The 144179-nt window shown below is 40.1% G+C and overlaps 2 protein-coding genes across 2 annotated transcripts; both read right to left on the bottom strand.

The window, feature by feature from the left end:
• Nucleotides 1-22719: 22719 nt before the first annotated feature.
• On the bottom strand, nt 22720-43634 carry DPPA2 (developmental pluripotency associated 2). The gene is made up of 9 exons (XM_030328460.1): nt 43457-43634; nt 42478-42562; nt 34913-35045; nt 30885-31032; nt 28856-29019; nt 28714-28767; nt 27520-27781; nt 25505-25700; nt 22720-22828 (listed from the first exon to the last, which is right to left on the bottom strand). The coding sequence occupies exons 1-9, from the start codon at nt 43632-43634 to the stop codon at nt 22720-22722; spliced, it is 1329 nt and encodes a 442-aa protein (XP_030184320.1).
• A 6971-nt stretch (nt 43635-50605) lies between these two features.
• On the bottom strand, nt 50606-109660 carry DPPA4 (developmental pluripotency associated 4). Its single transcript, XM_030328459.2, has 8 exons — nt 109622-109660; nt 109024-109152; nt 58139-58247; nt 56705-56853; nt 56568-56618; nt 55976-56285; nt 53524-53719; nt 50606-50636 (listed from the first exon to the last, which is right to left on the bottom strand). The coding sequence occupies exons 1-8, from the start codon at nt 109658-109660 to the stop codon at nt 50606-50608; spliced, it is 1014 nt and encodes a 337-aa protein (XP_030184319.1).
• Nucleotides 109661-144179: the final 34519 nt, after the last annotated feature.

Genomic DNA, 144179 nt, shown 5'->3' with positions numbered 1-144179 from the left:
CTCACACATAGCTATTTCAGTATGTGTTTTTATTTTTTATTTTTTAAAGTTTATTTATTTACATAATCTCTACACCCAACATGGGGCTCCAATTCATGACCCCAAGCTCAAGAGGTACACACTTCTCTGACTGAGCCAGCCAGGTGCCCCTCAGTATGCATTTTTAAAAGATGAAATCTTTAAAAGATGCATCTTTTAAAAAGTCACACGTAAAAAATAGCAAAAATTTCTTAAAAGCATCAACTATCCTGTAATTAGATATCTCTTATTCTATCATGATTTTTAAAAAACATTTCCAGGGGCACCTGGATGGCTCAGTCGGTTGAGCATCCTGACTCTTAATCTTGGTTCAGGTCATGATCTCACAGTTGGTGAGCTTGAACCCTGCATCAGGCTCTGTGCTGACAGTGTGGAGCCTGCTTGGGATTCTCTTTCTCCTCTCTCTCTCTGCCCCTGCCCTGTGCACACACACTCTCTCTCTCAAAATAAATAAATAAGCATAAAAAATAAATAAAATATTTTGCAGATTGAAAGAAAATTCAAATAAGATTCATAGCTTGCTTTGAATAATTTTCTATTTAAAGGACATTTCTGGGGATCCCTAATATTACTTGAAATCATTTTAATTATACTGTTGGTTAAATATATACAAACATGAAACCAGATATAAATTCCTCAAGTATGTGGGGGTGCCTAGGTGGCTCGGTCAATTAAGCATCCATCTCTTGGTTTCGGCTTAGGACGTGATCTCACGGATCATGAGTTCCAGCCGTACATCAGGCTCCGTGCTGACCATGCAGAGCCTGCTTTGGGATTCTCTCTGTCTCTGTCTCTCTCTCTCAAAAATAAATAAATAAACATTTAAAAATACTACTTACGTGTATGACTCTCATATATCTATAAAATAAAAAGTACTCTTGAAAGAAACCCATGTACCCAGTTTGAGAAACACTGTTCCTATAACACTGTCTGCATCGTTCATTTTGCGATCAGTTGTATCAAGTCCTATGAGAGCCCTTCATTGCCTAAAGCTGTTCATTAATTTCATCATGTGATTACCATTCTTCAGGACACACCTTGGTCACCTACTATTTGCCAGTCACTTTTCCTAAGTAGAAAGAAACACAAAGGTGAACAAAACCTGGTCAATTGCTCATAGTGAATTTTTGAAATATTATGTATTATCAGAACCACTGGACTGTAAGCTCAGTGAAGATGTGAACCAACTATTATGTGTCTTTATATTCTCTAAGGAGCCTAACAGAGTGCTTTTAAGTCAGTAATCAATGTTCAATAATTGATTTGACTTGAAAGCCTTTATTTTACTCATTCAGTTAAATTTGGCAGGCTGACTCAGAGAGAACCATGCAACAGTATTTCTCTTTTCAGCTTTAGAATGAAGAAGAGGTGAGCGTGTATGTTTGTTTTTTGGCAATGATGGCAAAGAAAAGGATGCTTGGTGATAGAGATGGTGTGACAGCCACTATGGAAATTTGGAGCCAAGCAAGTCATAAAGCTGACTCCGTCGGGTACAGATCCTTACCAGTCAGCGTAATAGATGGATAGCTATTATGGGTCAACAGTGATGGATGGAATTTGCTCAGAATAGCACAACACATTCAGCTCTTTGGGGACCAGGAACATCTATCACTAATGATTAATCCTTTCATGAGGTTAACAGAGCTCTTTTCTTACATTCTTTGCTCTTTGTATGGGGCCCACCGTCCTGCTCAAGAAATGTTTACTTTCTGGCACTATGCTATGTATATGGTTCCTAAGTATTTAATCAGGGGACTGCATGGTAGATTTGTCCCAACTCCCAGAACTGTTTCACAACCTGTTTTCCAGCATGTTCCCAGTCCTTACAATTTCTCCTACTGGAGATAATCTTTGGCTTGTATCAACTAATAATACATAGCCCTTTAAAAAATTCAATATAAGCAATTAGCCAACTTTTATTCATGTGATACAAATTTCAATATAATACCGAAAAGGGAACTTTTATAGACATCAACATATTTTAAAGCAATAGATTCATATATTCATTCTCAATGAATGCAGGAAGGGTATACACGGAGTGCAGATGAGTTTTGAAACACATGGCACATGCTGCTACTGTCCAAGAGGGTCAGTGAAATTTGGTGGCCCTGAGGAGCACGGGACCATAAAGACACTAAAAACAGAGAGCTGTATCACAATTACATAAATCTAGGGTCTTTAATTATTCATATTTTTACTCATCCTTGACTATGGTATAAATCCCTTAAGGGCAGAGACCAGATTGTGCACATCTTTGCATCCCAGCCATAGAACTCAACGTGTTAGACCAACACCATGGTCATCACCTGGGAACATGTTAGAAATGCAGAATCACAGGCCCCATCCTAGACATACTCAATCAAAATCTACGTTTAAACAAACTTCCAAGTGCTTTAAAGATGAAGAAGCAATGCTCTCCAGCACTGGCATAGTGCCATATGCACAATAAGATTCAATACCTGTGTTAATCAACCATAAGCCCAAAAACTTTATAAACTGTAACTCTATCAGGTGTATAGGTCTGAGAGATAAAATATGAGAGAGAAAGGTAAAAAGCAGGCACTATAATAACATGCACATTACGGGAATGTTGTACTTTTTTGTGAACCCACCATTTTTACATGCCAAAAGGATGGGATAGTCCAGCATATCTGTCTTCCAAGTGAGGTGTTTGCCTCTGAATGTACACAAAACCATCCTATCATATATGGAGAGAGAATGTTAGAATTTCTATTCACATTTTTAAAAGACCTCTACTAATATTTAATATTCAGGTTGACCCTGGTACCTACACTCAGTCTGCACGCCAGATAGTACATGAACTCGTAGCGACACTCTTAGTTTACTGACATTTTCTGCAGTTTATATGTGCAGTGACTGTAACTAAATGACCAAACGACTTCAAAGATCCCTTTAAGAGAAATGCAGATTGAAGATAATCCATGTAAATACAAGGAAAGCAATGACAAAAACAATCACAGTAGGTGGGGCACCTGGGTGGCTCCAACTTCAGCTTAGCTCACAGTCTCACTGTTTGGTTTGTGAGTTCAAGCCTTCCATCCACATGGGGCTTGCTGCTGTCAGCACAGAACCTGCTTCGGATCCTCTGCCCCCCTCTGTCTCTACCCCTTCCCTGCTCACAATCTCTCTCTCTCTCTCTCTCTCTCTCTCTCTCTCTCTCTCAAAAATAAACATTAAAAAAAACAACAGAGTAGGCACTTACAGTCTTTATGTAGGCTCTTTGTCACATTCAAGACAAAAGTAGTGATAATCAAATCAAGTCTGACCTGAAATCAGCTAAAATCCCTACATTTTGTAAGAGCTTTATTGTGGCATAATTGATATACAAATAACTGCACATATTTGGTGTGTACTATTTATCATTCTTTTTCACTAGATATATTTTAAAATAATTTTTATTATTTAAACTTCCCCCAAAGCTCCACTATCACTCATGATTAGCTTTCCCTAAGAGTACGTTTTCATCTCTGCATACTGTGCTTTGTGAGACAGACCTTCCAGCAAGGACCACTGATATGCTGATTTCTGAGGATATACTCGGTAGAACCAAACCAAACAAAACAAAACAAAAGACACACACACACACACACACACACACACACACACAAACACAAGGAGCAGAACAGTGCATAAAGTGAGTGTATTTTATGGAAGAAAGAAATCCACAATTTCTTTTTTTTCAATTTAAACACATCTCCATGAAATTTCACAATACTGGAGTCCAAGAGAAGGACCTACAATATTCTAGAGAAGGTCATATTTAAGGATCATATTTAAGGACCAGGAATTAGAATAATTTTAGACCTCTCAACAACAATACTAGGAGACGAAGAAGACAATGAAAAAATTCCTTTCCCATTCTGAAGACACATTACTTTTATTTTAGAATTCTATATCCAACCAATTAGCATAAAGGATAAAATACAGACATTTTGAGACATGCAATTGAAAAAAGAGATACTTCCCAAAAAGCTATTTCTCAGAAAGCTTATAGATAAGATTCATGAAAATGCAGGCATAAACCGAAAAAAGAGGAAGGTATGGAGTCCAGAAGACAAAGATCAAAACTAGGAGCAAGGGAAGATGAAGATAAAAGGAGACTCGGAATAAAGAGTTTGCCCCAGGGGCGCCTGGGTGGCGCAGTCGGTTAAGCGTCCGACTTCAGCCAGGTCACGATCTCGCGGTCCGTGAGTTCAAGCCCCGCGTCAGGCTCTGGGCTGATGGCTCGGAGCCTGGAACCTGTTTCCGATTCTGTGTCTCCCTCTCTCTCTGCCCCTCCCCCGTTCATGCTCTGTCTCTCTCTGTCCCAAAAATAAATAAACGTTGAAAAAAAAAATTTTTTTAAAAAATAAAGAGTTTGCCCTGTCCACCCTAGGTGGAGAGGGAGAACACTCCTGTGGGGCAGGTTGAAAAAATCTGGAAGGCACTTCCACAAAGATCAGATTGACAGCCATCCTGATGTGAGAGATCAGATTAAGAGACTCAAGCACATTGACAGTGTTTGGGGTTCAATTAGTGATTAATAATAGATAACACTTATGGTGTGTTTACTATGTAGGCAGACACTCATCTAATACTTTGTCCATGAACTTTAGGCAATGAATGTAATATTGTTCCTATTTTACATATAAGAAAGAGGCAAAGCGGATTAAGTGGCTAGCTCAAGGTCACACAGCTAGTAAGAAGCAGTACTGGGGCTGAAACCCAGGCCATCTGATTCCAGAGGCTTTCTTTAACCATAATTCCATACTGACTCCCTAAGGGCACAGAAATGCCACCAATTAAGAAAAACAAAATCAACTTCAGGAAAAATAGAAAATAGCGTAAGGAAGGAAAAGTAATTATAATTTTCTACATGATTGTGTTGTGAATGACATTTTTATAGTCCTAATGATATGAATATTAAATATTAATCTAACCGATATTATCATAGTGATATTTAAAATATTGGGAGATTTAGGCGGTGCTCATGCAGGACACAGGGAGAGAGAGGAGAGCTAAATCCTCATCTTTCATAGTAGAAAGACAATAAAAGTCTAATGTGAAAAATACAAGCGTGTTAATTAGCAATATGGAGGCTAAAATCAAGGTCAAAGTATTTGAAAGTGTTGGTCTCTAGGGAAGGAAAACAAAGTAAAAAGACTAGACACTTCAGTTTATCTTAGCAACTTTTTTGGAACTGGTTGATTCTTTAAACTACATATATGAAATTAAACTATGTGTGCATTTAAACTATATAGATGTGCAATTTAAATTAAAATTGCAGGAGTGCCTGGGTAGCTCAGTCAGTTAAGCCTTTAAGCATCAGACTTAGCTTGATTTCAGCTCAGGTCACGTTCTCGCAGTTTCTGAGGTGGGGCTCTGGGCTGACAGCATGGAGCCTGCTTAGGAATGTCTCTCTCTCTGTCTCTGTCCCTGCCCTGCTCAAGCTCGCTCTCTCTCTTTCTGTCTCTCTCAAAATAAATAAATAAACTTTAAAAAACCTAAAATAAATTAAAATTGCAAAAAAACCCACAAAAAAACAAAAACACATGAAGTAATAAATCTTAAGGGAAGAGAGGAATTTTCTTCCAGTGCTCTCTCCTTGTCCTTGAAGGAGTTTAGAACATGCTACCCCAAAATACGCTACTTTGGCATATTGATTATTTTGAGCTGAAGGCACTTGAGAAACAGCTGATGCAGGAAGGGCTTCTGATCTACTGTCTTCTACCTAAAAACAGGCCATACAATTTCCTACAGGAAAGGAGCCCTCTCTGTACCAGGAGGCTCTTATCACCAGAGAACCGGGGAACTGACCATCGAAAAGCCTACTAAAATAACCCTCATCTTCCACTAGGTTTTCCTCTCCCATATAGCTCATGTCACTTCTCCCAATTAATTGCCCCCAGCCCTCTCTGTCATTTCCTCACAAACCTATCGTTTCTTTGTCAAAACAAAAAGGGTATGAAAGCTTACTGCTCTGGTCACTTCAGGTTTTCAATCTCTTCCAAAGTCCCCCATGGACATGTAAAAATTTAATAAAATGTATGCTTTTGTTCTGGTAATCTGTCTTATGTCAGTTTAACTATTAAGCCCAGCCAGAGACCCTCAGAAGAGAATTCTTCCTCCACGTCCTCCTGGATATTTGTGCTGGTTCAATTCTTTGGGAAGCAGAAACTGAGACTCACTTAGGAGCACAAATGGTTATGGGAAGGAAAACCAGTGAAAGAAGAGTGGAGAACACAGGACTGGGCAGAGGGAACCTACCACACAGACCTCACAAATCTTGCCCTGTCCAAGTGCAGGGCTCTGGAGCAAGGATCAAGAGGGGTCCAACATTACAGAAGGTGCCTGGCCCTCGTTCCACTGTTTCATCATTAACAGGGGCCCTGGAAAAGACAGTGACCTCGGCTTGGACACCTAGCTGAGACTGTCAGCTAACCTCTCTACTTGCAGGCAGACAGCACGTCCTTTCTTGAAAGGAGGCTTGAGCTGTACCTCTCAGTGTTGGCCATATATTTTTTTATAAAAAAACAAACAGAGTTGATGCCATAAAGCACATGTACTGCTTGTGGCTATTTTCCCACTTAAGTACTTTCTATTCTGTATTTCCGTCTTATTTAATATTAACGAAATCATTACTACATCAGAATTATTTTAACATTAAATTCAATATGTGTATGTAATTTCAAACCAATATAAAGAGATAAAGTGAAAACTAAGTCCCCAGTCCAGACTCTAGTTTCTCTAGAATCCCAATTACTGGTTCCTTACATATCCTCTCAGAGATAGCCTATAGATTAAATGAATTAACTTATGTGCAGTGCTTAGAACATCACCTAACTCGAACCAAATGCCATACAAATTTTTCCCGATAGTAGTAGAGGGGGAGGCGACAGTAGGGTGGGGAATAGGTAATCATAGTGGTAGCAGGGTGTAGAATCAGTCTACCTCACTCTTTTCAATGGCCACATGGTATAATTTACCAGCGTGTAATATAATTTTTTAAGCATTCTCCTTACAGAGGGGACAACAGATAACAAAAAGTTACCATAATCTCCAACAAATACAGAAATTAGATGTGTCAAAAAACAAATTATAGGCGAATCTGGGTGGCTCAGTCAGTTGAGCCTCAGACTTCAGCTCAGGTCATGATCTCACAGTTCACGGGTTCGAACCGCACGTCGAGCTTTGCTCTGACAGCGCTAAGCCTGCTTTGGATTCTCTGTCTCCCTCTTTCTCTGCCTCTCCCCCACTCACACTCTCTCTCAAAAGTAAATGAATATTTTAAAAATAATAATAAATAAATGTTTAAAAATTATAAAATTCTGTATACCCTAAGATCCGAGTTAGAGTGAGAACTGGGAACACTTGGGCTAACGTGATGTTGAGTGCGGACAAAATGGGGTCACATAATTATTCAACCTTGCCTCGAGTGTAAGTACCAGGGACACACCTGCCACAGTTAACTGGCATCTCCAAACATGCTTATTTGCAGATATTTCACAGGCAGTGTCATGAACAAAAGAGATGCTTTCATTAAATCAGTTCTATTAGAGAGGTAACTACTGAAAGTCTCTCAAAATGGGGTGCCCAGGTGACTCAGTGAGTTGAGTGTCCGACTCTGGTTTTTGGCTAAGGTCACGATCTCAGGGTTTTGTGAGTTTGAGCCCCACGTGGGGTTCTGCGCTGACAGTGTGGAGCCTGCCTGGGATTCTCTCCCTCTCTCCCTCCCTCTCTGCCACTCCTCTGCTCATGCTGTCTCTTTCTCTCTCAAAATAAATAAATAAACTTAAAAAAAAAAAAAGCTGCATAAGTGCTGATGGCATCAATATTACCTTGGTAAAGTACATGCTAAATTGCAGAGGTATCTTAATTTTGGTCACTTATCTCACAGATATGCCCTTTCCAGCACACTTGTTAAGAAACATAACTCTGAGTCCACAGTGCTGTGGCATTTTTTGTTTTGTTTTGTTTTAATCTCTATGCCCAACATGGGGTTTGAATTTACAACCCTGAGATTAAGAGTCACATATTCTACCAACTGACCCAGGCAAGGTCCCCCACCTTGGGGTTTGAATTGTGTCTCTGACATTTATAATTGGGTGACCCAGGGTAAACTTAACTTCTCAGGGGTTCAGTTTCTTCCTTATCAGTAAAATGGGGGGATGGGAAGAACTATATGACTGCTGCTATTAGCAATGGCGTATCTTATTTTCCGATTTAATCTAGTTCTAGTTACAGAACATTTTTTTGCTCAGTTATGATTTAAATAATTTTATTTAAAAAAGAACCATATCCCTATGTTGAGTCTCAGGAGATTTATGAAGCCACAAAACTATCCCTAAAATCCAAAGTCATCATTCCATCAACAGGGAAGTGTGAGTTTGGGCACATTTGACAGTGGAGCAGAGGGCTATGGTGCTAGGAAAGGTTTCTGCAGTAGACCTGATAGGAGAATCACTTGAAAGCAGTACACAGTATTTCCCAGAGGAAATCAGACCACTGCTACTTTAAAAATGATTAATAATGTTAATGAGTGTTTAGCATTCTTGAAAGGATAGCTTAATTGACTACATAGTCCTAGGGGACTAAAAGTGCAGTATAAGAATGGAATCCCGGCTTTACTTGAGTCAACTTTTGAAGCCAAGAAAATTAAACAAGGATAGGAATCCATGTGCTTCAAGGACATTATTTGAATAGGGTTCTTTTTAAAAAGTCATCAAGAGCCATCGGGGCATAGTGGGATTAAGTGGGGAAAAGAAGCACTATCATTTATATTGGGGCTGCATCATTGCTTTAAGCATCCTGATTTTGCTTGTAGACTGAAACTGTGGTGTAGAGATATTAGGCTCTCCCTACATTTCAGGTAGCACATGTAACCTAATAGCTGCTTGCCCAATAGGGGGCGCTCCTTAAATAGAATGACTTACAGTGGAATAATCACGTGAAGAAAATAGTACTGTAGGCAGCAATAGCTGAGGGAATCACAGACTCATGTGGTTTTTAGATAAGAAAGTCCCAATTCCTTAGATGCATTATCAAAATTATCAGCGAAGAGGTAATTGGACCTGCAGACTCCTTTTGTAGAATTCTCTAAGGAACAAAATTACAGATATTAGCATCTTGGTTGGACACCAGGAAGTATAGCAATACAATCACTGCCTTCAGGAAAAACTTACTGAAAAGACAAGTGATACTACCCCCTTTATTATTGAACTTTTCTGCTCTTTTTATTATTTTTTTAATGTTTATTTATTTTTGAGAGACAGTGCGAGCAGGGGAGGAACAGAGAGAGGGAGATAGAGAATCCAAAGCAGGCTCCAGGCTTTGAGCTGTCAGCACAGAGCCCGCAGTGGGGCTCAAACTCACAAATGGTGAGATCATGACCTGAGCCAAAGTCAGACGCTTAACCGACTGAGCCACCCAGGTGCCCCAAAAAGACAAGTGCTCTTCCTAATGCAAAAAGTAAATTACAACAAAAGGCAGTATGTCAATAAGAATCCAGAAAACAAGAGACAGTTCCCAACTCTTAGGTGGGGAGGGCACTGCTGTTTGGTCTTTTTATTGAAGGGGGTGGGGGCAGGAAAAGGTGAGTGAAAGTCACAGGGCAAGGTGGGAGGACAGCTGGACCAAAAACCTAGAAGTGGACAAGAAAGAGAGTTTCTAGAAGCCAGTCAGCAGGAGTAGAGATTTTGTACTGCAAAATTTGGAGAAAAAAAATAATAAAGCTTTGAACAGAAATGAACTTCCTATGAAGACATTGGCTGAGGGAGATAAAAAGACTTCAAGTAGGAGTGTAAATGAGGAAAAAAGCTGAAGATTATTTATTTGATGGTCAGGACATTTTGAAGGAAATTGCTATTGGAGGTACTAGATAAAGTGCTATCTCAGTTCCTGCTAGAAGCCCTTCATAATTTTCCAAGGTTCCTGCCTGAGACTGCTGTACATTCTCCTTCCTTTTCCACACTTTCTTCTGTCTACTAAGAATAATAATAGCCACCATTTATTAAGGATCTCTTTCTGCAAGGACTTTCTGCCCCAATCAACAACCTAGCCTTAATAAAAAACATCATTATCCTTTTCCTGATGAGAAAGGGTAAGGAGCACTCTACTTTCTCATGGCTGTTAAGTGGTAAAACCAGAATCTGACCACTGTTCTTTTTTTTTTTTTTTAAGTTTATTTATTTATTTTGAGAGAAAGTGTGTGTGCGCCTGGATAGGTGGGGGGGGGGGGGGGGGGGGAGGGGATAGCACAGAGAAAAGGAGAAAGAGAATCCCAAGCAGGCTCCACACTATCAAAGCAGAGCCCCACACAGGGTAAACTCACAAAACCTGAGATTACCACCTGAGCTGAATCAAGAGTTAGATGTTTAACCTACTGAGCCACCCAGGTGCCCCAACCACTGTTCTAATACCAACATCAATGTTATTTTCACTATGCCTTTAAAATTCAGGGAGGCTAAAGAAGACAAAGGACAGTGCTTTGTCTTTCTGAAATTTAGCAACCCGTGGGGATTCTATGAATGGCTACATTTCATGGCTAACATCTTCATGATACTGGTGGTCATATATGGTGGGAAAAAATAAAAGCTGAGAAATCTAGTCTCCTTTGATTATTTTCTCTTTTTTTCCTTTTCCCCCACCAATTGCCCCCCATCAGACTGCAAAGGCATTTCAAAGGTCTGCCACGTGGGCAAGCACTGGGCATCCCGAGTGTTGGTGGGGCCATGGGCCTGTGATGCCACAGGCTCCTCTTTGCCTCACTGGGCTCCTGAGAGTCTTACAGAGCACGCTTGTGTTGCTTGGAAAAGCTCGCCTTTCGGGTAAGAGCAAGTAAGGGATTCAAGGCACACATTCGTTTCGCAAAATGGTAGGTTTCAGATGGCCAAGTGCCCAGTCGCTGGCAAGGCAGCCAGCATCGCTCACACGCCCTTACAGCCCAACAAAGATAACACATGGCGTGTGCCCCGCAAAGACAGTGCCCCACAACCTCACCCCCGCAACACACACACAGTAGGACTAGAATCACCCGCCCCGGACAGGGGCCAGGTGTGCTTCCCTTACCACCAGACACCCAGCTTCTCTGTACTCTGGCTGCAGCGGTGACGGGCCGGGGCGGGCGGGGGGAGGAGTCGCTACAAGGGGAAATGACGCCAGCGCTGGGCTCTGGCACCTGAGGCGCCCCCTGGAGCGTTGCCCAGGAACACGGAGCTAGAGTTGAGACGGTGAGAGCCCAGGCAGTGAGCAGCACCAGCCGCACAGCCCTCCCCATCACTGGGGAGACACAGGCAACAGGCCAGAGCTAATGTCTGCTGCACCAGCACTCTCCACCCCTGCACCATGAGGCAGGAGGGCAAGGTCAGACCGCAGTCCACACCCCTGCCCTGAAAACACTGCCAGTCTCTGGGGAAGAGAGAGCTTGGGGTCACCATATTCATCACCTCTTTTGATCTTTTATGTATTAGCTATTTCTTCACTCATTAAAGAAATACTTATCGAAGGGACGCCTGGATGGTTCAATTGGTTGAGGGTCTGACTCTTGATTTCAGCTCAGGTCATGATCCCAGGGTTGTGAGTTGGAGCCCCATGTCCCACTCTGAGTGTGGAGCCTGCTTAAGATTCTTTCTCTCTCCCTTTGCCCGTCTCTCTCTTTCTAAAAAAAAAAAAAAAAAAAAAAAAAAAAAAAAAAAAATATATATATATATATATATATATATATATATACTTATTGAATATCTACTATATGCTAAGTATAGGAGATCCTAATCCAATAGAGAAGACAGTCTAATAAGACACATTTATATGCAACCACTAGGCAACTGTTCATTTCATTACCTCATATACCATTGTCTAACCTGAAGGACAAGATTAATTTTTAAAAATAGATATAAGCCTTAAATATATGAAACATTTACTTCTTAGAGTTTGAGAAAGTACATTTTGCTAACAGGAAAATGTCTATGGCTTTTTTGAAAGCCTCTTTTTCTTTTCTAAATCTAAAATCACTTTCAAGTAATGTTAGATTATTTACCATTTTGGCCATATATCCACTAATTTGCTTTCATAAAATATATGATAAATAGCAGAAGGTCAGGTGTGTTTTCACTGAGTTGTTAATCTCCTTCCCTGACTAGTGCATGTTTAGCATTCTAGATTAATAATACTGCAACTCTGATGCCACACTCGTTTTCAATTACCTGTTAATTCATAAGTGACACTTTTTAAAAGATAGACCACTTGGCACTTTGCCTTCTTTCTCCTGATTTCCTGAGAGCCTTACTGGGAACTAAACTGAGGAGGTTTCTAAATCATATCTGAAAGGGAATGCATATAAATGTTCACACGCATATGCACAAAACATCTCCAGAAGGCCTCTTGAGAGTCCTAACATTGATTTTCTCTGGGGGGAGAACCCAGTGGACAGAGAACAGAGGCTTTTCACTCTTTGGTACTTGCATTTTGAACTGTCTGAATGAATTTTCTATTCAAAAAAATAAAAACAAGGATAAATATTTCACATTTGTTCTACCTAGTCTCACTGCCAGATTGGGATCCTGTTAAAATAGCCTTTGACCTTGGACTTCAGTAGCACTAAACTTCTTTCCTCTGGATTCAAAGAGTCTTATTTTAATTATACAAATGAAGAATTGCAGTTCACAAAAGTGAAGCCTCTCAAAAAAAAATGCGTAATGTTTAATCAGTGGAAACAAAGAAATGGGTATTTCAACTCTGTAATAGGTGCACATGTATTAGTGCACATGAGTTCTTTATGGTATATTATAATGAAAATGGCCTTAATTTGTTCACATCTCTCTACATCTCTCCCTTGGTTAATCCCCTCCCTCTCTAACTTTTGTGCTTGGCTGTGTGACTAGCTTTGGCCACTTGAATGATGGAAAATGTGACTTACACAGAGAATTAAAAGGTGTTTATACGTTGAGACTTGCCTTCCCTTGATACAGGGAACCCTTCGGCCGCCATGGGAGGGAGCTTGGCCAAGACTGCTAAATGAGGAGACTTATGCTGCCATCGTCCAGCTGACATGGAACCAACCTCCAAACTGATAAACAAGGGTCCCCCTAGACCAACTAGCCCGTCCTCTCCAGCATGTGAGTAAAGCATCCTGGACCACCCAGCTCAGCGTAAACAGCCCAAACCAAAGAACTCCCCAGGGATCATTTTCCATTGCTATGCTGTTAGGGTGAGTTTTTAAGCAGCAAAAAGCTAACAGATAAAGTCTACAATATGCATCAAGATTCATTTAGAAAATATAGTCAAGTAAATCTCAGAGCTATTTTAGAAGTTCTTCTTTTACTTAATATGAGCATGTGAAGACAAGACACAGCCGTGATTGGGGCCAAATTGTGGTCAACAGACCTAGAGTTTATTTAGTCAAAGGTTCTACACCAGGGAATTCTTTTGGCCGTCTATACCAATTTTCTCTCTTGCTCATCTTTATTGACTATGGGCTTTTCATTAACCTCAGAGGCCTATGAAGTAAATGACATGAGTTTGCTAAACAAGAATAGAGTCAGACCATCTTACACAGGCCTCTTTCTTGAAAGTGGCCAGTTACATAAAGAACACAATCCTGAGAGCCTTGACATCCGAAGCAACAAGTGAGAGTGGTGGTGAAGGAAGAGGTGAATGTAATAAAAGAAGGAATTCCTCTTAATCTTCACTTCAGCCTCTCATGCTGTACCACTCTGTTGATGATATCCTCTTCTACATCTTCATCAACTGTCAGACTGAATATTTGTGTTCCCCTAAAATTCATTTGTTGAAATCCAATCCCCCATGTGGGGTATTTAGAAGTGGGGCCTATCAGAGGTAATTAGGTCATAAGTCTTCATAAATGGGATTAGTGCCCTTTATAAAAGGCCGGAGAACTAGACTACTCTCCACCATGTGAAGATACAAGGACATGTCCATTGTCTGCTAACTGCAGGAGAGTTCTCATCAGAACCAGACGATGTTGACATCCTGATCTGAACTTCCAGCCTCCCGAACTGTGAGAAGTAAATTTCTGTTTGTTTGTGAGCCACCCAGTCTATGGTACTTTGTTAGGGTAGCCCGAATAAACTAAAACAAACCTATGCTTAAATTGATCATAATGTCAAGTTCTTGTCTGATCTCCAACTGACCATTTTCAGTCTTCTTTGCTCACCTATGCTAACTTTCAGGAATTTTTAGGACTTTTTCCTGAAGACAAAACCTCTCCCTGCATTCTTTCTAAGCAACCTCATCTACAGGCATCAGCTACCAGTACCGGCCAGTGCTTTGGAGAAAGTTCTCCAACAGAAGCTTCTCTCCTGAGTTGCAGACCAAATTACCTCAAATAGATCCAAACCTGAACTCAGTGCCTTTCTTACTAAATCTGATTTTATGCCTCTAATTCCTATTTCATAAATGGTAACACCAACCACCCACACTACTTAAGGCAGGAAGCCTACAATGAGGCAATCCAGCCCTCACACAACCAATAGGTCCACTGAGTTTGTCACATTTTTACCCCTTCTGCCACTTTTTCAGGCCCACTTTTAGGCCCTAAATTATTCCTCTCTTTCTATCCCTTCCCCACTTATGCTCTGTCTCTCTTTGTCTCATAAATAAATAAACATAAAAAATTTTTTTTCCAAAAAAAAAAAACCTCATTGAATCCAAGAGTATCTTAATGCATCATAACAATCTTAATTGGGAGATGCCTGGCTGGCTCATTCAGAGTATGTGACTCTTGATCTCAGAGTCCTGAGTTCCAGCCCTATGCTAGGTGTAAAGATTACTAAAAATAAACAAATAAATAAACTTTGAAATATATATTTATTGGTCATGGCACATAACTAAAAGTTAAATTTAAAAATGATTTTTAAAATAAAAAAATAAATTTAAATACACTCAAAGAAGAAAATGAAACTTCTCTTTAAATCAAATGTCAGCTAAAAAATGAATAAAGACTGAAAAGATTTTGCAACCGTCAAAGTAATAATTGATTCAGATATGAATGACTATTCTGATAAGAGTTGACAATTAGCTAGATAATGAGCAGGGAAAGGGACTTTCCGACCATTAAAAAGGTAAAAATTGAGAAACCGCCAACCATTCCCTAGAATACAAACAACTAGAAAAAGCACTAGGGAGCATGAATATGCCCTTCCCTATAACCACTGCCCTACAATAATACATATACATTGCAGTTTCCACACTATAGCTTCATTATAATACATTTACATTGCAGTTTCCACACCTTATTCTCACTGTAAGGAGAGTTCCAGCAAGAACCCTATGTGGCCAAATCCTGCCACCCTCACTGGTAGGAGAGTCCCTTAGATGATTGGAAACAACGTCAGTCAGAGACAACTCTAGCTATGACCCATAACCTATGCAAACACAAAAAGAAAAGATGCCCCTAACCCTGGTGCGGCTGCCACTTCTGGACCTGCCCACTCTCCCATCTTGAGAGTGTACTTTCCCTTTCATTGCTAGTAAATTCTTGCTTACTTGAGAGCTTGGCTCTAAATTCTTTCTTGACTGGGGGCACCTGGGTGTTTCAGTTGGTTAACCTTCCAACTTCAGCTCAGGTCATGATCTTGCAGTCATCATCTCCCGGTTGTGAGTTTGAGCTCCACATGGGGCTCTGCGGGTGCTGCACAGACATTGCAGAGCCTGCCTGGAATTCTCTCTCTTTCTCTCTCTGCCCCTCCTCCACTGGTGTGTGCACGCACTTGAGCGCTCCTTTCTCTCTCAAAATATATAAAAATAAACTTAAGAAAAATAAAACAAAATAAATTCTTTATTGATTGAACTTAAGAACAGAGGTCAGCACAAAGGCAGGAAAGGTACCCACCAGTGACATTTGGATGTTGAAATTCATTGGGTAGAGTTTCCAAGAAAGGGCAAGATAGTCACATGGTATCAGGGTATCACCCTACAGAATAGTTACAAATTCCAAAGTGAAAACTGCCCCTAGACCTTAGAGAAATCTGGTGGTCATCACTTTTATACCCACCAATGATGAGATCATGACCTGAGCCATAGATGGACACTTAACAGACCCAGGCACCCCTGGTTGTCATCATTTTTATAATGTGATAACATTTTTAATGATGAAATAATCTGAATTACGTACCTTCTCATGCAATGTGGTCTGAAATCCTCAATCTTATGAAGTATTCTTGCCAAAATGTTTTATCTGAATCAAATCAAACCTCTAGTTTTAATTTTGAGTTTATAGGAAATACAGAGAATTAGTCAAAGAACACCGTGAGGAAACAAACAATCCAGAATGTGGTATATTGTACAAGAAAACTGACCTTTTCTCTTCAAAAAGTTAATATTTTTATGGGAATACAAGCTGGTGCAGCCACTGTGGAAAACAGTATAGAGGTTCCTCAAAAAACTAAAAATAAAACTACCCTATGACCCAGCAACTGCACTACTAGGCATTTATCCAAGGGATACAGGTGTGCTGTTTTGAAGGGACACATGCACCCCAATGTTTATAGCAGCACTATCAACAATAGCCAAAGTATGGAAAGAGCCCAAATGTCCATCGATTGATGAATGGATAAAGAAGATGTGGTATATGGGGCGCCTGGGTGGCGCAGTCGGTTAAGCGTCCGACTTCAGCCAGGTCACGATCTCACGGTCCGTGAGTTCGAGCCCCGCGTCAGGCTCTGGGCTGATGGCTCAGAGCCTGGAGCCTGTTTCCGATTCTGTGTCTCCCTCTCTCTCTGCCCCTCCCCCGTTCATGCTCTGTCTCTCTCTGTCCCAAAAATAAATAAAAACGTTGGAAAAAAAAATTAAAAAAAAAAAAAGATGTGGTATATATGTACAATGGAGTATTACTCAGCAATCAAAAAGAATGAAATCTTGCCATTTGCAACTACGTGGATGCAACTGGAGGGTATTATGCTAAGTGAAATTAGTCAGAGAAAGACAAAAATCATATGACTTCACTCATATGAGGACTTTAAGAGACAAAACAGATGAACATAAGGGAAGGGAAACAAAAATAATATAAAAACAGGGAGGGGGACAAAGCATAAGAGACTCATAAATATGGAGAACAAACAGAAGGTTACTGGAGGGGATGTGGGAGGGGGGATGGGCTAAATGGGTAAGGGGCATTAAGGAATCTACTCCTGAAATCATTTTTGCACTATACACTAACTAATTTGAATGTAACTTTAAAAAAATTAAATTAAAAAACGTTAGTATTTAAAAAAAAATAAATCTTTCTTGATTAAAAGGAAATAGATATTACAATCAAATAGAATGCCTAAAACTCTAAAAAATAGAATTATGACCCAGCAATAGCACTGCTAGGAATCTACTCAAAGGATATAGGAGTGCTGATTCATAGGGGCACATGTACCCCAATGTTTATAGCAGTGCTTTCAACAATAGCCATATTACGGAAAGAGCCCAAATGTCTATCAACTGATGAATGGATAAAGAAGCTGTGGTTTATATATACAATGAAATACTACTTGGCAATGAGAAAGAATGAAATCCTGCTATTGCCAATGGCAATGTGGATGGAACTGGAGGGTATTATGCTAAATGAAATAAGTCAGTCAGAGAAAGACAGATACCATGTTTTCACTCATATGTGCATCTTGAGAAACTTAACAGAAGACCATGGGGGAAAGGAATGGGAAAAAAAATAGTTTCAAACAGAGAGGGAGGCAAACCATAAGAGACTCTTAAATACAGAAAACGAACTGAGGGTTGGGGGGAGTAGGGAGAGAACATGGGTGATGGGCATTGAGAAGGGCACTTGCTGGGATGAGCACTGGATATTGTATGTAAGGGATGAATCTACCCCCAAAGCCACGAGCACCTTGTATACACTGTAAGTTAGCTAACTTGACAATAATTATATTTAAAAAAACAAAAAATACCTGAGGGGCGCCTGGGTGGCTCAGTCGGTTAAGCGGCCGACTTTGGCTCAGGTCATGATCTCACGGTTTGTGAGTTCAAGTCCCGCGTCGGGCTCTGTGCTGACAGCTCGGAGCCTGGAGCCTGCTTCAGATTCTGTGTCTCCCTCTCTCTCTGCCCCTCCCCTGCTCATGCTCTGTGTCTGTCTCAAAAATAAATAAAACATTAAAAAAATTGTTTTAAATACTTGAAACTCAATTGAATCCTGGATTTCTATTTTTTTTTTAATTTTATTTATTTAAGTAATCTCTACACCCCATGTAGAGCTTGAACTCACAACCTCGAGATCAAGAGTTGCATGCTCTTCTGACTGAGCCAGCCAGGTGAGCCCCATGAACCCTGGATTTTTTTTTTTTTTTTAAAGTTTATTGATCTATTTTGAGAGAGAGAATGAGCAGGTAGGGGCAGAGAGAAAATTCCAGGCAGGTTCTGCACTATCAACGTGCAACATGATGTGGGGTTCAAACGCACAAATCTGAGCAGAAATCAAGAGTTGGCTGCTTAACCAACTGAGCCACTCAGGTGCCCCTGAATCCTGGATTTTTAAAAGACAAGTACAAAACGTATTTTGGGGACAACTAAGCATATTTGAATACAAACTAGATATTTTATGTTATTATGTAATGACTGTTTCTTAGGTTTGATAATGGTACTGTGATTAAAAGAATGTCCTTATTTTTAGAAGTTGCATGCTGAAATGTTTAGGGGCAAATATAAAATGTAATAACAAAATGTATCATTATAAGCTAGCAATAGAAAACTACGTGTTTCTACATTTGAAATTGATCAGTGTATTTTACCACATTAATGAACTAAGAGGGAAAAGTAATTAATGTTAGCAATGTTTTGCAGTCTTCAGTGTACAAGTCTTATACTTTCTTAAGTTTATCCCTTTGTTTGTACTATTTATTTTCTTATAGATTTTATTTTATTTTTTAAGTTTATTTATTTATTTATTTTGAAAGAGAGAGCAAGCAGGGGAGGGACAGACAGAGATGGAGAGAATCCCAAGCAGGCTCTATGCTATAAGCACAGAGCCTGACATGGGGCTTAAACTCACGTACCGTGAGATCATGACCTGAGTCAGGTGCTTAACCAACTGAGCCACCCAGGCGCCCCAAGATTTTATTTTTAAGTAATCTCCACACCCAACGTGGGGCTTGAACTCACAGCCCGTAGACTGAGTCGCATGCTCTACTGGCTGACCCAGCCAGACACCCCAGTTCGTACTATTTTTGATACTAATGTAAATGGAATCATTTTCTTAACTTCATTTTCAGATCAGCACTGCTGATATATAAGAATACAACTGATACCTTATGAGGATTTTTATATTTTGAAATTTTGCTGAATTGGTTAATTAGCTTTAGTTTTTTGAGGGAAGTTGAGTTTTCTATGTAATATGTCACCTATGCATAGTTTTACCTCTGCCTTTCCAATGCATATGACTTTATTCTAAATTTATTTAGAGGATTTTTTTTTTTCTTGTCTGATTTCTCTGGCTAAATCTTCCAGTACCACATTGAATTAAACTGGTGAAAATGGGCATTCTTGTTCCTAACTTTAGAAGAAAAACCTAAGCCCTCTATCACTGAGTATATTAATTATGGGCTTTTCCTATATGACCTGTTATATTGAGGAGGTTCCCTTCTATTTCTTGCCTTATTGAATGTTTTCGTCGTAAAGGGGTGTTAGACTTTGTTAAATGCCTTTTTCATCTTAGTGTTTTCTTTATTCTATTAATAGGTATATTACATTGATTTTCATGTTGAGCCACCCTTATATTGCAGGGATAAATCCCACTTGATAGGGTATAATCCTTTTAATATGCTGTTGAGTTCAGCTTGTTAAGTCAGTATTTTGTTTGAGGTTATACTGGATTATATAGTGCTTTGGATTTTGACTCTTCTAATTAAGTGTGTACTGTTGGTAGAAATGTAAATTGATGCAGCCACTATGGAAGAGTATGAAGTTTCCTCAAAAAATTAAAAATAAAATTACCATGGGGTGCCTGGGTGGCTCAGTCAGTTGAGTGTCTGACTTCAGCTCAGGTCATGATCTCACGGTTCATGAGTTCAAGCCCCACATCAGGTTCTGTGCTGACAGTTAGGAGCCTGGAGTCTGCTTCAGATTCTGTCTCCCTCTCTCTCTGCCCTGCCCCCACTCACACTCTGTATCTCAAAAATAAAAATTAAAAATGTAAAAAAAATTTTTTTTAAATAAATAAAATTACCATATATCTGGCAATCCCACTTTGGTACTCACCCAAAGAAAATGGAAACACTAATTGGAAAAGATCTATGCGTGGGGCGCCTGGGTGGCTCAGTCAGTTAAGCATCTGACTTTGGCTCAGGTCATGATCTCATGGTTCATGAGTTTGAGCCCCGCATCAGGCTCTCTGCTATCAGCAGGGAGCTTACTTTGGATCCCCTGTCTCCCTCTCACTCTGCCCCTCCCCTGCTGGTTCTGTGTCTCTCTCTCTCTCTCAAAATATATGAAAGTAAAAAAACCAAAAACCTTGGATCAAGAAATAAACTTAAAAAAAATAAATATATGCACCTCTATGTTCACTGAAACATTATTTACAATAGCCAAGATATGGAAGTAACCCAAGTGTCCATCGGAAGGTGAATGTATAAAGGTATAGTGTATATATGTATACACACACAGGTACAAACACACAGGTACACACACACACAATGGAATATTACTCAGCCATAAAAAATATCTGTACTAAATGAAATAAGAAAGACACATAAAATTCTCTTATATATAGAGTCTAAAAAACAAAACAAACAGAAACAGACATAGAGAACAAACTGGTGGTTGTCAGAGGGGTGAGGATGGGGGGATAGACAAAATAAGAGGATTTAGGGGTATTAAGAGGTACAAACTTTCATTTATATAAAAAAAATCACAGGGGAGGAAAGTACAGCATAGGGAATATAGTCAGTAATATTGAAATAACTTTGAATAGTGACAGATGGGGATTACACTCACGCTAGTGAGCATTTTGTAATGTATATAATTGCCAAATCATTATGTTGTACACCTGAAACTAACATTTTATGTCAAGTATACCCCACTATTTAAAAAGATTGCAATAGTGGGGCGCCTGGGTGGCTCAGTCGGTTAGGCGGCCGACTTGGGCTCAGGTCATGATCTCACGGTCCATGAGTTCGAGCCCCGTGTCAGGCTCTGTGCTGACAGCTCAGAGCCTGGAGCCTGTTTCAGATTCTGTATCTCCCTCTCTCTGACCCTCCCCCATTCATGCTCTCTCTCTGTCTCAAAAATAAATAAACGTTAAAAAAAAAATTAAAAAGATTGCAATAGTAACAATATAGCCTTAAGAGCTTGTTGATCATTACTTATATAACACATAAAAAAGGGAGATGAAAACAAACACAGATTTTAATCCATCTATGTCAACAGCAATAATCTAAATATACAAATTAATCAAGAGAATGAGAAAACAAGTCAGTCTGGGAAAATATTTGCAAAAGACTTATCCAATAAAAGGCTACCATTCAAAATATAAAAGAATTCTTAAAACCCAACAATAAGAAAATGAACCAGATGAAAAACAATGGGCAAAAACCTCTGAATAGATAACCTCACTGAAGATATATATATAGATGACAAATAAGCACATGAAATGGTGCTGAACATGTCAGGTCATTAGGAAACTGCAGGTTAAAGCAATGAGGTGCTTCTACGCACCCATCAGAATGGCCAAAATCCAAAGCCCTGACACCACCAAATGCTGGTGAGGATGTGGAGCGACAAGAACTCTCAATCGTTCCTGGTAGGAATGCAAAATGGCACAGCCATTTTGGGAGACAGTTTGGCAGTTTCTTACAAAACTAAACATACTTTTACCACATGATCCAGCAATCATGCTTTTTGGTATTTACCTAAATAAGTAGAAAGGGTATACCCGTACAAAAGCCTGCACACAATAAAGCAGCTTTATTCATAATTTCCAAAAGTTGGAAGCAGCCAAGATGACTTTTAATATGTGAATGAATAACCAAACTAAGGTACATTCAGGCAATGGAATATTCTGCACCAAAAAGAAGTAGGCTATCAAGTCATGAAAAGGAGGAAACTTAAATGCACATTGCTGTGAAAGAAGTTAATTTGAAAAGGCTACTTATGATTCCAAATATATAACATTCTAGAAAAGGCAAAGCCATGGAGACAGTAAAAAGATCAGTGGTCAGAGGTTGATGGTAAGAGAGTGCTGAGTAGATAGAACATGAAAGTTTTAGAGTAGCGAAACTATTTTGATGACACCATAATGGTGGATGTAGGTGGTCATTATACACTTGTCAAAACCCATAGACTGTACAACACAAAAAGTGAATCCTCTTGTAAGCCATGGGCTTTGCATGATAATGGTAAGTCAATGTAGGTTCAACACCTGCCTCACTCTGGTGAAGGATTTTGGTAGCAGGGGAAGGAGTTGAGGCAGTATTTCACTCTGTACTTTCTGCTCAATCTTTTCTGAAAGCCTAAAACTACTTTAAAAACCTATGAATTAAAACAGAACTAAGTTATATTCTATATAACTAAATACTTGAGGTAGCAGTAGCAGTCACGTCTTGGCAAACCTCAAGCACAGAATCTAGACACTCACATCTGTGCCCAAGGCCTCAGGCAACACTGAGGATGGTCAGGACAGAGCACGACAGTCACTGGGATGAAAATCAATAGTAGCCACAGGATCTCCACCATTTATTCTTTATTAAGATATGGCCCACTCAAAGGGAAAGATGTTGATGTATTCAAGCCACGTCGCCTCTCCTTCCCCATTGCAATTAATCTTTTCATTATCTTCTTATTCCTATAAGGAAAGTTAGAAAAAGAATTTTGAAAATTTGTTACAATAAGATAGACCATTCTATACCAACCACAATAAAGCAGGAATCCACTTCTGGCATTTCTTAGTAGTTTGCCCTACCACCTAAGATTTTACGTGGTAAAGAAAGGAAGGATTGTTCACTTAACATCAGGGCACATATTCTATACACTACAATCGGTTCCATGTTCCACGTTCCACTTCTTTACATTTACACGTTCCCTTTTTTTCTTGTACCTTCTTCCCACATCCCCTTTTCTCTTCACACTTGATCACATGGTTTTCCCATTTATAAATAAAAAAAAGAAGCAAAAGAGAGGAAGGAAGAAAGAAGGAAAGAAGAAAGGAAGCAAACGAGCTCCCTTGATATTGCTGCCTCAACTACTATCTCATTCTCAGCTCAGGTAGAACAGATTATTAATGTGTCCTGTTCCTATGTTCTTCACATGTTCTACTCCAATTTGTAACTACCCTATTCTGTTTCTACTGACTCTCTCAACATACTCCCAAAAAGGCCACCAATGGTATCCTAAATTGACATTCCCAACAGCACTGCATTAACCATAGTCTTACAATGGCCATCTCTCTGCCGGCCATTTCCTTCTGAAACTCTTTGCCCATTGCTTTCTTTTAACTTACCTTTCAGCCTCTACCTGTACTTTAGTCTCCATTGCTCACCTGCCATTGAGATGCTGATTATCTTTTGGGTTCTTTCCACTACCTACTCCCATGCACAATTTATATGCTAAAGTCTCCCAAATGTGTTTCTTTCTAGCCTACATGTCTCCCAGAACTCTAGACCCATGGCCAGCATGACCCATGTATCCCATCCTTTGCCACTGAACTGGACTTTTCTATCTTTCCATCTAGTAAGACAACAACTGTTCCCTCTACTCCTACATTTCTTATATTTGTTCCATTACACTTTAAATTCTTTGCCAGGCTCATAAATTCTATCTTTCCAGAATTATTATACTAATCTCTTACCTTCAAATTTAGTTTCTGTTGCAAGATTTCAATTCACTTCCTAAAAAAACCCTTAGTTTTCTTTTCTCATATTACCTCCATCCAACTCCATTGTCAAAAGCTGAATTTTTTACTCCTAGATCAACATTAGGAGTTCTACAGTCTATATAAAATCTAAAGCAGAGCTTATGTGTATGCCCAATATATATTTCCCTGGGTGGTGAGTAGGTAGTTATATTCCCAAAGGAGTCTATGTCATAGAAGTGACTAAGAAATTACAACCCACAGGATAACATGAAACCTTATATATAGATATAAAAGTTACAATGATCTGCTCCTCCCCTTCCCAGACTTTTTTGTCAATATAAGCTTCAATCATATTGACCTCTTTGCCATTTCTCAGTATGTCATATTCTTTCAGTTCTATGTATTTGGATGAGCGGTTTGCCCTAATTATTACTTTCCAACTGGTAAACTCTTCCTCAGTACATGTAATCCCTTGGGAAGTTTCCCTAAGCTACTCCAATGTAGGTACTACCCAAACATTTTCTTTTTCTTTTTTTTTAATATAATTTATTGTCAAATTGGTTTCAATACAACACCCAGTGCTCATTCCAACAAGTGCCTTCCTCCCTGCCCATCACCCACTTTACCCTCCCCCCTCCCCCCATCTACCCTTAGTTTGTTCTCAGTCCTTAAGAGTCTCTTATGGTTTGCCTCCCTCCCTCTCTATAACTCTTTTTCCCCCTCCCCCTCCCCCATGGTCTTCTGTTAAGTTTCTCAAGATACACATATGAGTAAAAACATATGGTATCTGTCTTTCTCTGTATGGCTTATTTCACTTAGCATAACACCCTCCAGTCCCATCCATGTTGCTGCAAATGGCCAGATTTCATTCTTTCTCATTGCCAAGTAGTATTCTATTGTATATATAAGCCACATCTTCTTTATCCATTCGTCAGTTGATGGACATTTAGGCTCTTTCCATAATTTGGCTATTGTTGAAAGTGCTGCTATAAACATTGGGGTACATGTGCCCCTCTGCACCAGCACTCCTGTATCCTTTGGGTAGGTTCCTAGCAGTGCTATTGCTGGGTCATAGGGTAGTTCTATTTTTAATTTTTTGAGGAACCTCCACAGTTTTCCAGAGCGGCTGCACCAGTTTGCATTCCCACCAACAGTGCAAGAGGGTTCCGTTTCTCCACATCCTCTCCAGCATCTATAGTGTCCTGATTTGTTCATTTTAGCCACTCTGACCAGCGTGAGGTGATATCTCATTGTAGTTTTGACTTGCATTTCCCTGATAACTACCCATACATTTGCAGTCTCCCTTACTTTTTTTCATTCAAGCGTGCTACATGGATTTTGTCTTACATATTTGTGTATACACAAGTGAGGTATCTGACATGTGGTGAACTCTAACGTCTTTTTTTTTTTTTTTTCCTTAAAATACATCTCTAAAATGGAGGCAGTTAAGGTCCCAACTTGGATACTTTGTTAAGATTTCTAAGAAGCCATATTTATCTGAGTTCTAATCCATTACTATGTTTTTTGCTTCCTATTTTTGCCTAATCTATATAGCAAATGAAGAAAAGAATATATTGGCCTTCCACCTTCTCCTACTAAATTATTCAGAAACCCATCCGGACATCTCCTTTTCTGTGTGTCAGACTTAGAAAAATACTTAAGGGTTACCTCTTAGCACATTCAGGGCATAACATATTATCTTCAAGGCCCGGGGATGGGAAAGTACAGGCGGGCAACAGGAAGAGAGAAATCATCCTCTTGGGGGTGTCAGGCACCCAGGCCTGGCCTGCATGAAACTGCAGGCGAACCCAACCTTTTGTGTCTGCCAAGAGAGGTCTGCCATGGACCACACACCACCTGACACCTGAGGAGGGAAAGAGAAGCAAATATAAACAGCTAATCCAAGGTCTCAGAACATCACTCTTGGTTTTGCTCTTATATTCTGTTGATGACTCAACTGAATGAAAAGCATGAAAAAATGTCCACCAAAGACACTATAATCTAACTTCACAAATTACGTAGCACAAGGGATGACAATTAACTTAAAAAAAAAATTTAATGTTTTATTTTATTTTTGAGAGAAAGAGAGAGACTGAGTGCAAGTGGGAGAGGGGCAGAGAGAGGGAGAGAGAGGGAGACACAGAATCTGAAGCAGGCTCCAGACTACAAGCTGTCAGCCAAGAGCCCAACTCATGAACTGCAAGATCATGACCTGAGCCAAAGTTGGATGCTTAACCAACTAAGCCACCCAGGCACACCTGGATGACAATATTTTCGAATGGTTGCTTTGTATCTAAGATTTTGCTAAGTGGTTTACATGTACGAATACATCTATTCTTTTTTTTCTTTTTTTTTTTCTTTTTTTTAAAATTTTTTTTTTCAACGTTTATTTATTTTTGGGACAGAGAGAGACAGAGCATGAACGGGGGAGGGGCAGAGAGAGAGGGAGACACAGAATCGGAAACAGGCTCCAGGCTCCGAGCCATCAGCCCAGAGCCTGACGCGGGGCTCGAACTCACGGACCGCGAGATCGTGACCTGGCTGAAGTCGGACGCTTAACCGACTGCGCCACCCAGGCGCCCCCGAATACATCTATTCTTAAGAAGATTATGAATACTGACCTTCTATTTGCTTTTATCTACAGGTGAGGTAACTGAAGCTTATCGTGTTAAATATTACAATTTTCCCAGAACCATGACATTGGATCTAGATATTCTGATTCAAAGCCCATTTGCCCAACTATTGTACTGTACTGCCTCAACAACACAAAACAGGCAAAAAGATCTTTGTTTAAAAGTCCAAGGAACAGGGCCACCTGGGTAGATCAGTTAGTTGAGCATCTGACTTCGGCTCAGGTCATCATCTCGAGGTCTGTGGGTTTAAGCCCCAGGTCAGGCTCTGTGCTGACAGCTCAGAGCCTTGAGCCTGCTTCGGATTCTGTGTCTCCCTCTCTCTCTGCCCCTTCTGCTCGCACTCTCTCTCTCTCTCTCAAAAAGAAAACAAATATTGAAAAAAAATTTAAGAAAAAAAAAAAAGGCCTTGAGGTAGGGAAAGACAGGGGAAGGCTGAGATTGTGGCTGACCACATTATCAGATTATGCTTTCTTCCCACCTCAGACTTTGGCTTATGATAAAAAAGTAAGCACTCAATCACCTAGCTCAGACACTGGTCCAGGTAAAACTTGGCTACCTAGCAACCAAAAGATAATCCATATATAAGTCTAATATCAATCTACATTATTTTAACTCTTTCCTTTTTACTACCTTTCAGTATGAGACTAATAAAGTTTTAAATTTAACTTAAAAAAATTTTTCTTTTATTTTTGAGAGACCGAGAGAGAGAGAGAGAGAGAGAGAGAGAGACAGAATCCAAAGCAGGTTCCAGGCTCCAAGCTCCAAGCTGTCAGCACAGAGCCCAATGTGGGGCTCGAACTCATGAACAGTGAGATTATGGCCTGAGCCAAAGTCAGGCTCAGACTGAGCCACCCAGGCACCCCTAAAATTTAACCTTCTTTCTAGGGAATAGTACTCACTTTTTTTTTTTTTTTTTTTTCTTTTTAAAGTAGGCTCCATGCCCAACATGGAGCTTCAACTCATGACCATGAGATCAAAGAGTTGCATCCTCTACTGACTAACTAAGCCAGCTGGGGGCTCCAGTGCTCACTTTTTTCAGGTTGATCTTACCAGAGGCTTGCAGCAGAAAAGTCTCAACAGAAACAGGAATGGGGCGTGAATTCACAGACTTGGATTGACTGGCTCTTGCAGCAATTCTTGACCACGCTGCCAACATGCCTTCTTGTGCTGAAGTTATCACTTCAACTATATTAATCCCTTCCTCTCTTTCACTCTTCTTACAACGTTTCCGAATCCTTGCTCTCTTGGTTGCCATCTTGCATTTTGTCGAACATGACTGCAGTTGGGCCTCTGGTGATATTTTAGGAATATTCTGCAAATGGTGATTCATGGTGAGTATTCAGTGAAGTGCTACTGCCCTAAAGATTTTTGTGTTTTGTGTTAATTTTATCATTCTTTATACATTGGCCCATGTATATAAGTGTGGGAAAGATTTAGGATTGTTAGTTCCCTTAGAGCAGCAGTTTTCTAGGAGAAATTTTTGACTGTTAAAACTAGGGGTTGGGGAAGCAGAGGGGCTTGCCACTGACATTTAGGGGGTAGAGGCCAGGGATGTTTAAGCCTAAAATGCAGCAGACAGCCCCCCCACCAAATAAATTATTTGGCCCCAAATGTCAAGTCTTTTTTCTTTTTTTATTATTGAAGTAGAGTTGACATACAATAATATATTAGTTTCAGGTGTACAACACAGTGATTCAACATTTACATACATTACCAAGCAATCACCATTAAGTCTAGGTACCATTTGTCACCATACAAAGTTGCTCCATTACTGATTATATTCCTTATGCTGTACGTTGCATCCCCATGTCTTATTTACTTTATAACTGGAAGTTACTACCTTTCAATTCCTATCCCTTATTTTGCCCATCCCCCCCACCCCTCCCTTCAGGCAACCTCCAGATCTTTCCCTGTATCTACGAGTCTGTTTCTGTTTTGTTTTGATTGGTTGTTTTTTAAGATTCCACATATAAGTGAAATCATATGGCCTTTGTCTTTCTGTCTAACTTATTTCACTCAATACCCTCTAGGTCTACCCATATTATCGCAAATGGCAAGATTTCACTTTTTATGGCTGAATAATATTCCTTTGTATCATATATATAACATTTCCTTTATCCAAAATGTCAATAACCCTGGCTGAGAAATCTTGCCTTACATATACAACATATAGAGATGGTGGGAGAGTAGATACAATTCACAGTCAGAACTCACCTTAACATTGTCACCACACCTCTTACTCACCTCATTTATTTCAGAGTAAGCATGTTTCTGGAGCCTCAAATAAACATCTATTTTCTAAGGAAATTAAGAGGGGAAATAAAAATTATAAATTGATAAAGCTCTCCACACTTTGTGCAGCAGAGTCTCCCAACAGTGTACTCACCCGGCCATCGGTACTCAAATTAAATTGTTGGCACCAGTTTCGCAAAGTGTCCCAACGTACTTTATTAACTGGAGGCAAACTGGTTGGCAAGGGAAGGATCGGTGTATTACAACAACTGTGTTTTGGACAAGACTTGAATTGTTCATTCATTTGAAGATGACAAACTAAAAAAAGAAGAAAACGAAAGCAGTAACAATTTAATATTTCTAAGATTATAATTTAACAAAGTTGTTGCTAATTTCTCATAACCCAATTTACATACATATATATATATATATACTTCCCTCTATTACAAGTAGAGTAATAGATTCTGTAATTAAAGGACTTACCCAAGGTCACATCTCCATTAAATGGCAGACCTGGAACTCAAACCTACATTTTGAAATTCCAAATCCTAGGTTTTTTTACATTACATACAACAACTTTTTACTGCCATCAACAAACACCTGGACAGAACATTTTATTGGATTGCTACTCCAAAATGTCTAGATTTTGAACAAAAATACCAGTTGTCCTGAGAGAAATCAAAGAAATCACCCAACCAACAAAGGTCCTGCATTGTGTCTGCCCACCTCATTTTCCTGGTCAGCATCCCATCTCACCTCACTCTGCTTAGGTGTAACCTGCCACTGTTTACTTTGCATTGAAGTCCTTATTCTTGGTCCAGAAAATAAAATCATTCTGAAAATATTTATTTGATGCTTTTACGTGAAACACTAAGAACAGATTTAAAGGGTCATGACATTAAGAGCTGCTAGATATTTGGTCAGTAAGTACTTATCAAGCAAAATACTAATAATTGGAGGAAATGTTGATCAAAGGATACAAATGTTCAGTTACAAGATGTTCAGAAGTTCTGGGGATCTGATGTACAGCATAGTGACTATTGTTTTTTTAATTCTTTTTTTTTTTTAAGATTTATTTTGTTTTTAGACAGAGAGCCCAAGAAGGGGAGGAGGCAAGGGGGAGAGAGACAAACAGAAAAAGAGAGACTCTCCAGCAGGCTCCACCCTCAGTGCACAGTCCTGCATGGGGCTCAATCCCACAACCCTGGGATTATGACCTGAGACAAAAATCAAGAGTCAGATGCTCAACCAACTGAGCCACCCAGGGGCCCAGCATAGTGACTATTGTTAACAATATTATTCTGTATGTTTTAAAAAAATGTTTTTAATATTTATTTTTGAGAGAGAGACAGAGTCTGAGCAGGGGAGGGGCAGAGAGCGAGGGAGACAAAGAATCTGAAGCAGGCTCCAGGCTCTGAGCTGTCAGCACAGAGCCCAATGCAGGGCTCGACCCACGAACCTTGAGATCATGACCTGAGCCACCCAACTGTCCCATATGCTATATATTTTAAAGTTGCTGAGAGTAGAGGTGCCTGGGTGACACGGTCAGTTCAGTGCCTAACCTTCGTTTTGGCGTGGGTCATCTCATGGTTCGTGAGATAGAGCCCAAAACTGACAGCACGGAGCCTGGTGGGATTCTCTCTCTCCCTCTCAAGATAAAACTTAAATAAAGCAAAATAAAATTGCTGAGAGTATCTTTAAATGTTTTCACCACAAGGTGGGGGTGGGGGAGGTAACTGTGTGAGGTGACAGATGTGCTCGTTAACCTTATTTTGGTAATCATTTTGCAATATAAATGTGTATCAATCACCACATTGTACACCTTAAGATTATACAAGGTTAGATGTTGATTATATCTCGACGCTGGAAAAAAATAATTTAGTCTTTACGAGAGGTATGTAAAGTATGCATTAACCAAAATGAAAGAAGATTGAGCTCTATAGGTTGGGAATCTGAATTCATAGTCTGCTGACTAGAAGACCATGCTCTGTCCAAGGCACTTCACACACCCATTTTTGTGTCTTAAGAGCAAGTCATGGTGCCTAATAAATGAAGTCTAGGAGTTTGAGAGCTCTTTTACCACAGATACTCAAGGTGAGATTTAAGGAAAAAAAGGAGAAATCTTTTCCCTGGGCTTCCCAGAGCTGGGGGAGCAGCAAACTGAGCAATCACTGTCCTCATACCTTTATCGTTTGTCCCAGGCATCTCCAGGCCAACTTCTGAAGTTGAGGAAACACTTGGTTCCACCTGATGTTCTTCATTAGTTTCTTCATTAACTGGAACCAATGTGAGAACCACAGTTTCTTCCTCTAATGCCTCCTCAGAGAAATTCTGGAAAGGGAAAGGTCAACCACAGAGTCTCATTGGATGCCATATACCTAAACTGCTTATTTTCAGAGCACAATTAATAAGAAACTCAGAAGCCAGTAGGTGGCTGGAGAGCAAACTTATGGTGATTCCCTGAATTTGATGTTGATTAGCAGACCCTTTATTAGATAAGAGAAACAGGGGTGCCTGGCTAGCTCAGTCCATGGTGCATGTGGCTCTTGATCTTGGAGTTGTGAGTTCAAGTCCTACATGGGGTGTAGAGATTACTTAAAATAATAAATAAATAAATAAATAAATAAATGCCAGACAAACAATGAGAAAATGGACAAAAGTAGATGTACAGATGGGTGTAGATGAAAGGATATGTCTTGAGCTTAGGGAAACCATCTCCCTCAAGGCCTTCCTCTCCCTCCACTAAAACACTTTTATTTTATCTGCTAAAACTATATGGAATGTGTTCCTGCCTTCCCATCTTCTATCATGATTCCTGATGATTCCCAATTCCAGCTATCATCAACTCTCACTGATAGATGCAATAATTCCCTATTACTCCAAGCTGCATTTTTTCTGCAGATTGCTCTCCTGCCTTTTTCTTTTTTCTTTTTTTAAGAGAGAGAGAGAGAGAGAGAGAGAGCAGGGGAGGGGCAGAGGAAGAGAGAGACTTTTAAGCAGGTTATCCATTTAGCATGGAGCCAGAAGCAGGGACAGACTATGAAATGATGACCTGAGCCGAAATCAAGAGTAGTGCCAAACACTTCAATGGCTTATCAAAAACGGCCACGCATGACCTACAAATTTCTGTAGTCTGACCCCTGCCTGCCACTCTAGCTCAAGACCCCTGAGCTTTCTAAGTTCCAGGCATACTGGCTTTATTTCAACCCGACCAGAGAGTTTACTGTCTGCTGCAATCGCAGCAACACATCCAACGCCCAGTTAGGAAAGAAGTGACATTTACCGGTTTTGTCCAGTACATGTGCACCGCACTACGTGCTTTCTGTATTTCTCCCACTTAATCTTCACAGCACATGTATAATAATTTATCAGTATTCTCACTTTACAAATTAGGCAACTGAGTCTCAAAAATTAAATGAACAATATCAGAGTAACATGTGCTTAAGTTTCTGAACTGAGCTTTTCCTCTCAAATCCAAAGGTGAATAAACTCCATCCCAGTCCCACTGCAATACTTGCTTCTCAGAACAGCCAAGTAGATCTGAGGGGCCATGCCCTTCCCCCTATTTCCGATTCAATGGCTTCCCATTGCTCATACTCTCATCCTGCATATGTATAACACCGTTAAGCTTTTGTTTTAATGTTTATTTATCTTTGAGAGAGACAGCACACGCACCGGGGAGGAGCAGAAAGAAAGGGAGACACAGAATCCAAAGCAGGCTCCAGACTCTGAACTGTCAGCACAGAGCCCAGGAACCGCGAGATCATGACCTGAGCCAGAGTCAGATGCTTAACCCACTAAGCCACCTCAGTGGCTCCCCAAGATTTTATTTTTGAGTAATATCTACACCTAAGGTGGGGCTCAAACTTAGAACCCCAAGATCAAAGATCTCTCGCTCTACCAGCTGACCCAGACAGACACCCCTGTGTAACACTTTTTCAAAGCACTCCCATGCACATTCACTGGTCAGCTTCAAAAAAAAGTTATTAGGGGAATATTACTCCACTCCAGAGAGTGGAGTCTGAGAGGCTCAAAGCAGCGATATGACTTGCCGGTCACGCATATACTTAATATTTGGGAGTAGGAGAAACTCCCCAAGGGAAGAAACCAAATTGGTCACTTCACTTTCTGACCCCATCCACAATACCCTTTCTCACTTTTTTATTCTTTTTATTGTTTCTTTAGGTTTTCCATTTGCCCAGCTGCAACATGTCTTTCTACAGAATACATCCCTTACGTTGGCCTGGGAACGGAAATCTTTATTTTGTGTTTTTCACTCTGACCCAAATAGACACAGAGCCACAATCGTGGGTAAGAAAAGTAATAATCCACTTACAAAGAGGAGGGACTCCAAGATGGAGATTTCTTACCCTCAGAAACGAAGTCCCGTGGCATGAAGTAAACATAAGCAAGCTCTAGAAAGACTTTGGAAAATGAATCTGTAGGAAAATCCATTCTATGGGAACGAAACCTACCTGAGCGCTGTTTTCATAACTCGAGTACGCCATTTCCAGGAATACTTAGGGGAAGGTGAAGCCTGCAAGGTTGGTTCACCGGCCCTTCACTCCTTTTCACCTGGGGGCTTCCAGCCTGATTTCTCCTTTTATAAGCAAATGTCTCTGTCTACTTCCTGTTTCCCAGAAGAGGGGGGTTTTCCTTCCTCCTCTTCTTCCCCTCCCTCATTATCTGACAGTGTAATAATTTCATCAGTTTTGCACTCCCCTTTGGTCCATTATGTGACAGTTGAGCTTTTGGGTAATGAATATCACTCCTCTAAGACTTTTTTTTTTTTAAATAAGATTTTTAGGGGCAGCCGCTTGGCTCCATAGGTAGAGCCTGTGACTCTTTATCTCGAGATCATGAGTTCAAGCCAGATGTTGGATGTAGAGTTTACTTAAAAAAAAATAGAATAAAATCTTTGTTATTATTTTAAGGTGAGATGTGGGAGAAACTAGACGTGACAAATTCTTGCTAACAAGTTGCAACTGAATCAAAAAATATATTTTTAAAACATTTCTAGGACAATATTGATGTTGGATTGAATGATGTTATTATGGAGGGAGTAAAAAAATAGAATCAGAGGTATTTTATAACTGATTTATGCCCATGGGTGTGTCGTTCACTGGGAGATTAGATTTAAATTGTAGGGGGTGGATAACAATCTCTCCCGGATCAAGTTCTAAACACAAATATTAAATCTGCATTACTGGTGAGCTGGGTACAGGGAAGGATTTGGCTGTTTACAACACAAGCAGCAAGGGGCGTCTGGGTGGCTCTATCGGTTAAGTGACCAACTTCAGCTCAGGTCATGATCTCACTGTTCATGAGTTTGAGTCCCACAGGGGGCTCACTGCTATCAGCGGGGAGCCCACTTTGGATCCTCTATCCCCTTCTTTCTCTGCCCCTCCCCTGTTCACGCTTTCTCTCAAAAAATAAAAACAAAACAAACAAACAGAAAACACTAAGGCAAATGATGGACAAATGAATGCAGAAAAAACTGCAAGCACTTGGAAATTGCTGGAGCATAGTGCTGGAGGCAGGATGTGACAAGGGAGGATGGGATAAGAGATGAGGCTGGAAAAGTCACAGATGTTTTCATAGGTCACTCTAAGAAGCCAGAGCTATTAAAGGAAAATATTCACAAACAGTATGGCAGTACCGGCATCCATTGGTCTCTCTTTGGGCTTTCTCCTTCCTTAGTAAAATGGTCCGGTCCATCAGTCTTAGGACCCACTAAGCCCAGATCAATTTATACATTTAAAGTGCGGTCTGCAAGGTCTCAGCTTCAGTTTACTGACGCCTTCCAGAACTGGATCCTTGAGGGCAGGACTCAGAATTCAACAAGCCCTTAGGGTAATTCATTTGCACCTAAAGTCTAGAAGCCTTCATTAGATGAGGGTGTGACCAAATGCATTTGGATTAGGCAGATAATGGTTGGAATCCTGGCTCCTCCCTTCCAGGATGGAGAGTGAATCAGCCCTTGGAAATTTAGCCAAGAAAGTACTCATCTACCCACACGGGTGTGACCCCCACCTGATAGGCTTTTTCTGGCTGGTTTAGAAGGGTATTGCACTTAGTAGCCTGAACTGATACCAGTGTCTTAGGCTAGGGCAGGACTTCCAGGGGAAAGACAATTTTATTACCATATTTAGCATTTATTACAATGTATTTATTTCTTAGATTTCCCTCCCGTTTTTTGAAAATTTTATACCATGGGAAAGTCCCAATATGTGCAAAAGCAGACAACATTACCACGAAGCCTCATGTTTCCATCATCCAGTTTCAACAACTGTTGACTTCCAGCAGATTTGATTTTATCTAAACCACCACCTAGTCCCTCTCGCCTACGTTATTTTGAATGACATACCAATCTGTAAATTCTCTTATCTTTAATTTTTCTTACAAGTTTTTGTTGTTGTTCTTGCTATTGTTTAAAGAATTATGTGAATTTCCTGTAGACTCCTATCTGGATTTTGCTAATTTCATTTGTTATTCCATTTAGCCTATTCTTCTATCTTCTGTATTTATTGTAAATTGGTTTGGTCAGATTTAGGGATGGCTTTATTTATTTATTTTTAACAACACTTTTCCTCCCTTTCACTCTGTCTCCTTAAACTTCTTTTTTCATTGAAGTATATTTGACATATAACATTGTGTAAATTTAAGGTGTACAATATTTAATTTGATACATTTTCATATTGCCATTGTAGGGATCATTAGCAACTCTATTAAGTTCTTTAAGCTTAAATGCCAATTTCTTGGAGTCATCCTTAAAAATTTGCTCCTGTTTTCTCACTCTTTTCCTTCATAGAATTCATTTGACTGTGTTATTCTGTGTATAGTTGGGATTTCACTGTTTAATTTCATCTCCCAAATTAGATAGCAGGCTCCAGAGTGCAATGACCAGTTATGTGCGGGTTACCCTTGGTCTACACAGAGCCTTGTACTGTGTCTGGCTCAGACTAGAGGCTTAATCAATGCTAGTTATTCAGATTGCTTTAGTTTCCACCTTCCCCTTCATCCTGCCTGATTCCCTTTTGAGCAAAGTCCCTCTTTGTGACCTAGGCTGTAGGATAGATTTTTTTTAAAAAGAAAAAAATTGTTTATGATACTTATGTTCTAACATTTATTCTAAGACTATAGTTCTGAAGTAAAATGTATCACCCATTTCAAATTTTCAAATGTATTTTATTTACTATATCATATGTTAAATATTTATAAACGTATGTATTTCTTATTTAGGTAGTCCTTTTCAAAATCCCTTTTTTTAAGTTGATTTATTTTTGAAAGAGAGAGAGAGTGCAAGCAGAGGAGGGCTAAGAGAGGGAGACTGAGGATTTGAAGCGGGCTCCACGCTGATAGCAGAGAGCCAGACTCGGAACTCGAACTCAGGAACAGTGAAATCATGACCAGAGCGGAAGTTGGAAGCTTAACTGAATGAGCCATCCAGGCTCCCCTCTGTTTTTTTGTTTGTTCTTTCGTTCACTTGTTTGTTTGTTTGCTTTTTTTTTTTTTTAATCAGAATGACAACTCTGCAAGTGTAAATGTTCATGGAGCACCAATACATAGTAGATAAAAGTGAAGCAACTCTCTTAATAAAGCCAGTTAGATGATCATATTTAAAAAAAAAATAAATAAATAAGGCTTCTCAGATAGGGAAATAAAAACTCATCAGCCATCCCACAGAACACTGAGGTTCTGAGAAACGGTTTGGAAAGTATGGTTCAGTATCACTACCAGGTGGGAGGGATAGGTACTGAGTTCTTCTGTGCTCTGAGGAAGAAAATGAAAATTACACTGAAAGATGTTTCCAACTTTGCCACATCATTCAAGAAATTCTCATTTGAAAGGATTACTGAATATATTTCTACCTTAGAATAGTTACAATCCTGATCTTCTGATTGAGAATAAATTTGTTTTTTGTTTTGTTTGTTTTCTAAATATCTCTTTGGTATCATGGATGACAGTCACTATTAGGAGAATCTAAATTCAGAATCCAGACTCGTTAGGTCTGTCCTCCACCGTACTGGGTCATTCAGTGGATGTGGTTAGAACAGAGCATGACCATCATGGGGAAATGAGGTGGGGAGGGCAACTGTCCATGACTGGACAGGGAATTGATTTGGGTGTAGGTGCTCCAGTAAGAGTTGTAAATGTAGGTATAGCCCTACCAGCAAGTGTAGGAACTGAGCAGTTGCCCTACTCTCTGGGAACTTAAAGCTAAGTAAAGTAAGCCTAGGCTCCCCCCTCTGTTGTGTCATCAGTTACTTGTTCCTTCCAGAGTTTTCTACCTCTCCTTCTTTACAGATTCTTTGGTACCAGCACATAAACATTTTGAGCCTGTCCCACTTAAATGAAAGACTCTTGTGTGCACACCTGTATCCTCTGACACATTTAACTACTATTATCTCCCCCTTTCACAATTCAACTTTTTTGAACTTATCTTCTTACTCTAGTTCCTCTCGATCCATTTAATGGTTTTTTCCCTCTTTTCTCACTACCTAACCCCTAAAACATGGGTGTCCCATACAGTTCATTTCTCTCTCTTTTTTTTAATGTTTATTTATTTATTTTTGAGAGAGAGAGAGACAGAGTCAGAGCACAAGCAAGGGAGGGGTAGAGACAGAGAGGGAGACACAGAATTGGAAGTTGGCTTCAGGCTCTGAGCTGTCAGCGCAGAGCCTGACGTGGGTCTCGAATTCACGGACCATGCGATCATAACCTGAGCCCAAAGTTGGATGCTTTAACCAACTGAGCCACCCAGGCACCCCTATTTCTCTGCTCTTGACCATGCCTTACACTTTCCTGGAGCAGCCTCATTCATTTCTCTAATTTCAACTACCATTTACATGCTAATGACTCCTCCATATACTATTTGTAGCCCAATGTTCTTGCCTGTGTTACCAACCCGAGTCTTGGTGTATCATATTATGCACTTCAAACACACTTAAAAAAAATAACCTCATTGTTTCCTCCCCAACTTTCAACCTCCTTCCAAGGACCTTGAACATCATGAACTGCATGGATCCACTTATACATGGATCTTTTTTTATGCAGTACAGTACTTACTGTGAATATATTTTCTCTCTTATGAGTTTTTTTTTTTTAGCTTTTTAAAATATTAAGTAATCTTTATCCCCAGGAGCTTGAACTCACGACCCTGAGATCAAGTGCTGTATGCACTACTGACTAAGCCAGGCAGGTGTCACTTCCTTGTGATTTTCTTAATATCATTGTCTTTTCACTAGCTTACTTTATTGTAAGAATATAGTATATAAATCATATAACATTCAAAATATGCTAATTGGCTGTTTATGTTATCAGTATGGCTTCCAGTCAACAGTAGGCTATTAGTTATGTTTTGGGGGGAGTCAAAATTTATAAGTGGCTTTTTAATTGCACAGGGGTCTGCACTCCCAATTCTTGTGTTGTTGAAGGGTCAACTGTATTTCTTCTCTTTTGAGATGTATTACCATCCACTCAGTGATTTAAAGGCAGAAACATAACAAATGCCTTAAAACACCCCTTCTCCTTAAACTCCAAATTATCAAAGTCCTATGGAGTCAAACACGTACACTTTTTGCTTGATTTTTATCTCTCTTTAACTCTACTGCCATTTTTCTTGTCTAAAGCATCTCTAACTAGTTATTGAAATCTCTACTTGGTCATATTATCACCCAACCAACCCATTCTGGATGCTACAAAATACTGAGTATATGTGTAGGGTAGGCAGAAATTCATCCTCTACCCTTCAAGGTCTTCCAGCTGGACTAAGAATCAAATTTACATGAGACAGGTTAACAGGAGGAAAAAAAAAATTATGTGCACACAGAGGCCCAATCTTGAAATTGAGATCCAAAGAAATGATCAAGGTAGGTGATTTTTATACATTTTAGAAAAAGGACAATAAACTCATGAAGAATTGACAGGTTAAAGAAAACAAGACTTTTATTAGTAATGAATTCTAATTGGAATTTGGACTGAGGTAGATTAGTAGAAAAGTAATAAGGTTTATGTCTACAGCTTTCTCAACTGTAAAGTTTCCATCTTTGGTGATAAGGATGTCTTTTTAGTACAGGAAGAGTATCTCCCATATGGGAGACTTGTTCCCTGCTTTCAAGGGCCAGAGGAGCATCTGAGTGTCCTTGCAGTGGTTGTTTCCCAAGTACCTTCAATCCAAAATATTCAGTATAGGGGCGCCTGGGTGGCTCAGTTAGTTAAGCGGCCAACTTGGGCTCAGGTCATGATCTCGCGGTCCGTGAGTTTGAGCCCCGCGTCGGGCTCTGTGCTGACAGCTCAGAGCCTGGAGCCTGTTTCAGATTCTGTGTCTCCCTCTCTCTGACCCTCCCACGTTCATGCTGTCTCTGTCTCAAAAATAAACGTTAAAAAAAATTAAACAAACAAACAAAAATATTCAGTATACCCGGGGCCCCTACATATGCTACCTCAAGAGGAATTTATAACTAGAGAATTTGGGATTTGTGCACATCAGGGCATAATATCAGAAGTGCTGAATTGGCCTTCCCACTATAATAGCTCTTAACCCATAAGCCAAGGACCCTTTGTGATGGGTTACTTCGACTGTTAAGTGTATCAATTCTAATCATACACTCAGAGCCTTGGTGAAATGATCCCTGGCTGTGTTCATAAAACCAGTGAGTGAGTCAGTGAGTCTCCTTGAGTTAGTCTTTTTTTTTTTTTAACTTTTTTTAATGCTTATTTATTTTTGAGAAAGACAGAGCATGAGCAGGGGAGGGGCAAAGAGAGAGAGAGACACACACACACACAGAGACAGAGACACAGAATCAAGCAGGTTCCAGGCTTTGAGCTGTCATCACAGAGCCTGATGCGGGGCTCAAACCCAAGAACTGTGAGATAATGACCTGAGACGAAGTCAGATGCTTAACTGACTGAGCCACCCAGGTGATCCTCCCTGACTCAGTCAGTCTTTAGCCAGGATTTCAGCTGTTACCTGCATCCTTTAAACCTTCCCAATATAACAAAGGTAGGGGGTCATGATGATAATTTGAGTATAAATATCAATTTAGACCTTGTGCCCAATAATTTTTAAAATGTCTCATTTCTCTTTTCAGTGTAACATGGCTAAATGGCTATACATCCCTTTGGAGAAAAGATGAGGGAATCATTATGAGAAATAATTGTCATGGTAGTACAGGGTCCTTCCTCCCAGGAAACCAGCCATCTCATCACCTAGTAGGTTCTGGATCTGAAAATCAGTTCAGGTCTGGGAGCTAAGCAGACATGGTTACTTTTTACTAGGGTGGCTGCACTCAGCTTTCTGCTCCTCTATTCTTGACTTTTGATTGTAAATATTAAGAATCATCCTTTTTACAATATATACATATATCAAATTACTATACTGTATACTTTAAACTTGTAGAATGTCATATGTCAATTATATCTCAATAAAATTGGGGAAAAATTTAAAAATACAAGTAGTTGACTTCCACATAGAAGAAGAAGAAGAAGAAGAAGAAGAAGAAGAAGAAGAAGACGACGACGACAACGACAATGACGACTATGTTGACTACATGAATGACTACTACCAAGTTGGGAAGGGAGAGGTGGAAGAGGAGGGGGAGGGGAGAAGGTTGTTAAAGAAAAGCAGCAGCAGCAGAAGCATTCTTGTTGGCTGCCCATCTCCTTTGCCCTAGGGATGCCAGGCTCTGTTAACCATCTCCACCGATCCCCCAGAGTCAAGTCGCCTTAGCTGCCCTCCAACCTTCCTGGTAATTGTGGCCTCCTGGTTTCTGCTGGTTAAGTGACACGATCTAACTCATTTACTTCAGAGCCCACTATGCCCAGAATGACATTAGCAAGCCCAGTTCTGTGACTGCCTTACCTACCATCAGCCCTCTTTGCAAAGGACCATTGCCCTTCTCAGCAATGCTTGTGCCCTCTCTCCAGCATGTTTCTCATGGCCTTAGTGAATGCTAGGTCCTCTGTGCCCTCCTGAGGAACATGCTCTGCTGGGTTCTTGGCCTCACATAACATATCCATCCCTGCATGTCTACATTCCTGTCTTCATATTCCCTCCTCTACCCTTTGCCAGGGCAGTGTGGGCATTCATACTTTGCTCAGTGCTAGCTGTCACTGTCTCTGGGTCTCTAAGAATCATCCTAGTAGTAAATTTGTCCCACCTACTAGGATCCTCACTAGGATGTTAAATTCTGTGCAAGAAGAAAGTACCCCCCAGGGGCGGCTGGGTGGCTCAGTTGGTTGAGCATCTGACTTCGGCTTGAATCATGATCTTATAGTTCCTAAATTCAAGTTCCGCATCCAGTGCTGACAGCTAATAGCTCAGAGCCTGGAGCCTGCTTCAGATTCTGTGTCTTCCTCTCTCTCTACCCCTCCCCCTTTTGCACTCTGTGTCTCTTCCTCTCTCAAAAATAATCATTAAAAAAATTTTTTTAATTAAAAAAAAGTGTCCCCCAAGACAATAAATTCTTGCTTATCTAGTGCTGAGCTCTGGTCCTTTCGATCAGTTGCTCTCAAAATCTAATCTGACAATTATCCCCTAACTTCTGCCAGTACATGCTGGCTAATTTCTGCAGATCCTTTAGTGTATGTTCTCTTCCTTCCTTTGCGAGGCCCTTCCCTAGCTGGGTTATGCTGGAATTTAACTTTCAGTTATTGGCCTAGTAGCTGGGAGAGGGGTTTGGAGGAATCTTTGAGGGGGTCACCTGTTACCCTGTTACCTTTGAGGGGAAGGAAATCTGTGCATCATCCTCCAGCCCAGAGGTGGTGCTACATCTTAGTAGGGAACCACAGACCACCTCTGTTAGTTCTGAGAATTATTAGCAAACTACAGAGTTGACACTCTCAGTGGCATTCATTTCAATGTCCCCATCCAATGTTTCAGGGTCCAAGATTTGCCCAACCAGGTTGCTGACTTTAGCACAACAGACCTGCCTTTGCTAAAATACTAAGTCTCAGTAGCTCTGCAATTTTAGCCATCAGAGCTTCTGTTTGCGGCTCGGCTATGTCCATTCTTCTAACATGAGATCCATGGGCCTCTGTAAACTACAAGCTCCTTGGCTTTCATATCTCATCCTTAGTCTTTCAATGTTTGCTAATGGTCCTCAGTTCTTCATTATCCCATCAATGAACATTACTACAGCTGACCAATAACCAGCCAATTCCACTGTATTTATAGATCCCTTAACATCTATATTTCCCAAATGCTTGTATTATTTCATTTGCAAAGATATTCCCTACCAGGACATTTTTTCCCATCACCTCCGCTAAAATCTCCAGCAATTAAACCACCTGTGTGCAAAGGACTAACCATCCCTTACACGGCATTCAAAATTGTGTCCTTTTATGTTCACCAGCAGGTGAATGAGCCAGTTCCAGGATCCCACTTTATCTATTTTCTGACTGCTCCTGGCACTACATGTATTTGTTCATGTCCTCCAAGAAGCAGATGCCAAGACAAGATAAGGTGCACAAGAGACATGCTATAGGAAACAACTACGAAGGAAAGGAGAAGGGAGTCCGAGGCTGGGAGAGCTACCAGAGCATGATGAAGCTTTAACCCCTGTGAAGGAGAGGGAAGGGAGTTTGGGGAGGAAGATTCTTGAACTATAGTACAGTTGTAAGAAAGTTTTTGCAAGGTTGACAAGGAGTCCTCGAGTCTAAGCTACAAGACTGCCTTCCCTTAAGAGTCCCTGCTGCAGTTAGTGGCTGGGAATAGCAGAGTTTTAGCATAGGCACAAACTGCATGGTGAAGAAACTAAAGTTGGGGCCACTAACCTATTACTCTCCCTGCAGTACAGAGCTGGAAGGCACATTTGCATGATCCCATCATGTTGAGATACTCTTTCTTTGCCTGAATGTCCTGAAGACAGGGAAGAAAAATAGGGTTTACTCAGACATTCCTCTGCTGAGCACATCAACACTTTATACTTCCCTCTGAAATTATAATTACACTCAATGATGGGTAAAGAACAGGGCCAAATCACTTGGCTCAGAAATCAATTTGGGAAAAGTGTTGACATTTGCCAGTAGAAAGAGAGCTATGGCAAACGGACAGATGCCTTATGGGAAACTATTTTCCAAACTATGGACTGTTAAATGATAAGTGGCTTAATCCATCACTTTCTTTCTATCTGAGGCGTAAATTTGAACTCCTTCCCTCTTCCCGATCAGCACTTTTTTTGAGATTTTATTTTATTATTTATTTTAAAGTTTACTTCTTTTTTGAGATACAGAGGGAGTGTGAGCTGAGGAGGGACAGAAGATCTGAAGCAGGCTCTGTGTTGACAGCAGAGAGCCCAATGTGGGGCTTAAACTAAACTCACAAACAGCAAGATCATGACCTGAGCTGAAGTCAGAGGCTTAGCTGACTGAGCCACACGGGTGCCTCTTTAAGATTTTAGTTTTATGGGGCGCCTGGGTGGCTCAGTCGGTCGAGCCTCCGACTTGGCTCAGGTCATGATCTCACGGTTCGTGAGTTCGAGCCCCGCATCAGGCTCTGTGCTGACAGCTCAGAGCCTGGAGCCTGCTTCAGATTCTGTGTCTCCCTCTCTCTGCCCCTCCCGCGGTCATGCTCTGTCTGTCTCAAAAATAAATAAACATTAAAAAAAATAAAAAATAAAAAAAGATTTTATTTTTAAGCAGTCTCTACACCCAACGTGGGGTTCGAACTTACAACCCTGAGATCAAGAGTTGCGTGATCTACTGACTGAACCAGCCAGGCACTCTAAGCACTATTATTATCAATCAGTTTTACCAGAGAGTTTTTCCGTCCAGGACTGTGAAGTGGTACTAACAACAGTGAAGACTACTGCTATAAGGTTCTCTGATCTTAATCTCTTTCTTAAATATAATCGTTGTGCAGCCTCTTGATCCGGGTTATTTATCACAATCCTTTTAGCCATGTCAAGAGTTGTGGCCACTCGAGTCTTCATTCCCTTTCAGGTCTGGGAGGAGGCACTGCAACTGCCTAATATCAAGCCTCGTCTTGAATATGACAACTTCTGTTAAAGTGAGCATTGTCTGCAAGTAGGTCTTGTGATCAGTGTCCAAAAATGAGGTAATACACTTAAAAAATGTATGTTGGGGTGCCTGGCTGCCTCAGATGGAAGAGCATGCTACTTTTGATCTCAGGGTTGTGAGTTCAAGCCTCATGGTTGGTGTAGAGATTACTTAAATAAATAAAACTTTTTTTTTTTTAATGTTATTTATCTCAAGAATTCAAAACACAGGTGGAGGCAGGATGGGCCATGGAGAGAGCCATGTATGGGAGTTGAGACCGAGAATAATGTCCTCTCCTCCTTCCCCATCCTTCTGCTTTCTCTGGCCTCACTTTATACAAAATCAGGCAAAATAATTCATTAACAGAATTATGACTTTACATGGTTACTGCCTTCCCAACAAGTGACTTTTTTTAATATGCATTTTACAGAGTCTCAGTTAATAAAAGGACTCACATTCCCATCTTTGTCCTGAGCAGCACAAATTCCCAATTTACTAACCCTGCTATCAGTGCTCAAGTTCTTTTTTGGCACCAGCTACATAAAGTGTCCCCAGATAGCCCATCCATTGGGGGGCACACTGGTCAGCCAGGGCTGTCTATTCTATTCTATTTGGGGCAAGTTAATATTAAAGAACAGAAGCTAAGAAAGATTTTAATAAAACAGGCATAGATCATGTTTGCATAGACCTGCAATTTGTGAAGTGTATTACATATAATTTCTCATTAAATCTTTACAATCCTTTGAGATAAATACGATTATGGTCACTTAGGTAACAGGTACTCAAAATCAACCAGCAACTAAAATAGCACAGTTGGTAATCAAACCTAGGTCATACACTCCTTACTCCCTTAATCTTTGCAGGTCATTAACAGTTTACCCAACACACACGCCTGCCATATTGTTTTGTTTTGTTTTTGGAGACTCTACCCTCAGGTCAGGTCATTGCACATCAGGTTGTAGCCATGTTATTACCAACTATCTCAGGCAATGAAGGCACATAAATACTCAGTTAACAATTGCCTTCATTTCACAACACTTACCATACTACATGCACCCAACTGCATTGCATTACTGCCTTGTTCCACTTTGCAGAACTCCCAACACACAGCTGCATTCTACTTAAGTCTAGGTACCTTTGTTTTATTTTTTTTTTTTTTTGAGAGAGAGAGAGAAGCAGGTCTCAAGCTCAGGAACCATGAGATCATGACTTGAGCGGAAGTCAGGTGCTTAGCGACTGAGCCACCCAGGCAAGTTCCCTTTCTTTTCTTTTTAAAGTAGGCTCCGCACCTAACATGGGGCTTGAACTCACAACCCTGAGACTAAGAGTCACATGCTCTACCAACTGAGCCACCCAGGCACCCAAGTCTATGTATTTTCTGACAGAGGAGCATGCTTAAATGCAAGAAAAACAGCTGTCACTGACACATTAAAACACAATGCCAAATATCATTTTCCTAGAGTTATTCCATTCTTTTGGGCCTGTAATATGCCTGCCACTCTGGCCATTATTTTTTGGCTCAGAAAAACCATCAAAATTCCTGTAGGGAGTGGCACCTGGGTGGCTCAGTCAGTTAAGGGTCTGACTTTGGCTCAGGTCGTGATCTCATGGTTGGTGAGTTCAAGCCCATGTCAGGCTCTGTGCTGGCAGCTCTGAGCCTGGAGCTGCTTCAGATTCATTTGTCTCCCTCTCTGCCCCGCCCCAACTCATGCTTGCTCTCTCTCTCTAAAGCAAACATTAACAGGGGCTCCTGGGTGGCTCGGTCAGTTAAACATCTGACCTCAGCTCAGGTCATGATCTTGCAGTTCATGAGTTCAAGCCCCACATCGGGCTCTCTGCTTACAGCCTTGAGCCTGGAAGGAGCCTGCTACAGCCAGACTGTGTCTCCCTCTCTTTCTACCCCTCACCCACTCACACTGTCTCTCTCTCAAAAATGAATAAGCATTAAAATTTTTTTTTAAATAAAACAAACATTAATAAAAAATTAAAAACAAAATTCCTATAGGGAAAAAGATTCCTTATGGGATTTTTGTTGGGCAAGGTGACATACCGATTCTAAATTTACGTAGAGAGGGTTCTTCAAACTCAGTAAGAAAACAAATGATTCAATAAAAAATAGGCAAAGACTTTAACAGCCACCCCACCAAGAAGCTATATGGAAGGTAAATTAACACCACAATAAGATACCATTATTCACCTATTTCAATGGCTAAAATTTAAAAAACTGATCACATCAAGTGTCAATGAAGAAAGCAACTGGCTATGATACATTTCTGGTGAGAATACAATTATGTGACCACTATTTTGGAAGACTGTGGCAGTTTCTAATAGAGCTGAACATACACTTAGTATATGACTAAGCAATCTCCCTGCTTGGATATTTACCCCAAGAGTGAAACTTGAGTGCTCACATAAAAACCACATGAGGAAGTTAATAGTGGCCTTAATTGGTAATCGCCAAAACCTAGAAATAACCAAATATCCTTCAACTGGTGAACAGGTAAACCTACTATGATACATCCACACAAAGGAATACTACTACTATTCATCATAAAAAGGAACTAATGATACATGCAAAAACATGAGTTAGTCTGTAATGTACTGTGCTAAATTAAAGAACCCAGATTTATTCTATTTATAAGACATCCAGGAAAAGACAAAATTGTAAGAACAGAAAATAGATCACTGATTTCCAGAGCTGGGAGGGGGTAGGAGTTGACTTGAAGAAATTTTCTGGAGTGATTAGAGTTCTACACCTTGTGTATGTAGTTACATGACTACATGCATTTGGCAAAACTTATAAGACTATACATTAAAATGAGTAAATTTCACAGCATATAAATTATGCTTCCATAAACGTGAGAAGGCTAAAGAGATTAAATAAATTCCCAAAGCCACACAGTTACTGAAATGGCTAATAAGTGTCTGGTAATTACAGATAACCTCAGTTCAGGAAACAGAGATAGAAACAAAACATAATAGGACATAATACAAATTACAGCAATTATTCTTGGCTGAGTATCTATTTATCACTTGCCTAACACCGTAATTGTTTTACATGCAAGTTTTTTTTTAATCTAGCCACCCTGCAAGGGTGGTTTGCTATCTTCATTTAAAAAACCTAGTGAACTGAGCTTCAAGGATGAGAAGTTGAACTTATATCTAGCTACCCCATAAGTTTAGGGCTCTTGTGTTCTTAATAAGAAATGTGACTTCCAATCAGTATGTGCAAAAAATGGTTATTTTTAATGTTTATTCATTTCTGAGAGAGAGGAGTGAGCAGGGAAGGGGCAGAGAGATAGGGAGTCAGAGAATCTGAAGTGGGCTCTATGCTGACAGCAGAGAGCCTGAGGAGGGGCTCAGAATTCACTAACCGTGAGATCATAACCTGAGCTGAAGTCAGATGCTTAACCCACAGAGCCACCCAGGCGCCTGGTATATAAAAAGTTGTAAGAGATGGAACATATCAAAGGAGGTTATCAAAGAAGTAAGATTTAAGCAGGGTTTTGAGTAACTTCTAACAAAAGGCTCTTGGCTTTTTGTTTTTAAAGATGTTATTCTCTATACCCAACAGTGGTGCTTGAACTCACAACCCTGGATCAAGAATCACATGCTCCACCAACTAGCCAGCCAGGTGCCCCCAACGCTTGTGTTCTTTAGGACAAAAGAAAGGTCTTCTGTTGTCTTGGCCTACATTCCTTTTTAGTCTCAACCTAGATCTGTGTTCTCAGGTTCTGAACTCCCAACATACTGACCCTCCAGTTTCTTTGCTACTCATCTCAGGATCCTCACAGGCCCTTCCCAAGGGTCAGAATTCCTTTCTTCTCATTTCCAGTTCAATGCTTATTTGCCCTTCAATCTGATGTCAGCTCAAAACTTTCAGGGAAATATTCCCTTAGGTAATGGACTTAGAAGAGATTAATAACATTTCGAATAATTTACTTCCTCCAGGGCTTCCAATGTAGGTGGTGCCATAGCCAGAAAAAAGATAACCCAAGCAAATCCTTCTGAGAAGTGTCTTCTGGACCGAGTGATGTCATTTTTTGTAAGCCAGTATCTCCCCCTACTCTGTTTCATTCCAGTACTGAAGTTCTCCTTTCTTATCCTTCCAGACATGGTAATTTCAACAATGTTCTTATCATGCAGGAAATGATGACTGAAATATTGGGTGATTACTGATGTTTTTAAACACCTTTGGACTTCACATTCTAAAACAGGAAGATGGCGTGCTGGAAAAAAAGACAAATCTTCCTGCTAAGTAGTTTTAAAAGAACTTGCTAGAGACCTTCTAAAATAGTAGTGAGATATATTTTTTTCTTAAACACTTACTTTTGATAGAGTGAGTGGGAGAGGTGCAGAGAGAGGGGGACAGGATCTAAAGCAGGCTCTGTACTGACAGCAGAGAGCCCGATATGGGGCTCAAACTCATGGAACAGTGAGATCATGACCTGAGCCGAAGTCAGATGCTTAACTGACTGAGCCACCCAGGTGCCTCTAAGAAACCTTCTAAACAGAATACAAAACAGAATTCTGGGTGCTAAACACAGCAGAACATTTTTCTTCCCAAGAAGTGAGTCAAAGCAAGAAATTATTTTCCCAGAGAATACTGGGTACAATCAGAGAGTGAGTATGTAGTAATACTTTTAGATAGAGGACAGAGACTTTTTTTTATACTGATTTCTAGGTAACTTGTAATTCATTCCTTTTACAGTTCACTTGAAACCTTTCCACGTATCATTCACTGAACAAACATTTATTGAGCACCAACTGTGTCAGGCTGTTTTAGGAAGCTGTGATAACTAAGTGCAAAAAACTGACAGAAATTCCTTCATACTATTAGTGGTAGACCATCAATAATAAATATATATTTATGTTAGAGGAGATAAATATTATAGAAAAGTAACGAACTCGAGCAGGGTAAGGAGGCTAAATGGTGCTGGTAGGGGTTGAAAAACAGCTTATGAGGGGGTTCAGAGCATGCTTTTTTTTGACCAAGTTACATTTGAAGAAAGACTTAAAAGTAAACAAAGTTAACCATATTGACTTCTGAGGAAAGATCATTCCGGTCAGTGACAAAGTCAAGGAACAGCAAAGGCAGAGTGTACTGGAGATGGCGTCAGAGGTGAGTGGCATGGAGTAGGAAATACTGAAGTAAGGCTTTGGAGGAATTAACGAGGACTGAGGTTTTTCTTCTGAATGAAACAGGACCCATAGAGTTTTGAGCAGGGGATCATGAGCTGACTTGTATTTCAAAAGGATCTTTTCATATATGCAACCAAGTATTTTAAGTTATTTAAAAGTTTTCAGATATAAAAGTTGTTATAACACCTGTGTATTCTCTCATTAACCAAGTGTTAAATGCAAATCCTGTGGCTATGACAACCAAGACATTAACATTGCTGTAATATCGTCTAATCCCTACTCTATATTCAAATTTCCTGTTGTTCCCACCAATACCCTTTTAACTAGAGGAACTATAATTTACCATTCAAACCAGGGCAGTTTAAAAAAAAAAAAAAGTGATGGGGCACGTGGGTGACTCATTCGGTTAAGTGTCCTGACTTCAGCTCAGGTCATGATCTCACAGTTCGAGTTCAAGCCCCACGTTGGGCTCTGTACTGACAGCTCAGAGCCTGAAGCCTGCTTCAGATTCCCTGTCTCCCCCTCTCTCTGCCCCTCCTCTGCTCACACTCTGTCTCTCTCTCAAAAATGAACATTAAAAAATTTTTAAAAAGAGTGATATATGGCTTATACATGGTAAAATATATACATGTTAAGTACACAGCTTGGTGAGTTTTTACATAGGATAAGCCTAAATAACTGCCATCCAAAGCAAGGTAAGCTCACTTAAGGCTGAGACAACAGGTATAATCAGGACTGCCTGCCTCTGGATGAGTAGATGCATATTAAATCTTTTTGGTAAGAATAGCATCAGTGATTATATTCCATCAGAGAACACATTTTTGTTTGTGTCATTCTTGGTGATAAACTGAACACGACATAGCCGACCTTCCTTGCAAAATCTACATTTTGAGGCACTTGATCAGGTACATTAATTCCAATTCAGTGAATTAGTATTTTAAAATTTTCCCCATCTTCTCCTTAGGGCTGGGATCCTCGGAGATGTAGCCACTTCCAATTTTGCTTCCTGGCAGGGAGCTCATAGACTTCCTTCATGCAGATCCATTTGCCTCAGCCAGCAACATCTTGGCAGAACCTCTAACTTCGAAGCTCAGTTACTCCAACACCAGCTCTTGGGAGTTTTATGTGTCCATATCCCTTTGGAGCTAAGAGAAATTTGGAGGGCTGGCTCCGGATTTCTCCTATCGTCATTTCCACTGGACCTCATACCTTGCACACACAAGCTTGTGCACTTATGGGCAGGCAGATCTGCTACTTCTGTTTGGAATTGGCAATTTGTGAAATTTTCTTTCCCCCTGGCTCCTCCAAACATCAAGATCATACCCCAAGTTCCTTCTTATTAATAAGATGAAAAAGTCAATCACACTACCAAATGTTTACTTACCCTTCTGAAATAGAAGTGACCTTAACAGTTCTTTTAAGGTGGGAGACTGAGCTGAGCCTCGTGGAGGGGTGGAGTGGAGAACAGTGTTTCCAGTGCTGGATTTCCATTCTCTGGACTCTGACTCCTCTAGAGGCTGCTAACCTTCTCAGTCTCTTGACTTCAAACTGTTAAGTACTTTAAACCAATGGGATGGCAGGCCCTGTTTGGGGTCTGAGGGTAAGATCTGCAACCCACCAGGCTGTGTGTCCTGTCAGCAGGAAGCGTGGAGGGTGGAGTGGTTTCCAGTCCAGCTGTCAGTGGCACCACTGAGTTGATGGTAGTTTCCTTCCTACCATCAATTATAATCACAGTCGTACCCCTTTTTCTGGTATCGTGATCTCATTGGAGGCTTTTCATTAACACCTTATTCCTAGAAAGCAAACAAAATGCTTGTTTTTTATAAGGATGAGATCCAAGACATAATTAAGTTATACCCTTGAAAACAGCCAGGAAACCCACTGGTGGACTGCCAGTAAAATTGCTCTTAAAGTGTAGGATAGTGGGTGGAGAGCATGTGACCATATCATCAAGGTGTGATAATTAGCCAAGTTGTGTCTGTAATATGTTCCTGCCCTGTGCAGCCCATGGGCAGGAGAGGCCCCAGAGTGGATCTTTTATTATTTGCCCAGCAGCCTCAGTAGATCATGAAAGGACTCTGCAAAGTGACCTCAATTTTATTCAACTTGCTTGGCAGCGGCAACTGTGGCAGGAAGCAGGACAGGCAGAAGAGAGAAAAGACAAGTTCATGCTCACATACTTCCTCCTGTGGGAGACAGTAACCATGCCAGGGCCCCAGGGCTCCCACCCCCTTCAGGCTTCTGTGCCTAGCTAGCTGTCCAAGACCTCTGGTGTTCACTAGTCTTGACACCAAGGATGGCCCCCGTGCAGACCAACAGAGGATGGCAGGATTGTTCCAGGACCATAGTGGGCTGGGGAGAGGGATCTCTGTGAGGCAAGTCTGGGTAATACCAAGTCCCTCTGTTCAGAGGGATCATCTTCTTTCCACCCTCCCTCTCCGTTCAACCCTCTCCCAGACTAAGCCCAGAAGCACACCTAGGCTCGCCCTTGCAACACAGCACAAATGGAAAATCCCTTTAAGCATCTCATTGCTGCACCTCTCCATTTGTGCTTTCAGATCCCTCCAATCGTGCTCTCTCTGTCTCTGCTCCTCATAGTCAAGCATCACCAAACCACCTGTATCCTTGACTGCTTTGAATCTTATATTATCCAAGCAAGTATATCATTTGTACCTTCCTCAGCTTCATTTGATATTACTTAAAAGCCAGATTCTGTTTTGACACCTCTCAAAGATGCTAGGCCCTTAAAACATATCAAAAATAACTTTCCCACAAGATTTTTCTAACCGATCTCACTCCCTTCTCTCCTTGGCAATGTAAGCCTCGGTACTTGCTTCAAACCCTTCAGTGGCCCATTTCGCAAGAAAGAGCTGTGCCCCTCCAGATTCCTCATCCCTCACTCTAACCCTTGATATTGTTTGCAAAAGTTTGCATATGTACCCTTTTCTTTAAAACTGCACTTAAAAGTGCAGGGTTCTCTATAAAACTAAATACAATGGTCTTCTGGAATAAAAGTTTCTTTACTGACATGTAAACTTCTTTATGGCTTTTCTTTTTTTTTTTTTTTTTTAAATTTTTTTTTTTCAACGTTTATTTATTTTTGGAACAGCGAGAGACAGAGCATGAATGGGGGAGGGGCAGAGAGAGAGGGAGACACAGAATCGGAAACAGGCTCCAGGCTCTGAGCCATCAGCCCAGAGCCCGACGCGGGGCTCGAACTCACGGACCGCGAGATCGTGACCTGGCTGAAGTCGGACGCTTAACCGACTGCGCCACCCAGGCGCCCCTTTATGGCTTTTCAATTTTAATTCCTTAGGTGATTTTTGCACACCTTCCTGTCCCATTGGCTCCTCATACAAGAGATGTGGAACCTGAGGCCAGAAAGTGAAAGCCTCGTGTGTAAAGGTATGGAAATGGAGGACTTCAGTGGAGGACTGCCCCCTCCCTGAGTCAATGCTTCAGCTAGTGCTTGGAGACAGTAAAACAGTACTTAATGCACTTCACGCCAACCCCATTTGTCAATTGCAGCGGCTTATTTTAATAAAAATATTTCCCACCCTTATTTAGAAACAGCAATCTTAATGAATTAGCTAGTCTAGTTTACACAGAAAAAAACAAAATACCAGGCCCCTTCCCCCCCTAGAGCTATTCCTCATCAGCCATTCAATATGTTGACATCAATTGTCTTAGAATTTAAATTACAGAGAAAGTCCTTTTGTAGCCTTCCTTCTGTTCTCTTCATAACTGTGCTTCTAAAGTTGGTTGTTTGGTGATTACAAAGATATTTCATTGATCACATCACATAACTAAATGATATCTTTTAAAAGAACACCATTGGCTACTGGATAAATTCTAAAATTCAAAACGTACGATATAATTAGACTCCAACTTAATGATATTTCTTAAAATCTATAATGCTCAATTTGAGCCCAAACTGGTTTTTTTTCATACATTGTATGTTTCCATCTTTATGACTTTGCTGAAAGGAATTCAGCTTGCTGGCCTAATTAATACCCACAATTGGTTGAATACTTACATATGTCAGACATGGTGCTAAGCACTTTATATTTATCAACTCATCTAATCTCCACAATACTTCAGACAGGCATTATTATGCCCATTTTGTAAGGTGAGGAAGCAGACTCATTTTTTACCATATTCTTTCATACTAAAATGCTTACAGTTTCTACTTTGGCCTAACTTCTTTCAGCCTTGGCTTTGGTCCCTATACTAAAAAATAAGTTTTCTCCTTCTTTCCATCTAGGCAATTCTTCCTTTAAGTAAAGAAACCTCTTTGATACAAGTCATCCCATGGCTTTTACAGGTGTTTATATACCAGTCCATCCAGATGAGACTACAGTCTACTTAAAGGGTTGTGTTGTCGTTTTGCTAGTTATTTCTGTAAAGTGCATATACCTATCATATAGTAATGAATCAGTATTTGTTTCTCCATTATTATGGGTGGGTCTCTAGGTGGAAGCATTAAACCCTGACCTATAAATGCTCTTTTTCCTAGGAATACATTTAACCTAAGTAATAATTTTCTTAGAACTCTTTACTGACAACTTGTACATGAAATACAGGGCTATTTAAGATTAACATGGGTCTCCTCCTCCCTCTCCCCGCCCCCTAAAAACCACGTGTCCAGGTTTAGTTTGTAGAAAAGCACCGGGTAATTACCTCCGAACACATTTGGGGCACAGCATATTGTCTTCCAGGTGTGGGGGTGGAAAATTACAGGCAGGTAGCAGAAAGAGGGCACACACTCTCCCCTGTTTTTCAGGCACCCAGGCTTGCCCTGCATGAAACTGTAGGCGAACCCAACCCTCTGTGTCTGCAGGCAGACTTTTCCCATGGACCACACACCACCGGACACCTGGGGAAGGAAAGAGAGAGAAGTATGAACACAGCATGACCAAAGTCTAATGTTCTTTTGGTCGAGAATGTATCAAGGTCTTTTGTTTCTTCTGCTTTTCTCAAGTGCCAGCCCCAGGATATGAATCCTAGCTTAACCTACTCTGTCCTGTTTCCTTTTAGAAAATAATTCAAAATAGTTCCTATGAAAACTTAAAAAAAAAAAAAGCCAAAAAAAACCCCAAAAAACAAAAAAAACCTAAAAGTATAGTTGGAAGGGGTACTTTCCCTGTCTCCATCCTAGGTTTGCAATAGGGACTCCTTTTTTGGGGGAGGGGGAGACCTCCTTAACAAAAAGATCCACCAAAGAAGATCAGTTTATTAACATGTATGGCACTTATCACTTGGAAGAAACCAACAAAAATGAACTCAAAATGGCGGCTTTTAATTCCAGTTTATGTAACATCTTTTACAAAGAACAATGAATTTCTAAAGAAATGACAGGACAGGGGCACCTGGGTGGCTCAGTCGGTTAAGCTTCCGACTTCAGCTCAGGTCATGATCTCACGGTTCATGGGTTTGAGCCCCACATCGGGCTCTGTGCTGACAGCTCAGAGCCTGGAAACTGCTTCAGATTCTGTGTCTCCCTCTCTGCCCCTCCCCTGCTCATGCTCTGTCTCTCTCTCCCAAAAATAAATAAACATTAAAAAAAAAAATGGTAGGACAAAAGAAAGCAGTTTAAGGCTGGGGGAGGAAGGAGGGCAGGCGGTGGGAAGATAAATCTACAGGAAGGAACTAAGCAGTAAGTTTTGTTTGCAGGTGTCTTTAGTGCTGTCTCTCAGTTTATTGTCTGCAGCCAAAAGAGAAATTAAAATCTGCCTTTAGGTAGTAAAAAAGGATGTTTTTCTGGGTTTGCTGCTCCTTAATTGCTATCAGCTCAAAACAGTTTTTATTATAAATTTTAAAACAATTTAGAATAGGTATAATTTGGTATGATATATTCTGGTTTCCTTTAATAGAAAGACTAAACCAGAACAGTCTGGCCTTCATGAAATAGACTTAGTGGTCTCAACAGGCATTGTATTGTACTAACCAGTTTATAGTCTCCCTTAATTTTATGTCCTGTAATGCTTACAACATTATGAGGCAGGTATAATTATTAACCTATTTTACAATGAGGAAACTGGGAACTATATTAGACAACTAGTTAATGTCATTCACTTAACAGATGCTAGAAGATCCAGGGCTTAAGCTCAGGCAACTGATTTTAGAGGATACCTTATTTTTAATTCCATAAAAAAAGGGGAAAGAAATATAGCGCAACAGATTGCCACTTCCTTCTGATGACATCAATAATTTACAGTAGTGGTTCTCAAAGTGCGGGCCCCAGACTACCAAAATCAACACTGGCTAAAAGATTATTAGAAATGAAAATTCCCAGGGTGCCTGAGTGGATCAGTTAAACATATGACTTTGGCCCAGGTCATGATCTTGAGGTTCATGGTGCTGACAGCTCAGAGCCTGGAGCCTGCTTTTGATTTTATATCTCCCTCTGTCCCTCTCTGTCCCTCCCCCGCTTGCGCCCTGTGTGTCTCTCAAAAATGAATAAACATTAAAAAAAAATTTTTTAGGGGTGCCTGGGTGGCCCAGTCAATTAAGCATCTGACTTCAGCTCAGGTCCTGATCTTTCGAGTCCTGAGTTCAAGCTCTGTGATGGGCTCTGTGCTGAGAGCTTGGAGCCTGGAGCTTGTTTTGGATTCTGTGTCTCCTTCTCTCTTTCTGCCCCTGCCCCGCTCATTCTCTGTCTCTCTCTTAAGAATAAATAAACATTTGGGGCGCCTGGGTGGCTCAGTCGGTTAAGTGTCCGACTTCAGCTGAGGTCATGATCTTCCGGTTTGTGAGTTCGAGCCCTGCATAGGTTCGAGCCCTCCAGCTCAGAGCCTGGAGCCTGCTTCAGAGTCTTTGTCTCTCCCTCTCACTTCCCCTCCCCTGCTCTCGCTCTGTCTCTCAACAATAAACATTAAAAAAAAATTTTTTTAAAGAATAAACATTTTTTAAAAATTAAAAAAAAAAATTTACTTAAAAAGACAAAAAAAATGTAAAATTCTCAGGCCCTATCACAGACCTGAATCAGACACTTTGTGGGTAGGGGTCAGGAATCCACCAGTCCTTCAGGTGATTTTGACATACCCCAATACCCTAAAATTGATTGGAGGTTAGTTATCAATAGCATTTTTTCCTCAACTGGACCAGAGGCAGATCTCAATATTGGGCTTACCATAGGCATCTTGTGTTGATTCCACTGTCTCCATCTTCCCAGCCGTGGATGCAATTCTGGACCAGGAGGCAAACACAGCATCCGGGGCTGAAGTTGTCACAACCACTGTTTCGACTCCTTCCGGAAGAGGATCAGACCCAACGAGGGGCTGCATCCCACCCTCAGTGGGAACAGCCACTTCAGGAGGGTGGGTTCCATGAGAAGAGCTCTTTTTCTTAGAATTTTCCAGAAACATTTCTCCCTTGTCCATCTTTGACCTTTTTTGTGATGGTGTGAGAATCTTGGCCTCCTTTGCAGTGAGGGGAATGTTCTTCTACAAAGAGGGTTGGTAAGGTTAAGGTGCTGTCAAAGTTGGCTAAGTTGACAGTAAATTAATTTTAAAAATAAAATAACATTTTTTCTTTAAAAAATAAAAGTTCAGCCTCATTTTTATTACTCTGTGCATAGTTGGTGAGAAGGTGGGGAGGGGGTGCTGTTCCTCCCCACAGGGGAGGAGTGGGGCCGGAAGGAGGAGCTAAGACAATCCCTCCACTTTTTGATGCTAAAACAGGTAATTAGAATGAGAACTAAACCTTCCACACAAATCACTTACCATTTGATTCGGGTAAGCAAATTCACACAGCCGCCTATATGCATCTAATTTCTAAGATAAGAGAAAAATGAGTTAACCGTCTAGTAAGGTTCCTACCCCTCCTCCCGGGAGCAATGCCTCCCACCCCAGGCCCTCACCTGGCCTTTGGTGCTCAGCTTCAGTTGTTGGCACCAGGCCCGCACCACGTCTCTATGAAGCAAGTTGACTGGTGGCAGCGTGGAAGGTAATGGAGGAATAGGGATTTTCTTCCGAATTCTTACTCTTGCATTGTTTTGTGCTGTCTTTTCTGAACAGGAAGTTGGAGGAGAATGGGATAAAATCAGTAAGAACTCACTTTTGTGTAGCCTTCTAAAGTGTCAAAGTACAGGGATGCGTGGGTGGCTCAGTTGGTTAAGTGTCCAACCCCTGGTCATAATCTCACGGTTCGTGGGTTTGAGCCCAGAGTGGGGCTCTGTGCTGACAGTGTGGAGCCTGCTTGGGATTCTCTGTCTCCATCTTTCTCTGCTCCTCCCCCACTCACATTCTGTCTCTCGCAAAACAAATAAAATGTCAGAGTACAACTTAGTTCTCACAGCCCAATCCCCATTGTATAGTTCAATGACTTACAAAAGAAGACCCCCTAACTTCCAGGGACAGAACCTCAAACTTAGGACTGATTTGACTCTTATGAATATCCAGTTTTTACTTCCTGAAACCCCCCACTTGCTCCTTTCTGTGAGCCTTAACCCACAGACTCCAAGGAGATTGTACTAGAAATCACATTTCCGGTCCAGGTTAATGACTCACATCGTCAATCATCAGTGGTACCTTGTCCTCTCACCAAAGAACAAAATAAGCCACCCATTCCCATAATTATGTCAGCCCACCCATCAGGGCAGGGCTCTGGTCTCACTGCACACAGGTTCCTCACAGACTCCCACTGTTCAGGGAAGACTTCCACAAGACACTCCCAGAACAGTCAACTAGAGGGCTACACAAAAGTGAGTTCTAATTATTCCATGGAAACTATAAACAAGCCTTCACCCCACCCAACCTGAGCCAGCAAAATCTTGTCCTCATTTCTTAGAAAAGGGAGCCGAGGGGTGCCTGGCTGTCTCAGTTGGTAGACTCTTAACGTCAGGATCGTGAGTTTGAGCCCACGTTGGGTGTAGAGATAACTTAAATAAATAAATAAATAAATCTAAAAAAGGAAGGAAGGAAGGAAGGAAGGAAGGAAGGAAGGAAGGAAGGAAGGAAGAAAAGAAAGTAGAGTTTCAAGTGGATTTAAATATATAGCAGTCTGTCCCTAAATCACTGCACATTGAGATCCTTAACCAAGTAGCCAGTGAGGGCAAAATGATGATCAGAACCAGTAATGTTGTTGGAGTTTGGAGACCTGAAGACACCAGTTTTAATACAGGTGCCTGAAAGAAGGCTTCAGGGAGATGACACTTAAGCTAGGTCTCAAAGGAAGAGGAGGGTTTTCAGAATACAGGACCAATTTTCTTTCCTACTTTTCTACTCTTTCAGAAAAGTTCCTCAGTCTTCTTAAACCCAAGATAATGAGATTTGAGGACTTGTAGCGTTCTTACCTTTGTCTTCTTTCATAGATCTTTTTTGTTTGGTCCCGTTCACTGAGGGTCTTGGTAACTTTGGTTCACCAGAAGCTTGCTGTTTCTCTGTGGCTTCTCTTGATACAGGCTGGGATTTGCAAGCGAAATAGTCTTCCCCTGACTTCTTTGTGGAATTCTGCTGAGAGAGGAGCCAGTTTTCCCTCGGGTGCCCGACCCACCACATACACTACCTGCCTCGAGATTGCTCACATCCATGGCACCAAGGCATTCATTGCACACCACTGGCAGTATGGATTCTCCTGTGGCAAATCTTCTTAATATCCAGGTTTACTTATAAGATGGGGAAGCAATGATGGGGAAACGGGGGGGCTAATTTGAAAATATAAGAAAAGACAGAAAATACGGATACAAACAAAAGTAGAAGAAGCTAGGCTCTTTACTGGGGGTGGGGGCAGCCCTTGTATTACCCACCCTATCCATTATCTCTCACCTGAAGATATTCTTCCCCCATTCCTCTATTCTCGGCCTCTTCCGAAGAAAGTTTCCCCTACTATTGCCAGAAGGATTCTATATACTCATTCAGCGGTTTCTGTGTTTAGCCTGAAGATATACAAATGTCTTTAATTCAGCATATCAGCCTCTCCATTGCCCCAAGGGCCAGAGAATTCCTTTCCAGTCTGTTTCTGTTGGCCTGATGGGTTATCACTCACTCCACCTCAGTCTTTTTTTTTTTAAGTTTTATTTATTTTTGAGAGAGAGAGAGAGAAAGAGAGGAGACAAAGTATGAGCAGGGGAGGTGCAGAGAGACAGGGAGACACAGAATACAAAGCAGACTCCAGGCACTGAGCTGCCAGCAGGGAGACCGACAGGGGCTTGAACTCCTGAACCACAAGATCATCACCTGCACTGAAGTCTGAGGCTCAACGACTGAGGCACCCAGGAGTCCCTCCACCCGTCTTCTAATCACATTCTTAAATCTTTCTCTCTTTCAGAATCTCACTTCGAGTATTCCTCTGGAAACCCTTTCTAACCTTTCAGACCAAGTCAAATCTCCTACATATTGCCTCATTCCTCGCACTTACCAGTTGCAGTTTTACGCTTGCTTGTGTGATCTGGTCAATGCTTGTTACTCCATCTGATTATAAGCTCTATAAGGGTAGAATTTCTTTCCCTTTCATCATAGGCACTCAATAAATATTGGTTAATTGAACCAAAAGAAACAACAGTAGGAATGTTAGTGATTTGAGAGAGAAACTAACACTTGTTGAGCCTCTACCTTACGTAGGGTGTTGACATGTTTCTTATCTTCATTTACTCCTCACAACAAGCTGGTGACAATTTATTACTTTGTTTTTTGGACACAGAAGTTGAGGCTCAGAGGCCGCGTAGTTTAGGACATGCAGGAAGGCACTTCACATAGACAAGAAAGCCTGGATTAGCTCCTAAATCTCAATCTTTTCCAGCATCCCCAAGGAGGGAGTACAGGACAAATTAACATTTGTATGCTATTTTACATCTGTATAGCAACTACACATTCTTATTCAAATTTCACTTTGGCACAGCCTTACACAAACTACTCACTTTGGGGCCTTGCAAACCTCTCAAAATGGCAAGGGCAAAAATGATGGTTCCAAAGAAAGAGACTCTAGAGAGTGCTCAGGTTCCCCTGGCACGCAAGTTCGATGCTTCTGGAAGTCTTAAACCTCTCTACCTCTAATTTCCGTCTGTGGGGCTTGTCAATATATCTGGCTTCTGATTATCTGCTAGCCCCAGTGACCCTGGGAAAAGACAACTTCAGACCCAGCACTTTTGGTTGGAGACTGATGTCTGTTGAAGGCAAATTAAACGATCTAGTTCTCTCCCAACCTCAGCTCAATGACCTCTTCCTAAAGTTTTCCCCTCACCTCCCCTTTCCTCCTGCTACCACTTCCCTCCAGCCCTGCTACTTAATTCTTTTGGACAGGACAAAGCACCTTTTCAAACCCAAACAGGAAACCCCATTTCTTACTGTCTCCTCTCCCCAATATACCATGCTGCGATCATCATTTAGAACTTTACCGTGTTTTTTCGTTTTTTAACAAGAGGAGAACATTCTAAGGCACATTCTTTTCTCCTCATAATTAGGATCAAATATGCTCAGCAGGAGAGAGAAATATATGAGGAGACTCTCAAAGACAGATAGAAACAAACCCAGTAAAATTGTACTTACCTTTTTGCCTTTTGCTTTCTCCATATCCAAAGAGAAGTCAAGGTTGACAAAAATAAACCCTTACTTCTGAAATGGCCCTGGGCCCAAGACTCTTTTAAAAGTCTCCTCCCACTCACTGTCACCCAAGGGCGGTCTTCTTTTTCTCCTCCCCTCCCCCTCCCCCATAATTTGTGAATGCCGATATTCATGAGTTCACTCTTGTATGAATTAATAATACCATTCCTATCCACTTTCTGTGAGCTTTTTAACATAATCAATTACAGAGTAGTTCAAGAGACTTTAGGAAACTGACAACTCCTTCAGAAAAATTCCAAGGCAGAAACAAAAGTTGCTAGAGACTTCTGAATGGGATGTGTGAAGGCATTTAATGATGCAACTTGTGGAAACAATAGAATTCCAGGGCCAGACTGGTGGTTTGAAGAAAGCAAAACCATCCTCGGGTTCCACACACATTTTGTTTCTTAAGCAAGCTACTCAACCAATCACAGCTCCAGCTTTCCATCTGTACTTACAATAACCAGCACCTTCCTGTCTACCAACAATTAAGAAAAGTAGTTTTTAAAGCCTATGAGTGTTTGTTATGTACCAAATTTTAGGTTTAAAAGTTCACAGCCATTATTTTATTGTCCTCTAATTTATGGATGACACAAGTATGTATAAAATTATACCGGTAACTTGCTGAATGATGCAGTAAGTGAGAGACCCAGAAATCAAGTCTAGGTGAGCTTTATTCTACCCCTCAAGACCCTAACTCCTAAGCAAGGTCAAGATTCTCTCTTTAAAAACAGTGTGAAAATGCCTCCTGCTCAGGTTGCTTCTCCCTGTCAAACTGTGGAGGATCAGAAACGTGAAGCGAAGGGGAATTTCCTAAGTTAAGAACGAGTGATTGTGGGAGCGCCTGGGTGGCTCAGTCGGTTGAGTGTCCGACTTCCCCTCAGGTCATGATCTCGTGGTTTGTGAGTTCGAGCCCTGAGTCGGGCTCTGTGCTGACAGCTCAGAGCCCGGAGTTGGCTTCAGATTCTGTGTCTCCCTAGCTCTCTGCCCCTCCCCCACTCGCACTCTCTCTCTCTCTCTCTCTCTCTCTCTCTCTCAAAAGTAAATAAATATTTAAAAAATTTAAAACAAACAAAAAACCCTCGAGTGATTGTGGGTGGCGCCTGGGTGGCTCACTTGGTGAAGCGTCGGAAGGCTGTTCAGGTCGTGAGTTTCAGCTTAGAGCCTGAAGCCCGCTTCAGTTTCTGTGACTTCTTGTCTCTCTGCCCCTCCTCCACTTGTGCGCGCACGCGCAGGCTCGCGCACTCGCTCTCGCTCTCGCTCTCTCTCTCTTAAAAAGAAATAAGCATAAAAAAAAAAAAAGAACGAGTGATTGTGAGATTCAGACCTTCCTCTGTCAGGTTACAAAGTCAGCTTTGTGCCTTTGTTTTGTTTTCCTATATATCATTGTGTTCCCCAAAATGATGAAGAAGAAATGATCCTTACCCAGAATGAAGGTGACACTTTGCTCACAGGATAGAAATACCTGGATGTAGGATGTAAATAAATGGAACCAGGAGTACAGAAGAAGTGTAGCTGAGGACTGAGCAATCACCAAAGCGCCAAAGAAGAAAGCAAGTATTTAGAATCTAGATCATCTGGGAGGTCATATGGAGGTTTTGATTGATAAATATTTTATTCTGACTCATAGACAACAACCAGTAGATACTTACTAGTTAAGGTTTACTTAATATATAATATATATAAAGTATTTGAATGAATCATCTTTCTTTTCCAGTGTAAGTGGAGGTAACATTGCTAAATTCTAAATTAAGTACAAACCCAGATACTGAAACATCTCATCCTGGGCAAGGTACAATCTATAATCTCTGTATTTGTAGATGGAGTATGTATTGAGATTATGATTTAGAAATTCTTAGACCTATCGTGATTTGGGGGAATACAATTTCTTAAAGAATAGCACCGACCATTAAAAAACAAAAACAACAACAACAACAACCAAAAGCAAGTTAGGGGCCACCTGCATGGCTCAATCAGTTAAGTGTCCAACTTAGGCTCATAATCTTAGGGTTCATGAGTTTGAGCCCCACATCAGGCTCGAGCTAACTGGGATTTTCTCCTTCTCCCTCTCTTTCTGCCTCTCTCTCTCTCAAAATAAACAAATAAATAAAGGTTAGCTGATGTTCTATATTTAAAGAGGATTGGCACAATTTAAAATATTTGAGCATAAATGGAAATAATATTGAGTTCTTAAATGAAGCCAAAAGCCAAATACTTTTGTTGGGCTTGGAGTGATGGTAATTTATAAGCAATCTTGAGCAAATACAATGTGTTTGTGTTTTGGTTTCTCAAAAGTAAAATACTAATATATGTAAGTTCATTGTATTTTTTAGTTTTTTTACACATACATTTATGTGTAAAATTTCTTAAGAACATTTAGTAGTCAAAAGAAAAACTGTTTACTGCTTTTTAAAATGTTTTTATGTCAATGCCTAAAGTTCTATTCATCCTTAGTCGAAGAAATATACATAACTGAATCTCACATTCATTTATTGAACAACAGTATTCAATAAATGGATAGGTACTATGTGCTTAATACAGGAGATACAGTGGTGAACAAAAGCAGACAAGGAAGGATAGACATTAAGTAACACAATTATTAATAATATAATCTTATTTCTTTTCTTAAATTATATTTTTAAATAATCTCTATATGATAGGAAAAGAGAGGGAAAGGATAGGACCTGAGGTCCCTGGGTGGGGAAAAAACACAGATTTTCAAACAATGCTGGGAGTGTCTGACCACAGCAAACCCCCTCAGGCGACTCCCTCTCGGGTTTCCTTCCGGAATCTGACAAAAGACCTGACTAAAAGTAAGTAGACCGTAAAACCTATGAACCACAAGGAACTGGTATGGCCCTAGACCACCCCTCATCAGGAATGGTCAACCCAGCACCCAGAGTTATCCAGCCAATAAGGGTGGGACCTGAGAAGGTCTGAGGTGTGGAGGGAAAAAGGCACTGACCCGAACCTTATAAAACAAGAACCTTTGCCTATTGTTGGGGAGTTTCGAAATGTCCCCTCTCCTCTATAAAGACAGCTTTCCTACTATTCTTATTTTCTAATCTTATTTAATAAATTTTGCCTGCTGCTCATTTTACATCCACCTCTTCATTCTTCGAAGTGGCGAGACAACAAATCCTAGGTATTGAGGTAAAAAATCCTGCAACATATACACCCAATATGGGGCTCGAACTCACAACTACTGACCAAGCCAGACAGGCACCCCTAATAAAATAATCTTTACAGGATTTTAAAATGCATTAAATTTGTTTATACATATTACCAAAACAATGAAAACTACTCAGTTATGACCCCTAAAAGGCAGAAAAGCTCCCTACATTTGGTGGGCTGCAATCAGGGTTTTGATCTCATCAAGGAAGTCAGGAAAGTCAGATCTGAAGAACCAGAAGAACCGAATTAACTGAATAGAGGGAGGGCAGGGTTATCAGCTCAACCTGTTTCCAGAACTGAACCCAGGCTGTGAGGGTGGAGCTCAGAGGGGGAGGAGAAAAATGTTAGCTGAGTCCAGATAGGTTGACCTTTGAATCTTTTTTAGGCAAAGAGCAGTGGAAAGCTATTGAACAATTCAAGGTGGGGTGGGGGTGGGTGGACAGTAATGACTATTCTGTAAAAATCTTTCAACTAAAATTAGGAGAAAGAGTTGGAGAGGGATCCATGTAGACACCGGAAGGTGAGTTGGGAGGCTAGTGTAGCAGCTTAGGTGGTAATGGAGAATTGTGGGTAAGAGTACAGACTTCAGAGCCAGATTGCACTTAAACCTTGACACCCTTTACCTAGCTGTGTGACCTTGGGCAAGTTATCTAACACCTTAAAGTCTTTCCCTTTCCTCACCTGTAAAATGGGAATGTCGAATATAATAGCCCTTACTCAGAGGGTTGTGGGGATGGTTAAATTGGCTCTCACATGTCCCGAATAAACAATGTCTAATGCAGCACAGGTTGGATCAATGCTAGATGTGTTGAGTAGAACACATGGTAATTTTATCTAAGTTAAAAAAATTTTTTTTTTTTTTATTTGGGAATAGCAGAGGAATTGCAATTTAAGATAGACTGGCTATGACCCATAGGCAAATTCAAAGCGACAAAAGGAAAGACAGCTTTTATTAGGTTTTAGGAGGAAATTTGGGGAGGGTTGTTTTAAACTTTTTCTTAAATTTACTTATTTTTGAGAGACAGAGAGAGATGGGGCACAAGTTGGGGAGGGGCAGAGAGAGAAGGAGACATAGAATCTAAGGCAGGCCCTCAAAGCCCAATGTGGGGCTTGAACTCACAAGCCATAAAATCATGACCCAGGCCAAAGTTGGACGCTTAACCGACTAAGCCACCCAGGAACCCCTAGGGAGGGCTGGTTTGAACTGAAGTTTATTGGAGAAGAACAACAGTTTGAGGTTGTGGTTTCTCAAAGGCACCATGTTGCCCTCCCTTGTTGAAAGCATTCTTCCTTCTAACTGCTGGTTATGTGGGCTGCAATGAGGGATACAAGCATGGGTGCTCCTTTTTCAGAGCTTTCCCACTCCATTGTAAAGGAGGGTACCTTTATTTCACAGAGGTTTCTATTAATAGAGTGTGGGAGACGAATAACTATTTGAGAGATATGGAGTATTCCTGCCAGGTTTTCTTTTTTGTTTCTCTGTGTATTTCTCTTCCAAAAAAAAAAAAAAAAAAGTTTTAATTGAATAAAATGATCTGAATTAATGAGGCCTTTACTTGTTTACCTGGAGGCAATGAATCTTCCAGAGTCATTAATCTGCATTTACAGAAGACAAAACAGGATTGTATCACATACAACCACCATTTTATATTTGATGGAATGGAGAGATTTGAGAGGAGGTAACTGTGGAGGCTGGTTGGAGGACTTGTATAAATCTGTCTGTGCTATGTATTCTGAGAAGTGCTGGGTCAAAAGCTAGGTTTATTCAAAATATATATATTTGAGTTCATATCCAGAATGATTTCTACCAATTTATAACAGTGTATAAGAATACCTTTCTCCATATGCAAGAGTCTGGTATTGTAATAAGTACACTTGAACTTGACACCCCTAATTTATTATATTCTCCTTTTTAAGTATCTCCCGTAGTGGGAAATCAGCGCCCTTTATGGAGTTATTTTTTTAAGAAACTGATAAGTCATTTAGAAGTAAATCTGGAGAGTAAGGTAGGCTATCAGGTTAGTTAATAATTTGGGTTCAAAAAAGGAAAAGTTGGAGATAGATGGTAGAGCTGATATCATGGGGGAAAAATCCATTATTTTTGTTTACAAACTGTCTCCCTCCCTCCATTTCTTCCTTCCACCCTGTGTCAGGCACTGATGATGAAAACTGGTTCTGGTTCTTTAAAGAACAGGACATGGGGCTCCTAGCTGGCTCAGTCAGTAGAGCATTTGACTCTTGATTTCAGGGTGATGAATTCAAGCCCCATGTTGGGCCTAGAGCTTACTTTAAAAAAAAAAAAAAAAAAAAGTTGTAGAAATTATCAGACATTTCAGAAATGTTCATCTGAAAACTAAAATCTTATATAGGGGTGCCTGGCTGACTCAGTCAGTGGAGCTTGGGACTCTTGATCTTGGGGTGGTGAGTTCAAGCCCCATGATGGTTGTGGAGCCTTCTTTTTATGTTAAAGAGGGACCTCAGAGTTACATAAGCTTTGGGCCCTACTGATGCTACATGAATACCAAAATGTTTGTATAAAACAGTAACATTCCTTGAAAATCTCACTTAATCTGCTCTCCTTTTGCTTCCCCCTACCTGCTCCCACACCTTCTTCCCAGTTAACTGTGGTCCAGGAAAACCACTACTCTTAGGTTTCCAGCTTCTGTGCCTCCTGTATGTGCTAAGTGCCAAAGAATTGAGTGTCCAAAGGCCATCACTAGCACATCTAAAATTAAGTATACATTTGAGAAAGAACATACCTTGGAGCTGACAATTTTCAAAAAAGCATCCACTTGAGTGGCCTGATTAGGAAAAGGTTGCTACTATCTCCAGGCTGATATAGCTTTGAGTGAGGCCACAAGGCTTGGTAAGAGACCCCTGACCTTTATATCAGCCTCAGTTCATGTTCTTTCTCTGGAGCCTATGCATAGAGACCACAACGTGTACAATTACCATGGCAGCTCTGTGTCCCTTGTTTATCTCAAATGTGTTACCGAGGACATATTCAAATGCTTTTTGAAGCCAAGATAAATTATATCTATTAGTATTCCAGGAGATGCACCACCACCATAGAGGATATTGGTAAGTTTCTTAAAGTTGGTTCTTCAGCAAGCCAACTGATGGTGCCCAAAGATTGACTAGTGTTGATTACCCAAGTCATTCGCTGGTAAGTGCCTGGGAAAGAGGCAGGTGTGAGCCTGCAGGCCTTAATAAACCCACTGCATTTGAAAATAGAGAAATAAAAAAACCAAGAGCACACTTTACACACTGTATGTTAGCCAGTTTGATAATAAATTGTATTTAAAAAAAAGAAAAAGAAAAAGAAAATGGGGGAATAGCTGGCTCTGTGCTAATGTTTGTGATAAGAACTCACCCGGATATGACGACTTACTTCCAAATGAGGGAAGGAGAACACAAAGATTTTGACAAGTTGTGGTGACTGAGACTGTTCCTTCAGTTCACAGTGTGAGGATGGAATCCTATCTTCTCCTTATCACCCACATAGTATTACTGATTCTTACCTCCTAGTGGTTTAGCAGCACTGATTCCTCATCTTCATCCTCACAGCTACCATCTGCATTCAGGATTTTATTCCTTCTCACCCACACCCCTGCCATAACCTCCTTATTGATGTTCTCTTAAGTCTCCACCCCCACCCCCCACCCCCCAAGCCCGCCTGCACATGGAGGGCTGCATGGAAGGCTGTGCAGATGGCCTCCAGGGGACATGGGGATGATGCAAGTTCCACCTTCCGGAGTTCTCTCAGCTCTTATATCCCAATGACTCGGAACAGCAGCCTTGAGTACATGAGGCTTTTTTACATAGATAACCATCCCGGGGAATTTAGGAGTGAGAGTTTATAAAAGCAGGCTTAATTTAATTCTGCAGCATGTATGCATTTTTGTTCAGAAGCCTTAACTCTTGTCAGATATAATTCACTTTCTTGTGGCTTTAAATTTTACCCGACTCTGAAATAGGGTGGCTTTTATGATAAGAATTGCTTTCCTTCTGAGCTAGAAGCATAACCATGCATAGAACAGTAAGAGTAACTTAAATGAGAATGATTACCAAATGCAGCCTCAAAGAGAAGATAGATAATACCACTTTGCATTCATGCAAGCTTGCCTTTCATCTGAGTATCTCAAAGGAAGGCAAAATGTAGCTGATGCTGTGTTATGGTTGAAAATTACGACTATGCAATTTTCCTATTCCTGAGTGTTTCCCTTCTCAAACATGATACTGAGTTAAAACATCTCTAGAATTCAATGTGTATTGATTTTGAACACAGGCTTCTCTCTCTCTCTTTTTCTTTTCTACCCCTGGAACATCAACCCTGAGTTGCAAAGGCATCAATGGACCACCTGCCTTTGGTGGCTTTGTGGCATTTGTTCTCATTGGAGAAAAACATAATAAGGGATGGATGGACATCTTTCTGAGCTGTCCAACTGAAGATTCAACTCCCTCCATTTTGACTTCAGTCTGTCCTTTTTAATTGATTAAGTTCTTTCCAGCTTATCTTTTAACTCAGGCAGAGACCCAGCAGGCGAAGCATCCCTTGATGGGAACCGAAACCACCCTCTCAAGCAATAACAACTGCCCTGATGCCAGCAAGACCTTACACAATTGACCTGACCCTTACTGCCTAGCTGCATGTACCCACCCACCTTTGTCCCACATTTTCCTTATATAAACCTAGAAGTATTTTCAGCACTTTGGGAACAGTCTTTGAGACGTTAGTTCCCTGTCTTCCCGGTGTTGGCCTCACTGAAATAGATTCCTTTTATTTTTCACCTCTGCTCATTTCAGCCTTTGGATTTTGTCAGCTATGAGTAGCCAAATCTGGCCTGTTAGGGAACCCCACAACCAGGTGCTCTTGCATCCTTAGGCCCCAGTTAAATTTTGGTGGAAAAAGAGATGAAGATGGAAATAAAACATTTTCTGCTTCTCCCAAATCAATTCAATCACAGTGCTAACTAGGACTTCAAGAATGCATGAGAGAGGGGCACCTGGGTGGCTCAGTCCGTTAAGTATCAGACTCTTGGTTTTGGCTCAGGTCATGATCTCACAGTTCATGAGTTCAAGTCCCGGTTCAGCACGGTGCTTCCAATGTGGAGACTGCTTGGGATTCTCTCTCTGCCCCTCCCCTGCTCACACACTCTTTCTTTCTCTCTCTCAAAATAAATAAACAAAAAAATAATAGTGCATCAGAGACCTCCACTCAACTAAAGCAAAAGTTGTACAGGATGTGCTCAGTGGTATAAATGGAAATTATTCAAAATTAGAGCTTTGAATTATACTACTATAAGTGCTCTATATGTTGATGAAAGGCATAGAAATCCCCAGAAATACATTGCTATTGACACTCTACCTACTTTCTACTGTAAGGTTGTGACCTTGTATTTTTTGGGTGGCTTTAAAATGCTTTTATAAGGGGTGCCTGGGTGGCTCATCATGATCTCACAGTTTGTGCGTTCCAGCCCTGTGTTGTGCTCTGTGCTGACAGCTCAGAGCCTGGAACCTGCTTCTGATTATGTGTCTCCCTCTCTCTGTGCCCGTCCCCCACTCATGCTCTGGAACTCTATCAAAAATAAACTTAAAAAAAATAAAAATAAACAAAATGCTCTTATAATACCTATTTATAGGCATATGCATTTTTGACTACTGACATAAAGGAAGCTAAACAGTGAGACTACATCTCTAAAGAAAAAAAAAAGGCTTTTTTAAAAATTCTTTTTTTTTTTATTTTAATTTTAATTTTTATTTATTTTTGGGACAGAGAGAGACAGAGCATGAATGGGGGAGGGGCAGAGAGAGAGGGAGACACAGAATCGGAAACAGGCTCCAGGCTCTGGGCCATCAGCCCAGAGCCTGATGCGGGGCTCGAACTCACGGACCGCGAGATCGTGACCTGGCTGAAGTCGGACGCTTAACCGACTGCGCCACCCAGGCGCCCCTAAAAATTCTTTTTAATGTTTATTTATTTTTCAGAGACAGACACAGAGTGCAAGTGGGGGAGGGTCAGAGAGAGTGGGAGCCACAGAATCTGAAGCAGACTCCAGGCCCTGAGCTGTCAGCACAGAGTCCCACACGGGGTTCCAAATCAGAAACGGTGAGATCAGACCTGAGCCAAAATTGGATGCTTAACCAACTGAGCCACCCAGGCACCCCAATAGAGAACAGTTTTTGAAAGTTAGCCATTCACAGGAAAAAACAAAACATCTCTCTCTCTCTCTCTCTCTCTCTCTCTCTCTCTCTCTATATATATATATATGCAAAAGGTAAACAACAAAATTTTTCCAAGGTAATTAAAAATTTCACAATAAAAAACAGACCAGGTCTTGGTGGGGAGTGGTGGGATGGGTTAAATGGGTGATGGGCATTAAGGAGGGCACTTGTGCTGAGCACTGGGTGTTACATGTAAGTGACAAATCACTAAATTCTACTCCTGAAACTAATATTACACTATATGTTAACTAACTGGAATTTAAATGAAAACTTGAAATTTAAAGAAAAAAAAAAAAAAGACCAGGTCTTACCATAAAGGGAACCAAGAGGTCCAGGCTTCACATTCTCAAATAGCCTCATATTTAGACACTTCAAATGATCTCCAAATGAGGTTATCCATACAGCCAGCTATACGTCATAACAAAAGAAAAATATGTCAGTCATGTAATCTTTGTTACAAGTAAACATTTTCTGCAATTCTATATTTTCTGTAAACTTATGCTCTTTTCTTCACTGTTTTTAGTATACATGCAATCACAAATATAGAAATGTTTTGGGCCTTCCTTTTTATGATACTGAGACTTGAAATAAATATTTGATCCTCATCCTGGTTTCTGTTAGCGCTTAAAACCCTTAGAATTTCCTAAGTGATGAGAGAAGTAAAGGTGTATTGTTATGTTAATTGTGGCTCTTGGAGAGCTCCTAAGGAGGGGGCTGGCGGCCAATAAAGCCAATCTTTTGATTAGAGTGTTAGGAGTTTTCAGTCCCACCCCCTGACCTTGGTGGAGAGGAGAGGGGCTGGAGAGGTCAAATCTATCACCAGCGGCTAATGATTTAATCAGTTGTGTCTGTGTAAGGGAGCCTCCATAAAAACCCAAAGGATAGGGTGAGGAGAGCTGGATTGGTGAGTGTGTGGAGGTGCTTATAGTGGCATATGGAAGCCTAGAGGCCCACACCCCTTCCACATACCTTGCTCTGTGCATCTTTTTCATAATAAACCAGTGATCTAGTAAGTAAAATGTTTCTTTGAGTTCTGTGGGCCACTCTAGCACGTTGCTTGAACCCAGGGACAAGGTCATTGCGATGTGTGGTCGTTAAGACCAAGGTGCAAAATGGTGTTTTAATTATAGCACTGGGGCAGGACCCATAGGTAGAAAGAGCTGCATTGTGATCGTGAAGAGTGACTGATTATATAGGGTTTTCTATCCTATGCAGGTGAAGGTGGCATTAGGGCTCCAGGAAATTGAGTCTATAGTTTCCTGGAGGTCTATTATTACAAATGTGCTTTTCTTATAAATCATTAAGATAGCTACAAACTATAGTGGAGTGTCATGTCCTACATGATGACAATCTTTATCAGTTGACCATTTGTTTTTCCCCTGCCTTTGTTCTTAGGTAGTTACTAGTGCCTGAGGAATTATACATATATATGTATATACCTCCCACCTTGGGAGGGTTGCGGGCAGGGCTGTCAGCTCATATTTGGCCCTCACATCAGTTGGAACCTCTAATCTATAGCTGGTGGGTTGGAAGCACAGGTGACAACCTGGACTTGACAATTTGTTGAAGTGGTGGAAGGGGTAGTTTTGTAGGACTGAGCCCTTAACCCATGAGATCTGACTCTATCTCTGAGAAAATGGTGTCAGAATTGTGTTAAATTGTAGGACATGCAGCAGTCCTACATTCCCTGTATGTGTCTCCAATTGTGTTGGAGAATTGCATGTTGGTGTGGGGAACCGCCCTGTTCCCTATGGTGGAAATGGGTGCAGAACCTTTATTATGATTACAAAATATTCTAAAATAATAAGTTATTATCAGTGAAATGGAGAAGATAGGAAGGGAAAGAGTATGGGGAGAGCAAGAGAAACACAAAGGCATAACACAGGAAAAGAAAAGGCCAAAGTGAGAGAGTATCAGGGAAGAACACAGAAGCAAAGAAGAGAGAAAACACATGGGAAAAAAGAGAAGGGTAAGGGCTAAGTGTTCAATATTAACTATATATTTCTGTATTGTTTGACTCCTTAGAATGAACACATTGAAATTACATTTGAATATTACAACTGTGCAACTTCCTGATTCCCAAGTGGTTTGATAGCTATCCAACATCGTCTAGTCTGCAGCAACAGAAATAGGTGCTTATCCACTGTTAGGGCTGATGACAGGAACTCTGGAGAACCTCCAGCTAACTCATCAGGCTGTTTTCTCACTCACTGAATTACATACCACCTATGAATTGTCTTGCTGTGAATGTTTGGCTAGAAAGAGCATGACCATCCTGGAGGGGTTATCTGATTCTCTTGAGAATTACATTTGCCATTATAAGTTGGCATCATTCTGCTTTATGCCTCTGTCTCCTGTGAGTTTACTTACTGAGATTATTCACATAGAGCCAAAGAACTTTGATTTACAAGCTTATAAGCTGGAGTATAAGGCCCTAGGATTCTGTGACAGTAGAGTCCACCTGTGGCCGTGGCCTGTTGTCCTTTGACCTCCCTCTTATCTATGTTCTTCAGACTTTACATGCATCCATTCACAAATATTGAGTAAGAGTAGTTCAACCCAAAAGAGTCTTAAGTACAGAATATTTCGAAGAAAATCGGTGTATTTTTCAATGTAATGCATCACAAAGACCTAAAATATAATAAATTTGAAAAGTAAAACAAAATTTTACTGAAAGAAAATATTAGTTATAATACATAAAATATCCCAAAGTATGAAATTTCTGTAGAAAATATGAAATAGTTGAAAACTTGAAATAGCCCACATATCCAAACATAGATAACTAACTGCATTTGGTAAATTCCTGATGCCTTCTATTAATGCAATGCTTTCCAACCATTAAAAATACTGTGTATTTTTACATAGTAAAGAAAATTTAGGTGTATTTTTAAGTAAAAGCAAATTTCATAGCCATGTGTATTCTATGACACCATTTTTGTGCAGTAATGATGTGGGGAATGGGGGAAGGGTTATTGGGCATTATCATTTTCTATGTCAGACATTCCTTGTAGCATTTGAAATTCTTGCAGTTAGCATACATTATTTTTATAGTTAGAAAAAAAAAACACTGAAAAGAATTAGCCACTATCTCTTGTGTTAAGAGATTTTATTTTAAAATAGAGTATTTCTTTACCATCTGACATTCAGACTTTGCTTAATTTGTTATGCACATTAATGATTGTGCAAGAGGGTGAGAGATCTCCCCTTCCTTTCTGGAACATGGATCAGGCCAACCAGAAGAAAGGAAAACAACTTTACAATTCATCAGGACAGGTCTGAGTGGACTGGCTATCCTTAGAAAGTGGTGAGACTAGGGGCGCCTGGGTGGCTCAGTTGGTTGAGCATCTGACTTCAGCTCAGGTCATGATCTCAAGGTTCATGAGTTCAAGCCCTGTGTCAGGCTCTGTGCTGACAGCTTGGAGCCTGGAGTCTGCTTCAGATTCTGTGTCTCCCTCTCTCTGCCCCTTCCCTGCTCATACTCTGTCTCTGTCTCTCCAAAATGAATAAACGTTAAAAAAAAATTAAAAAACAAAGTGGTGAGACTAGTAAAGTTTGTGTTCAGTGTTGCCATCTTCTTGTTGAGATTCTTGGGATCCTCTGACCTTTACCCAGTGACACAGGGAGTACCTACCCCCAAGAGCCCAGGACGTTATACACTTCTTAGGGACCAATCTGAGAATGCGAATAGTGATCCCTACTACTTGATTCCATTGGATGCATCAAATCCTAACTGTTATTTGACTGATTTCCTCTAGTTGTGCTCTTTGTGTGGGAATCCATTAGGTAGTAGAAAAACTCTAGGCAGATGTCACAGTTAACATTTATTGAACACATATGTGCTAAGCGTTATATTTACATTATCTCATTAGTTATCACTGTTTTTCCTGTTTTGCAGATGAGAAAACTGAGAATCAGAATGTTACCCAACATCATATAGTTACTGAGGTGAGAGGTAACTGTAGTAGAGAGGTGAGTGTAAGATTCAAACTCAGACGTTTCTGTCTCAATAACCTGAGATGTTAACCGCTAAGCTGGTGGTTATCAAAATGTGGACCCGGACCAGCAGCAGCAGCAGCAGCATCACTGGGAACTTACTAGAATTGCATATTCTCCATCTCTACCTCAGACCTTCTGGATAAGCTATTTTTAAAAATGCCCTGCAAGTGATTTTAAAGCACACTGATATCTTATAGACCAGAACTGTCCAATTGAACTTTCTGGGATATGTTTTATACATTCTTGGCTAATAAGGTATCTATTAGCCACATGTACCTATTGAACATTTGAAAAGCAGCTAGTGTGACTGAAAAACTACCTTTACATTTTATTTAATTTTAACTAAAATTTAAATAAACACATATGGTTAGTGGCTACTATGTTTGATGGTATAGCTATTCCCTCCTTGTGTCCTTGACTGTGGTTCTTTTTGAGCTCATTCATCAATCCTAAGGAGCACTACTAATGAAGTCCATTAGTAACAGTTATAGCAGAATGGTATTAGAAATACATTGGAGTAAGTGTAGTCTTGGGTAGGACACACTATCCAGGAGGATTCCTGTGTTGTCAATGTGTAAAATTTTAAAAAGAATAGATGAGGGGATTCAACCCACATGATCCTTATGTATGTCTACGCAATGCTAAACGTAGTGATTAGGTTGTTTACACAGATCGATCATCCTATATAGATGGTGAAAACCAGTTCTGATGCAAAAGGAAGATGAATTCTGCAAATATTGACTTAGATACGACTTTGATAAAAGGTCCTAAGAAATCCTTATGGAATACAAGCTTTTTTTTTTTTTAAGCACATAAGAATATACGTATGATAAGTCATTTGATGTGATTCAAGGGCAATTTTCTGACAAGATGTTGGCCCTTTATACCATTAGGAAGTAGCCAACCTGAAATGCAGTAAATGTAAAAAAGTCTGTTAACTTCAAAATTGTAACTTGGTCTGTAGGTGGTGTAAATGAAGGGAGGTAGTGTGGTCATGTCCTATTATAAACCAAAGAGTAAGGTGGAGAAAGAATATGTCAGTGCTAGAATTTATTTACAAATGTCCAAAGAAGAGAGAAACTCCAGCTAGCGGACATAAACATTCTTGATATTACAGTGAAGCAGATTCTAAGAATATTAAATCCTCCTGCTAACCTTGAGAAGTTCATTAGCAGGAGCCAAGGGGCAGTTCCAGCAAGCATTTATTGACTTTTGGCTCAGCCCTGATGAGAATTTAATGATGAGAACAGCTGTGTTCCTGAGAGAGGCATGATGGAGACGTGCATTAGGAAAATTACCCTGGGAAGGGGCTGTTGTGGGACTGCTTCCTAGGGAGCATGAAGACTAGAATGAGGTGGTTGTTGGTGGGACTGGGAAGGCAAAGAAGATTACATGAAGCATTGTAGAGGTAGAATCCCATGGAAACTAATTAGATATGGGGGTGCTGAACTTCATTATAAAACTGAGGTTTACATTTGGGTCCTGGAAGATGGTGGCATTAACACTACACTTGAAGCAAAGAGAACATATGAAAGAGAGGTGATGTGTCAGGGACTTAATGGATTGCAGCACCTACTAACTTGATAGATGTTATTTCCTGCCATGACCCAATCAGGCAGCAAATGACTCCAACTGTATATAATAAAGTGTGTATCAGGCATTGGCCAAGATTCTGGAGGCAGCATAGAGGACAGAATCATAATGCATCTTTCTTTAAGGGGCCTGGAATTGCAAATCCTGGAGTTCATTTAGAGATCCAAAGTATCACTAGCCTGATAAAATGTCCTAGTTCATTATCTGACAAATTGCTTTACCCTAGTTAATTCCTCCCTCCTAGATTTTTGCAGATCTTACACAATTCTTCCTATAGTACAATGATATGCTAGATTGGGAGTTCTTTGATTAAAGGGACTATTTCTGGGGTGCCTGGCTGCCTCAGTCGGTACAACATGAGACTCCTGATCTCAGGGTTATGAGTTTGAGCCCTATGTTGGGGGGTAGAGATTACTTAATAAAAAGTTTAAAAAAAAATGAAGAAACTATTTCTTATTTAATCTTATGTTGTCAGCCCTAGTGTAAGGACCTAACACAAAAATATTGGCTAAGTAATGAGTAACACCTGAATGAGCAAACACAGTCCCTGCTCTAGGGACTTTGTTTAGTCCTTCTCATTGTTGCCAAGGCTAAGACTGGCCACATAAGTCCTAACATTGGCTCCAATTGCTCCTCCAGATGGGCTATACTGATATTTGGTATAGGGGACAAGTCAGGGCTTTGGTTGGCAGGTGGTGGGGATGATGGTGGCAATGGTATGTGATGTCAGGTTGAGGGAGGGTATCATGGTGATGGGTCTAGGAAAATAGAAGACATCTAAGCAAGTACATTTATTTTTAGTGCTTTTCTACTTTCCATTCCATTATTCTGATCAAATTTTCCTTTTCCTTTTCTTAATTCTCAGATACCTATACCTAAGAGGCAATACATACTAGGCACTGGGCTAAATGTTGAGATACAAAATATAAACATCAAGTCCTGGAGTGCAGAGTATCCCATCCATAGGGCTTGCACTGTTCTCTTATAGCTCATGTTGGTATGCCTAGTGAGTCATTGATAGCCTTTTTGTTTTCCAGTGCAATATGATGTCCTGTGTTCATCTTCTATTGCATCAATTATCTTTGAGAGATTTCCTCATACTTCACAGAAATGCATAATATAATCTGTCTTACCTAAAAAGACTTCTGTTTTTAAACAATCTCTTGTTTTATGGGGAGAATATTTCATAAAATATTATAAAATATCATAAAAATTAACATCGGGGCTTTATATATATATATATATATATATATATATATATATATTTCCTTTTCAATATAATGGCCTTTTGATAATTGTCCATGAGACTCAGCAAAGTTCTAACACTGACATTTAGTATTTTAAAATAAGCAACTCTCTGTGATTCAAATATAGACCCAGTATCTGCTTTGGATTTGATGATAATCTCAAGTAATACATTAGTTAAAAACCAGACTTGAATGTACATATATTTTTAAAGCACTGACCTTTTTATGGGAAGCAATATTTTTTTTAGCCCCTGCTAAACAAAGCAGCAATTACAAATGAACTCTCTCTACCTTCCTTCTCCCTTATTATTGTCTTCTTGTTTAAGAAATAAATGCATTGCATTTACTTACATGAAAATTGGATCCTTATTTTTATGATTCTTATGAATATTTTGCTGTTTCTAACTAACTTAGAAATTATGCAAGAAAAATAAAAGAACAGAGTTTGCCAAACTCTGAGATGAGCTCACTGAAATTGGAGGCAGTAATAAAACAAACAAAGCCAAAATAAAATAAAAGCCAGTATGCAACTTTGGGCTCATAGGGAAAAAAAAATGTAAAACAAGTTTGTCATTCTAAATAAAGCAGGTGAGGTTGCGAGGTGTGAGGCAAGGTTATAACAAAAACAATATATGAATGGTCAGTTCAAACTTTGATGTGTATCAAAACCACCAGGAGGGCCTATTAAAGCACATCTTTCTGGGCTTCACCTACAGAAGGTTTTCTGATTCAGTAGGTCTGGAGTAGAGCTGGAGTATTTATATATCTAATCTGTTCCCAGATGATGCTGATGCTGCTGGTCTAGGGACCACAGTTTGAGAATTAATTTAGCCAAATAATACAACATTAGACACCATTGAAATTGATTATATAGATGTATATTTCCTAACAGAGAATGGTAAATTCATAATGGAACTAATGAGAGGGAAAGCTTGAGAGGCCCCCTTTTTGGTCCCCACCAACCTTATCTCTTTCAACTCTTTGTATAGCATTGGTAGTTGCTAAGACATCAAGTTTTTATTCTAAATCTTATAATTAAATGGAAAGAAGTAAGTTTTCCTTGTACAGTGTGTCATGTTAACACATAGCCCTAGTGAGTGTCAGAAAGTTGTCTATGGAAGAGTTAGAGACAGTGAATATGGAAGGAATGATAGAAAGTCACTATTTTGCAACTCCTAATGTCATAATTCAGGCAACAATCATCAGTGAAAGGCTGATGGTGACCTTTACAGTGGAGGGATTTAACAGTTACTACATAAGTCTGATCAATCTTAACATCAGTATAGAGAAATAATCAGACACCATGGTGCTTGATATGATGCAACATGAAAACACCACATACTAAGTATTCCTGCCAAATACGGTAAACCTGAACCCAACCAAGACTATGGGGCTTCCTGGCCCATTTACAAAATGGGCTTCCTCCCATTTACAAAAACTATGGGAGAAAGAAACAAATGGAGTGATGGCATGGGGAAGAAAACATACACATCTAGAATACAGAATACTCTATAGGACAAATCAGTGACATGGAGGGAAAAGTTAGAATAGCCTTACCCAGATTCAGAGAGACATAATAAGCAAATGTGTTATGTGGACTGGTGCACCTGGTGGCTCAGTCGGGTGAGCATCTAACTCTTGATTTTGGCTTACGTCACGATCTCATAGTTCATGAGATTAAGCCCTGTGTCAGGCTCTGTGCTGACAGCGTGGAGCCTGGTTGGGATTCTCTTTCTCCCTCTCTCTGCCCCTCCCCAACTTTGGCTCTAGCACATGCGCACGTGTGCATTCTTTTTTCCCAAATAAATACACTTAAAAAAATGTGTTATGTGGACTTTTATTTAGAACCTGGTTTGAATAAGCTAAGTGCAAGAAAAAAATATTAAGATCAGGGAATGGATGGCCTGAGTATTAGCCAACACCAGAGATTTATTCCTAATTTTGTTAGATTAGTATTGATTGACATTTAGTCAACAAGAAAATGGCCACATTTTTAAGAGTTGCATGCTGATATGAAATACTATGACATCTAGGATCTGCTTAAAAGGGCTGCCTGGCTGGCTCAGTTGGTTTGAGCACCTGACTCATGATTTTGGCTCAGATCATGACCTTGAGATCAAGCCCTGCATCGGGCTCTGTGCTGCCCACAGAGCCCACTTGAGAGTCTCTCTCTCCCTCTGCCCCTCTCCCCTACTTGCATGCTCTTTCTATCTCTCTCTCTAAAACAATAAAATAATAACATAAAGTAGTTTTGCAGGCGTGCCTGGCTGGCTCAGTTGGTAGAGCATGTGACTCTTGATCTTGGGGTCATGAGTTCCAGCCCCATGTTAGGTATAGAAATTACTTAAAAATAAATAAAATAGTTTTGCACAGGGAAAAAGGCTAGAAGGAAAGTGACAAAAGTGTGATAAGCATGTCTCTCGCTGGATAATGGGTGTATGAAAATGCATTCTAGTGCACTCTCTACTTGATGTGTGCTAAAAATTATCATAATGAAAAATAATGGAGGGGCGCCTGGGTGGCTCAGTTAGTTGAACATCCAACTCTTGATTTTGGCTCAGGTCATGATCCTAGGATTGTGGGATTGAGCTGCGTTTGGGCTCTGCACTGAGTGTGGAGCCTGCTTAAGATTGTCTCTCTCTCTCTCTCTCTCTCTCTCTCTCTCTCTCTCTCTCTCTCTGTGTCTCTCTTTCTCTCTGCTCCTCTGCCTCACTCATGCTATCTCTCTCTCTAAAAAAAAATAATAATTATTATTATTATTAAAAAATAGTGGAAAGAATAACCTAAAAGCTTTTCCTCTCTTAATTTATGATAACTTAAAAAATCTGAAGTAAATTTTCATAGTGTGATATTCTGTTTAGAATCTTGCCTGCATTGCTTATCTACCTTGTGACCTTGGACAAAGGAATTATTAGGTTAGCTTTCTGTAAAATGGCAATAAAAAATGGTATCTGCTTTAGACTCTGTATAAGAATTAAAAGAGATAATGAATATAAAATCTCTTCACACAGGGTCAGATACATAATAACCACTCCATAAATATCAGTTATTATTATTATTATATAAATTGGTTTTTCCCCCTATCTTTCTAATAAATCAGGAGCTACTTTATTTTCTTCTCAGATTGATCATTTGTAAAGGAGATAAAAACAAATACTAAGGATGTTGTCTAATTTTAAAGTGATGAGCTCTACTGGTAAGGTTAATTCATAGGCTTAAAAGATTATTTAAATATAAACATATGTAAATGGCATTAAAATATTCAATGGGTTTAGGGGCTTGGGAAAATGATTTTAAAAGAAACGTCCTTTCATCATTCATTGATGCTAGTACAGCATGACTTATTCTCAGTTTGCATAAAGAATCTGTGTGCATTCTTCAGAAAAGGTAAACATCTTTGCTAAAGCTCTTAAAGCCTAGCTGAATTTAGAAGTAAGCTATAATCCCAAGTTGACTTAGTCAGCCTCAGAACTGTCTCACCCCTACGGACGGATTGTCAGTATCGCAACTGTGACGCTTTTAATAGGAAGGGAGGAGATCTAGAAGCTCTGGGGAGGCCATTGCAGATGACTCCAAGTTCCTTATGGACAAGGAAGTAAAAGTTAAGAAGTGATGCATTTGGAGGTGGGGGTGGGATGGAATACTTCAAAATTGTTCGTTATACAAGGAGGAAGAGTATAATACAGCTGGAGAATTAAAAGGGAAGATGAGCACACAGATGTGTAAGAAAGCACGGATTTGCCAACTAGATAACATCTGGCATGCTACAGTGAAGTTCAATACCTAACAAGCTAAAGAGAAGTCCAAGTAGCAGATAATCTCTTCATCTTTCTGCAGGAATATGACATCCCAAAATAAGGCATGTTATATGTGAAAACCAGAGACACACGCAGAGTTTAAAAAATAAAATCCTTCTTTAAACAGATGTGGAATCCGCTGCTGGAATTAAAGCAGTCAGGAATGAGGGAAGAAGAAATTTATAGAAAACCTAAACGTGATATTAACTCTGGTGGTGGATTATAGCATAAAAAATAGCAAAATAGCATAAAAGAATTTTCTTTCTCCCAAGATTGCTATGGTTTATCAGATTATCAGCAATGCTTACAAAGCAAAGCATATTTTTTCAGAAACAAAACAGAATTATCTTGGTAATTGATTATAGATCCATGACTGCAGTAAAACTTTTCTTTGAGATAAACTTACTTGTAAAGTGTTCTATAAGTTATCAATATTATTAAGATGCTTTCATGCCGAGATTTATCTTCATGATTCTCTCTCTGTGTTCTATATCACCATAGCCCAGGATATCTTTCTGAGACCGTGAATCCAATCTGAGTTTTAGTCACAGTGACAGAAATTAAAATAGCGTGAAAGTCCAATTTCTGTTTTTTTGTTCTTCTCTGACTTTTGGGGAGGGGAAGAAAATCTCAGGTTTGCAATTCTACCTCCAAGATTTGCTGTTTTATTATTAAAGAATAGTAATTTCCAGGTCTTTTGAAAAAACAATAATATATTTAAAAATTTCTGTTGTCTTTCTGATGCATTAAAAGTAAACACAATGTTTTATTCCAGTTACCAGAGCTAGATGAGATGGTAGTAGCAAATTTACAACACATTTCTGAAAGACGGTCAGCAATAGTTAGTGAGCACCCACTATATCCCATATACAATTCTAGGTGCTAGGGATATAGCTATAAATAGACAGACAAGGACCCCCAAGCACAGAAAGCTTCTTTTTGTGGAAGGAGAGATAAATAAACCAGATCATTTCAGGTAGTGTCCAGTGTTGGGGGAAAAGAACATAGGGTCATGAGATAGAGAATGTTGCAGGGACTACTTTAGTTTGGGTGGTCAGGCAAAAACTCTCTGAGGAGGGAACTGATCAGCTGAGAATCAAATAAGGAGCCAGTTACATCAACAGCAGAGGCAAGAACATTCTAAGCAGAGGCTAGAGCTAGTGCTAAGGCCCTAGGGTAGGAATAAATTTGATCAGGGACAAAGCATGGAAAATATAATGCATTTGTAATGAAGTCACTGATTATATTCAATATGCTTAAGATGACAGTACTAAGAGTAGAAAAACTAGTGCTTAGGAGGGGAATGAAATTCAAAGTGTCCAAGAGGGGTACCCCTGATTGCAATATGAGTGAAAGAACAAGCAAGGACCAGATGTTACATAATAAATGAGCCTAATTCCTGAATTAATTCCAATTACTCTTGGCCTAGACTCAAAGACATCATAAGAATACTATCCAAATGGACTCAAAGAGTACAATATTTTTCCACAGTTTGAACATTAGGGAGAAGGCAGACTATAACATCACCACTGTGAAACAACCTATAACTGCCCCCTTCTCTCTTTTTTCACAAATATTTTTTTTAGTTCTCTTGAAGAATTGGCGAGTAAATACTAATATTTATTATAAGTAAGGGACACAAGTCTTAAATCTAATTTTTTAAATTAGTTTTGAATGAAGTTTGCATTTTCATGAAGTTATTTATCATTCTATTCTGATCCTTAATAGATGACGGTTTCAATACTTTGGCTACCTAGTTCTCATGGGGTAGATTTAAAATGCTTACTGGTTGAAATTCGAAGTTTAGCAAACATAAAGAGAGGGGCATCTGTGTGGCTCAGTTAGTTAAGCATAAAGCATCTGACTCTTGATTTCAGCTCAGGTCACAATCTCACGGTTTATGAGTTTGAGCCCCACATCAGGCTCTGTGCTGGCAGGGGGGAACCTGCTTGGGATTCTCTCTATCCCTCCCTCTCTGACCTTCCCCTGCTCACTCTCACTCTCTTTCTCAACATAAATAAATAAGCTTAAAAAAAACAACAAAAAAAAACCTTAAAGAGAATGAGCTGCTGTCTTCATAGTTTTTTGCTTAAGATACTTTAGAAAGGCGATTCAAACTAGATAATATTCCATTCTCTGTGTGTGTGTATCATATCTTCTTTATCCATCATTTATCAGTGAACATTTGGGTTGCTTCCATATCTTTGTTACTGGTTGATCTATCGCATCCACTAACTCAGGAAACCAATAGGCAAGCCCCGTCACTTCCCCAGACCATTGCTCCATCCCACAGAATCCTGAGAGGGCTGGACTAATAGTATAGTCCGTGGCTGGGTTTGCCAACACTGTTGCCCAAGAAACTTGGATAAACTATTGAAAGAGAAACCCAATAACTCAAGGGCCAACAGTTTGGAAAAGAGGAAGGGAGAAGTTAATTTCAGGTGCCAGGAGTGGGGAGTGGTGGCAGGCTCAAGACTTAACAACTGACCTCTCCCACAGCAAGATGGGCACGTAGAGTTTTATAGGAAAGGTTCAAAGAAATACATGATAGAGAGCAGGCAGAGTGATCATGGATGGGCGTCAGTATACGTGTTCAGTCCATGATTGTAGGTCAGGAAGGGGAAGTGTGGGGTATGATCTTCTAGGCATTCCTCCATTGGTATCAGGGCTTTTCTGGTCTGGCTGTTGGAATGTTCTGGTCATTGCACAATGTCTTTCTTGATACCTCAAAAAAGTGTGATAAGAAATAAGCCCAATGACATGCTAACTAATTTGGATGTAAATTTTAAAAAATTAAAATTAAAATTAAAAAAAAAAAGAAATAAGCGCAGTGAGTTTTAGCTAGAGCGTGAGTTAAGCACTCCTGTCTATTTCTGCTTTTAACTGTTGGGGTCTATAGTTGAACAAGAGGGCTTGCTGACATCTTGGTGGTTGTAAATAATGCTGCAACAAAGAAAGGGGGGGCATATATCTTTTCAAATTAGTGTTTTCATTTTTGGGGAGTAAATACCCAGTACTGGATTACATGGTATTTTAAATTTTTCCTATTTTTAATTTTTAAAACATTTAAAAATTTATCTTCTGTAAGTAGGCTCTATGCTCAATGTGGGTCTTGAACTCATGACCCCAAGAGCAATATTTGCATGCTTTGCTAACTGAGCCAGCCAGATACCCCTCCTATTTTTAATTTTTTAATTATGAACTTCCATATTCATTTCCACAGTGGTTGTGCCAATTTACATTCCCACCAAGAGTGTACAAGGGTTCCCTTTCCTCTACATCATCATCAACACTTGTTATTATTTCTTTTCTTTTTGATACTAGCCATTTTGATGAGTGTGAGGTAATAATCTCATTGTGGTTTGGATTTGCATTTCCCAGAAAAATACCATATAATTTCACTTATTTGTGGAATCTAAAAAGCAAAACAAACAAATGAAAAATGAGACTCTTAAAATACAGGGAACAAACTGAGGGTTGCTGTGGGGTGATGGGTGGGGGGATGGGCTAAATGGGTGATGGGCATTAAGGAGGGCATTGCTGGGATGAGCACTGGGTATTATATGTAAGTGATAAATCACTAAATTCTATTCCTGAAATCAGTATTACACTATATGTTAACTAGCTTGGATGTAAGTTAAAAGAATAATGATAAAAATAATTTAAAAAATAATAAATAAACATACATAAACATAAAAAAAAAAATAGCACACATTTCCCATGGAGCCTGGGTGGCTCTGTTGGTTAAGTGTCCAGCTCTTGATTTCAACTCTGGTAATGATCTCATGGTTCGTGGGATTGAGCCCCAACTCGGGTTCTGAGCTGACAGCCAGAGCTTGCTTCAGATTCTCTCTGCTCTCTCTCTCTCTCTCTCTCTCTCTCAAAATAAATAAATAAACATTAAAAACAAGAGTGCAAACTTCCCATTAGAATGGTGATTTATACTAACTCAGGTGCCTCTACTTTTTAAATGTTTTTTTTTTTAATGTTTATTTATTTTTTAGAGAGAGAGAGACAGAACGTGAATGAGGGAGGGGCAGTGAGAGAGGGAGACACACAATTTGAAGCAGGCTCCAGGCCCTGAGTTGTCAGCACAGAGTTTGAGGCGGGGCTCCAACTCTTGAACCATGAGATCATGACCTGAGCCGAAGTCAGATGCTAAACCAACTGAGCCACCCAGGTGCCCCGCCCCTACTTTTTACTTATTTTTATTTGTTGCAGTTACCCTTGGTTTCTTGCTAGTAATTCCTTTTTGTCTAAAAACTGGTTGAGAAATAATACAATTTGGAGTTGTTCATTTTGAGCTTGTTTGCTGTAAACATTTCTAGGATTTGTTGTGTGGTTATGAACATTTGATTCATCAATGGGTTTTGTAATGTCTATGCTTGGAAAGTCTTGCCACCCTACCTACCTGGGTTATTGAAGGCATCTGAAGCCACATTAGGCAAGGCTGTATTTCCTTCTGGCTGAGATTAAAGTACACCCAATAAAAACTGAAAGAAAAAAAAAGGTGATTTATACAAACATTTTGCAGTACTACACTGAGGCTAAATCATTCTGTAAAAATTTGGAGTGTCCCTTTCTTTTTCCTTACAGCCCTCTTGACTCAATATGAGGAGTTAAATGTGAAAAGAAAAATCAGTTTATCGAGGGAGGGAGAGCTGGTGTAGACTTTCACTGCAGTTTAGGGATTGTGGGACCCTCCATGTCTTCATCAGAAGTCCACCCAAGAAGTGACCCAAAGGGGAGGCAGGAAATGTCCCGAAGCTCATTCCCATACGGGGTGGGACTTGGAAGGGACCAAGTCCTCAGAGATGTAAATTAACTGCCAAGTACCACCTTTTTCTCTACCACAATCACTAAATTGGAAGAAAAGGTCTTCCCTGAACGCATGACCACTTGAAAAGCTGGAGCCTGACAGAGATGAATTCTTGATTCTAGGCCTAACCTTTGAAGGGAATTGGGAACTTCAGACTCAGAATCACTTTTATAAGAATATTGTGGGTTTTGTAACTTGTTCAAGGTTGTTCTGTTTGACAGCCTGTGGCCTGGTAGAGAGAGCAGTTAATCCTTCACGTTAAAAGCGACTGTGTCTGTCTTTAGGGACAGCCAGACTGTTTTTGTCAATGCGGTCAGTTCTGAAAATCCTCAGAGAGAGCAGCACTTTTACTAGTGATCAGAGAAAGGAAAACAAAGAGCATCCCTGGGAACTGCTGCCAGGGAAAATAGAGAAAAACAGCCCAGGGGAAATACGCTGAGCCTGAAAACAGCTACCGGTCACCCACTGCTGTCTGAGGGCTGTGGTTTTCAAACTTTGGAAGATGTGTAGCTTCTAAAATTCCTGATGCCCTGGTTACACCCGAGGGCAATTACACCAGCCTCTGATAGGGGCATCGGTATTTTTTTTTTAATAGCTCCCCAGGTGATTGCAGAATACAGTCAAGGTTGAGACCCCCTGCCGTAGGAAGCACTTCTCAAACTTTAAACTTCTCATTCATCACCTGGGGAGTTTATTAAAATGCAGATTCTGGGGCCCCTGGGTGGCTCAGTCCTTTGAGCATCCAACTCTTGGTTTCTGCTCAGGTCATAATCTCACAGTTTGTGAGTTCGAGCCCCATATTGGGCTCTGAGCTGACAGTATGGAACCTCCTTGGGATTCTCTCTGTCCCTCCCCCTCTCGTGTGCTCTCTCCCTCTCTCAAAAATAAACATTAAAAAAATAATAAAATGCAGATTCTGATTCAGTATATCTGGGGAGGGGCCTAAGGTCCTGCATTTTCAACCTAGTTCCCAGGAGTTACCAATGCTGGGGGTTGCGAGGTGGGAGTCAGGAGACCCTGAGCAGTACCAGCCTTTGGGTAGTAATTCCAAACACCAGTTGATTCTCTACAGTGATTTCAATGCCTACCATTAAGCCAGTGCTCAACACATGAGTGTCAGACATTTTAAAATATAAATCTTGAAAATCCTAGTAAATTTAGATGAATTTTTTTTAGATGAAATTTTTTAGATGAAAACCTAAACTCATTCCAATGTGACAGGGACCTTAGCCTACCTCTCTGAACTGGCTCACCCTGCTCCAGGGCACAGTATGTCAGACCTATCGTCCCTTCAAGGCCTTCATGTCTGCCTTGCCTTCTGCCAGAATACTTCCCCCTCCATGGCCTCATGGCTTTTTCCCTTTTCAGCTCACATATCACTTCCCTAGCTCTTCTGGACCTCTAGTTCTAAAGAAGCCACCTTCCCTCCACCGTTCTGTCTCCTAACTCTCTCCTCCACATAGCACTAACTGCTATTTGAAATTGGTCCCGCCTATTTGTTTGCATATTGCTTTTCTGTCTACCTCCACAAGGATATCAGCCATGGAGGAAAAGCTGCTGTTTGTCTAGCCCCCTGCTCCTAGAAAAGAACCCAACGCAGAATGGAATAGACACATGTGCAAAATGAAAATGAGTGGCAGGAGTCTCAGTCAGGTATATATGGAAAAAGAGAGAATTAATTTTCAGTAAATACAAGTTGTTACTTAAGAGATCATAAGGATCTGGTTTTCTATGGTAGTGGTGATGAGTACACAGGTGTGGTTGAACCAATGGGGTCATCTACTCAGCATAAGGAGGCTGATGTTCAGACTTCTAATCCATGTTTTTAGGAAATATGGATTTGAGAAAGCACACGCACAAGCGCGTGTGCGCCAATGGGGGCGGAGCAGAGAGAGATGAAGAGAGAGAATCCCAAGCAGGCTCTGCATGGTGCAGAACCCAATGGGGGGCTCCAAGTCACGAACTGTGAGATCATGACCTGAGCTGAAGTCGGTCTCCTAACCAACTGAGCCACCCAGGTACCCCCAAAACTTTTCTCTCTCTCTTTTTTTTTTAAAGATTTCCTCTTCTATACTTTCTCCTCCTCCTCCTCCTTCTTTTTGTTTGTTTGTTTATTTATTTATTTATTTATTTATTTATTTATTTATTTATTTATTTTTAAGTATGCCCCACGCCCAAAGTGGGGCTTGAGCTTACAACATTGAAATCAAGAGTTGCATGCTCTATTAACTGAGCCAGCCAGATGCCCTTAGGGAAATCTTACTGAATTCATATACACTGGAGAAGCTGAATTCCATATTTACATTAATAAGAACATTGCCCAGTTTATTAAAAGAGAGACTGCGTTCATAAACTGAAACAAGATGCTTTGGCACTTTTCAGGCCATTTGTCTTGGTGAAAACTGTAATCTTTGGGAGTGATTGCTGAGCCTGGATTCTGGGTGTAAAAACTTTGGCATTTAGACCAACTGAATGCTTGGAAAGTCATTTTGGCAGATTATGGGTAATAGGTACCAAGATGTATCTGTGATTAAATTGGAAAGTGCAAATTCTTCGATGGTATTTTTAAATCTTTTTTTTTTTTAATGTTTATTTTATTTTTGAGAGAGAGAGAGACAGAGTGTGAGCAGAGGAGGGGCAGAGGGAAAGGGAGACACAGAATCTGAAACAGGCTCCAGGCTCTAAGCTGTCAGCACAGAGCCCGACGCAGGGCTTGAACTCATGAGCTGTGAGATCATGACCTGAGCAGAAGTCGGATGCCTAACCGACTGAGCCACCCAGGTGCCCCTCTTCAATGGTTTTTATGTTTTTTTTTTTTTTTTTAAATTTTTTTTTTTCAATGTTTATTTATTTTTGGGACAGAGAGAGACAGAGCATGAACGGGGGAGGGGCAGAGTGAGAGGGAGACACAGAATCGGAAACAGGCTCCAGGCTCCGAGCCATCAGCCCGGAGCCTGACGCGGGGCTCGAACTCACGGACCGCGAGATCGTGACCTGGCTGAAGTCAGAAGCTTAACCGACTGCGCCACCCAGGCGCCCCAATGGTTTTTATGTTTTGATTCCTAGCCAGTCTTCTCTCAATTATACTGAATTGAGTGAGTACTCAATTATACTTAATTGTACTTGAGTTTGTGTTCTCAATACTGTGCTTTCGTGGATTGCCACTGTGTATTTTTGTATTTAAATTGCAAGTAGCAACAGATGATATATTGTAACAGGATTCAGTCTTTGTTAAGATTCAACAGGTAGACAGTGAAATCCAATCTCCTTTTTCTCTTTTTTTCCCTTTTATTTCTGACCTTTGTTAAAATTATTAAAAGGAGACAATTTAGGTAATACAAACAAACACTATTTAACACTTCATACACTGAACACCCTCTGTTCCCAAAAGTCTAAAGAACTGTAAAATGGTGAAGGCAGGAGCTTTTATAGGATAAAGAATCAGGAACAAGGAAGTAGAGAGTCCAGCATTGACTTGGTGTTTGGGATGGGCTGATTGGATATACTTTGTTTCTGGTCTAGAGGAGCATTTACTTGGATATGAATATTATTTAAATTTCATTTCATTGAAACGGCACCTCAGGCAAGAGCAGCTCCATTTTGGGTCTAGAAATTTATTTCAACACCTTAATCCCCGGTTCCTCCTCAAGAGACCACCACTGTGGTCACTTTGCTGTGTATCCTTCCAAAAATGTTCAATGCATCATCTGTACTTCTGTATCAATCTGCAAAATGGAGTAATAATAGTACCTGTATCATCAGGCTTTCATAAAGATTAAATGAATTAACATATGTAAAGGCACTTAGAACAGTGCTGGGGCATGTGGGTGGCTCAGTCAGTTAAGCATCTTACTTTGGCTCAGGTCAAGATCTCATGGGTTCCTGAGCTTGACCCCACATTGGGTGAGCACAAGCCCCGCTTCTGGTGAGCCCCACTTCTCTCTCTCTCTCCCTCCTCTCTCTCTCTCTCCCCCTTGTGGATTCCTTCTGCCTCTCTCTGCCCATTGCTCACTTGCACCTTCTCTCTCTCTCTAAAAAACAAAACAAAACAATAACAACAACAAAAAACAGTGCTGGATACATACCATGAATTTTTTAATGTTTAAAAGCTATTAGGGGTGCCTGGGTGGCTCGGTTGGTTAAGGTCTCTCTCTGCCCCTCCCCTGCTCACTCCTTGTCTCTCTGTCAAAAATTAAAAAAACAAAACAAAACAAAAAAACATTAAAAGCGATTATGCATTTATTAGTATAAAGATTGTATATAAATGCTCTTTAAAATAGAAATATGTGGGGGGCCCTAGATGGCTCAGTTGGTTAAATGTCCAACTTCGGCTCAGGTCATGATCTCACGATTCGTGAGCTTGAGCCCCGTGTCGGGTTCTGTGCTGAGAGCTCAGAGCCTGGAGCCTGCTTCAGATTCTGTGTCTTTCTCTCCGCCCCTCCCTTGCTCATGCTCTATCTCTCTCTCAAAAAATAAAATAAAAACATTTAAAAAATAAATAAAATAATATGTGGCCACATACATAATATTAAATTTTGTAGAAGCCACATTAAAAGAGTAAAAGGAAACAGATGAAAAAGTTTTAGTAATATTTTTGTTTACGTCAATATATCACTGCAATCATTGTAATCATTGCAACTAAAAAAATCACTGCAATCATTGTAATCATTGCAAATACATATTTTTTAACGTAGGCCTCATGCCCAGCCCAGAGCCCAACTCATGACCCTGAGATCAAAACCTGAGCTGAGATCAAGAGCTGGATGCTTAACCAACTGAGTCACCCAGGTGCTCTACCTTTTTAAATGTAAACATATATTTTTAATGTTTACTTATTTATTTTGAGAGAGGGAGGGTGAGAGAAAGGCTGTGCTTGGGAAAGGGGCAGAAATAGATTGGGAGACAGAAACCCAAGCAGAATCCCAAGAGTGGGAAGGGATGAGAGAGAGATTGGGAGACAGAATCCCAAGCAGGCTCTGTCAGCACAGAGCCTAGAAGCAGGAATAGATCTCAGGACCCTGAGATCATGACCTGAGCTGAAATAAGAGTCAGCCACTCAACTGTATGAGCCACGCTTGTGCCCCTAACCATATTTTAATATGATATTTTATAGTCTTTTTTGCTATTTGGAATTAGGTGTGTATTTCCTGCTTCCAGAACACCCCATCTGAGATGAGCTTCAATTAAAGTAGCCTCTAGCTACATGTGCTCGCAGCTACTGTGGGCAGAGCAGGTCTACATATCAATCTATAAACTTGTCACATTCTTTATTCAAATAATACCATTCTTTGTTTACCTGAATATCATAAAATATTAATATTTTGGATGAATTTGGAAACAAATATTATATTTAAGTATCATATTTAAAATAACATGGTTTTAGCCTTTCAAATGCCCACAGCAAAAATTAATTTCTAAAAGGCTTAATATAATGTAATGTTAGAACAAGGGCTTCTCATTGCTCTTAGAGAGGACTATATTCCTTGCTGTGGCCCATGGCAGGTACCGGTCTACCTTGCGTCTGTCTTGCCTGCCACCTGCTGGTTCTGCACCAGCCTCTGTGCAGGGCTGCAAGTTCTTCCTCGGGGGACCTTCTGTCTGTGAGCCATCTCAGCTCTGCTATGATTGCTTCCTCCCCAACATGCACGCACACTTCCCCCTTGCCCAGCGACTACTGTATGAATCTCTCTCTCTCTGTTTTTTAATGTTTATTTTTGAGAGAGACAGAGCACGAGTGGGGGAGGGGCAGAGAGAGAGGGAGACACAGAATCTTAAGCTGACTTCAAGTTCTGAGCTGTCAGCACAGAACCCAATGCAGGGCTCAAACTCACAGACCATGAGATCTCCACCTGAGCCAAAGTCAGAGGCTCAGTCAGTTGAGTGCACCCAGGTGCCCCCCACCTCTCTCTCTTTCTTTTTTTTGAAGTTTATTGATTTTTATTTAGAGAGAGAGAGAGAGAGAGAGAGAGAGAGGGAGAGTGTGAGTGGGGGAGGGGCAGAGAGAGAGGGCGAGAGACAATCCCCAAGCAGGCTTGGCACCCTCAACACAAATCCAGTCACAGGGCTTGAACTCACAACTGTGAGATCATGACCTGAGCGGAAATCAAGACTCAGATGCTTAACTGGCTGATCCACCCAGGCTCCCCAGTGCGAATCTCTTTAAGGAGAGAAAAACGTATCTTCTTGTGTCTAAATATTAATGTAAATTATTTTATTACAATAGAAAATAGTACCAACATAAAATTGTAGCTTTTTAAAATATATATATATTTCAATGTTTGTTTATTTTTGAGACCGGAGAGACAGAGCATGAGCAGGGGAGGGGCAGAAAGGGAGAGAGACGGAGACACAGAATCGGAAGCAGACTCCAGGCTCTGAGCTGTTAGTACAGAGCCTGATGCAGGGCTCGAACTCATGAGCTGTGAGATCATGACCTGGGCTGAAGTCAGAAGCTCAACCAAATGAGCCGCCCAGGTGCCCCTAAAATTGTAGCTTTTTATGTTGACTGTTTAGAGACAGCATCGCACACAAAAGGAAAACATTAACTCAAAGGAAAGGGGCTAAAAATGTTACTGTAAATGTCTAAAGGGGCATATAGCAAAAATAATTAATTCTCCCTCCTCAGAATCTCAGCCTCAGAGTTTCCCTATAACACACATACACATATGTATGTTATTTATTCTTTGTTTACTGTTATACAGATTTGATGGGTTCTCTTTCAAATATCAACTCCAATTATTGACTAGTTGGATAGATGATACTTTGTTGAAATCACGATTGCACAGCACCTGGACCTGACTTCACAGTCCAGGTTCTCTTGAGTTCCGCGTGTCCACGGCACAGGTGCTGTGTAGTGACACACTTCACCACCCAAGTCTATGTGAACTACCATGAAACCTTCATTCTTGCAGGGTTCACAGTGAGCATTTAAAATTTTTTTTTTAACGTTTATTTATTTTTGAGACAGAGAGAGACAGAGCATGAACGGGGGAGGGTCAGAGAGAGGGAGACACAGAATCTGAAACAGGCTCCGGGCTCTGAGCTGTCAGCATAGGGGCCCGATGCGGGGCTTGAACTCACGGACCGTGAGATCATGACCTGAGCCGAAGTCAGCGCTCAACCGACTGAGCCACCCAGGTGCCCCCACAGTGAGCATTTTATATTCACTTGGCGGAAATGCAGCATATATATGTTAGGTCCGTCTATTCTTTTCACATTAGCCTGAGGTAATTAGAGTTGTGTTACAGCCAACTCAATCAGCACACACATGTGTTCGACATGGGTGCCTGGGTGGCTGAGCATCCAACTGGGATGGGAAGCATCCAACTCTTGATTTTGACTCAGGTCATGATCCCAGGATTGTGGGATAGAACCCCGTATCTGGCTCCATGCTGGGTGTGGATCCTATTTAAGATTCTCCCCCTTTCTCTCTACCTTTGCTCCTTCCCCGTCATTCTCTAAATGAATAAATAAATAAATCAAGCAAGCATGCAAGCAAGCAAGCAATCTTTGGGCAGAACTCAGTCATAAAAAAAAAAAAAAACACTCGGAATATATTTCTATTAAGTTTTAAGGTTCTCATCAAAATGAAAAGACAAAATTAAAATCTGTCTCATAGATGACCTACGCGCTGAAGCATATCTTAGATTGGGAAACACAAGCCCAATTATTCTGTATATATACTCCTCAGGGCTCAGCTCAAGTAAGATTTATGTGACAATACTCAACCCCTAAAACTAAGTCAGGCACCCCAGTTCTATGTCTATAAAGCATTAGGTTCTCCTTTAATACAACCAGAGTTAGGCCATTCAATATATGGTCATGTGTTTAATGCTGTCTTACTCATAACAGTGTAAACTCTGGTGCAGGTGTCACATTTCGTGTATCTACCACTATATCTCCAGTGCCTGGCACAATGCTTTTCACACAAAAGGCATTTAAAAAAAAGTATTTGAATGATTAAGTAAAGCACTTATCAGAGACTATTCTGCCTGTGTAACCCTGACCACCAGTTATTTAGCCTCTTTAGTTCTCAATTTTTGTATTTCATAAAATGAGGCAAGTAGAATAGATCCGAGGCTCCTAAACTTGGCATCACCTGGAAAGCCTTTAAATAATATACACTGTAGAGTTCCACCTGTAGACACTGATTTACTAGTTCTAGGAAATCTATTTTATTCATTTTTTAGAAAGTTTATTTACTTTTTAGAGAGAGAGAGAGAGAGAGAGAAAACAAGTGGAGGAGGGGCAGAGAGAGAGGGAGAGAGAGAATCCTAAGCAGGTTCCATGCTGTCAGCACAGATCCCAACATGGGGTTTGATCCCATAAGCCATGAGATCATGACCTGAGCCGAAATCAAGAGTTGGATGCTTAACTGACTGGGCCATCCAGGCACCCCTAGGAAATCTATTTTAAAAGCTCTTTGGCTTACAGTGTGCACCCAGGGTTGGAAATTGAATCAGTTCTAATTTCCTCTGGTTCTTTGTATATATTAGTCCTTGACTTAAATTTAGCATATAGTGATTGAGGACCCAATATATGCTAAATATGACCACACTTAGACTAGTCATATGAGTATTCAGATTTCCCAAGGAGTTGCTGGCTTAGAGACACATTAGTGATCTAATAGCTTTTTTAACACAATGTTACCACAGGATGCTGCAAAATGCTCACAAAATGCATTAATTTCAGTCTGAGGTTTAGGGAAAAACTGCGAGAGGGATGAAACTTGAGTCCATCATTGAAGGTTCAGTATAAATCAACCAAAGGGCAAAGGTATGTGAACAGAAAAGACAGAATGTGCAAAAGTCCAGGGGCATGAGAAAACCTAGTTCACTAGAATCCTATAAATGATTCCCAAAGTTGGAATACAGCCAGAGGCAGCAGAGTTTAGAAGTCTCTGGAGAAGAAGCTGTTGTTACAACTCATTGGCTGTGACCAAAGGTTTTTGAGCCAGATAGGTTTGGTTTTAATCCTCGTTTTGTCACTCTCCCTCTCTCTGTACAACTCAAGAAAATAAACTAACTAGTTCACGCTCAATTTCCTTATCTGTAAAGTGGGAGCAGTAATACCTGTCTTGTAAGATTACTATAAACATTAAATGAGGCAAAATGAGGAATACATATGTATGGTTCTTAACATAGTGCCTGGTAGATTATAACCAAAAACTTGCCCAGGAAAGCAAGTTTATTGCAGCTTTGTTTTTGTTTTTCAGTTTTTTTTTTAAATTTTTTTTTTTCAACGTTTTTTTATTTATTTTTGGGACAGAGAGAGACAGAGCATGAACAGGGGAGGGGCAGAGAGAGAGGGAGACACAGAATCGGAAACAGGCTCCAGGCTCCGAGCCATCAGCCCAGAGCCTGACGCGGGGCTCGAACTCACGGACCGCGAGATCGTGACCTGGCTGAAGTCGGACGCTTAACCGACTGCGCCACCCAGGCGCCCCTGTTTTTCAGTTTTAATGACTACACAGTACTGATATTGTAGTTAGAGTTTTTTTTTTTATTTATTTTTTTAAATTGTTTATTTATTTATTTTGAGAGAGAGAGAGAGGGAGTGCATACACATGCCAGCAGGAGAAGGACAGAGACAGAGACAGGGAGAGAGAGAGACTCCCAAACAGGCTCCTCATTGTCAGCACAGAGTCTGATGTAGGGCTTGAATTCATTAACCATGAGATTATGACCTGAGCCCAAATAAAAAGTCGGATGCTTAACTGACTGAGCCCCCTGGTGCCCTGCTCCTAAAGTCTTTTTTTTTTTTTTTTAATTTTTTAATAAAAATCATAATTGTTATTTTCATGTGGAAAAATTCAAACAGTATAAAAGAATGTTCGGGGAAGAGTAAGTGTCTTTCTCAAACCCAGGTGTCTGTTCTATGATTTGTTCTTCCTAGAGGCAACCAAGATATCCCAATTTTTGATGTGCACTTTAGAGATACTGTAAAGCACATTTGAAATAGCAAAAAAAATTAGAAGCAATCAAAATGTCCATCAGTATGGGAAATATCTCTGGAATAGACACCCTTTTCATACTATTCAGCAGTTAAAAACAGCAAGTTGCAAAATGAAGTGTTCATTGTGATATCTTCCTTTTAAACACACATGTAATAGGGGTGCCTGGGCGGCTCAGTCTGTTAAGCGTCTGACTTCAGCTCAGGTCATGAACTCGCAGTTTATGAGTTTGAGCTCCACGATGGGCTCTGTGCTGACAGCTCAGAGCCTGGAGCCTGTCAGATTCTGCATCTTCCTCTCTCTCTGTTCTTCCCCTACTTATACTCTCTCTCTCTCTCAAAAATAAAGATTAAAAATAATTTTTAAAAAATTAAAAAATACACATATAATAATGTTATAAAGAAACATATATAAATATATGTGTGTGTATACATATATAAAAGTTCATGTTTATAATCAATATCTAATGATTAAGAACTAGGTGCTCTTTATTGTGGCATTTTCAAAATCTCACTTAACCTTTTAAATATTTATATCTCAATGATACAACAGTGTGCTTAATGAATAAATGTATTTGCTTGTCTGCTAACTTGAGGGAGTTGCTCCTAACAGTAATTTACACATTGTACAAGGATCACTGAATAAATCTGTATGGGTCAAATCTCATAACCTTAGACACTAACACATCATGTGGAATTCTATGACTGCCTTGGACAGAGTGCCTATAGACACTTTGTAATTTCTTTCCTTCCTTCCTTCCTTCCTTCCTTCCTTCCTTCCTTCCTTCCTTCCTTCCTTCCTTCCCTCCCTCCCTTCTTTCTTTCCTTCCTTCCTTCCTTCTTTCCTTCCTTCCATCCTTTATTCCATCCTTCTTTCCTTCCTTCCTTCCTTCATTCTTTCTTTCTTTCTTTCTTTCTTTCTTCTGAACTATAGTTGACATACAATATTATATGAGGTTCAGGTTTACAACATTAGTGATTTCACATTTATATGCATTACAAAATGCTTACTGGGATAAATGCAGTTATTGTCTGTCATTATACAAAGTTTTACAATATTATGTGTTCCCTATGCTGTACTTTAAATCCCCATGACTTATTTATTTAAAAACTGGCCATTTGGGGGCGCCTGGGTGGCGCAGTCGGTTAAGCGTCCGACTTCAGCCAGGTCACGATCTCGCGGTCCGTGAGTTCGAGCCCCGCGTCAGGCTCTGGGCGGATGGCTCGGAGCCTGGAGCCTGTTTCGATTCTGTGTCTCCCTCTCTCTCTGCCCCTCCCCCGTTCATGCTCTGTCTCTCTCTGTCCCAAAAATAAATAAAAACGTTGAAAAAAAAAATTAAAAACTGGCCATTTGTATCTCTTAATCCCCTTCACCTATTTATTTTATTTTATTTTATTTTATTTTATTTTATTTTATTTTATTTTATTTTATTTTATTTTTTTAATGCTTTATTTATTTTTGAGACAGACAGAGACAGAGCATGAGTGGGGAAGGGGGAGAGAGAGAGGGAGACACAGAATCCAAAGCAGGCTCCAGGCTCTGAGCTGTCAGCACAGAGCCTGACGTGGGGCTCAAACCCATGAACCATGAGATCATGACCTGAGCTGAAGTCGGATGCTTAACAAACTGAGTCAACCAGGCACCCCCCTCTTCACCTATTTTGCCCATCTTTTTACCCCTTCCCACTCTGGAAACCACCAGTTTGTTCTGTGTATTTATGAGTCTGTTTCTATTTTGTTTATTTTGTATTTTAGATTTCACGAATAAGTGAAATCATATGGCATTTGTCTTTCTATGTTTGGGTTTTTCACTTAGTTTAGACCTCTAGGTCTATCCATGCTGTCACCAATGGCAAGATTTCATTCTTTTTATGGTAATATTCTAGTGTGTGTGTGCCTGTGTGTCTTCTTTATTCATTCATCTATCGATGGACACTTAGGTTGCTTCCATATCTTAGTTATTGCAAATAATGCTGCAAAGAACAAAGGGGTGCAGATATCTTTTGGATTAGTGTTTTGTTTTCTTTGGATAAATACCCAGAAGTGGAATTGCTGGAAATATCATATGATATTTCCATTTTTAATTTTTTTGAGAAAACTCCGTATAGTTTTCCACAGTGGTGGCATCAACTTATATCCCTACCAAAAGTGCATGAGTGTTCTCTTTTCTCCACATCCTTACCAACACTTATTGTCTTTTTGATATTAACCATTCTGACTGGGGTGAGGTGACACCTCAGTGTGTTTTTGATTTGCATTTCTCTGATGATCAATGATGTTGATCTCTTCATGTGCCTGTTGACCATCTGTATGTCTTTGGAGAAATGTCTGTTCATGTTTTCTGCCATTTTTTAATTGAATTGTTTGGTTTTCTAATGTTGCATTGTATAAGTTCTTTACATATTTTGGTTATTAACTTATGGCATATATCATTTGCAAATAACTTCTTCCATTAAGTAGGTTGCCTTTTGGGGAGCCTAGGTGGCTCAGTCAGTTAAGTATTGACTTCGGCTCAGGTCATGATCTCACGGTTCATGAGTTCAAGCTCCACATCAGGCTCTGTACTGACAGCTCAGAGCCTGAAGCTTGCTTCAGATTCTGTGTCTCCCTCTCTCTCTGCCCCTCACCTGCTCACACTGTCTCTGTCTCTCTCAAAAATAAACATTAAAAAAAAATTTTTTTAAAGTACTTTGCCTTTTCATTTTCTTGTGGATGGTTTTCCTTGCCTTGCAAAAGAGTTTTAGTTTGATATAGTCTCAATTGTTAATTTTTGCTTTTTTTGCCCTCATCTGAGGAGACAGACCCAAAACAATATTGCTAAGACAATGCCCAAGAGTTTACTGACTGTTTTCTTTTAAGAGTTTTATGATTTTAGGTCTTATGTTTAGGTCTTTAATCCATTTTGAGGTTTTGTTTTGTTTTTTGTTTTTGTTTTTGTTTTTGGTGTAAGAAAGGGACAGTCTGTAATTTTATTGAATTATTGTCTACTAGTAGAAACATGGGAATGTTTTAAGTATGATGAGACATAACTGTTTCCTTAGATATCTCAGTCTCATTCTCAGTCTCTTAGGCTCAGTCTCAGGAACCCTGAGATCACGACCTGAGCTGAAACCAAGAGTCAGTCACAAACCCACTAACCAACCAAGTCACCGAGCTACCTGGGCACCCCGCTTTAATATTTTATATTACTTAAAAAGAAATTTAAAAAAAATGTTTGTTTGTTTGTTTGTTTATTTATTTATTTAGAGGGACAGAGCATGATCCAGGGAGGGAGAGAGAAAGAGGGAGACAGAATCTGAAGCAGACTCCACACGCTGAGCTGTCAGCATAGAGCCCAACATGGGGCTTGCACTTATGAAGCATGAGATCATGACCTGAGCCAAAGTCGACGCTTAACAGACTGAGCCACCCAGGTGCCCCCTGCTTTAATATTTTAAAACATCATGCAAATCCATTGGAAAAGGTGAAGTCCTTCCCCAGGAAAATAAACAAAAGACTTCAACAAGCAATTTGCAAGAGAAAGGATACAGATGTCAATAATATACTTTTTAAATGCTTGCCCTCATTAATAATTGAAGTGCCAATTACAAGTTAAAAAAAGATACATTTGGATTTCAGAATGGTCAAATGAGAGAGAGTCTTAAAATCAAGTATACATTATATTTAAATGACATTTCTGTTTACTTTGTTAGGGAGAGATGATGAAAGAGGGCAGCTTATTATAAGATGAAATTGCAGAGATTTTCCATTTAGTATGGTTGTTGTTTTCTAATGTCACATTTTAATTTTTTTTTAGTCATCTCTTAGTGGAAGAGGACATTGGTTACATTACTTTTCTTTTGTCTGTAACAGTTTAAAAGACCTCAATTTCCTTCAGATTTTTTTTTAAGAACATGAAAACTCACTATGTTCACTACCAGATTTATTTTCTTTCCTTTTTCTTTTTCTTTTTCTTCTTCTTCTTCTTCTTTTTTTTTTTTTCTCCATAGGTGAAGAGAAGAACTCATTTATTAAACCAATAATACAGTATCTTCCCTACAGTATAGGTCTATCTTCCCTACAGTATAGGTCCCTCTTCTCTTGCCCAAACTTTTGGGGCCAGATGTTTCAGAAATTGGAAATCATCTGATTCCAGGGGGTGCTTAGGTGGCTCAGTTGGTTAAGTGTCCAACTCTTTATTTTTTTAAATGTTTATTTTTATTTTTGAGAGAGAGAGAGAGAGAGAGAGAGAGAGAGAGAGAGAGAGTGTTAGTTAAGTGGGGGGAGGGACAGAGAGAAGGAGACAGAATCTGAAGCAGGTTCCAGGCTCTGAGCTGTCTGCACAAAGCCTGATGTAGGGCTCAAACTCACAAACTGTCAGATCATGACATGAGCCGAAGTGAGACGCTTAACCAAAGGAGCCACCCAGTTGTCCCAAGTGTTTGACTCTTGATTTCGGCTCAAGTCATGATCTCATGGTTTGTGAATTTCAACCCTGTGTCTGACTCAGCACTGACAGTGGGGAGCCTTCTTGGGATCCTCCCTCTCTCCCTCTTTCTCCGCTTCTCTCTCCACCTCTCTCTCTCCATCTCCTCCTCAGATGTGTGCTCTCTCACTCTCTCTCTTAAAAATAAACTTAAAAAAAAGACATTTTTTATATTATAATTTTATTATATCATCTGACTTCAGATAATATAATACATATGCCATAGTATATGAGAGTCTGAGATCTTGGATAGTACAACCTATCCAAACACATTAACATTTCATGAGAAAAATCTACTTATGTATTATGTTTACATACAGAATTTTATTTACATAATATAGATTCAGGGCAGGTGCTACTGCCAAGAGTTTCTGTCAAACTTACAAAATATATTTCATTGCAGATACGGGATTATATACATATAATATATGTGAATATAATGTATATATTTACATGTATACATATACACACATGCCTATATGCAGTTCTTATAGCCATCCAAAGATGTTAGAGTTAGTAGGTTCATTATTAAATAATTAGATTTAATGTCCACCTTCATTTTGATATTTTGCTTGGCTGTGTGAAGGGCACTATTTTCCATCAAGGTGCAGTGTGATAACCTCTGTAATTTGAAGAAATAATTGTGTTTTCTTTTTCTTAGCAGTTCTATGGTGTCAGTAGGGAATGGAAACAACTATTAAGAACTTTCCAAAAGCATAGACTTTACAAATAAACAGAGTCAAATTTGAATCCCAGCTCCACCATTAGCTGGCACAATAATGAAATGTCAGGAGCGGTGAATGCAGATCAAACTAGGATTCAAATAGGTTGCAAATTGTTAGAGGCTGGTTAGTAGTTCACATGGGGAAGGGGAAAGCAGTAGCCACTGTAGGCACAGGGAAGCTGTTAATGCTGATATTTTATTTCTTGATTTTGATGGTTATTGCATGATTGTGTTCCCTTTATGATTATTGATCAGGGCATACAATTATGATGATTGCATCTTTCTGTATGTACTCCTTCTGTAGGTAATATTTAAATGTTTAATAGTAAAGGGGTACCTGGGTGGCTTAGTCAAATAAGCCTCCAGCTCCTGATTTTGGCTCAGGTTGTGATCTCCTGATGGGATTGAGCCCTGCATTGGGCTCTGTGCTAAAAGTGAGAAGCCTGCTTGGGATTCTCTCTCTCCCCCTGTCTCTGCCCCTCCCCTGCACTTGTGCAGGTGTGCACGTGCATGCCCTTTCTCTGTCATATAAATAAATAACCATTGAACAAAAGTTTATTAGTCAAAAAATAAAAATTAGAATACATCCTAAAAAGTAGTGGCAATTAACTTCCTATAATCCTCAGATTCAATGTACAAAATATTTCATAAAACTCATGTATAAAATAAAAAATATTTAATATCACATATACTATTAAAATTAGATATAAAAGATAAGAGGTTTAGTGGTCATCAATAAGATGATATATATCTAGGCATTAGGAAGTGCTGTTTAGAGGTCAATATGCAGATCGAATCAAACATTCCTTGATTAGAAGATTTTTCCTGGTAATTCTGGAATTCTCAGACCTGGGAGAGAGTATTTGTAATGAAAAACTAAATACAGCTGTGGAAATGGTTTAGTGTTTTTATTACATATATTTAAAATAAATCAGAAGAAAACTTGTAAGCATCGCTTTTTTTTTCCCCACTCTGAAGACTAGTGTTTTGTGAAATAAAGTTTGATAAATGTTTATTTAAATTTTAATCTTGGGGCCCCTGGATGGCTCAGTTGGTTAAGTGTGCAGCTCTTGATTTCAGCTCAGGTCATGACCTCACAGTTAATGGGAATAAGCCCCATGGCTGGCTCTGCACTGACAGCGAGGAGTCTGCTTGGGATTCCCTCTCTGCTCTCTCTGCCCCTTTCCTGCTTGTACACTCTCTTGTACATCCTCTCTCTCAAAATAAATAAATAAACATTAAAAAATAAACAAATAAATTTTAATCTTTTGGGCAACGGGAAGCCATTTAGCATTTTAAGAATGAAAATGTCAATGTCCTCTCCAGCAGTGGAGGGTATGAAGGCTGGAATGGAAATAGACAAACAATAGACAATGCGATTGCATCAACAGTTGAGGCAAGAGATGATGGGAACCTTAATTCTGTTGACTGGCAGCTTCACTTGAGGAGAGAGAATTGACAGAAGAAATTTCAAGGTGATAAAATCTTGGTGTGGTGGATAATGCGGTCTGTGCCCAGCTGCACAGCTTGTCTCAGCTGCAGAGACCTTGTCCATATCCAGTGACTGATGAGGAATAAGTCCAGGTGCATGTACTTGTGACCTGTGTATTCCCTCAGCACCACATGCCCAGATGGGGCCTAGTGCTTGGTTTAATGCTCTACTGTCAGCCACTTGGAGATCCTAATTTAAAAAAAAATTTAAAAAAAATATTTTTTTAATGTTTATTTATTTTGAGAGAGAGAGAGAGAGAGAGTGAGCATGAGCAGGGGGGAGGGGCAGAGAGAGGGAGACACAGAATCCAAAGCAGGCTCCAGGCTCTGAGCTGTCAGCACAGAGCCTGACATGGGGCTTGAACTCATGAAATGTGAGATCATGACCTAAGCTGAAGTCCAATCAATGCTTAACCAACTGAGCCATCCAGGCGCCCCTGGAAATCCTAATTTTTATTTATTTATTTTTTTAATTTTTTTTTTTTTCAACGTTTATTTATTTTTGGGACAGAGAGAGACAGAGCATGAACGGGGGAGGGGCAGAAAGAGAGGGAGACACAGAATCAGAAACAGTCTCCAGGCTCCGAGCCATCAGCCCAGAGCCTGACGCGGGGCTCGAACTCACGGACCGCGAGATCATGACCTGGCTGAAGTCGGACGCTTAACCGACTGCGCCACCCAGGCGCCCCGGAAATCCTAATTTTTAAACAGTGAGTCTTGCATTTTTAATTTTGCACTGCATCGGACAAATCGTGTAGCTGGTGTGAATGTGGGATATAAAGGCCCTGCCATCCAAGCCCATCTCAAGGTAACTCTGAAGTCATTTCTAGTTTCAGAGCTCCCTATGGAACATAGGGAAACTGAAGGACCCCATAAAAACCTGCTTTTTGCTCCTTTCCCTGCTTCTGTTCTTGCTAGGAGCTGCACCCCACTTTACACATGAGTGAGAATACAAATAGTGTATGTCCTCCTTGTAAGGGACAAGGAGTTAATGATTTCTCTAGGTAAGGACCTAGATAATATCTAGGAAAGGACCAGGTGAGAATGACCAGATGAAGCTATCATATGCATATTCCAGACGGCCAGCACTAGACATCTCGACACCAAGACCCCCTGGCTCCAAGGAATACCTGAGCCCTTGTCTTTGTTCTAACTTGTTCCTGGATGCCTGAGAGGACACTTACACCAGACCACAATCCGCGGTAAAAACCCCAGACCCTGAACAAAGATGAGACTTTCTCCTTGGTGAGGGAAAATATAATGAGAAGTCATTGAGTTTAAAATTTTAGTTTTGTACTTTTTTTTTTTTGAGAGAGGGAGAGCATGTGTGTGCATGCACGCACACACACCCACACACATGCAAGTGCATGAGTGGGGGAGGGGCAGAGGAGAGGGAGAGAATTTTCTTTTTACTTAAAAAAAATTTTTTTTTTCCAAAGAAAAACAATAGCCAATTGGAAACCTACTTATTCTTCAACTCCAATTTTGTTCTTTACATTTAGAAGTGACTTACTGATTTACAATTTTTTTTTTAATTTTTTTTTTCAACGTTTATTTATTTTTGGGACAGAGAGAGACAGAGCATGAACGGGGGAGGGGCAGAGAGAGAGGGAGACACAGAATCGGAAACAGGCTCCAGGCTCTGAGCCATCAGCCCAGAGCCTGACGCGGGGCTCGAACTCACAGACCGCGAGATCGTGACCTGGCTGAAGTCGGACGCTTAACCGACTGTGCCACCCAGGCACCCCACTGATTTACAATTTTAAACAACCCTTCTCCTTTCCCCTTTAAATGTTTACCATCTACTGGTGCAGAATCCTTCCAAGGAGATTGCTCCAGCATATTATCTCCAGGTCCTCACTTTGCTCCTTTTACCAAAAAATGCAAAACAAATTCCATTGTGCATCTTAAGGGCTTCAATCATCAAAAATAGGAAAAAAAAAATCTTTGGAATAGTCAATTAAGTTGAATTAAAAAAAAAAAAATCTGCACAAATGCGGCTTGGTTGGGGCAGGAATCCACTCCTAAATTCCTGGTAATCTGATCTTACTCCATGAATCCTTGTAATTCATCCTCCCTATCCTATCCACATTATGATTTGATTCCAATGATCCAGCTGAGAGGGAGAGAATCTTGAAGCTGGCTTCACACCCAGCACAGAGCCTAATGTTGGGCTTGATCTCATGATTATGAGATAATAATCTGAACTGAAATCAAGAGTCCAATGCTTAACTGACTGAGCCACCTAGGTGCCCCTCAGTTTTGTACTTTTAATTTTAATGTGACCTAGGGCCATCCAGGAGGAGATGACCACTTGTAAGATATTAATCTGGATTTCCGCAGAGATTTGGGTTGGGGTCATGCACTGATTTCAAGGAGTGAATGCCGTTGTCCAAGAATAGTATATAAAGAGAGGGCTAAGAAGAGACAACCGTTATCTAAGAGTTCAGTAAAAAGATTCAGGGAAAGGATGATGAAAGAGCAAACTGGGAGAATTAGAGAGAACCAGGAGAGAACGAATGTGAGTGAAAGTATGACAGAACAGAGTTGACATGTGTGGTATTTAGAGATAAGAAAGGGGAAACCAGTGACTCAAGGCCATTTCATCCTGAGTGTGGCTATGAAAGAAAGACGAGATTGGGACAGCTGGTAGGGATACAAGATCAAAGAAAATAATTTTTTTGATGTTTCTGATTTTAAAGACAGAAGACAATTGAGAATGTGATTAACAAGGGTATACCCTGTTTATTTTTGCCTTCAAAAATTATTTCATTTGCCTTTATTTCATTTGACCTGACCCATCCCTCTATAGTTGCTTCAACAAATATTTATTGAGTACTATCATGATTGTTTAGGCACATGAGATGCTGAAGACCTAACAGTGAACAATACAGATAAAAATCCTTGTCATTACAGAGCATGTATTCTAGTGTGATGAGACCAAAAATAAGCCAAATAAGGTAATGTTTATAGTATATTACAGCTGGTATATGATGTGAAGAAAAATAAGGTAGGAAAAAAGGATCAGAGAGGGTGGAGGGAATTGCAATCAGGTTACCTACCTCTATATAGTTCTGACACAAGGATGTTTGGTGAGGCGTAAATAGAGACTGAAATCCAGCCAGTTTGCTGGGGACAAAAGTGCCTTTTCCTGACTAATTGTGGTGCAGTTTCAGGAGGCGGAAGGTGGTGACTAAACTATTTGCCTTTAAATGGGGCAACCTTTGAAAGGTGTTTCTGGGACATTTTGAGTTCTTGAGCTTTTGAATCCTTTGGATATAAGTCTTTATGTAAGTTTTACAAACCCCATACTATAACTAAACCTTTCTTGTTCATGAAAAGTTCAGGTATTATAGAAATAAAATCTTTTTATTTTTTTTATTTTAGAGACAGAGAGAGAGCATGGGGGAGGGGGGAGAGGGAGACAGAGAATCTTAAGCAGGCTCCACACTCAGCACAGAGCTTCATGCTCCACGTGGAGCTCGATCCCACGACTCTGGAATCATGACCTGAGCCGAAATCAAGAGGTGGATGCTCAACAGACTGAGCCATCCAGGTGCCCCTAGAATTAGAATCTTATTCGGGTCCACAACATCTCATCAGTTGTATTCATCTTATCTACATGGCCTGTAGGCTGTCATAGATGTGTGTGTGGGTTTGATGAGATTTCATCTTCACAGAGTCAGGCCGCAGATTCCCCCATTCTCGGCATTGTTGATATTTTTGCAGTGATTATGTGAAGATTAAATCCGGTATCTTTTTGGGACTCAGAAGCAAAGTTGAATAGTCTATAATTCACAGGGTTCTCTCAATTTTTTCATTAAAAAGGAACATAGCTTTTACCCTTTTTAATCATAGCACATATGTCCCATCTTCCAGTGTTTCTTAGTAAGAGCTAATGGCTTGGCAGCATGGGCTAATTTTTTGAGTATTTTGAGTTGGATGCCAATTGGCCCTTTCCATCTAAAGTACATTTCAACATTTTCTTCCCAAGACAAGTCAGTTTCTACTTGTCTGCCACTCTTGGTACAGATGGTACCTATTATGTGTATTAAACTGCAGTTATTTTTTTTAAGTTTAAGTTTTAAAAAATTCTGGTCTACTTAGAGATATCAGTTATGGAATATGCCAAAAAAGGACATTTTCACTACCCTTCTATTAATGATATCATTAATAACATTTTCTTTTTACCTTACATTGTCCTTGCAACTTCTTATTTTCTTTAGGTCAACTGATTTTGCCCTGTAAGTCTCCATACTTTCTCTTTTTTTCCTTTTTTTTTTTTTTTTTTTGAAAGAGAGAGAGAGGGAGGGGGGGAGAGAGAGAGATAGAGAGAGAGAGAGAGAGAGAAAGAATGAGTGGGTGAGGGGCAGTGGGAGAGGAAAAGAGAGAATCTTAAGCAGGTCCACACCCAACATGAAGCCCAACACTTGGCTTGACTTGGGGCTTGATTTCATGACCTGAGCTAAAAATAAGAGTCAGACACACTACCAACTGAGCCACCCAGACACCCCGCCATACTTCTCTTAAATATTTAATTTTTTTTTAACATTTATTCATTTTTGAGAGTGAGAGAGACAGAGCATGAGTGGGAGAGGGGCAGAGAGAGTAGGGCACACAGAATCAAAAGCAGGCTCCAGGCACTGAGCTGTGAGCACAGAGCCCAACTCAGGGCTTGAACTCACAAACTGCGAGATCATGACCTGAGTTGAAGTCAGATGCTTAACCAACTGAGCCACCCAGGCACCTCATACTTCTCTAAGTATGAGAGATAAGACCTGCGGTTAATCTCAGGAATATAGAAAAAAATCCAATTTAGAGTTGGTAAAGGAAAAGACAGAGAAGAACACTGACTTGTGTGAGTGATCATTCCAACCATTCTTTGTTTTAATTTTAATGTTTATTTATTTTTGAGAGAGAGAGGGAGGGGGAGGCAGAGAGAAGGGGGAGACATAGAATCCAAAGCAGCCTCCAGGCTGTGAGCTGTCAGCACAAAGTCCAACGCGGGGCTTGAACTCACAAACTGTGAGATCATGACCTGAGGTGAAGTCGGAGGCTTAACCGACTGAGCCACTCAGGTGCCCCCAACCACTCTTTGTAGTAAGAAAGTTAAGCACTAATTAGAATGATTGAGCCTCATTGTCTTTTCCCTTTTGTTCCATTTCTCTCTGCTTCTGTCTCTCCCCACCACCTTGGGTGATCATCCCCTATGACTCTTTCCTTGAGTTAAAGCCAGACAACCAGTCACTGTAAGAATCCTTCTCAGTGAAAGCCCACATTCCTTCTCTTGAGCCTGTGTTCACTTGCCTTTAGATTTGTTTCCTGTATGTCTTCCATCTCAGTTGCACTCTCTTTGTATCTGTTGGCTAGGGGATGCAGTTCTTCCTCAGCACAGTCTCAATGCAAGACAATTGAGCTGAAAACAAAAAGAAGAGGCTGACCATGATGAAAGTATTCCATATTCATTCTGAATTCCTTTAAACCTCAGGCACATGTGCTGACACTCATGACAATATGGATTTATAAGAAAAGGAGAAAACAGGTCTCTTCTTCCTTCCTTGCTAAATGGTATCACATATGACCATGAGAGACTGACTATACAAATGGACAATGGCTGAACCATATATATAAATAGAGCTCTCACAACCTATAGCAACTTTCCCAGAAAATCAACTCCCTTATCCATAAGAAATAGCCCAGGAAGCCAGCTTGCTAGAAGTTGTGGGAGCCCCCTTGGAACTCCAGAGTTGATACGAAGATTATTTTAAGCTGAAGGCATTTGAGATTCAACAGATTTAGAAAGAAGTCTTTTTGGAACTTCCTTTATCTGACTAAAAAAAAGCAACTTCTGGGAAGTGAGGCTACTGATTGGGACCCTAAGAGGTAAGATCTCTGGGTAAATGAGGAGAATAAAGACGAAGATGTTGTGGTGATTGAAAGTGAAACGGGGGTGCTTGGTTGAGCATCTGACTCTTGGCTTCAGCTCAGGTCGTGATCTCACAGTTTGTGAGTTTGAGTCCTGTATTGGGCTCAGCACTGACAGCATAGAACCTGCTTGGGATTCTCTCTCCCTTTCTCTGCTCCTCCTTCATGTGTGTTGAATAACTTAAATACACTTAAAATAACTTAAATAAACTTAAAAAAAAAAAAAGAAATGGACAAAACATCCTGTGCCCTCTGACCCCTGATACAAAGAAAAAGTGAAAGCACAGTAACCACAACCCCAGCCAGTAGGGCAGCCTCCAATTCAGGAAACATTCATGTTGAGAGGATATACTCCCCCCTGTGCTTATTGATATAGCTGCCAAGTTTCAGCAAAAGGCCAGGGAAAGCATCCAGGCATGGGTAGTGTGGCTATGGGGTATGGGCATGATGGCATTTCTCTGTCCAGGCAGGATTCATCATGTACCCTTCCCTCCAGTAGCACCTGCATGTGTGTGTGCAAGGTACTCATTTCCTTACAGAAGGGATTATTCTAGCCTTCAAGGAGGATTGGCTCAACGGGGGGGAACTTCCTGGGCATGTAAGACCCTGGGAATCTGTAGAGAAGGTATAACAAATTTGTAGAGAGTTGGGAATAAGATAGGCCATCTACACTCCTATCATGAAGGCCCTGATCTAGATACATTCATTGCAGGGATGAAAGCCAAGATACTCCAGTCTGCCCACAGTACCTGGTATGAGATGCTGATATCTATGCTGAGCCCAATCATGGGACAAGCCATTTGTGATGCTGGGAAATCCAGCTATCCTAATCAGCTGTAAAGCTTCCAGTACAAGTAGCCCAGAAGCAAATGTGGTTTGACCCCATTGCTGCCCGCAACTCACCCCCACCTGGAAAGATAGACCTGCAATCCCTGTGTTCATCAGCCTATGGAAAGCCTTAAAACCTGAACAACAGTTCAGACCTTCCATCTGCCTGATCATCCCAGATGCCTCTCCTGCTCCTGCAGAGGCCTCAGGGATACAATCCTATTTGGGATGGGTTCCTCCCACATCCTGGGTGTGGGATGCAGGGTTGCCTCCAGGTGAGGGCCAATGGAGGGGCTCAGAGGCCTCGTGTTGAGCTAACTGTTCACTCGTCTCCCACAAACAAACAAAAGGTGACAGCTCTGGTGGATACTGGAGCCACGTGTACTCTAATACATGGTAACTAACCCTCAGAAATATTCTGGCCCCCTCAGCGCCATCTGTGGGCTGCGGAGGGCAATTGGTTATAGTCAGGAAGGGCCCTTTGACCCTGCAAATTGGGTGTTCTCCCCTGTGAGAATATGAGGTTTTATCTTTCTAAAACCAAAGAACATATTGGGCATTGATATCCTACAAGACCAAGCTCTGCAAACCTTTGTCGTTGAATTCTACCTTTGTGTTAGAGTAATCAAACCAGTGCTGAGGGGAGATGCCAACTGGGAACCAGTAAGTCTACTGCCCCCACAAAAAATGTCAAGGGTCAAACAAATATAAATTTGCTTGGGGCGGGGCATAAGGAAATTGGAGAAACTACCCAAGAACCGCACTGAGTGGGTATTTTACGCCCCGCTCGTAGCGTTTTCAGCAGCCTGGAATGGCCGGTAAGAAAGCCAGATGGCTCATGACAGATTGTGGACTACTGAGAATCGAACACGGATTGGCCCTGTGGCTTGGACAATGGGGTGAGGGATGGTGAGGGATGAATGATCATGAAGAAGCCCTTGTGAGGTCACGATATGTGCGAAGAAATTTGGGTTTACCTGCAAGAGCCTGAAGCAGTCATTACCGTCTGCTGAATGAGCACCTCCACGCCAATAAAACCCATTGCTTATCCCTCCGGGCACACTGCGAAAGGGGCGGAAGGGGCGGGCCTGTAAAATCGGTAAGAGCCAGTCGTGAGGAATAGAGTTTTGCAGGAGGTCATCAAATGGATGTGACCCCCGGTTGACCCTTGAGGCCCGCGAGAGGATCGGGGGCTCCTCCCCTAGGCCGTCCTGGGAACGCACGTTCTGCACGTTCCGCGGATTGTTCCCGGGCCAGCGCCATATTCAGGGACGCGAACCGGGGCGAGCAATGCGTTGCCGAGACCATCTGGACGGTACACTTAACCCAGATAAGGCCTCTGTATAAACTTTGGAGTTTCTGGCAGGCGGGTGTGGAGATTTATGCGCCTTGCAGCTTCTCCAGAGAAGCCTCGCATGTAAGTTCCCTTGCTTGTTAAACGTGCCACATACCGCCTCTTTTTCCGTATGTCCTTTCCCTCCGTGTTCAGGGCCAGTTTCAGATTCCTCCGCAGGGAAGCCCCGGAGTTGGGAAGCCCCGGAGTTTGCAAACCTACATACCTTCGCTCTAGCAAGCTCTGAAAGTAAAGCATTTGCTTTTCTCATTTGGTTCATCTTGGTTTATATCCACAGCCATGCATTTCCTTCATGGTATTTAGAAGTCTCTTTGGAATAACTTGCAAAGTGAAATAAAGATAAATATTTATTGACTATGATATTTTCTATATATTTTCTGTTTAAGTTCTCTACTGAGGTTTTAAAATTCTCTCTGATGCAGGTGGTACAGAAATCTTATTTGAAGCAAATCAACTAATCCTGAAGATGAGGGAGAAATCAATATGAGGTAGCTGCAGATACACCCACTGTTCTCTAAGCTCTTGAAAAGCCTCAAACAGCACAGATCTTTGCATTTTAATAAAAAAAAAAATTTACACACTGATGTTAGTTGTAAAAGAGACAAGAAAATTCAAGTATAAAAAGCCCGGGACTATGAAAACAAAGTGTTTTTGTTCAAGAAAAAAGGTCTGCAGAAATTTTTCGAAGTTTTAAATTTGAAGCATCCTTTGTCAATAGTGCTCCACACCCACCACCATCACCAAAAAGGAACGGGGAGTGAATGCTGCAGGCTAGCTAAGGCTGGAGCAGTGAAAATGTCATTAGAGTGTACACAGATTAAGGTTTATTCTAATGCTCTACACGATGACATTTGGAAACACTGAGCCTTGCCCTCTACTACTCAAAAGTGGGCTGGTGCAGGTGGACGTGGACTATGGAGTGGGAGGGGGGAGAGGAGCTGGAATACATCAGAGTTACTATACTTGATCTTATAATTAATAGTGTTCAGTGGTGGGAACCCGAGGCAAAGTTAGAAGTAACCGGTGCCATTCGTCTCTGGGAATGCTGTAAAGGAAATTGATAAATATGGTAAACTGCTAACTTTTGTTGGGGGGGGGCCCATAATGATCACTTGAGTCTAATCACTAGTTATAATTCTGTAGGACTCTGATTTACTTTTATTCCTGGATATCTAGTCATATCTCCTTTGCTATTAGTACTTCTGTGAGTTTTGGAACTATAACACATTTAAATATAACTAAATATATTCAAAAACATTATTAATACAGGCTTCATTTTTTTTTTCCTTCCAGAATAGTGTTTTTAAATTTTTTTTTTCAACGTTTATTTATTTTTGGGACAGAGAGAGACAGAGCATGAACGGGGGAGGGGCAGAGAGAGAGGGAGACACAGAATCAGAAACAGGCTCCAGGCTCTGAGCCATCAGCCCAGAGCCCGACGCGGGGCTCGAACTCACGGACCGCGAGATCGTGACCTGGCTGAAGTCGGACGCTTAACCGACTGCGCCACCCAGGCGCCCCAGAGAATAGTGTTTTTAAAAAAAGGCAAAACTCAACACATATAGTGGGAAAAGCATGGGCTTTGAAGCCATGGAGACTTAGGGTTGACTTCCACATTACCTGCATATAATGATTAGTATATGGTTTTGGGGTTGCTTAGACTTGCATTTCTGTGTGACCAAGTTCAGAGCCTCTGTATACCCATTTTTATAATTTTTTTTAATTTTATTTTTATTTTTACTTTTAAGTAGGCTTCATACCCAGTGCGGGAGCCCAACGTGGGGCTTGAACTCATGACCCAGAGATCAAGACTTGAACTGAGATCATGAGTTGGATGCTTAACCAACTGAGCCACCCAGACACCCCTATAGTCTTTTAAATTGACATAAAAATATCTGCTAAAGGTTTTGGTAAAAATTAATTGTAAAGCACATTGAATTGCTCAAGCAGACTATAAAAGAGAAACCTAGTTTGTTTATCTTTGCCTCTACCTCCACCTTTTGGTCTTAAAAATGCCAGGCTGGGGTGCCTGGGTGGATCAGTTGGTTAAGCGTCCGACTCTTGATTTTGGCTCAGGTCATGATCTCTCAGTTCGTGAAATCAAGCCCCGTGTTGGGCGCTGTGCTGACAGTGCAGAACCTGCTTGGTTTCTCTCTCTCCCTCTTTTTCTCTGCCCCTCCCACATGTGCTATCTCTCTCAAAAATACATATATAAACTTAAAAAAAAATGCCAGGCTAACTTTTTTTTTTTTTTTTTAATGGTTATGTATTTTTGAGAGAATGAACGTGAGCAGGGGAGGGGCAGACAGAGAGAGAGAGGGAGACACAGAATCCGAAGCAGGCTCCAGGCTCTGAGCTGTCAGCACAGAGCCCAGTGTGGGGCCCAAGACCATGAACCGGGAGATCATGACCTGAGCCAAAGTCGGAGGCTTAACCAACTGAGCCACCCAGGCCCACCAATGCTAGGGGCTAACTTTCAAACCAGATCTGGTGATTGAAGCTCCTGATACCAGCTGTCTCCACTAGAATTATGCTCTCATGATCACTTATGCTTTGGGAAACTAAAAGTTACTTTTTGTGGTTTGGTTCTTTTTTTACTGCTACTTTCTGGACATTTTTCCTGACTGGCAGGATTGGGAGAGCTGGGAACACCTGCCTATATTCCTCATCTGTCTAATCCACTGGTCAAAATATGAGCTTGCTCATGCTAGTTATTCCAAGAAACACAGCAAAATTGCTTTGTGTTCTATGACCCCTGCCCCTACACACACCCACCTGACCACAGGATGCTTCTGTCATACTTATAAAACTAAGTAGGCTATGAGTTTGCAGCTTTCTTACGAGATAAAGCTAATTAAGCAAAAGCAATAGCGAAAGCAGTCTGTTTAATTTTTTTCAGAAGTTATCTCTTAATTAAAACCATTCCCATTTTCTAGATAGATGAGTTGAACTTGTTGATGAACACGTGTGCCTGCTTTTAAAGGTACGGGAATTATCATTGTAAGCACTCGCTCCATTTCTTTGGTGTTAAAGCACAACAACTTATCTGCTTTATCACAACATGAAGTTGAGTACACTCCAGCTAGCACAGGCACTCTCAGTGAAGGGTTTCAGCTTGAATCATGACTCCCTCAGGTTCAGTTCTTTAGGTATTAGCAGTTTAGATGTGCATGTACAGAAAGAGGCTTTGTTTGGGGCTTGCAAATGAGTAAATCATTCGGCATCTTTAAAATGTCCAGAATACTTGAATGAGTGCAACTGCACTGAACTTGCTCAAAATATTACATGTACTGTAAGTAACAACAACAGCTTGCAGAGACTCTAATGGTCCCTCTTTAATTTTGTTGCTGACACCTGGCAACATTTGGAACTATAAATAGAGTAGCAGGGAAGAAGGAAGAAAGCCAAAGAGATTTTCTGTTCTGTCTCAATGTGTAGGAAGGAGAAGGTCTTTAAAGAAAGAAGGAAAGAATCACACATGTGGAAAAGAATTCTATTGAGAATTCAAATTCTGTTGAGAATAGAAAAGTTCATTCAATTGAGATGTGGGCAGCCCCAGGGTCTAGTAGTGTAAATTGTAGTTAAAATACCCTGCATTCTGGTTGGGTTTGCAAGACTCCTCATGATTATGGGTGAAGTCGCAGGAAGCTGCTTAATCTTTCCAGGATTAAAACCCAATTGTAAAGCCCCAGAACTCTAGACTATAAAACTAGAGGGCAGGACAATTGTCTCCTCTACGAAGTTTTTCCATTCCCATTTATCCACTACGAGAGATGGCAGAGGGAGCAGAAAAAGAGGCAGTGGTAGAGCAAAAAGGGGAGGGAGAGGATTCCCGAATGGTTTTGATTAGGTCCTGGGAAAGGATCTAATTAGTTGTGTCAGCAATGTAACCTCCAGCCAGAGAACATTCTAGAAACTCCGGTAAATAGACTGTTAAGCTTATTACCAGGTGAATAGAAATTGAATCTCTCCCTGTGTCTTAATGTGGATTGGCTTCTCTCTTAGGTATTCCTCTTTGAGAAATCCAGGATTATATGGAGGCGGAAAGCATCACTTTTGGCAGACTCATAGTCTTTTAGCAGGTGTGAGGGTGTAAAGAGCATAGACAGAGAAGGTTAAGCAGCCAGGGTTCCAACTTCACCCCTGCTTCCACTAGCTGCACCATCTCAGGCATGTTACTTGGATTTCCTAAGACTTGGTTTCCAAAATCGCCCCCCTCACAAATAACACCGGGAGGACTAAATGAGATGACCCCTGTCAGAAGCTTAGCAAAATGTGGACACTTCATCACCATTAGTTTCTTTCCTTCCTCGGGAATACAAAGAGGTACTTATTTGTTTGTCAGATAAATTGATTTAACTATAGTTTCTTGCATTATTATTTTAGTGTATCTATTATGCAAGAAGGAAAAAATTACAGTGCTCTCTTCCTCAGGGGAAGATTCATGCAATTTCATATTTAAGGGTAAGTTTAACCATGGACGGGTTGGAAATATTCTCTATAGCCAGTTTTCTAATCCTCATTTTGTACCAGAGGATTTGAACATAATATCCAGCTATTTTAATGGGTTTTCTAAGAGTGTGAATTGACATAATACAGGCAGCCCCTTCTTTTCATGCTAGGGTTGAAAAAGCCAGCATTTTTTTCCTGAGGATTATAGGATTACCTTTAATACTGTATTTCAACACCAGTTATAAGACCTAAGGAACTCAATAAATGTTAAATAATGATATCTAATGTGAATTTTTTTTCAAACCAGCATATTAAACTGGGAATTCCTAAGTTTTTCTGTCTTAGCCATTTATTCTTATAGCTTAGTCTGGTAGAAAAAATATGAAGAATTCATAAAATCTTACGTTTGCAAGTCGTCAAACAGAAGCAAAATGAACCATGATATCCCTGTTAACCGAACCTGTGACATTATCTCTTCATGCTGTCCAGCCTAAACAGGGGTCTTGTTTCTATTGACCTCAGCTTTCTTTTATTACCTTTTGATAGCAGCCTCCACACTGGTTTCCAAGTCTGTTGCCTAAAACCAAATCTTTCCCTGCTATTGACAGGCAATATATAGATTCCGTGTGTCATAACACTTAGCTGGGAAAGTTGGAGCACACCCAGACCACAACCAAACAGTGAGATTTCCCTACTGACACCTAACAAAGGCAAACATGAAGTTTGCTGCTATATGTTATACATTTTAAATCACATTTTTGAACATGCTACATTTCTGATGTTGAGGTGTGGTTGTCTTACAATCTAGAGCATTTTACAGTAACAACCAGCATAGCAGACATGACCTCATTCCCATTGCTGGGACATGAGTCCTAGGTTGTCACTCCTTGGTGGCATGACTGCAAAACGTAGCTCCTCAAAGTTTCTGTCAGCGCACCATTTCAGGAACATTTGAGAAAGACTATAAGTCTACTTGTGGTTTGAAACTGTACACTGTTATGTTATAGTAAGGCCAGAAAAGCCACATACATCACGGCAGAGTATTCTTTTGTTCTGATGTCATAACACACAAAATTGGTGGAAAAACATAGACATCGATGAGACTGAGTTGAGAAGTGATTCAGATGAGCCAGCCTCTGAATGTGAAGTATTGGGAATACCTTGACCAATTTATTTCACTTATATCTTCCTTTTTATATAAGCACAAGAATGATATATGATAGAAATTTATGTCTAAATAAATCTGAAAAGGCTCTTTCAGTAGTCATAAAATGAAAATTCTGAGTGATAGAAAAGCATTTTGCCATATTTTAATGGGTGATATTTTTTCTTTCATTTTTTCCTAATGGTGGATAGTATAAATAGTGAGCTATAATACTGATGTTACCTTAGATTTAATGTAGTACAGTAACATTGTTCTTGGGAGTATGTGGATTCTTCTATGGATTATCTTCTTGAGGAGATTTAAAAAATTCCCCAAATTTCACATCCAGTTAGTTTAATATGCATATGTATTACATCACCAAAAGTCATTAGAATATAAAGATTATAATATTATCATTGAGTTTTTTAATGCATGACATAAAATTCCATCACTTCGATAGGCAATAATGAGAATGTATTAATTAAAAGTTGTCTCTAGGTTATTCCTTTTGTGGTAAATACATTACAATTTGTCTTTATAGTTGAAAATGTGGTGTGGAAAAAAGAAATAAACTCTTTAGTGTTAGATTAGGGAATGTTTATCATTCAAATTTGGAAAATAACAAGAGCTGTTTTTTGAAAAAAAATGTTGTTATAAATAATAATGGTGAAGATGTTAAAGAGCCGAAAAATATGTAATTGTATTTTCAAAATGGAATTTGCTGGAAAGCATGTGCAATTACAATGATTCTTAATCAAGATGTGTTCTACAAATCATCTTATATAAGAAATAGGAATTTTTTTTTGTGTGTGTGCAAAAAGGTGATTTTATTAAAGCATGGGAACGGGACCTGTGGGCAGGAAGAGCTGCACTGAAATAGGAAAATATTTTTAATATATTAAGTAGAAAAAAAACAGACTACAAGATAAAATGCAAAGTATGTCTCCTCTCCCCTCCCCAAAATACCAAAACTCCTCGGTTTCAAGTGGCTTATACTCTACACAAAACAATTTCTTCCTGAGTACAGATTCTCTTGAATGTTATGAAGCCTATAATTAATATTTGATAGCATGGATAGAATGGATAACATTCACAAAATATTTGTTGGTTACTGTTCAAGTTCCTTGGGGACAAAGTAGTAAAGTCTTGCCATTGCAGAGCTTAGATTCTAATGGGGTAGATAATAAATAAGAGAAGTAAATTTTTTTTTAAATTTTTTTTTTTAACGTTTATTTATTTTTGAGACAGAGAGAGAGCATGAACAGGGGAGGGGCAGAGAGAGAGGGAGACACAGAATCTGAAACAGGCTCCAGGCTCTGAGCTGTCAGCACAGAGCCCGACTCGGGGCTCAAACTCACGGACCGCGAGATCATGACCTGAGCCGAAGTCGGACGATTAACCGACCGAGCCACCCAGGCGCCCCAAGAGAAGTAAATTTTATTGTACAATAACTAATAAATGCCAATGGGAAAACTAAAGAGGGGTGGAGGATTGGAAGTTTTGGGAAGAGTTCCGAATTTTAGATTGGGTGGCCAACGTGGTCTTCTCTAAGACATAGGAGCAGAGCCCTGCAGAAAGGGAGGAATCTCCCCATGTGGCTATCTGAGAGAAGCATGTTCTAAGCAGAGAGAACAGACAAGAACAGAGCAGTGCCTGGTGTGTTCTGCGAATGGGAAAAGGTAGAGGAGTTGGCATAGGTGAACAAGTTCAAGTGTGTTAGACGAGGTTAGAGGAGTAAACTAGGCAGAGCAGATCGTATGGGTGTTGTAGGCCAGAGAACGGACTTTGGCCCTTTCCTGTGAGTGAGATTTACCCTGGTCTGACTGGTATTTTATGTAGATGTTCTACCTGTTTTGTTGAGAATAGAAGAGAAACAGAATAGAAGAGAAACAGGCCGATGGGCAGGTTTGTAAAAATCCACGTGAGACGATAGTGATTTAAACTCCACAGTACAAAGAGGTGTTAAAAATAAATCCAGATTCTAGAGATATTTTGAAGAGTGTGCTATCATGACTTACTTAACTGGATGTAAGGTGAGAAGAAGATGAATTTGATGCTTACTCTCAAGATTTCTGGCCTGAGCAACTGAATTAGAGCCCACCATTTTTCAAGGATAACAATGGGAACATTGTAAAAGGAGTAGAATTGGGGGAAGTGGGTGTGGAATATTAGGAATGAAAATTTTAGATTTGTTAAATTTGAGATGCCTTTGAACATCTACAGAGAGATATCTTCAGATAGGCAGGCAGTTTGTACAGAAGTGTGGAATTAAGGCTGAGATATTAACGTGGGAGTCATTAGCATATAGATGATATTTAAAGCCATGAAACTGAGTGATATCAAGAAGGAGTAGAACTTGGTGTCCTGAGAGCCAGGTCAGAAAGCATTTCATAGAGAGAGGCATCAAGTGAAGTCAGATAAACTCAGAGGACTGAGAACTGACCACTGGATTTAGCCATGCAAAGGTCACCGCTGGCCTGGTTGGAACAGTTTGGTGTGGGGTTCGCCTGAACAGAGTGGGATCTAGAGAGAATGTGAGGAGAGGAATAGGAGACATGGGTATAGACGATGATTTCTAGCAATTTTCCCATAAAAAAAGAAAAAGGAAAAAGGAGAGAAATGGAGCCGTAGAGCAGAAGTCATTTCACTTTTGTGTTTTAGATGATAGAAAAACAGTGTTGATGGAATTATCCAGTGGAAAGAGGGGAGAAAAAATTGGAGAATGGAGATTTGCTGAACCTGACACAGATTCTAGTGAGGAAGTAAAGAAATTGATTTTAGCGAGGAGTTGCTAAAAATGCATTTTCCAGGCATTCCAAATCATATTTTATGCCATTCTCTACTGCTCTTGTCTTTCCTGGAGTCTATCTTTAATTTATAGGATTTCACTAATTTGTCTCTTCAGCGAAGTGTTTCTTCTCCATCTCAGCTCATGAATTCATAGAGATCTCTCCCTTCTTTGAATTCATTACTCTTCTAATCTGTTCCGTTAAATTGGTTATTAGTCATTCTTTTATGCACAGCTGTCCTTCTCATTAAAGTGTAAGCCCCTGGACAGTAGTGATCATATCCTGCCCATGGTAACTGCCCAGTAAAAGCTGCTTGACTTGGCCTCTACCACTTTCACTGGAAATGATGTCCTCCCTTATAACTCCCTAAGGGGAAGAACCTAGTGTTATTCTCCATGTAAAAGTCCTTCATGTACAAACAAGTATTATTAAACTGCTTCTTAGTTTCATCTTTTCCACTTTTTATTTACTTATTTATTTTTTATTTATTTAAAAAAAATTTTTTAATGTTTATTTATTTTTGAGACAGAGAGAGACAGAGCATGAATGGGGGAGGGTCAGAGAGAGGGAGACACAGAATCCGAAATGGGCTCCAGGCTCTGAGCTGCCAGCACAGAGCCCGACGTGGGGATCGAACTCACGGACTGCGAGATCATGACCTGAGCCGAAGTCGGCCGCTTAACCGACTGAGCCACCCAGGCGCTCCTACTTATTTATTTTTTAAAAAAATTATTTATTTAAGTTAATCTGTATGCTCAACACAGGGCTGGAGCTCACAACCCTGAGATCAAGAGTTACACACTCTTCTGACTGAGCCAGCCAGGTGCCCCATCTTTTCCACTTTTTTTTTTTTTTTTTTAATTTATTTTGAGAGAGAGGAAAGGAGGGAGGGAGAAAATCTAAGGTAGGCTCCATACAGTGGAGAGGCTGATGGAGGGCTCGAACTCCTGAACCCTGAGACCATAACCTGAGCCAAAACCAAGAGTCCGACGCTTAACTGACTGAGCCACCCAGGCGTCCCTGTTTTCCACTCTAATGTATTTTTCCCCCAAACGTATTTTTTCTTTTGTTTGTTTTTCTTCCTCCTTTTTCTTTCTCACTGTTGTTCTTTTATTCTTTTGCTCCTCTCTGAGTTTAATTGCAGAATCTGAGATGGTGCAGAAGGTGAGAATCCAGAACTGACTGAGCAGTAGCTGCCTTTTACCAGAGTGAGGGAAGAAGTGAGGATTGTGGTGTGTATGTGTGTGTGTGTACGTGTGTATGTACACATTCTAAGCAAAAGGAACAGCATGTGGAAAGGTACAGAGATAAAACCATAAAATTTGTCTCATCTGCAGCTACATATTCATCCCTTAGAACAGTGCCTAGCCCTAACGTTTATTAAGTGAATATATCAATGAGTTAACTGCTCCCGTGATGATCAGTAGCTTTTACTAGTTTGCTTTCTACATCATGCCCATCTTCAGCTTATCATTTCAGTTATCATGTGACCACGACCCTGAATTGCCAATCAGTAATAATCAGAGCTAGTATTAACTGAGTAAGTAGATGAGGTAGTAGAGAGAGAAAAAGTTTATACTCAGGTGCCATATAACTGTTCAAATCTCAGCTCTGCCATTTGTAGCCGTGTGTCTTTGGGCAGGTCATTTATTCTCTTGGTGCCTCTGTTCCCTCATCTGTAATATGGGACTAGTAATACCTGCTTCACAGGGTTGTTGTGAGGATTAAATGAATTAATATAAAATCTTTAAGGAACTAAATCTAAGTTTTAATGCAAATCTTAATCTTAACCTCATCATCTTAGATGAGTTAACTGAGGCTTACAGAAGTTAAAGAGCTTTCCCATAGCTAACCAGCTGGTCAACAACTGGGATTCATCTTCCCTGCATAGTCTGTCTACTGCGGTGGTAGGCAAATCCCAGATAATGAGGGAAGTTTTGTGCTTAGGCCTCCTTTTAACATAAAAAAGGTGGGTGGTGCCCTCGGAACCGAGAGGCAGTGGAAATAAAGCAGCGTGGATGTTGAGGAAATGGTTGGAGGGAACAGATGTGAGAAGGAGGGAAGGAATGGAGAAGTGACTGGGGGTGAGGGGGTGATCACTGAGAAAGAAGAGGGTAGTAAGTACCCTACACTTGGAGCACAGCCTGCTCCTCGTTCTTGAACTTGTTCTTTCGTGCTCTGTTTTTGAATGTCTCCAAGACCAAGTTAAGATTATGATGCCAAAATTATTTCTAGTCTCTCTTTGTAGAGTTATGACTCACTTGGACATTACATTAGTGAACAAAGCAGTATGATTGGGTTTGTTTGTAACCCCCATTTCTAGGGATTTACTATCATTTCTCTTGCAAATGATTGCATTTTTTTTTATTATGTTATCTGAGAAGAGCAGAGCCATAAACTTCAAATTAATGGGTCACAGTTTACTCCTTTAAAGTTGTTACTTGCACAATATTTTGGTCATCTTCTGGAGCTATTCATTTATTCTACAGTCTAATATTCATTTTATATTATTTTCATATTCCTTTGCCTTTCCTCATGACAGTCCTAAAGGGGGAATTCTAGAAAGAACAAAAAGAAGGTGAGTAAGCTGTGGAGCAGAGAAAAAAAGTTATGTCCTTTAAAAACTAGAAAAGCCTGGGAGAAACAGGAACAGACTGGGGATATTGTGCCATGTGTCGACCATCTTGTTTCTCTCATAAGGGGGTTTGAACCTCAAGAGATGGAATGTGGGGATCATAAAAAAAGAAGCATGCAAAGGGTGCATTTCCTTTTTTCTTGCCTGCACACCCCGCTTTGGGGTTGAATGCTCCCCAAGAGGGGCATTATAAGGCCTGGAGTAGAGAAAGTCAAGAAGTGGCTGAGATTACTCTATTGAACAACATAATATAAATAGTGACTCTATAGCGTCCTTAAACCTTTTTTTCTGGGTAAGAATTTGTACCTGAGTCAGTGCTGGAAGTAGTTATTGCTTTCTGTGCTGGGCTGCTACCAAGATGATCTCTCTCTCTCTCTCTCTCTGTCTCTCTCTGTCTCTCTCCTTTTTTTTTTTAAAGTTTATTTTGAGAGAAAGAGACAGGGAGAGTACATGAGCTACCCAGGAACCCAAGTCTTTCAGACATTTTCCTTCTGGACTTATCTTTAAAGGAGGTACAGCTATTTATTGGTGATAAACTTTTCGAATTGACAGATCATTTTCTCTTTTTATATCTGTGGCTTTTCATAAATATATGGTTTCATTTATTTTTAAAAAATTTTTTTTTCCAACGTTTATTTATTTTTTTTTGGGACAGAGAGAGACAGAGCATGAACGGGGGAGGGGCAGAGAGAGAGAGGGAGACACAGAATCGGAAACAGGCTCCAGGCTCTGAGCCATCAGCCCAGAGCCTGACGCGGGGCTCGAACTCACGGACCGCGAGATCGTGACCTGGCTGAAGTCGGACGCTTAACCGACTGCGCCACCCAGGTGCCCCTATGGTTTCATTTAAACAAGAGAACAGCTCTCAGAATCCTAAACTATATTATAAATTTTATTTTATTTATATTTAAAAAAATTTTTAATGTTTATTTGTTTTTGAGAGAGAGAGAGAGCACAAGAGTGCAAGCATGAGTGGGGGAGTGGCAGAGAGAGAGGGAGACAGAGATCTGAAGCAGGCTCCAGGCTCTGAGCTGTTAGCACAGAGCCTGACGTGGGGCTTGAACCCACGAGCTGTGAGATCACAACCTGACTCAAAGTCAGATGCTTAATTGACTGAGCCACCCGGGCGCCCCCAAACCATATATATTTTTTGAATTTATAATATAGATGGGGCACCTGGGTGGCTCAGTTGGTTAAGCATCTGACTTCAGCTCAGGTCATGATTTCACAGCTCGTGGGTTCAAGCCCTGCATCACATTCTGTCTGTGCTGACAACTTGGAGCCTGGAGCCTGCTTCAGATTCTGTCTCCGTCTCTCTCTCTCCCCCTCCCCCACTCATGCTCTGGGCCTCTCTCTCTCTCTTAAAAATAAATACATTAAAAAAAAAAGTATATGGTTTTAAGTTCCTGGCACTTAACTCACTCTGGGTCATTTCTAGAGAGTTTTGGGTGCTCTCAGACGTTAGGCATTTCTGGGATTCAAAAAGTATACTATTTCTGTTTGTCATATTTAGAGTTTTAACAGCAATGTGTTCATTACTACTGTGTTCTACATGTTAGATTCTAGGTTCTAATTTCTAGGTTATAAGCAACCAAGAAAATGATGACATTGGAGCTCCTGTATGAATAAGTTTTTATGTATCTTGTATATCAGGGAATAGATAGTCAGCCATGACTTGGGGTCTAGGTATAGTAGTTTTATAATAATTTTATTTTTATTGATTGATTGATTGGAGAGAATGTGATAGACTGATTGATAGATTGATAGAGAATGTGAGTTGAGGAGAGGGGCAGAGGAGGAGGAGAGAGAGAGTCTTAACCAGGCTCCATGCCCAGCGTGGAGACCCATGTGAGGCTCAATCCCAGTACCCTGGGAGTATGAAGTGAGCCAAAATCAAGAGTCAGATACCCAACCGACTGAGCCACCCAGGCACCCTAGTCATTTTCTGATCCTGATCAGTTCTCTTACTTTTGCTACACTAGTGTCACTTCACTTTCTTAGTTCAGTAGAACAGCTCCACATGGCCATATGCCCAGCAAAACAGACAATAAATACATAACTTAGAGATATGACACCAAATGCCTAATTTTCCTACTCAGATCCTTGATCAACATCCATAATTAATCTGAATGTATCCTCTATTTAAAGGATAGAGGAGGAAAACAGTAGCTTGTGTCTGTGTGTGCGTGCGTGCACCAGCCACAAGGAAATAGACTGCTGTGCGGCATTGGGAAAACAGGTTGGACTGATGACAGGTAAAGCCCTGGCACAGACTGTTGAGAGAAGGAGCATGTTGGCTCTCCCTCCTGAGGATCTTTAAGACTGGGACATATGCCCAGTTTTCAGAAATGAATTAGGTAAGATCTGTCAAAAAAGGCAGAGGGATGGGTCAGATTAAAAGAAGTGGCTCTTTTCTCCAAAAGAGAATCTGAAAGCCATTCCCAGGCTCATACATTCTCTCCCCAGATTACCTGACCTCACTCTTCTCTGATGTGTGCATGAAAATTAATGATCTTTACACGTCATCTTTATTTATTTTTTACTGGGGTTAGAGTAAAGCATGTTTGTCAGAACGGAGTGAAAGTTTTACTTCCTTCATAAAAGAATTTTTCAAGTTTTCCTTCTTTTTCTGTGCCCCAGAACATTTTAATAGTGTAAGAATTCTTTGAAAGTTTGATGGAATTCACCAGTAAAAACACCCTGAGCTGTTGCGGGGGGTGGGGATGGAGATGAGGGTAGTTTTCAGATACCCTTCTGATTTCTTTATGATAATTAGTCTGTTTGAGTGTTTAATTTTATTTTGGGTCAATTTTAGTAACATGCTTTAACATATTTTCTTAGCTTTTATTATAAAAAATTTGGCATATAATTGAATAGAGAACTCATTTATTTTTCTAAATCTCCTCTTTTACTGGTGTGATACACCCTTTCTCACAAACTTTTGAACTAACCACTTAATTTATACAGACCTGCCTTTGCTGGAGAACCCTAGCCATCTTCATTAGTGAAAAGAAGTATCTAGAATGAACTCAGTTTATTTGTTTTCTATTTGCTGGACAGGGAGGTGATGGCTGTTCTGCACATGTATTAGTCAGGGTCCAGTCAGGGTACAGAAACAACACCAGTTCCTGTAATAGAATTTAACACAAAGAGTTGTTAGCTCTTTGGTTGGTAACTAGGTAAGTAAAAAGGTTAAAAAAAAAAAATAAAACCCTCTAAGATAACAGAAATCTAGCAACTGGAGAAACAGCTGTACTACTCTGTATCAATTTGGTCGGAGTACCATGACAAAATCTCACTGACTGGGAAGCTTGAACAACAGAAATTTATTTCTTCACAATTCTGGAGTCTAGAATTCTGAAATGAAAGGTGTCTGCAGACCTCTGTCATTGACTTGTAGGTGATCATCTTTTCTCTGTCTTTATATGGTTTTCCCTGTATAGCTGTCTATATCCAAATTCTTCCTTTTTATAAAGCCACCAGTGATATTGGATGGCAGGGGAGGGGAGTAGGACTTCAACATACAAATTTAAGAGGGACACAATTCATCTCATAACATATCCTGAGGATGAGGAAATCGAAAGAAGAGTTTGGAATTATTAACCATTAAAGGCTTAGAGAAAGGGCCCTGTAGAGCTAAACTCAGACCTTTCAGGAAATGGGGGAGTTGGTCTGGGGCCTGTGTCTCTGAGATCACAAATCTAAATCACCACACAAATTAAAATGTAAATGTAGACTTCTACTTCTGCTAAAATAGAGTAAGGACTGGTTTTGAGGAAATTTTTGGTGGGAGAGTGATGAATTTGTTTACTATCTTAATTGTGATGATGGTTTCACAGACCTATACGTTTGCAAAACTTAAAAAATTGCCATGCTGGGGTGGCTCATTTGGTTAAGTGTCTGACTCTTCATTTTGGCTCAGGTCATGATCTCACAGTTTGTGAGATTGAGCCCTGCGTTGGGCCTTGCACTGATAGCACAGAGCCTGCTTGGGATTCTCTCTCCCCCTCTTGCTCATATGGGTGCTCTTTGTCTCTCAAAATAAATAAATAAATAAATAAATAAATAAATAAATATCGAAAAAAAACTTATAAAATTATGGGCTTTAAATATGTGATGTATAGTTTACAGCATGCCCATTATCCTTCAGATAAACAGGTAAAAAGGCTATAACTATTAAAAAAATTTTTTTAAATGTTTATTTAGTTTTGAGAGAGAGAAAGAGACAGAGCATGAGCAGGGGAAGGGCAGAGAGATGGGGAGACACAGAATCTGAAGCAGGCTCCAGATTCTAAGCTGTCAGCACAGAGCCCGACGTGGGGCTGGAACTCACGGACTGTCAGATCATGACCTGAGCCAAAGTCAGATGCTTAATTGACTGAGCCACCTGGGTGCCTCAAGGCTATTACTATTAATAGGAGTATTTGTTTTTAATTTTTTTTTAACGTTTATTTATTTTTGAGACAGAGAGAGACAGAGCATGAACAGGGCAGGGTCAGCGAGAGGGAGACACAGAATCTGAAACAGGCTGCAGGCTCTGAGCTGTCAGCACAGAGCCCGACGCGGGGCTCGAACCCACATACCGTGAGATTGTGACCTGAGCCAAAGTCGGACGCTTAACCGACTGAGCCACCCAGGCGCCCCTATTAATAGGAGTATTTAAGAGACTCAAAACTGATCTCTATCTGCAAATTGTTATACACCAACCTGACTTATACTTCATTTACTCTCTAAAACACTAATGTGCAGTTGGCATGTCAGTGACTTGCTTTGTTGTGAAGGTTTTCTACGCACATACCTGAAACAGGAATGCTAGCTGGCATTGGCCTTCAATTTTGTTTCGTGTGAATCTTCTCTTCCTGACAGGATTTTTGCAGCCCTTGTAGCCTTATATGATGTTTACAGGGTGAGACATTTCATTAACTCATGGCATTCTCTCCAGCCAGGTCAGTGCAAAGAAGGATGGAGAAGGGAATAGTCTTGCTGAAATTAGGCTATAACTAAGTAGACACACGTACAGGAAAAGTATTCCCTACAAGGTGATGTTCTGCTCTCACCTTTCTAGCCTTGGGCTCTCTGTAATTGTGCAGTGCCTCGTGCCTGAAAATCTTCCAGATCTCCCGTGAAATATTTGATTAAAAAAATTTTTTTTAATGGTTACTTATTTTTGAGAGAGAGAGAGAGAGAGAGAATGTGAGTGGTGGAGGGACAGAGAGAGGGAGACACAATACAACGCAGGCTTCGGGCTCTCAGCTGTCAGCACAGAACCCGACATAGGGCTCACACCCAGAAACTGAGAGATCATGACCTGAGCTTAACTGACTGAGCCACCCAGGCTCCCTGAAGTATTTGATTTTATAACATCCTTGTAGAAAAAAGTTACAGTAATCAAGACTTGCTGAGTAAGAATGAAGTCAGCAACAGATTTTTAAAAATCTTGTTCCTTTTCTCTTTATCTCTTCTCTCTTTTAAATAATTCAAGAAATATCTAGAGAGCGCTTGTGTGCTGGGCACATTTAGCTGTTATGTACTTCTAGAGGCTTGTTATTCAAATCGTGTTTGGTGGAACACAGCATCAGCATCACCTGGGAGCTTATTAGAAATGCAGAATCTTAGTCCTTCTCCAGACATGCAGAATCAGTATCTGCATTTTAACAAGATACCTCGGTGACTTGTATGTACATTTAAGAGGCACTGTTCTAGACAGTTCTCCGTTGCTCTGCCATTAAATGTTGTATCGACTTTGAGAAAGTAATTTTTATGTCATTAGCAAATGAAGGAGAGAGAAATAATAGTACAACCCACTTCCTGTGTTATTGGGAGGATTTAGTTAGATAAGCTTTCTAAATCTTTTAACACACTTGCTGGTACCTAGTCAGTGCTTTTTAAAAAAAGTTTGTCATTATTGTTGTTGTTATTACCAGTATTATTTTGTAGTCAAAAGAAAAAACTCTGGTAAAACATTCCTTGTAGCAACTTTGCTTCTAGTTCATTTATTTGCTTGTAATGCTGATAGAGACATTATTCCAAGAGACAAGACAGATAAATACAACCCTTGGTCCTGGATTGGATCCTGAACCAGAAAGGGAAGGAGCAAAAAGGAACGCTGTAGTCAGCTCAGGTTGTCATAACAAAATACCCTAGGCTGGGTGGCTTAAACGATAAACATTTATTTTCTCACAGTTCTGGGTGCTGGCAATTCAAGATCAGAGTGCCAGCACGGTGGCTTCTGGTGAGGATGCACTTCCTGGCTTGCTGTCATCTTGCTGTATGCTCACATGGTGGATTTCTTGCTCTCTTCCTCATCTTCTAAGGCCCCTAATCTCATCACGAGGGCCCCACCCTCAGATACCACCACATGTGGTTTAGAGTTTCAACATACGAATTTGGTTGGGGGGAGAGGAAGAAGGACACAAGCATTTAGTCCACACGGGATCGGTTTTGTTGATGTTGCTATCTCTCTAAGTGACACTATTAGAGGCTGGAATTTAAGTGATGTGGATTTAGATGGTGACGAATCTCTTTCTAATGAAATGCTGCACAAACAAGTAATTTTCAGAAGAGGACTACATGTATTTAAGGGCTTTGAACAATGACAGTGCTGTGATCCATTGGTTGAAGTGGGATGATGGCTACTTCGGAATCTTAACTTTTCTTCGGTTTCACCAAGGAATTTGTCAATCTCGTGGCTGGCCGCTTGTACTCCTTCACTCTAACAGGCTCTAGATCACATCCATCACATTCCGGCCTAGATCCCCAGAAACCAGTAAAACGTTTGGCACAGGGCAGGCATTTGACACAAGTGTGTTGAATATATGAACAAATGAATGAGGCCAGAGAAGCAGGTCCCCATCTCCCCAATGTTTCCATTCCCTACATTTGTCAGGGGGTGGGGGGCGGATATAACGTCAACCCTACGGAAAAAGCTGCAAGAGCAATAAAAGGAACTCCTATATCCTTTACCCAAAGCCACATATGTTTTTAAAATTTTTACATTTTATTGAAAAATAATTTCAAATTTATGAGATTTTCAAGAAAAATAGAAATAATAATTCAAAGAACTACCCTATTCCCTTCATCCAGGTTTCCAAATTATTAACAGTTTACATTTGTCTTTTCCTCATATATCATTATGTTCTTTCTGAAACATTTGCGATTAAGTTGCAGACGTGTTGCCAAATTACCCCTAAATACTTCAGTGTGTATTTCCTAAAGTCAAGGACATTCCTATATAGCCCTGATGCCTTCATCAAAGTCAGGATATTAACATTGCTACAATACTTTTATGTGATCTGCTCAATTCTCTCCAACTGTCCAATAATGTCATTTATAGAAACGAATAGTGATGACATCATTAACAAACACTGCCTTACCCTCCTTTCCTTTCTAGGTCAAGATTCAATCCATAGTCATACATTGTATTTCCCTGTGAAGTCTGTTTTGTTTCTTTCAATCTGCATTTCCTTAGTTTTTCTTTGTGCTTTATCATCTTGACATTTTTGAAGAATATATAGGTCAGTTATTTTATAGCATTTTCTTCAATTGGGCTTGTCTGGTGTTTCTTTTATGACTAGATTCAGGATATGTCTTTTGGTATGAACACCACAGAAATAATACTGTTTTCCTCTCAGTGCCTCATATCAGAAGGTGGACAGTATTTCATTTGCTCATCACCCATGATGTTAACTTTTGTCACTTGGTCAAGATGGTGTCTGTGATATGTCTCCACTGTAAAGTTCACTAATAAGTAATCAATAGATATTTTGTCAGGATTTACTTTGAGCCTGAATACTTCATATTCTTTTTCTCATCAAAATTTTACTCAGTGAGTTTAACATCCATTGCTATCTCTTTGCCTGATCATTTATTCCAGTGATGGTTGCTGAATATTATTTTGTAACTACATCATTCTTTCTGCATTTATTATCTGGCATTCTACTGTAAGAGCTTTCTTTCTTTCTTTCTTTCTTTCTTTCTATCATTATGGACTCATGGATTTCTGTTTTATTGAATTGGTTATGATCTGTTACTATCATTAATTGTTATTTTATTAACAGCTTTATTGAAGTATACTTGACCGTATAATAGGTTGTATGTATTTAAAGTATACAGTTTGAAGAGTTCTGGTGTATGTAGTATTCTATTGTATTGATTTATCATAGTTTGTTTATTCCTTCACATACTGATATATGCTTTTTAAAAAGTGTTTGTTTTTTTCTAGTTTGGGACTATTGCAAATAATGTTGCTATGAAGAAGTACAAGTCTTGTACAGATCTCTGAACATGTCCTTGTAGGGGCATATTCTTTAATTCTCTTGGTTAAATGTCTAAGATTGGAATGGTTGGATCACAGAGTAGGTATATATTGAACTTCTAAGAAACTGATAAATTATCAAAGTGTCTATATTATTTGAGATTATTCTTACCAATATATGTACACTTCCACTGTTTGATGTCATCACCAACACTTGTTATGGTCAGTCTTTTTTATGGTAGCCACTTTAGAGTATACATAAAGTACTATTTTATGGTTTTATTTTGCATTTTCCTAATCACTGATTTTATTTTTATTTATTTATTTAATTTTTTTTTTAATGTTTATTCATTTTTGAGAGAGAGAGAGAGCATGAGCAGGGGAAGGGCAGAGAGGGAGAGAGGGAGACACAGAATCCGAAGCAGGCTTCAGGCTCTGAGCTGTCAGCACAGAGCCCAACATGGGGCTCGAACTCACAAGCCGTGAGATCTTGACCTGAATTGAAGTCAGATGCTTAACACCCAAGCGCCCCCATATATTTTGATGAAGTGTTTATTCAAATCTGCCCTTTTTTATTGGGTCATCTGTCTTCTTACTGTTGAGTTCTAAGAATTTTTTTTTTTTTTTTTTTTTTTTTTTTGAGAGAGGGCACTGGTGAGTTAGGGGCGAAGAGAGAATCCCAGGAGGGGCAGAGAGAGAGAGAGTGAGAGAGAGAGAGAGAGAGAGAGAGAGAGGGAGAGAGAGGGAGGGAGGGAGGGAGGTGGGGCTCATGTGAAGCAGGGCTCATGCTCAAAGGATATGGGACTTGAACTCATGAACCATGAGATCATGACCTGAGCCAAAGTCAGATGCTTAACTGACTGAGCCGCCCAGGTGCCCAAGTTCTAAAAATTCTTATGCATTCTAAAAACAAGTTGCTTATCAGACTGTACGCTTTGCAAATCTTTTCTCCAATCTGCAGCTTGCCTTTTTATTTTACTAGTGTTATTGATAGTACAAAGGCTTTTAATTTTAATGAAGTCCAATGTATCCATTTTTTCTTTTGTAGTTTGTGCTTATTGTGTCTTACTTGAGAAAATTTTGTATAATCTAAGGTCATTGAGAAACTGTTCTGTGTTTTCTTGTGTGTCTTTAATGGCTTTAGCTCTTTTTGTATATGGTTTGGGGAAATGATTGGGAATTTTTGTATATAGTTTCAAAAATAAGGAAATAATAGGATCTTCCTTCTTCCTTCCCTTCCCTTCCTCCATCCTTCCTTCCTCCCTTCCGTTTTCTTTCTCCTTCTCCTGTTCCTCTTCCTCCACCTCCTCCTCTCTTTTCTTTCCATATGACTTTCCAGTTGTTCTGGCTCCATTTGTTGAAGATTATCCTTTTCTCATTGGATTGCTTTGGTGTCCTCGTAGAAAAGCAATTGGCTATGTATGTATGTCTTTTAATTTATTTTTATTTTTTTTAAGTTTATTTTTATTTTGAGAGAGAGAGAGAGGGAGAGAGAAGGCACAGGGGAGGGGCAGAGAGAGAGAAGCCCAAGCTGCGTCTGCACAATCAGCATGGAGCCCGATGCGGGACTCAGAACTCATACTGTGAAATCATGACCTGAGCTGAAGTCTGAGGCTTAACCAACTGAGCCACTGAGGCACCCCTGTGTATATGTATTTTTAGCCTTTTTATTCTATCTCAATGATCTCTGTGTCTCTTTGTCGATATCATTTTGTCTTAATAGCTGTAGCTTTATATTGAGTCTTAAAATTGGGCGATTAATTCTGCAACTTCACTGTTCTTTTGACAAAATCATTTTCAATATTCCAACTCCTTTGCATTTTCTTATAAAAATTAGCTTGTCAATTTCCATACAAATCCAAACTTTGGAGTTAGGGTTTGACTATGTTATAAATCCCATCTCTGCTGGTTCCTAATGATTTGATCTTACCATATGTTTTAAACTCTCAGACTCTCAGTATTTCATCTGAACATTGGAATAATAATGCCTCTCTAATACAGCTCTTAATTATACTTATGATATACTTAATCTGGTACCTGGCATAACTGCTCAATGAATGGTAGTTATTGTTATTTTTGAGGTGTTTTAGTGGTTAAATTGTTTAATTACATGCAAGTAATATTTATTTAAGTTCACCTCAAATACTGGATGGAGGGAACTCTGGTTATATCTTTCCCCCTGCCATCTAGGTAGGTCCATTGCTGTGGAAATATCATGTTCTTTATTTTAATAATAAATCTTTGGGGAAAAGTTCCTGCTTCAGCCTCTTGATGGAAACTCAAAATCAAATTTTTATTTATTTATTTATTTTTAATTTTTTTTTTTTTAATGTTTATTTATTTTTGAGAGAGACAGAGACAGAATGTGAGTGGCTTAGGGGCAGAGAGAGAGGAAGACACAGAATCCGAAGCAGGCTCCAGGCTCCAAGCTGTCAGCACAGAGCCCGATGTGGGGCTCGAACCCACGAACTGTGAGATCATGACCTCAGCTGAAGTCGGACGCTCAACCGACTGAGCCACTCAGGCGCCCCTCAAAGTCAAATTTTTAGAAAATAAATTACTAAGATTGCTTTTTGACTACAATAATGACATATTGGAGCTCTCTTTAAGCATTTAAAGCATTTTGGGGAGGCCTTGGTAAAATAGTTAATTTGTACCCTGAGGAGAAAACCTTAAACATGGATGAGATTCTAAATAAATCTAAGTAACAATTTGGCAGCAGGAGAGGACATTTTCTCTCTCCTTAAGCTGCTCTTGACAATGGACACTTGACCAGGCTAATCAAATGTGACTTCTGTCATCAAAGTTAGTAAGGCATGAAAGACCTTCAGCGAGTCATTCATTACATTACCCATTTGAAAATATCTCTTGTGTCTAGTTAAGAGTGGCCACTTGGTGCCTTCTCTGCAAAGTGAGGGTGTTAGGTTTTGGGGACACTGTTTAACAGTTCACAATTTGCTAATCCCTGTGGAGGCTTTTTTTTTTTTTTTTTTAATGTTTATTTAGCTTTTGAGAGCGAGAAAGAGGCAGAGTATGAGTGGGGGAGGGACAGAGAGAGAGGGAGACACAGAATTCGAAGCAGGCTCCAGGTTTTAAGCTGTCGGCTCTGTGTTGACACAGAGGCTGAAGGGCTCGAACTCACGGACTGTGAGATCATGACCTGAGCTGAATGAAGTCTGACACTTAACTGACTGAGCCACCCAGGCACCCCTCTTCTACTCTTTTTAACTTGGGCAGTTTGTAAATAATTTCATGCTACTTTCTCTAAAGATCATAGCCTTTCCCAAGTTTATCTCCTTCATCCCAGATAATCCTTATCCAGAAGGGGGAAAGCACCCATAGCCACAGTAGGAATGTGTTAACTAAGGCAAAGAGGATATGCAAGCATTTCCAAATTTTCTTAGTCTAACCCTCTTTTCCTTTTGTAGTTAACAGATACAGCTATTAGTCTTAGATGTTATAGCACCTAGGGACATTTTTACAAGTTGGTGTATTATATTCCTTTTATTTTGAGCTTTATTTGGTTTCTCATCTTCAGTGAGTTTTTTAATCAACCTCTAATTGTCATTCATTTTTGCAGTTCGTCATCACGCAATGGTGTTTGCTCTGTTTACATCTCACTTTTTTATAATTTAACAAGGGATTTTCAGTTAAATAAACCTCAGTCAGCTTGTTTTTTGATTTGGGAAAATGCAGATTTCATCGAATTGGTGAATCAATCTCTATTAGACAACCTCATGAAGTACAGAGTCCAGGGAATAATTTTATAACAGATACTTGCCAGTTTCAGTAAAAATGCTTCTTTGGGCATTGTGAAATAAAATGCAAATTTGGGTTCGTAACTGGTTTGATAGATGTGTTACTGAATTCCAGCACACAGCCAATTCTAAAGGTAAATTGTCATCTGGCGGCAGGGTTTTCAACCAGTACCCATAAGGGGAATATGCAAGTCCACAAATGTCAGGATTTGCAGATACTGTGTGATAAGATTGCACTGGGCTTTGGAAGACTGATAAAAATAAGTGGCTGATAGTATCGACTGGTGCTGGGGGTTCCCAATGGCTGCTGGACCTATGCCTATTAATTTGTCTGTGCTAACTGAATAAATGAAACTATTTTGGAGGAAGGGAGATTTATAAGAATCTACACCGATTTGGCTTCTCTAGATGTTATGATGTGGAGCAATTTATTTAACTCTGTGTGTGTGTTAGCTGTGTCTTATTTCTCTCATAAAATTCTGGCTACTTTTATGTTTTAATGCAGGATGGTGTGGAGCTGAGCTGTGCAGTAGGATTCTCTACGATGATGGAAAAATCCTGAATTTTCACTGCCTAATATTGAGGCCATTAGACTCATGCAGGTACTGAGCACTTGAAATGTGGCGAATGAAAACGAGTAACAGAATTTTAAATTTAATTTAATCTTGATAAAGTTAAACTTGAATAGCCATATGTGGCAAATGGCTACCATACTGGACAATTGACATATTGGCAATCCTCCCTTTCTGGGTATGAGTGGGAACAACTGCTACATTAACATGCGTTGTAGAGGAGTGGCTACTGAACATTTCCGTTTCAGATGTAGAACAGAATTCTCTCTTCCTTACCCTGAGGTAAGCATTATCTATAACATTTATTTGATTAGTATCAGGTCTTTTGTCAACTTTTTTCTTTTCTTTTTTGTCTTTTCTCTGTGATAAGAGTTGATTGTTCTTGACTCCTGTGTGTCTCTTCTTCATTTAGCACGTTTATTGAGCATCTGTTATGTTTTAGGTACTGTCTCAGTGCTAGATACGCAATAGTAAATAAGACTGATCAGGTCCTGGCTCCCACTGAGGTCACATTAACATGCAATAACACTATTAATTAATTAATTAATTAATATAAAGTTTGTTAATTTATTTTGGGAGAGAGAGAGAGTGTTTGTGTGTAAGTGGGAAGGGGCAGAGAGAGAGGGAAAGAGAGAATTCTAAGCATGCTCCAAACTGTCAGCACAGAGCCTGACGTTGGGTTTGAACTCATGAACTGTGAGATCATGACCTGAGCTGAAATTAAGAGTCAGACCCTTAGTCAGCTGAGCCACCCAGGTGCCCCCACAATAATTTATTTAAATTCACAAGTTCTTGGTAGGTTTACCTAGGAAGAACTAAAAAAGTAATTTGTTGATTCATTGAGAACTGCCACTGTCCACAAACTCTTTCTATCAGGCATTGACCATGACTACTTTAATCGTGTTCTTTTCAGTTTAAATTAGGTGTGTGGGAGTGAGGAAGAGAGGAGAGGATAGGGTAAGGGGAGAGAAAAAGAAATGAATGGCATTATCTTTTTTTAGTTATCCATGTTCCACTTGAATGTAAGCTTCTTTCAGAGAAGGGTTAGCCTGTTCACTTCCTGATCCCAACCTTCCACCATCTGTGTTTGCAGAATCCAGGCTAGCATCAAGTGAGCATTACTACACAAATGAATAAAATAATATTTCTAGATTTTTCCTTTCAGATGCTTTGTTTTTAGCCTGTATGAGAAATTTAATTGATTTTTACCCTGCTACTTTTTAAAAAAAATGTTTGTTTATTTATTTATTTCTTTATTTGGAGAGAGCGAGCATGAGCAGGGGGAGGGACAGAGAGAAAGGGAGAGAGAGAATCCCCAGCAGACGTCACACTTAGCTCAGAGCCCAACATGGGGCTTGATCCCACCACCATGAGATCATGACCTGAGTTGAAATCAAGAGTTGGATGCTTAACTGACTGAGCCACCCAGGCACCCCATTACACTGCTACTTTAATATATATATTATATATATATATAATATATATATGAAATATATATATATAGATTTATTTATTTATTTATTTATTTATTTATTTATTTATTTATTTAAAGTAGACTCCATGCCCAATGTAGGATTTAAACTCATGACCCTGAGATCAAGGGTCAGACACTCAACAGACTGAACCACCCAGCACCCAATATCCATTCCATTTTTAAATCAAATTAGAAACTTGATTCATGTTTTTAATAACTTCACTCTGGAAGATCTGTATTGTTTAGTAAGTGTGGGGATCCATCCAGGAGGTTGATCTTAACTGTGTAACTGGTATTGAATTGTCCATCAGATTAGGAAGCATTTAGTCGTGTCAGAAAGCGAACTGCTTTCTTTCTTACTGCTTCTCTAACAAATTATCACAAAATTAGCAGCTTAATTTTGTGCACACATTTTAAAGCAACACACATTTATTCTCCTATAGTTCTGGAGGTCAGAAGTCTGAACCTTAATCTTGGGCTAAAATCAAGGCATCAGGAGGGTTGTGTTTCTTTTGGCTGCTCCAGGGGAAAATTGATTTCATTGTCTTTTCTAGTTTTTAGAGGCTGCCTCCCCTCCTTGCCTCATGGCTCTGAATGACTGCTGCCTCTGCTTCTCCTCTCTCTGCCCCTGACCCTTCTGCCTCTCTCTTATAAGGAACCTTGTGGTTACAGTTGGCCCAGCTGCATAATCAGGATAAATTCTCACTGTCAAGAAGTTTAACTTAATCATATCTGAAAAGTCACTTTTACCATGTAAGGTAACATATTCACCAATTTTGGTACTAGGATGTGGGCATATTTGGGGGCTGATATTCTGCTAACCACAGCAACTGTTCAGTTAAATAAGACAAGAAAGGGCACATCTGGTTCAGAGTCTTACATGATGCTCTCAGGACTCTTTCTCTAGCTTTATGTCCCTTTGTATTAGTCTCTTGACAGGCAAGATCTTCCTCCAAAGAGAAAAAAATTGTCACCAGGAAACATGAATTCCATAAAATTCCATCAGTGCCCCATTTCCGAGAGTCTCTTTGATAGGGGTTAGATTTTGTGTTCTTTCCACACTTAATCTATACTCATTCTCTGACTCTAATTGTCAGACTTGGGCCACCTGAGCTGGGGAGGGTTCAAGTTTATTCTCACTCAATCTCACAGATTGAATTATGAACAAGGGGTCATTTGCCAAGTGAAGAGTGAGCTACTTTTACTAGAAGAAGGGTGGTGGTTACTGGGTTGAAAAAACGAATTCATTTATCATAGGGCCCTTAGGATATAGGAGTCTGTGTGTTTCTTTAAAAAGCATACTATAGGGGCGCCTGGGTGGCGCAGTCGGTTAAGCGTCCAATTTCAGCCAGGTCACGATCTCGCGGTCCGTGAGTTCGAGCCCCGCGTCGGGCTCTGGGCTGATGGCTCAGAGCCTGGAGCCTGTTTCCGATTCTGTGTCTCCCTCTCTCTCTCTGCCCCTCCCCCGTTCATGCTCTGTCTCTCTCTGTCCCAAAAATAAATAAACGTTGAAAAAAAAAATTAAAAAAAAAAAAAAAAGCATACTATAATCCACGGGACACTTTCAAAGCCCAGGGAAACTATCTGTTTATTATCAAGTTCACCAAGTTGTCTAATCACCATGGGAGGTCTCAGCCTGGCTTGGGCTACCATAGCTTATCATGAAGTTAATGATGCCTCTGGGGTGAAAGGCACTAATTTATTTTCAGTCCACATTGTCAGAATACACACGTGATTCAGCCACTCTGGCATTTCCCTGATAGGTAGTGGTGAGAGGGGCTAACCATGAGGCTATCTCTAAAGTGGGATTCTGGGCCTTGTCTATAAAACATTGTTCAAAAAGAGAAGGGTTACTTAAAAATTTTTGTGTTTCTTTTTAAATTTTTTTAAAATACATATTTTTGAGAGAGAGAGAGAGACAAAGCACAAGCAGGGGAGGGACAGAGAGAGAGGGAGACACAGAATCTGAAGCAGGCTCCAGGCTCTGAGCTGTCAGCACAGAGCCCAAAGCAGGACTCGAACTTATGAGCTGTGAAATCATGACCTGAGCTGAAGTCAAATGCTCAACCAACTGAACCACCCAGGCGCCCCCCAAATTTTTGTTTTTTTTCAATTCAAGTAACAAAAATACATTCCCCAAACAATGTTCTACATAAATATGTGAACAAATAAATTATAAAAATAAGACATAAGGCTAAATTTCAATATAACCCTTTTCCACTTTATCCTGTCTCCTTTTCCCCAGGTATCAACTGGGTTTTATGTCAAATATGGCCTGAACATTTGCATTAGGTCATATGTAGGTTGCTTTGAAAGTCATGAGACTTAAGTTTCTATTGTTTTCTTGTAGCAATTTCAACAAAGAAGAGAAGTTTCCTTTTCTTCCATCATGTAGGGAATAATAAGAAAGAAGATAAGAGCGTCTGGATGGCTCAGTTAGTTAAGCGTCTGACTCTCGGTTTCAGCTAAGGTCCTGATCTCATGGTTTCATGGTTTTGAGCCCTGCGTTGGGCTCTGTGCTGGCAACACGGAGCTTGCTTGGGATTCCCTCTCTCTCTCTCTCTCCCTCCCACCCTCTCCCTCTCTCTGCCTCTCTTCTGCTTGCACTGTCTCTGTCTCTCTCAAATAAATGTATAACCTTTTTTTTTTAAAAGAAAAAAGACAAAATTCATTTATTATACACACATTCCAGATACTTGACCAAATGCCTTTCACTTTTACCTGGGCAAAGCTGATACTAATTCCTTTAAGTGTCTTCCTCTAGGTCAAACTAGCTAATCCTTTCTTTCATTTTATTTTATTTTATTTAAAAAAAATTTTTTTATGTTTTTTTATTTTTGAGAGAGAGAGAGACAGAGACAGAGAGAGACAGAGCATGAGTGGGGGAGGGGCAGAGAGAGAGGAGCCCTACGCGGGGCTTGAACTCAACAATGGTGAGATCATGACCTGAGCCGAAGTCGGACGCTTAACTGACTGAGCCACCCAGGTGCTCCTCCTTTCTTTCACTTTAGTTGGGGATGTGTGTGCAAAAATACTTTTAGACAAGTAGATAATTTAAAAAACATTTTAGTCTATAAAATTTCACACTTACACAAATGCACACGCAGAGGATGACTCCTATATAACCATCCTCCAACTTCAACTCTTACCAAATCATCCTATTTCATTCCAGGTAATTTTAAAACAAATCCTAGATACAAATTTCTTTCATAAACATAAGCATTCATTAAAAAACATTATCAATAAAGAGTTGTTAATAATACCTTAATCATTTATTTAGTAAATATTTAAAATTTCCCTGTTACTTCTCATTTGTAAAAATAATTTTTTTTAAAACATTTATTCATTTTTGAGAGTGAGAGAGACAGAGCATGAGCAGGGGAGAGTCAGAGAGAGAGGGAGACACAGAATCTGAAGTAGGCGCCAGGCTCCGAGCTGTCAGCACAGGGCCTGACTTGGAGTTCGAACCCACGGACTGCGAGATCACGACCTGAGCTGAAGTTGGACACGTAACTGACGGAGCCACCCAGGTGCCCCTAAAAATAATTTTTTGAACAAATAAAGTTGATATGCCTTAGTTGATCTGCTTCTTTTAATCAATAGATTTAATCTTCTTTTAATCAATAGATTTCTCCTCTTTATCTTTCTTTTCTTTTTTCTTCATTCCTTTCTTCATTTCCTTGCAAATTATTTGTGGCAGCAGATGGTTGTCCTATAGGGATTCCTACAGATAGGATTTTGCTGGTTGTATCATGCATTTGACATGTTCTTTCATACTATGTATTTTCTCTCGATTGATTATTAGAACTATATTCAATTTATTATTATTATTTTATGCAAGATAAGATTATAAGAAGTGTTACTTATCAGAGATCTGAGAACCTATAAATGTGGTCAAAAAATTTTTGGTTAATTTATCTTGCCATCAGCAGGCAATATTTTTAAGGAAAATATATATTGTACAGAAGTATGTAAAAAAAATCATTCTGCTTGCAAGATAAATATATTTATCTCAAAATGGGTATAGCCTGGGGATGTCTGGCCGACTTAGTTGGTAGAGCATGCGACTCTTGATCTTGGGGTTGTGAGTTCCAGCTCCATTTTAGGTGTAGAGATTACTTGAAAATAAAATCTTAAAAAAAATTAGACATAGCCTGTTCAGGAAGAACTTGTAATTTTTTGGGGCGCCTGGGTGGCTCAGTCGGTTGAGTGTCCGACTTTGGCTCAGGTCACGATCTCACAGCTTGTGAGTTCAAGCCCCACGTTAGGCTCTGTGCTGACAGCTCAGAGCCTGGAGCCTGCTTCGGGTTCTGTGTCTCCCTCTCTCTCTGCCCCTAACCCACTCGCATTCTGTCTCTGTTTCTCTCGAAAATAAATAAACATTAAAACATTTTTAAGAACTTGTAATTTTTCTTTGCCTTTAATTATTTTTATTCTAGAGCTCTGCTCTTGATATCCTTTTCTAAAAAAACTATGTGGCTAATCAAACATACAAAAAATACATATAGTATGTAATAAATTCTAGAGAAGAACAGTGAAGGGTGCACCCATATGCTTACCTTCCATCTAAAGAACTAGAGTGTTACCTGGTCTTTGATATTACTGTGGATCCCTTCCTAAATTCACCCCTTTTATTCTCCTTCAGGTGTCCATTATTCCCTTGTTCTTCTTCATAATTTTACCATATTGATATGGGTTCCTAAGTAGTATCTTTTAAATTCTGCCTATTTAGTGAAGTTTTATATAAATGGTATGATAAATATGATGTAAAAGTTACATATACTTCTGTGATTTGCTGGGTTTTTTTGCTCAAAACGTTGTTGTCATTCATCTGTGTCAGAGTTTCTCAAACTCAGTGCTATTGACATTTGAGGTTGGTAATTATTTATTATGAGGTGCTGCCCTGTGTATCCTAGGGTGTTAACAGCATCCCTGGTTTCTACCCATGCCTCCCAGTCACTATACTCACAAATGTCTCCAGACATTGCCAAATGTCCCCTGGTGGACAAAATTGCCCCTAATTGAGAACCATTTGTCTGTGTTACTATGCATAGCAGAAGGGCATTCAATTTCACTGATGTAGATGATTTCACTGCCTGAATATGCTACTATTGATTTATCCATTCTTCTCTTGATGAAATTTGCATTTTCCCAGGTTTTTGGTATTACAAACCATGCTACTATGAATATATTTGTGCATGGCCCCTAGTATATATGTGCTATAATTCTTCTAGGAGTAGATATGTAAGAGTAGAAATGCTGGCTCATGAAGTTTGCACATCTTCAACTTCAAAATCAAGGTCAAAATATTTTCCAGCTTTCTCCTTTCTTTTTATAGACATACATACACAGACATCCATAATCTATTATTTCTTAAGTATTATAATGCAAGTAAGTAGCATGGTTGCAGCTAGTGGAAAGAAACAATGATTAAAGTCAATGTTTCTTAGGAGCAAGAAAGTAGTTTTGTGTAGTGTTTTTAGAACTGAAAGTCGGTCCTCCATTTTCCCCACAAACCTGGTGTCTTTGAGAAAGAATGTTAAGGATGAAGAAAAACATAATTGTAAACCTCTGAAAATTTCCCATTTATTTAATACATATTTTCTGAGCCTATATTCCTGTTTATTTAGTCATCAAGATGAATAAAACACCATCCCTTTCACAAGAACCTGATGTTAGTCAGGTAGAAATATAACAATAAACTTCAAAATGTTGTAATATGATAGATGACAAGGTAGAGATAAATATAAAAAGTGTGAGAGGAGCAAAAAAGAAGAAATATCTAACTCAAGGTGTAAGGAAAAACTTCACAAAAGAATGGCATTTTAAAAAAAAGTTTATTTATTTTGAAAGAGAGAGTGTGTGCACGTGTGAGCTGGGGGAAGAACAGGAAAGGGGGAGAGAGAGAGAATCCCAAGCAGGCTCTGTCCTGTCAGCATAGAGTCAGACACGGGGCTGGAACTCCCGAATGGTGAGATCATGACCTGAACCAAAATCAAGAGTTGGATGCTTAACCGACCTAGCCACCCAGGTGCCCCAAGAATGAGATTTTTAAAAAGTTTTTTTATTTATTTAAGTAATCTCTACACCCAATGTAGGACTTCAGCTAACTACCCTAAAATCGAAAGTCGCATGCTCTTCTAAGCCAGGTGCTCCAAGAATGCCTTTTTTTTTTTTTTTCTTTTTTTTAAATTTAAACTCAAGTAACATACAGTGTAATAATGGTTTCAGGGGTAGAACCTACTGGTTCATCACTTACATATAACACCCAGTGCTCATCCCAAGTGCCCTCCTTAATGATCATTACCCATTTAGCCCATCACTCCCCTCAACTCCCTCCAGCAACCTTTAGTTTGTTCTCTGTATTTAGGAGTCTGTTATGGTTTGCCTCCCTCTGTGTTTTTATTTACTTTTGGTTTTTTTGAAGATTTTTTAAAGCTTATTTATTTATTTTGAGAGAGAGAGAGAGCACAAGTAGGAGAGCAGAGAGGGAGAGGAAGAGAGAGAATCCCAAGCAGGCTCCACATTGTCAGGGCAGAGCCCAATGTGGGGCTCGAACTCACAAACTGTGAGATCATGACTCGAGCCAAAGTTGGATGCTTAATTGACTGAGCCACCCAGGCACCCCTCCCTCTCTGTTTTTAATCTTATTTTTCCTTCCCTTCCCCTGTGTTCATCTGTTTTGTTTTTTAAATTCCATATATGAGTGAAATCATATGATATTTGTCTTTCTCTAAGTGACTTATTCTGCTTAGTGTAATACATTCTTTTTCCATCCACATTATTGCAAATGGCAAGATTTCATTCTTTTTGATTGGTGAATAATATTCCATTGTATATATATGACATCTTCCTTATCCTTTCATCAGCTGCTAAACATTTGGGCTTATTCCATAACTTGACTATTGTTGATAGTGCTGCTATAAACATCAGGGTGCATGTGCCCCTCTGAATCAGCATTTTTGTATCCTTTAGGTAAGTACCAGGTTCTGTAATTGCTGGGTCATAGGGTAGCTCTTTTTGAGGAACCTCCATACAGTTTTCCATAGTGGCTACACCAGTTTGCATTCCCACCAACAGTGCAAGAGAGTTCCCCTTTCTCCACATCCTCACCAACACCTGTTGTTTCCTGAGTTGATTATTTTAGCCATTCTGACATGTGTGAGGTGGTATCTCCTCCTCGTATTTCCCTGATGATTCGTATTTCCCTGATGATGAGTGATGTTGAGCATCTTTTCATGTGTTTGTTAGACATCTGGATGTCTTTGGAAAAGTGTCTGTTCATGTTTCTGCCTATTTCCTCACTGGATTATTTGTTTTTTTGGGGTGAGTTTGATAAGTTCTTTATAGATATTGGATACTAACATTCTATTTGATATGAAGAATGCCACTTTTAAAAAATTCATTAATTAAACACTTACTATATTCTTAATATGCTCCTGGCACTGTTTGGGGACTGAAAATATACCACCATTCAACAAAGGAATCACACTCTGATACAGCTGACATTCTAATGGAGGGTGACAGACACAAACAAATAAATATAGACTATGTTGGTTGGTTATAATAAAGCAGGATAGGAGGATATAGAAGTTCATGGAGGGACAGCTAGTAGGGGCAGGGGAAAGATTTTTTGATGAGATGATATTTGAACAGATCCATGAATGAAGTGAGGGTAATATGGATGTCTAGAGGAAAAGTATACTAGGCATAAAAACAGGGTGTGCAAAAGCCTGAGGTGGGAGCCACTTGCGTGTTTGGGGAACAGCAAGGGTAATGGACCAGTTGGGCTTTGAAAGGGTCTGTAGGAATTTTTGAGGTTGTTGGGAACATTGGCAGCATGAATATCATGTGGAAGCACAAGGTATTAAAGAGCAAAAAATTGAATTGTCTTATGTCTGGCATCTCAGGTGTATAGAAAGGGGCAAACAGCAAGAAGAGTTTTATGGGAGAAATGATGGGGTTGGAAAAGTAGATTGAGTACAGAATGATTTTTATTATAATAACTTTCAAACATACAACAAAAGTAGAGGGAATACTATCATGAACCCCTATCGTTTCATCACCTAGGTTTTATAATTGTCTAGAATTGTCCTTTTTCTATTCCTCTTTCTTCTCCTTCTCCTTTTATGCTAAAATATTTTAAAGCCTATCCCAGATGTCATATCATTTCTTCAACATAATTCAGAATATGTTTTCAAATATATAAACTTTTAAAAATACAAAACTACAATGTCATTATCACATTCAACAAACTTAACATTTTCTTGGCACCATCCAATAGCCAACCCATATTTAAATTTCACAGATTGTCTAAAATTTTTAACTAATTTATTTATTCAAATGAATATGCAAATGAGCCCTACCCATTACATTTGGCTGTTGTGTCTTTAATCTTTTTAAAATTTTTCTTGCAATTGAACTTGAAGAAACTGGATCTGCTGTCCTGTGAATGTCCTACATTCTGAGTTTATCTTATTTGACATTCAAATTATTACTCTAACCCTGGCGTTTGTTGTAAACTGGAAGTTAGCACTAAATGCTTGATGAGATTTAGGTTTTTGAAAGGAAAAGTTCACAAGTGGTACTGGATGCTTTGTATGTTTCATGTTAGGAAGCATACATTTTCTGGTTGTCCAGCTTTAGTGATTCATCGTTGAGTGGTATGGATTCAGGGATGATTACCTACAAGTTAGAACTGCATACATAAGTGCTAAGGTGGCATTGAGGAAATCGGTCATCTCCCTTCATCACAAATGGAACTGCAATGAGAACCTCGGTATAATCAAGGATGTCTAAACTTCAACTAATGCATCTTGCTTTCACAGGTGATGTAATGCAATATAGATGAAACAGCAGAAACATAACATTGACTGTTCTTTGGGGTTGATCCCAAGAAAGAAATAGGGAATAAAATAAAGATAGTAAAGAGAAAGATGAAGTGATACATACCAAACAATGGGGAAAAAATTCTCTTCTCATACTGTCCCATCCCCCTTGGTCCAAGAGAAACTCCATTTCCAGATTAAATAATCCAAATATAGGCCACTTGGACAATGGAGAGTATTTCTTGAATTATAGAATATAAAGCACTTTATCTTAGACATTATCTCCTGATGTCTGATTTCA

Source organism: Lynx canadensis, chromosome C2, assembly GCF_007474595.2.
Source record: "Lynx canadensis isolate LIC74 chromosome C2, mLynCan4.pri.v2, whole genome shotgun sequence".
In the NCBI taxonomy this organism is placed as follows: domain Eukaryota; kingdom Metazoa; phylum Chordata; class Mammalia; order Carnivora; family Felidae; genus Lynx; species Lynx canadensis.
Note: the sequence above shows the minus strand (reverse complement) of the source record. Positions and strands in the feature narration are given on the sequence as shown.

Coding starts and splice junctions, on each gene's coding strand:
- DPPA2 (XM_030328460.1), bottom strand. CDS start 43,634: ATGAAGACTCGAGTGGCCACAACTCTTGACATGGCTAAAAGGATTGTG. Junction 35,046..42,477: donor TACTGCAGGGAGAGTAATAG/GTTAGTGGCCCC, acceptor AAAATAACGTAG/GCGAGAGGGACTAGGTGGTG. Junction 25,701..27,519: donor TTTTCTGCTGCAAGCCTCTG/GTAAGATCAACC, acceptor TTCCCTCCTCAG/GTGTCAGGTGGTGTGTGGTC.
- DPPA4 (XM_030328459.2), bottom strand. CDS start 109,660: ATGGGTTTTATTGGCGTGGAGGTGCTCATTCAGCAGACG. Junction 56,854..58,138: donor ATCTATGAAAGAAGACAAAG/GTAAGAACGCTA, acceptor CTTCCTGTTCAG/AAAAGACAGCACAAAACAAT. Junction 56,619..56,704: donor AGCTGAGCACCAAAGGCCAG/GTGAGGGCCTGG, acceptor CTCTTATCTTAG/AAATTAGATGCATATAGGCG.